Source organism: Schistocerca serialis, chromosome 2 (assembly GCF_023864345.2).
Source record: "Schistocerca serialis cubense isolate TAMUIC-IGC-003099 chromosome 2, iqSchSeri2.2, whole genome shotgun sequence".
Taxonomy (NCBI): Eukaryota; Metazoa; Arthropoda; class Insecta; order Orthoptera; family Acrididae; genus Schistocerca; species Schistocerca serialis.
This window is the reverse complement of record NC_064639.1, coordinates 1,057,883,720-1,058,027,898: the sequence shown is the minus strand read 5'-3', so window position 1 is coordinate 1,058,027,898 and position 144,179 is coordinate 1,057,883,720. Positions and strand designations below refer to the sequence as shown.

At 43.2% G+C, this 144,179-nt stretch overlaps 1 protein-coding gene across 1 annotated transcript; it reads left to right on the top strand.

Moving 5' to 3' along the window:
• The first annotated feature begins 70,492 nt into the window (after nucleotides 1–70,492).
• On the top strand, nucleotides 70,493–133,816 carry LOC126456622 (serine protease 1-like). Its single transcript, XM_050092366.1, has 5 exons — nucleotides 70,493–70,810; nucleotides 95,028–95,257; nucleotides 124,886–125,054; nucleotides 131,646–131,765; nucleotides 133,760–133,816. The coding sequence occupies exons 1-5, from the start codon at nucleotides 70,493–70,495 to the stop codon at nucleotides 133,814–133,816; spliced, it is 894 nt and encodes a 297-aa protein (XP_049948323.1).
• Nucleotides 133,817–144,179: the final 10,363 nt, after the last annotated feature.

Below are 144,179 nucleotides of genomic sequence, written 5' to 3'. Positions count from 1 at the left end.
CGACAACATCGATGTACTGTGGAGACCTCACGCCCCACGTGTTGAGCAATTCGGCGGTACGTCCACCCGGCCTCCCGCATGCCCACTATACGCCCTCGCTCAAAGTCCGTCAACTGCACATACGGTTCACGTCCACGCTGTCGCGGCATGCTACCAGTGTTAAAGACTGCGATGGAGCTCCGTATGCCACGGCAAACTGGCTGACACTGACGGCGGCGGTGCACAAATGCTGCGCAGCTAGCGCCATTCGACGGCCAACACCGCGGTTCCTGGTGTGTCCGCTGTGCCGTGCGTGTGATCATTGCTTGTACAGCCCTCTCGCAGTGTCCGGAGCAAGTATGGTGGGTCTGACACACAGGTGTCAATGTGTTCTTTTTTCCATTTCCAGGAGTGTATATATATATATATATATATATATATATATATATATATATATATATATATTGCCAATATGTATTTATGCATTTATGTTGATGTATGATTGGTTTGTTTTGCAAATATTATTTGTATTTTTACACTGGGACTTGCCTAGGGAAAACTATGCTATCGAACGACCACATCGATAGGTCGTGTGGAAAACCAAAGTGTATAAGATCTTTGGTAATGTTAACTCTGCCGCGTGGAGCGCGGGCAGAGGGGAGTGAGGATGGAGTAGGGCGGTGGAGCAGGTGTGTTGTGTGGCGCTCCGGCGAGTTGCCGCGCTTTCGGTGTTTGGCAGCATGTAACTGCCCTTGACTTGCTATGATACTTTCTGACATGGTGTCGTGGACGGGAAGCATTAGCTGGCGCACATCAAGAGCCCGTTTCGCCTGGTGACCATGTCAAGAAGAAGGCGGACCAACATCCAGCGTCTGCAACAGCGACGGCCGACAACGAGTGACTGTCGCCACCTCGCTGATCGACGACTGCAAATCTTCAATCAACCAACAAGGAAGACTAAAAGCACGTAAAGTTTTAGAACTGTACGGCAGACCTCAGCTTTTCAAACTTTCCAATTTGTCTCACCAAATTACAGCAACATAGCATGAACCTTTGTTGCTCATTCTCCCAATTGCATTACCAAGCAGGGTCCCTTCCTTTTCTGAAATGAATCCGAGTGTCATTGAAATTCAAACGCCAGCGTTAAAGTAATATCATTCTATTTCACTGCTTTAATTTCAAAGTTCAGTTAAGGGACTCATAGCCTGCTACAATATTTAGATGACACAAGCGCAAATTAAGAGTGCGAGTTTTGTTACCATATTTTAGCTTACCTGGACTGCAGCTCAGCTTGGTATGTACTAAATTTTACTATTGTTAATTGCTCAGAATTATTTAATTCCAGTTCAAAGTTAAACCTCTTATTTCTAAATTATGTAGATTCAAGTAGCTTTTGAAATGATTGTTGAGATAGCCCAAGACTAACCTTATTTTACTGAATTTCGTAATGCTTCAGAAACAAAGTTCACTATTAATTTCAGTCACTAAATTAACTTTCAATTTCTCGGTTTTATTAATTCTTCTGCTAAATTAAGTCAGAGTGTAGCGAAATTTATTACTTCTGACAAACATTCAGTTTTCTCACAACACGTGTCAACCTTCAGTTGCCACGCTTTTAGTGCTAATTATATGTGCATTAATCTTTAATTTTCAGTTATTATAGTAGTTGTCCATAGGACTGGCAACTGTAATTTTCCCGAAATCTCAAATATCTAATTAACGCCAATTAATTGTTAATGTAATGACCGCACTTTTACTTTCTTTATAAACTTTACCCTTTTCTCAAAATTAATTTCCACCAATTTCATTTGCAGTTTTCCTTTCATTTAGATGTAACCCTTTCCTCCCTCTTTACCAACAAATTAACTTCAGTGACGATTGCTTTTCCCAAATTTCCATTAGGTGCACGCGGTTTAATTTTTCACTGTCTTTAAGGTCGATAAGTGAGGGGGAGGTTACAAATCCTCCCAAGAAGACTACTACGAGGCGGAAGTGAGGTGGTGGTGGCGTCTAGAAGGCTGTGGATCCACCGCCTGCTGCCGGCATCGCGTGTACTACGCCGGACCACCACCCATGGGGACGGGGCAGCCTCCAGGGACAGGGATAGGACGTTTCCGTTATTAGAGTCTGCTCCGTCGATGTCCTGGCTGCGATACACAACGGCGGTGTGCAGTATTTACTAAATTTATCACAGCTACCGTGATAAATACTTTATCAGCCTATGGAAAAAGTAAACAAGAACACAAAATAAAAAATAATATCAATGCACAAGATGAATATAAAATTAAATAGAAATTGACATTCACTTCATTAGATAACTGTATAAAACTATATAATGTTAAATTTACCCCTGTAATGTGAAGCTTATTAAGGGGGTTAGCACGTCAAATGGGCCGACTTGGAGCAGGAGAGGCACCACAGGACATTTTAATTTCCACTGACTATGATTTTACAAATAAATTCATAAAACTTTGAAAGCATGATCAGGAAGGATTCAGGATTCATACTCATAGTAGTGGAAGCTCAAAAACGAAACAAAATAAATTTTTTTACATGAGAAATTTCATCATTTTTTCACTTACTAGTGGCTGCATTTGTTGCTACAGGTACACTTTTCTTCCTAAGTAAGAGAGATTCTTCGATGAACTTTGCACAGCATACAAACTATAGTTACATGAGTATGAAACTCTAGAGTTTACTTAGTTTGTGAAAAAATGAATAAACTGTTACATTTTAAACTTCTTGTTTAGAAAAAACTCATATTTTATAGTTAATTACCTCAATTTTTACGACAGTTTTTAATAGATTTGGGAAATTCTAGAGTTTCATACACCTGTAAGTACTGCTTGTATGCTGTGCAAAATTCATCGAAGAATCTCTCTTACTTAGAAAGAAAAGTGTACTTACAGAAACAAATGCAGCCTGTAGTAAGTGAAAAAATGATGAAATTTCACATGTAAAAAAAGGCATTTTGCTACGTTTTTGAACTTCAACTGCAATGAGTGTGAGTCCTCAATCCTTTCTGGTCATGCTGACAAAGTTTTATGAATTTATGTGTAAAAGTATAGACAGTTGAAATTAAAATGTGCTGTGGTGCCTCTCCTGCTCCAAGTCGGCCCGTTTGACGTCCTACCCTCCTTAATGTTAGTAACAGTTATTAATTGAAAAATAATTATACTTGACTGTGTAGTAAAAGTAGTATATGCAGCAGCTACAGGAATGTAAATAGAAAATAAATTAAGGTGTACTGAGGTTTAATATTCCACTATAGAAAGAATCATAAGAGAGGGAGAGCGAGAGACCAAACTCGGATTGGCTGAACGGTGGGAAGGAAACTCTACCATTAATTCCTTAGGATATTTCGAAATATTGGACTGAAAACAACTTTAATACTTTTCTGCCAAACACTCAGGGAAAGAATGGCCCCTTTAAAGCTGTACTTGGCCCGACTGTGCGTTTTAATGACTTAAGCGTGTACGTGAGCAAAGACTTATAACCTTTCCGTCGCAGACAAGTGTTTGTTGTCTGGTTGCTGCCTCCTTGGCACCTCAGCGTTACTAATCGTATTAAAAAAATTCTGCCAGCAGCCAGTGCTGAGAAGTACCACACGGAGAAACACCTGAGAGTGATGTGACGGTTACTATGTCACAGAAAAGTCACCACCGAGAAACATTTTCGAAACACCATTTAAAAAATTTTGTCTGCCTGTACGATGGCTGGGAGCGGTGGCTATGCAATGTGGATCATCCATTTGATGAGACTTCAAACTGAGACCACGGAAAACAATATAATGGGAAATTCAGCGTCCTGGGGCAAACAGTAGGGAGAAATGAACAAAACTACTGGGTAGCGGCAGCCACAGCGTTCAGTCAGTAACATAAAGATCGATCATTCAGCGAGAGGAGCTCCCAGAAATGCCAGAGAAGAGGTGATCTGTGTTTTGCTTCGCACAAAGCCTTCTAACATTGTCGTTTGCAGGCCTTTCAGCCAGTTGTTGACTCAGTTTTCAGACATCGAGTAGGACTGCTTCATAGGATGCTGTGCCTAACGTTACTCTGCGCCTCCTCAGTTTCCATTACATATCAGTTTCATATGGTTCTATTCCCTATGCTTTAATACCTAACTGTGCAGCCCTTGACTGATTTCAGATTCCAGCTGCCCCTGTGAGCTAATCACAGCAGACAATTGACACTGATCATATGGAGAGGAAGTCCGCCTCCACACTAGGGACGGCGGTTGTCGCTGAAACTACTTGTCTTCGGTCATACTGGCTCTCCCACACCAGTTTATCCTGACTGTTAAAACGCACAATATAACCGCTATCGGAAATAACCAATTTTCGATTCTTCTCCTATTATGTCCTGTAATAAACGTAGATATCGAAGAAAGTCTGAAAAAGTTTGACTGACTCAGTTTCAAGTTACAATGAATAAAAATATGAAGTTGGCAATAATTCTCTGCTTTTCTCGGTTGACAAACGGTTGAACAATGCAAAAAATCACTAGTACTCTCCTACTGATTCTGATTTTTTGACTCTGCCCAAAAATCAAGTCTTCATCGATGATCATACCACTATTTGGGCATGACGAATAGTCACTAGTAAAGGGTTAAAGCTGAGGTTCCAAGAGCTCTATTTTTCCTGTTAATTTGTCCGATTTCAGGGGCCCCTAGCAGATAAAGGCATATTTTGTAGACGCAGGTAATAGATCAGCTACTTTCTATTTTTATCATACACTATGAATGAATCGTTGTTAAATTTCTGATTTATTACTGTTACCAAATCACCTTCCCCTTTTATTCTTTCACAAAAATGGCAGACATATCCTTAATTTTGTAAACCAAATGAAGTGCTTCGTCACTTAGTAAAAATATTTCCCGACTAGGGTTGGTGTCATTCTGCAATACAGCGGATGTCTGGTGACGATAGCGATAAACTACGATGTAGACCAGGTGGGGGCAAGTCTTTCATACTTCACGTACATGCGTACCTTAAGCCAGGACACCAGGCCACGGGGACATTATCTTCTCAACAATATTATACTAGGTGTTTCTTGCACGTTTTTCTCGGTATTGTTATTAAAATAGCATTGATCACTTTTCCCATTTTCTATAATAACGAAATGTTTCAAACCAATGCGAAGTTTATGAATAAAAATTACTCCTCTGTTTGAAAAAAGGCTTATTTAGAAACGGAAATTTGTTGCACTGCTTCTGTGGCTATTTGTTATTTCAATTTTTTAATCGATTATTAGTAAAAAATAAAAAAATCAACTTACACCCGAGACCAAATAAATACCTAAAAATACCGATTATTCAGAACTAAAATACCGTTATCGGTTTTAACTGATCGGTTTTTCTCATCTCTACTCGACATCTGAGAGGTCAGCACGGACAGCGCAGATGCTTGCCATGCGAGATTCCAGGTTCGGTTCGCGGTATTGCCAATGATTTTTCATTGACAGCAGGACTGGAAGGGGGTGCACTCAGCCCCGTGATGCCAAATGAGAAGCTACTTGACCGAGTGGCGACGGCTCCAGCTCTTGCAGCATTTCACAGGTAGCTGCCACACAACCCAGCTGCTGCAATCAAAGTCTCTCCAAAGGTAAAGGGCATGTGACCAAACAGCCCCCCCCCCCCACACACACACACTCTCAGCACAAGAATCCCTCTGATCTCTGATGACGTTTCTAGAGGAGACCAGCAAAAACCAGCGCAAAGAGATTTGCTACAAGCTAGTCACGGACAGCTCATCTAGATTAAGCCTTTGTATTCCCGTTTTGAATGTTTTAAATCTACCCTACAGGTTCAAATTTCTGACATTCCACACTCCTTCTCTTAGTAGGTCCCCTATTAATGGCTATTCAATCATTCCCTCGTGGTAACTTTCCGCTTAGCCACATCTTCCAGTAGTGGGGCAGAGCCAAAACTAGAAGAGCCTATATTTTTGGCAAATTTGTTGAAGGTGATGGTAGCCTCTCCACCCTCTCACCCCGGGGGTTAGATGTGGCAACATCACATCGTCGACATCGACACCCTACTCCTCCCCCTCTCTCCCTTCCCCCATCTTCCTCTCCCCTTTCCACTTCTCTTCCCCTCTAACATTTCTCCTTTCAATCCCATGGGTGAATTAGTAGGAAAAAGGCTCAGTCTGTGCCGAGCTGCTGGAGAGGAAGGATATAAGGTAGTGCCTTCATTTACTTACCTTATTTATTTTTGGGGGTGTTATCCCGCTGAAGAATTTGCTAAATTATTGCCAAGAAAACCGAACTGACAGTTTTCACTCAACCTTGGTGTTGGGAATTGGCGAGACAATAGAAAAACTCCCACCACTGATGAAAAAAACAGTGGTCTACACATAGAAAAACACTCTGAAAATTGTTCTAAACACGATATCTGAAACAGTCCTATAAACTGGCCTACAAAGCCAAAAACTTTGAAGAAAAACCCTTTGTACTATGTCTGATAATAACGCCCAACAAAACAGCATATCGTGAAAAAAAACATCGATGAAAAAACCTGGAAATTGTTCTAAAATCGGCAACTGAAAGAAAACCATAAACTGGCCTACGCATTGAAGAACTTCGAAGAAAGAAACGCTGGCTAGGAAGATTAACAGATATAAAAGCATTACGAAAAGCTTCGTGAATTACTGCTATTAATGCAGTACACACCAGAAGTTAAAACTGCTATTAATGCGATACACACAACAGCAACGTCACCGACCTGCAATAAATGCGATCACATGTTTAAATAAAAAAAATCACATCCAGAGTCTCATCTTCCAACTGTCCACCCACATTAAGCTGGATTCATGGCTCACTGCTATCTGACGTCCAGTGTGAGGCAGCTGGCGCACGACCTGTGGCAGGATCTCGCAGCCACTACTTCAACTAGGATCCCGTCATTCACGGTGGTCCATAATGTGATACCTGCTCGTGATCCTTGCCTCGCGCTGTCCTTCACTATCTGCTCGCAACCCAGTGGTTAAACTCTTACTGCCCGCTGTCCTCTGCTGCCTGCTCACAGCCTCAATGACGCAGCTTGGAAGTGTGTTGTGAGGCTCTCCATATCTCTCTCCACTGCTGCCACAGGCTACCATTGTTCCTTCCCACGTTTTCCAGATATGTTTCAGCTATACCAAGAGTCTGGGGCCTGTACAGAGTAAAATATTTCACTATAAAGGACTACACTGATCTGCCAGCTCCTTCTAGGAAGGACTATGCCATTGCCCGTTGCCCCATCTGATAGAGCCACAGCCACTCCAGGAAAGTACGGAGCTACTTCCGGTGTGTGTGGGAACTCCTCGTTTTGTCTGAAACATAACAGTTTATCTCGTTAGCGATCTGCCTCAAAGGTTTCTAAAACTCCCAGTAGAAGTCTGCAGCTCTCTGTTTGTCAAAAATGATGGGAACGGCTGTACGTCGGCAGTTACCTTCCTGTAGGGCGAATTCTTACAATGTGTGCGGTCCAGCATTCATCTGCAGATTTGTCCTAACTTGTAGAAAACTATTCATAAAATCCTACTACCTGTTACGGAAATAGTGGGGTGAGCAGAGGTTATATAAACCCTCATCCTGATGCAACCGCATTAATACTGTCTCTGTCTACAGCAGCGCTTTTTTAGAGTTCTCACTGCCAAGATGGAACGCTCATCATCAACATCTTCAATCACCAGCAGTGCCAGCGGCAAATATGTGGTTGTATGTTAAAACTGATTTAGGAACAAGTAGCTCTCGTTAAAAAACAACTACGTTATTTTGCGCCATGCAGCTGTGTGTTTTTGTATTTAGTATCACTGTATTCTCTTTCGAATTTAGTGGCTCTGTGTTCTCCAAGCCTTTTTTTTTTTTCTTTGTTCTTTCCGTTATAGCGTATACCCATGAAGTACAGGAACAGTTAATTCGTCAGCTGGAAGCTGAAAGAGAGGTGGTGGCTACACAGCCTCCAGCCGTGCTTCCAGTGGCACATCTACCGCGTAAATTCATAACATTTTCGTCTTCAACTCTTGTAGTATTTTTACATTAGAAGAAAATCGAGTTTACTTTTCTTTTTTCTCATTACTGTAGACTATCTCGACCAAATAGAAGATATCACAACGAGGAGACTCCCTCATAACCGTCATGTACGTACATAGAAATCGGGTTTCACAGTAGTAGTGCATATTCTGGAAAAGTAAGTTTCAAATTTTTGTTGTTCTTGTTGCAGTGCGCAGAACTGTAGTTGCTGGTAAAAATTAAAGACAATTAACGGAATTCGGATGTTATTTTTATTTATTTATTTATTTTGTAGTCGTCTTAATCAACCCCCCCCCCCCCCTTCTAGTGGTACGCGTTGGAAAATACGTTGGTTTCGCTAGAGTTAATATCAGAAAATAGGACCAAAATTATGGCTTTAAAGGAAAATACGTAGTACGTCCTAAAATAATACTGAATAGAATATCAGTAGGAACACCTATCTCACTTCCAACTATCAGAATGTGATATGATAATGATACCTCTAATTACTTAAAAAAGTTGTAAATGGTATGTGGCACTATACATGGACAATTAGCGAACCAAAGAAGACAGAGACAAAATCCTACAAAATGTCGTTACTTCTGCCCACATATGGAAGTGATACTTCGACCATAACTAATCACAATATCCTTTTAAGTAAATTAGAATATTATGGAGTAACAGGAAATGCTGCAAAATGGTTCAGATCTTATATCTCTGTCAGGAAACAAAAGGTGTTATTAGCAAAGAGATATGTATTAAGCTATGAGGCATCATCCAACTGGGAACTAATTACATGTGGAGTCCCACAAAGTTCCGTTTTACTTACGTTTGCTTGTGTATATCAATGCCCCTTCATCAGTAACATTACCAGATGCCAAGTTCATTTTGTTTGCCGATGATACGAACATTGCAATAAATAGCAAATCAAGTGTAGTCTCAGAAAGATCGGCTCATAAAATATTTGTGGACATTAATCACTGGTTCCTAGCCAATTCTTTGACACTAAACTTTGAAGAAACACACTACACCCAATTCAGAACTTGTAAGGGGTGTCGCACGAGTATATGCCTAACATACTATGACAAGCAGATAGAATAAGTGAACAGTGCTAAATTCTTGGGATTACAGCTTGATAATAAATTCAACTGGGAGGAGCACACCACTGAACTGCTGAAGCGTCTTAACAAATCTCTATTTGCAATGCGAATTGTGTCCGACATAGGGGATATAAAAATGAAAAAGCTGGCATAGTATGCTTACTTTCATTCCATAATGTGATATGGGATTATTTTTTGGGGTAATTCATGAAGCCTAGCTAAAGTTTTGCAGTGCAGTAAGAGTTATATGTGGTGTGAACTCAAGAACATCCTTCAGAAGTCTTTTTAGGGAACTGGGGATGCTAACTACAGCTTCCCAGTATATTTATTCCTTAATGAAATTTGTCATTAAAAATATATCACTTTTTCAAACCAACAGCTCAATTCATGGAATCGATACTAGAAATAAGAATAATCTTCACAAGCATTTAAAGTAACTTACTCTTGTACATTATTCAGGAACACAAACTTTCAATAACTTGCCAGCTCCCATAAAAAGCTTAAAAACCAATGAAATTCAGTTTAAGAGAAGCCTAAAGCATTTATTTGTGGACAACTCCTACTCCATTGATGAATTTCTCAGTAGAACGAACTGATTTGTATATATAACTCCTGCACAATTTCAGTGCAGTAATGTGTTCATTGTAAGTAAGTATGTGTGTGTGTGTGTGTGTGTGTGTGTAAGTACAATCTAACCTCTGCACCATTTCAGTGCAGTAATGTGTTCATTGTATGTAAGTATTGTAGTAGTTCTATTACATGTTTATTACCTTATAAATAAAAAAAGCTTTTTATTTTAAATTCAGTGCATATGATTCTTTCATATAGTGTTCTTTAAAAAAATGACGATCATTCCACTTGGGTCCTATGGAAATGCTACATAAGCTTATTTGTTTCAGTTGTAAATATCTGTCATGTATTATTGTTTTTCTGACATGTTCTACATTCCGGAAGACCTCCTCACTACGGATGAATTGCATGAAAGTAAATCTAATCTAATCTAATCTAAGAAAGGCCAAAGAAGTTTAGTGGAAGTGGTTTGTAGTGCCTGTACAAAAAATTATATAATGCCATTTTTACAAACACCATTTTTATACAGGCACAGTGAACCACATACAACGGTATTTTAGTGTATGCGTCTTACTGCTGACACTAGCAAATAATGCCGTAAATGTAACCTCCTGGACAAGGGCACTAAGCCCGAAACCGATTAAGAGATGAAATTTATTTTGTGCCAATGGTTGCTGACTATTTGGATATAAATGAGAAAAGAAATATTTTTTCTGTTATGTAATTACCAATTAACAATTTTCCTGTACTTGTTCTGTGAAAACCTTGCTTCTTACAAAATTTCAGGAGTCTAGGTAAACAGGATGCGCCCTATAGGTTTTGATGAGTAAATTTTCGGGCATGAAAATATGTCACATAAATGATTTCTTCCGATTACAATGACTTACAAGCTTAAAATTCTTACGCCGTCAAAGGCCTGTGGGCCGTGCGGGATTAGCCGAGCGGTCTAGGGAGCTGTAGTGATGGTCTGTGCGGCTGGTCTCGGCGTAGGTTCGAGTCCTCCCTCGGGCATGGGTGTCTGTGTTTGTCCTTAGGATAATTTAGGTTAAGTAGTGTGTAAGCTTAGGGACTGATGACCATAGCAGTTAAGTCCCATAAGATTTCACACACACACACACACACACACACACACACACACACACAAAGTCCTATGGACTTTAATATAGAGGGTGTTACAAAAAGGTACGGCCAAACTTTCAGGAAACATTCCTCACACACAAATAAAGAAAAGATGTTGTGTGGACATGTGTCCGGAAACGCTTAATTTCCATGTTAGAGCTCATTTTAGTTTCGTCAGTATGTACTGTACTTCCTCGATTCACCGCCACATGTGTGGGCTGACGAGAATCCGCACGCAATTGCGCAATCACGTCATCAACGCAGATTTTCTGTGAACGGTTGGGCAGGCATTGTTGGTGATGTCTTGATTGAGCCCCATGTTCTTCCACCTACGCTCAATGGAGCACGTTATCATGATTTCATACGGGATACTCTACCTGTGCTGCTAGAACATGTGTCTTTATAAGTACGACACATGTGGTTCATGCACGATGGAGCTCCTGCACATTTCAGTCGAAGTGTTCGTACGCTTCTCAACAACAGACTCGGTGACCGATGGATTGATAGAGGTGGACCAATTCCATGGCCTCCACGCTCTCCTGACCTCAACCCTCTTGACTTTCATTTATGGGGGCATTTGAAAGCTCTTGTCTACGCAACCCCGGTACCAAATGCAGAGACTCTTCGTGCTCGTATTGTAGACGGCTGTGATATAATATGCCATTCTCCAGGGCTGCATCAGCGCATCAGGGATTCCATGCGACGGAGGGTGGATGCATGTATCCTCGCACATTTTGAACATTTCCTGTAACAAAGTGTTTGAAGTCACGCTGGTACGTTCTGTTGCTGTGTGTTTCCAGTCCATGATTAATGTGATTTGGAGAGAAGTAATAAAATGAGCTCTAACATGGAAGCGTTTCCGGACACATGTCCACATAACATATTTTCTTTCTTTGTGTGAGAGGAATGTTTCCTGAAAGTGTGGCCGTACCTTTTTGTAACACCCTATATGCCATAAATTTTAACTTGATACGTCGAGTCGTTCTTGAGAAAAATGGTTCTCGAGAATCGGACAGACAGAGGGCGGTCGGACGAAAGAGCGATCTTACGAGGGTTCTTTTTTTACGGATTGAGGCAAGGGACCTTGAAACCGACTTTTCCTTTTTTTTTTTTTTTTAATAGGCTTCGGAGACTCCTTTCTTACCGCCTTCACATTTACGTCAGAGCTGTCGAATTTGTTCGTTATCTTCGGAGAAATAAGACTGCTCGTATGACAGCGCCGAACGCCGCAGAAGGGAAAACGACAGGCGTCTTTATGCGGCAGTTGCGTAGCGGCGTTAAGACGCAACGGGAGCTGAGGGGCTGCAGGTCAGGGCCGCGCGCATCCCGCGGGACGGTCCGCGCCTCCAGGCAGCGGTCGGGCCGCGCTCTGGCGCTCTTGGCCGCGGGACCTTGGCCGTCCCGCTCGCCGCCCTCGTTAGGGCGCCCCAGTTACGTGCGCGCCGCCACCCGACACCGCCCCACGCGAGCGCCAGCGTGGGCTCCGTGGCGCCGCTCGGGTTCCCGACACCTGCTCCGCCCGAGTCTCCACCACTGCACTCTCCACTTCTCTCCCCTCGCTCTCTCGAGACAGCGCCTCTGCAGTCGTCTTCTTGGGGCACTACAGCGATCCGACGCACACCGGAATTGTATTTCAAGTAATGGACGAGGACTCTCGAGACAAGAAATTTCGTGGAGCAGGCAAAAACTGGCACACGTTGCAACGAGGATCAGGGAGTGCGACAACACAGTCACCACACCCAAATACGAGGGCTATCCACAAAGTACATTACGTTTTCGTTTGTGTCCGTTAGGGGTGGGGCTAGCGCGGCCATCTTGGTGTCATGGCATTCCGCCGCTCAGTCGGCATCCTGCCGTGCTAGTGAGAGGTTCGTGCTGTACTCCGTTGAGTTACTGTGACAGTTTGAAATGTCAGCGTTAATTGAAAATGCCGCAAAGTGTGAAGTGCGTTCTGTAATAAGGTTTCTGACTGCAAAAAACTGTACACCGATAGAAATCTATCGGCAGCTTTCTGAAGTGTACGGGGACAACATAATCACTGAAGGTGGCGTGCGTCAATGGGTCATAAAATTTAAAAATGGCCGAACTAACGTTCACGACGAAGAGCGAAGTGGAAGACCCAGCATAGTGACTGCCGAACTTGTCGAAAAAGTCGATGCCGCGGTCTGTGAAAACCGTAATTTCACAATAACGGAACTCTCTATGAGTTTTCCACAAATTTCACGAAGTTTGTTGCACGAAATCATTACCGAAAAGCTTGGTTACCACAAGTTTTGTGCAAGATGGATACCAAAAGTCTTGACAGAGATTCACAAAAATCAGCGAATGGCTGCAGCGTTACCGTTTTTGGACGCTTACGAGAAAGATGGCGACTCATTACTCGATCGCATCGCTACTGGTGACGAAACATGGGTTAAGCATGTGAACTGCGAGACAAAATTTCAGTCAATGCAGTGGGGGCACACAAATTCCCCCCAAAACCCCAAGAAATGCATGCAGACAACGTCGGCAAGGAAGGTGATGGCGACTGTCTTTTGGGACAGAAAAGGTGTGATTTTTGTGGATTTCCTGGAAAGAGGCACTACAATAAACTCTCAAAGGTATTGTCAGACTCTGCACAACCTCAGAAGAGCAATACAAAACAAGCGCAGGGGAAAGTTGGGCTCAAAGATCTTGCTGATTCACGACAACGCCCGTGCCCACACGGCAAATGCCACTCGTGAAGTTCTCGAATCTTTTAAGTGGGATTTGTTTCCTCATCCGCCGTACAGTCCCGACCTGGCACCGAGCGACTTCCACTTATTCCCAGCAATGAAGAAGTGGTTGGCTATGCAGCGTTCTGATGACGACGCACAGCTTCAAGAAGAGGTAACCACGTGGTTGAAGGCGCAGGCGGCAGAATTTGACGACGAAGGAATTTCCAAGCTCGTCCATCGCTACGATAAGTGCCTTAATTTAAATGGTAACTATGTAGAAAAGTAGTATTTAAGTGTGGCTTTCATCTGTATATAATAAAAAAATTCCAATACTTTATTTATTTTTAATTCCAAAACGTAATGTATTTTCTGGATAGCCCTCGCATAAACTTACAGCAAGAGTTTTTATTTTCGGGGAGAGAGGTGGGGAATAACCGACCAGTGTTCTCACTGAGTTCATGCCACTTTCTTCTACTCCCTCTCACTACTTGGTTGAGGCACAGTGGTGGAAATATTTATTACATCACCATCAATTACCTCATCTTTTTGTCTTTTGCAGCAGTTTGCTTCAGGTTATACCAGTCCCATTGTTGCTAAACTATGTTGACGTATTCCTGCCTCAATAATCTGACTTCTTCACGCATGATTTCCAACAATACACAACTGTTTGTTGTTGTCGATTGGTTTTACAACGAAACCAGTGTTTTTAGTGCCATTTTGAGTTGAGACTTTGCAGTGAGAATATAACATCCACGATATATATATATTTTTTCATTACGAGTGGTATATGAACGTGTGGATACTATTCATTCAATTATGTAATTATTTCTTAAAAAGTCGATAATTATGTAAAACAGAGACAATATTTGTCTCACATTCTTTGTTAATCTATGTCATTCTTTTCTTTTCTTTTGTACCCTTTTGTCGTCTTCTTCTGATCTACATCGCAAGACACGAATCGATTTGAGGTCTGTTAAATGAAAAACATTTAATGTCAAATTATTGTACTTTTATGTTCATTTGCTGATAAAAACAAATAGAGCCAAATACGTTAAAACTATTTATGATTAATTATTGAAAATTCACTTCCTGTTTAAATTACAATTTTGTATTAATTGTTTTATCATAGCTGCAAGAAGCGCAGCCATTGTTAGTTACGATTATATAGCAACTTCGTCTGTACTTCTAGTTGAAAATAGCATGGGTTTGTGTTAAACTAATTTGCAAAAAATTTAATATTTTCTTTCATTGGTGGCATCAATTTAAATGATTTATTGGGAAAAGGAAAATCTTAATTAAAAAAGAAATTCTCTATCTTTTGTTGGCTGCCATCTTAAATTTTATCACAGCGGCAAATTTAAATTACTTGAAACTGCAAATTTTCAATATTCCGATGTGTAAGAAATACATGTGCACCGGTGGTACTGAACTCTATTTATAAAATCGAATCAGACTGCATTTTATAAGAACAGTGGTGATGGTATTTGTTGTTGAACAAGATTTCATTGCTGATGTATGTGTCCAAAATTAAACTACGCACGAATCATGGAGAAAATATTTCTGGTAGCATACATCAGTGTTGTGTGCGGATGGTATTCTGCGGTTCCCTTTCATGATCAATTCGCTAAGAATAATTGAATCCATCGAAGAGAAAAATTATAAATGCTCTGATGTACGATATGTAATTTTAGTGATATGAACACAGCTTACAGTCTACATTATTACACTACGTCAAGTGCATGTGCAATTTGAACAAAATAATTATCCGGGAGAAGTTGTAATTTGAATAATGCATTATACATGTGTATAATATTGTCAGTATCATTTACAAAAACAAATCAAGGCAACTGCTAAAAAAATATATTGAATTCAAATCGTAGAATACCATAGAGTATCGTATCATCCATATTCATTGCACTTGTAGAAGTTGATGATACACAAAAACGGCCACAAGAAGATAGGCAAGTCAGTTAAACTAACGCCAGGAAAGAAAGCTGCTATACTTGCTTATTCATCTGTTGGTCTCAGCACCAGAGACATAGCCTCTAAGACAAGATTTAATCAGTCAATGATTTCGAGGTTACTGAAAAAATACAGGGGAAAAAGGAAATGTTGATCATGAGAAAGGAAGAGGTCGGAAAAGGGCGTCTACTGGGAGACTGGGAAGAAATGTGTGACATCTCAGTAACCAGTAGAACTGTAACAAATAGACTACTGGAGGCTGGACTCTCAGCCCGTCGTCCTAGAAGAAGCCTTTACTGACCAAGATAATGCGACAACAGCGACTACAATGGGCAAAGGCACATGCGACATGGACACCAGAGATGTGGAACAAAGTAACCTTTTCAGACGAGTCCAAATTTGATCTGCATGGCTCAGATGGAAAAGTGTTCGTGCGTCGAAGAAAAGGTGAATAATTTTTGCCATCTTGCATAACACATACAGTCAAACACCCACAAGGAAAAATGGTCTGTATGTGTATTTCCAGTCACGGAGTAGGTCGTCTGGACTTCATCAATGGCACTGTCAAGGCAGATGCCTACATAAGCATCCTTGAAAGGAAGCTTATGCCGACCATTAGAGACCACTTTGGAGATGTTTCCAATTGAATTTTTCAGGAGGACTTCACTCCTTACCATAAAGCTTTGAAGGTGAGTCCTATGGCTAATATTGCACCAAGCACGAAGCAAATTACTTTCTTGGCTGATTATCACGGACTTCTAAATCTCAGTTAAAATCTTTCCGTCGACAAAATGGGGCTCGAGTATTAGAGTGGCCTGGAAGCAGCCCTGATCTCCATCCTATCGAAAACTGTTGGAAGGTTATAGGAAATGCTATCACCAAAAAGAAGCGACGGAATAAATGGGAGCTGTTGCAGACCCTTGTGCATGTACGGTTTCATGAAGTGAGTGAGGAGTACATTAAAAAGTTAATTCTTTCAATGCCTTCACGATGCCAAGCGGTGATTAAGGCGCGTGGTGGAGAGACGAAGTATTAAATGCAACAGTGTGTTCATATGCGGCAATTAAACACTAAAATTCATCAGTGTTACGTTAAAACATTAATATGGAGTGTTTCTTTCAACATTAGTATTCGTATTTCAGAATAGCAGACAGAAGAGCTGACATATCCACGTACACTCATTTTTCAAGAAATTGTCAAATTGTAAATAACAAATATTTTTACAAAAACAAAAATTAAGTTTAAAAACAAATTGACAAAAATTATTGTGTATATTCATTTCTCATAGAATCAAGAGAAATCAGGCAAATTTAGCTGAGTTATTCAATGATTGTAACAAAAACTGTTAATTGTGAGAGGTGATGCAATAAATATTTCCACCACTGTATGTCGCAGCTAACTGACAAAAACGTTTTCTGATGGTGTTGGTTTTGAAGTCTGGCAAACCTGCTGCATGAAACATAAGTTTTTACTGCAAATCAAATATGTCTGTCTGTCAGGCTCTGCCATAACTATGAATTGCCAACAAATACTAAATTGTACAGTCATGAAAGAGACAAAAATAAATAGATATTCTAAATCAAGTTACGACAGGCAATATAGCAATTTTCTGTCATTTGTAACAAAAAGAAACGGTAGTAGACTTCTTTGCAGCTAAGAAATTAATATGGACTTCAAATAGTTCAAAAGGCTCTAAGCATCAGCCCCCTACACTACTTAAACCTAACTAACCTCAGGACAACACACTCAAGCATGCCCGAGGCAGGATTCGAATCTGCGACCGTAGCAACCACGTGGTTCCGGACTGAAGCGCCTAGAATCACTCGACCACAGCGCCTGGCTTAATCTGGACTTTGACAAGTCTTTTCTAAACGTATTTGTCTGCAGTGTAGACCTACAAGAAAGCGAAACATGGGTCACGTAAAGTTAAGAGAATAATAGAATAGACATTTTTAAATGTGATGTTTCAGAAGAATGCTGAAGATACATGGCTCAGGAAACTAGTGATGAGGCGCTTAATCGAACTCGATGATAAAACAGACGCATGTCATAACTGGACTAAAACCAGGTGTTAGTTGATACAACACATTCGGAAGCGTCAAGAACTCGTCCATTTGGTAATAGACAATGATGTGTCTGTTTGCGTTTGTGTGTGGTGGGGGAGTGGGCAGGGAGAGATTATAGGGAAACCTTCAATTAACTGAATACAGTAAGCACATTGAAATGAATTTTGATTAAAGTGGTTACGTAGAAATATAGAACCTTGCACATGCCAGAGTAGTGCTGCAACAAACCAGTCTTCGTACAGAACACGGTAACAACAAAAATCCGAGAGAAGTCTTTGGAACTTCCGACGTCCCCTGCAGTTTTTGCCCTCCACAGCACTCCCTAGTGACGTGGAAATTATTCCTAAGACAAAATAAACTACCTGTGCACGAGTATCCGAATACCAACTGCTGCACATTAATATGGGGTGTTTTCACCCTCTGCCTTCGTGATTGCCTTAACTCTGACGGCAACACTTTTACTGGGATGTGTGAATGTCTATGAAGTCACAGCAGCCCATTCCTCTTCAGGAACCGACGTCAGAGGAAATAATGACGCAAGACACTGGGGTCTCTAGCGAAGTGTTCTAACTCATCCGTTTTGTTCAGGTTGGTACTCTGGGCCGGCCAGACCATTTCAGGAACATTATTGTCGACAGACAATTGCCTCTCAGACTCTGCTTTATGACAGGATGCATTGTCAAGCTCATACCACAACAATCGTTCCAAATTGTTCCTTTGCTGTACGCTGCAGACAATGCTGCTGCATGTTTTAATAACCTTCCGCATTTAGCGTTTTGTTAGGCGCTATAAGGGACCACACGCTAACCACGATTCCCTACCCCAAATCGTAACGCCACCTCCTCTTTACTTCAGTGCTAGTACCACACTTAATGGCAGGTGGAGATTTCAATTTACCAGATATAGACTGGGACACTCAGATGTTTAGGACGGGTGGTAGGGACAGAGCATCGAGTGACATTATACTGAGTGCACTATCCGAAAATTACCTCGAGCAATTAAACAGAGAACCAACTCGTGGAGATAACATCTTGGACGTACTGATAACAAACAGACCCGAACTTTTCGACTCTGTATGTACAGAACAGGGAATCAGTGATCATAAGGCCGTTGCAGCATCCCTGAATATGGAAGTTAATAGGAATATAAAAAAAGGGAGGAAGGTTTATCTGTTTAGCAAGAGTAATAGAAGGCAGATTTCAGACTACCTAACAGATCAAAACGAAAATTTCTGTTCCGACACTGACAATGTTGAGTGTTTATGGAAAAAGTTCAAGGCAATCGTAAAATGCGTTTTAGACAGGTACGTGCCGAATAAAACTGTGAGGGACGGGAAAAACCCACCGTGGTACAACAACAAAGTTAGGAAACTACTGCGAAAGCAAAGAGAGCTCCACTCCAAGTTTAAACGCAGCCAAAACCTCTCAGACAAACAGAAGCTAAACGATGTCAAAGTTAGCGTAAGGAGGGCTATGCGTGAAGCGTTCATTGAATTCGAAAGTGAAATTCTATGTACCGACTTGACAGAAAATCCTAGGAAGTTCTGGTCTTACGTTAAATCAGTAAGTGGCTCGAAACAGCATATCCAGACACTACGGGATGATGATGGCATTGAAACAGAGGATGACACGCGTAAAGCTGAAATACTAAACATCTTTTTCCAAAGCTGTTTCACAGAGGAAGACCGCACCGCAGTTCCTCCTCTACATCCTCGCACAAACGAAAAAATGGCTGACATCGAAATAAGTGTCCAAGGAATAGAAAAGCAACTGGAATCACTCAATAGAGGAAAGTCCACTGGACCTGACGGGATACCAATTCGATTCTACACAGAGTACGCGAAAGAACTTGCCCCCCTTCTAACAGCCGTGTACCGCAAGCCTCTAGAGGAACGGAGGGTTCCAAATGATTGGAAAAGAGCACAGATAGTCCCAGTCTTCAAGAAGGGTCGTCGAGCAGATGCGCAAAACTATAGACCTATATCTCTTACGTCGATCTCTTGTAGAATTTTAGAACATGTTTTTTGCTCGCGTATCATGTCATTTCTGGAAACCCAGAATCTACTATGTAGGAATCAACATGGATTCCGGAAACAGCGATCGTGTGAGACCCAACTCGCCTTATTTGTTCATGAGACCCAGAAAATATTAGATACAGGCTCCCAGGTAGATGCTATTTTTCTTGACTTCCGGAAGGCGTTCGATACAGTTCCGCACTGTCGCCTGATAAACAAAGTAAGAGCCTACGGAATATCAGACCAGCTGTGTGGCTGGATTGAAGAGTTTTTAGCAAACAGAACACAGCATGTTGTTATCAATGGAGAGACGTCTACAGACGTTAAAGTAACCTCTGGCGTGCCACAGGGGAGTATAATGGGACCATTGCTTTTCACAATATATATAAATGACTTAGTAGGTAGTGTCGGAAGTTCCATGCGGCTTTTCGCGGATGATGCTGTAGTATACAGAGAAGTTGCAGCATTAGAAAATTGTAGCGAAATGCAGGAAAATCTGCAGCGGATAGGCACTTGGTGCAGGGAGTGGCAACTGACCCTTAACATAGACAAATGTTATGTATTGCGATTACATAGAAAGAAGGATCCTTTATTGTATGATTATATGATAGCGGAACAAACACTGGTAGCAGTTACTTCTGTAAAATATCTGGGAGTATGCGTGCGGAACGATTTGAAGTGGAATGATCATATAAAATTAATTGTTGGTAAGGCGGGTACCAGGTTGAGATTCATTGGGAGATTGCTTAGAAAATGTAGTCAATCAACAAAGGAGGTGGCTCACGAAACACTCGTTCGACCTATACTTGAGTATTGCTCATCAGTGTGGGATCCGTACCAGATCGGTCTGGCGGAGGAGATAGAGAAGATCCAAAGAAGAGCGGCGCGTTTCGTCACAGGGTTATTTGGTAACCGTGATAGCGTTACGGAGATGTTTAATAAACTCAAGTGGCAGACTCTGCAAGAGAGGCGCTCTGCATCGCGGTGTAGCTTGCTCGCCAGTTTTCGAGAGGGTGCGTTTCTGGATGAGGTATCGAATATATTGCTTCCCCCTACTTATACCTCCCGAGGAGATCACGAATGTAAAATTAGAGAGATTAGAGCGCGCACGGAGGCTTTCAGACGGTCGTTCTTCCCGCGAACCATACGCGACTGGAACAGGAAAGGGAGGTAATGACAGTGGCACGTAAAGTGCCCTCCGCCACACACCGTTGGGTGGCTTGCGGAGTATCAATGTAGATGTAGATGTAGTAACGATCTACAGGCATTCACAAAAGTGTATAAGGAGATTCACCAATCCAAATCACCCGTTAATAGTTATCCGACGTGCGGTGGCGTCTCTCTTTTGTCACCGCAGGCGTCAAGCGTCACGTAGCACCGACTAGAGAAGTGTGTGGTTCAGGAGGACACACCCCACCACTGTATCCCATTCTTTTTAGTTACCTACGCACATTCTACATCTACATCTACATTTATACTCCGCAAGCCACCCAACGTTGTGTGGCAGAGTGCACTTTACGTGCCACTGTCATTACCTCCGTTTCCTGTTCCAGTCGCGTATGGTTCGCGGGAAGAACGACTGCCGGAAAGCCTCCGTGCGCGCTCGAATCTCTCTAATTTTAGATTCGGGATCTCCTCGGGAGGTATAAGTAGGGGGAAGTAATATATTCGATACCTCATCCAGAAATGCACCCTCTCGAAACCTGGACAGCAAGCTACACCGCACACACAGCGCCTCTCTTGCAGAGTCTGCCACTTGAGTTTGCTAAACATCTCCGTAACGCTACCACGCTTACCAAATAACCCTGTGACGAAACGCGCCGCTCTTCTTTGGATCTTCTCTATCTCCTCTGTCAACCCGACCGGGTACGGATCCCACACTGGTGAGCAATACTCAAGTATAGGTCGAACGAGTGTTTTGTAAGCCACCTCCTTTGTTGATGGACTACATTTTCTAACGACTCTCCCAATGAATCTCAACATGGCACCCGCCTTAGCAACAATTAATTTTATATGATCATTCGACTTCAAATCGTTCCGTGCGCATACTCCCAGATATTTTACAAAAGTAACTGCTACCAGTGTTTGATCTGATATCATATAATGACATAATAAAGCATCCTTCTTTCTGTGTAATCGCAATACATTACATTTGCCTATGTTAAGGATCAGTTGCCACTACCTGCACCTATCCGCTGCAGATCATCCTGCATTTCGCTGCAATTTTCTAATGTGCAACTTCTCTGTATACTACAGCATCATCAGCGAAAAGCCGCATGGAACTTTCGACACTATCTACTAGGTCATTTATACATATTGCGAAAAGCAATGGTCCCATAACACTCCCCTGCGGCTCGCCACAAATTACTTTAACGTCTTCTTGAAATCTGGAACTACCTGTGCTCTTTTCCAATCATTTGGAACCTTCCATTCCTCTAGAGACTTGCGGTACACGGCTGTTAGAAGGGGGGCAAGTTCTTTCGCGTACTCTGTGTAGAATCGAATTGGTATCCCGTCAGGTCCAGTGGACTTTCCTCTGTTGAGTGATTTCAGTTGCTTTTCTGCTCCTTGGACACTTATTTCGATGTCAGCCATTTTGCAATGTCGGTTCATAGCAAATGGTCAATATGTACATATGTTTAGAATTCTCACCTGTCTCGTCCGTCATTAACATTCATTTTAAAACTTGTGACGATTGATCTCTAGAATGCCTCTTTTTTGTGGGATCAGCAGCTGAACTTGTAACTGCCCTTAAGACCTCAAATAAACAGCGAAGTCTAAACAGCGCTGACACCACGATGTGCTGAACTGAAAGGATTTATTCCGACCGCAATACTAAACGAAACGTCGCGCTTTACCGGTTACTTCCGAGAAGCAGCGAGCTACTAACGTAAGACAGGCCGAGCCACGGCCCACACGCATTCCGCATACAAGGCGCGCGTGTGGTTTCGCACGACATGATATAGAGTTACCATATGGGTTGCAAGCATGTAAAACAATGGCGTCCATGCACGTAAAAATGAAAATCGTTGTGCCATAATGAAGACGACACTATATTTGTATTGCTTTGCTGCCATTTAGTAATAATTAAAAGGAAGGTCAGCGTTGGCCGTAATATTGATGTTTTATTGATAGCAGAATCGATTTTCGATCACATAGTGCTCATCTTCAGTGCTGTACGAATTAAACTCAGACACTGGTATCAAGTTATCAATAACCAAAACTGAGAAGCGATCACAATAACTCTAGTTATCAATAACCAAAACTGAGAAGTTATTGTGATCGCTTCTCAGTTTTGGTTATTGATAACTTGATACCAGTGTCTGAGTTTAATTCGTACAGCACTGAAGATGAACACTATGTGATCGAAAATCGATTCTGCAATCAATAAAACATCAATATTACGGCCAACGCTGACCTTGCTCTTAATTTAACATACATGGTCGTTGTGCACACAGCACTCCATGGAGTGGCCAATCAATTTCGTAACACGTAAATCGACCCATGATTTACCTTATTGTACTTGTACAAGCATTGTCCGGGCTCAGTGCAAGACTTGCCCACTTTTGACGTTTGTTGAGGAATGGCACCTTCTACAGCAGAGGTCGATCACACATATATCTCCCACCAGTGGTGCCATCTATGGGAATTGTTCAAAATGGTTCAAATGGCTCTGATCACTATGGGACTTAACATCTGAGGTCACCAGTGCCCTAGAACTTAGAACTACTGCAACCTAACTAACCTAAGGACATCACACACATCCTTGCCCGAGGCAGGATTCGAGCCTGCGACCGCAGCGGTCGCACGGTTCCAGACTGAAGCGCCTATAACCGCTCGGCAACTGCGGCCGGCTATGGGAATTGTGTTTTAGTACTTGAGTCATTCGTAATCGCCCCTTATAATCTAAACGAAATTCACTACAGTTACACTGCCCCACAAAACACGTGAAGCACACACAACAGCAGGAGAAAAAGAATTGAACCTTTCACAGGTATTTTGGTTACAGAATAATAATTTAATTATGATGTATTGAGTTTAATACCTCAGTTCCCTACGTTTCGGTGAAAATACCTGCCGAACAGTGAAGAAGCCTTCCATATACAGTGGACAAACGGAAAAATTTCAGAGAGATGCAAGAATACAGTGTGTCTCTACATGTTGCTACGACTTTAATGTGTTATGCCGGCCGCAGTGGCCGAGCGGCTCTAGGCGCTTCAGTTTGGAACTGCGCGACCGCTACGCCTCGGGCATGGATGTGTGTGATGTCCTTAGATAAGTTAGGTTTAAGTAGTTCTAAGTTCTAGGGGACTGATGACCTCAGATGTTGAGTCCCAAGCTCCTCAGAGCCATTTGAACCATTTGAATATGTTATAGCATCCAAACTAACTATGATATTCACAATATATTTGGCTTGTGTGACGCGCTATCTCACAAAGTTTTTATGGCATTCAATCAGTTTCAGCATGTGCGCCTTTCGTGGCGCACACAACATGCAGTTGGTATATAAACTCTGTCCAAACTCGACGCAACGTATCCGCTGCAACTGTGGCGATTGCAGCAACTATTCGGTTGTTTACATCATTGATATGGTTGACAGGAGTTTAGTAGACTCTGTCCTTAACGCCCGCATCTCGTGGTCGTGCGGTAGCGTTCTCGCTTCCCACGCCCGGGTTCCCGGGTTCGATTCCCGGCGGGGTCAGGGATTTTCTCTGCCTCGTGATGGCTGGGTGTTGTGTGCTGTCCTTAGGTTAGTTAGGTTTAAGTAGTTCTAAGTTCTAGGGGACTTATGACCACAGCAGTTGAGTCCCATAGTGCTCAGAGCCATTTGAATTTTTGTCCTTAACACAGTGTTTGTGTAGAATGTCTTTGACATTCCGCCATAGAAACAAGTCCATCACTGTAATCTCAGACGACCTAGGAGGCCAGGGAGTTGGGCCACCCCTGCCAATTCAGCTATCTGGAAACACTCGGACTAGAATATCTAGCACAGTATGAGCCCAATACGGCGGTGTAGCGCCTTGTTGGAAAATAACTGTGTCTTGGTAGTCTTCCAGTTGCAGTAACGCAAACAGCTCCAGCAAAACAAGTTAATTGTTGGAATTAGCTGTTTTTCTGGAAAAATGGTCCCAAAATACGATCAACCAATAAAACAACAGCACATATCCCCTTTCGCATTGTCGCGTATCTCTTCAGCCAGATTTATGGTGCCACAGATATGAACATTGCGTTTGTTTACCTTACACACACGTGGAATGTTGCCTCATCAGAAAACGGGAGATTGTTTAGAAAATTTCCATCCTTCCCCGGACGGTGAATAACGTCCATAGCCAATTACATACGTTGTGTCTTGTCATCTGGTTTCAGTGCGAGCAACAGTTGCATTCGGTAGGGGTACATCCGTAAACATTTCCGAAGCACCAACTGCACTGTCACCCGAAGGATTCCCAGTTGTGGCTACGCCCTCCAAACAGGCTTCAGCAGTGAAAGTTGAGGGGCCAACACTATCACTTCTGTATCGGATTCACCTGTTCCAGATCGTCCAATATGATGCTTCACATCAACACTTCCTGTCTGCATAAAATTCCTACATCACGTACCACGCCTCCATTAGTCACAAGCTGATGATGATGATGAAGTCCCATACTCCTTGACAGAGCGTATTGGAACCATGCGGAAGAGCCGCACCGCCGTACTAGGCAAGGTCCTAGTGGAGGTGGTTAGCCATTGCCTGCCTCCGACCGTAATGGGCATGAATGAAGTTATAAGTTACAAATTTGTATATCGAGGATGGAGAGTGCATTACCTTAACCGTGCACTATTAAAATATACGAATTTAGAACAAAATTTGCATGAAGGCTGCTGAGCAACTTCGAGGGTACATACAAGGTGCTCTACATGAACATGTTGATGCCGCAAATACGCCATACTATGCATCAGAAATGGCACAGTTCTGTGATCAAGGAATGGGTCTAATACTAGAAACAAATGCAGGAATTTTATTTCATGCCCGCAAGAAAGTTATAAAAAAGCTCCAATTTACTGCGCAATAACGTTACAATAATTACGCTTTACCAAGAAATGATCATAGCAGTAATACACCAATCCCACAAAGCATGTCAGTTAGCAGCCCACTATCCAACTTGAATTTTCAATACAATAAGATGTGGATGACGAGTCTAGAGCACATACTACACAGAGAAAGCGTCTGATCGAAAGTATCCGGACCCCCATTACCAGATAACAATAGGGGGTGTGTCCATCCTTCACCTATATGACGGCGTTGGAGACAACACGGTGTCGAGTATAGACTCCTGATGAAAGCTAGCCCACGTGTGCTAGTAATAAGGATTCCACAATAAATGCGCCAAGGAAATCAACTACTCTACTGTCACTGATGAAGCCTGAGGATGACGGTAGTGTGTCACCGGAACTAGTCGTGCGATAGAACAAAGACATTCTCAAGGTACAGGTCTGATGGTACTTTTCCTTATAAGGTTCGATTGTCTTGCTCTTATCAACAGGCATCGACTCCGAAATGTTCTACTGTAAAACCGGTTCATATTCTTCCGCATTTGACGTTTTCTTAAGAGCAGTAAGGGCGCCACACCCTAAACACGAAAAAACATCCCCATACCGTAAAACCACACCATCTATACTTCCACATTGTCATTTCACATGATGGCAGGTTAAATTCCCTAGTAATTCACCAAACCGAAACACTAACATCGGACTGCCACAGAGCACAGCGTCATTCATCACTCCGAATCACTCATTTCCAGCCATCCACGGTCCCGCGGCGTAGCTCTTTACATCGCCTCAAGCATCGCTTAGGACTGACAATTGAAATTTGTGGCTCACGAGAAGTTCCTCGATTATTTCACCCCATTCTTTTTAACTCCATACGCACAGCAATTGTGCTAGCTGGACAGCTGGTACCACTTTGGAGCTCTCGAATGACTCTATCCTCTGAATTGATGCGATACACTAGGTCTTTCTGGTCTCGATTTAGATGTAGCTCTTCCTTAGCGTTTCCATTTCACGGTCACCAACAGTCAACTCGAGCAGCACTAGAACGACTGACATATCTCTGATCCATTTGTTCCTCGGGTAACATCCAACGACGAGTTCACATTTGAACTCACTGAACTCCCCTGACCAATAATTCTGCTGTCACTGCCACTCTAATGTCCGGATAGTTTTGAGTGGACGGAAACAACTAGTACACAGTCAAAATTTTAATAATACGTCACAACACGCAGTATTATGCCGAATCATACACAGAATCCAGTTTAGACGCAGATTTAAGAAATTGCATAGCACTACAACAGGGAGAAATTGTGCTTGGTCATTACTGAAGAGCATACAATGCTTATAGCGTAGCTAACCAATGACGACGATAAAGCAATAGTTCACAGAGATCCAGGGTAACAATCAGAGCCGGCCGCTGTGGCCGAGCGGTTCTAGGCGCTTCAGTCCGGAGCCGCGCTGCTGCTACTGTCGCAGGTTCGAATCCTGCCTCTGGCATGGATGTCCCATAGTGCTTAGATCCATTTGAACCATTTTAACCATCAAAATTGGTCGATCTGCTTCTCAATGTTTATTTAGAGCTTGGCACGACTAAACCTTACACATTACTAGTCTGAGTTGTTTCCTAATGATCAAGGAATTAGCGTTTTTATCATGATGAGAAACAATTTCAGCAGCGCATTACTTCTATTACGTTACTTAATACAGATGACAAAGTATTAGAGACGTTAATAAAAAAACGAAAGAGAAACATACTAACCTTATGATAGGAAATTATCATTTCTATATTTCAAGAAGATATATGCCAAAAGCATATCCAATTTAAAGCCTTCAAGCTGGCACGATTTCATGTGCTTAAGGCGTTAACTGATGGGTTAACTAATGATCTATTCATGCTTGATGTATTATTCTGGAACAACGGTTAACTGAAATCTTTTTCTGTCTGCTCTAGTACTGCCTGAATTCATATTGTGCTTTATTGAATTTAAATTAAGACAGAACCATTTTACTGAGGTTATGTTCTATACAATGTCAAAATCTGAAATTCAAAGTAAGATGAATAAAATCTGAAATATTAAATGTTTATTTCCGATTATTCTGTATTGATATAAATAATTGCATTCATTTGAGTCTGACGAATTTTACTTGTTAAAAAAATTACACAAATTGCTGAAAAAATCGATGTATCTTTTATATGTAAAGTGTTACCTTCTTGGAGGCCTGCACCTTACCACTTACAGGTCCTCCCTAACTATCGTTTTCGATGGTAGCGGAGCTTGGTTGTGGTGGTGAGTGAATTGTCATACCAGAAAAGGGCATAAAAAGCTAAATTTATTTTGTGAAGCCTTTGTTTTGCATACGCTTTAGTTGTTTTGTTCCCAGGTGATTCTGTTCTCAGTCATTGTCGTGAGAGATGTTGTTGGTTTCGGCACATGAAGAAAGACCAGTTAGTATATGAACTGCAAATACGGAGCCAGTTTCCTTGACCTGGACCAAATTGTTCGGGATATAGAAGGCAGTAGTTTTGCTAATGAGATAAGGAGTATCGCTGAGCGAAAGAGTAATTTTTCGGGGAACTCTTCCCCTTAATATTGCGATGGTAGTTAACGTGCACTAGATCGTGTAATCTGTTTTAGTTGTAATAGCGTGGGATATTTATCGCATGACTGTATAGTTACACTTGAAAAAGATAACGACAGACGTTGTTTCCCGGAAATGGGACTGAGGAAGGCAAAGAAGTTGGCCTTCCAAGGAGTGCAACCACTTATATGGAATCAATCAGTCCTCCATAGCCTTTACCTGTGCAATCGCTTTCACGCACAAAGAAAAGCAATAAGTACTTTTTACTGTGGTGGATTATTTGACCCGATTTGTGTAGGGGTACGACAACGGGTTTCTCAATTCAAAATCTTGATGAAAAACTTTCTTACTTTTGCTCTCACAAGAGGTGAGTCCTGATAATGCGCCTACCTTCACTTCCAGAAAATTTAAGAAATTCCGTTTTGGTAGCGTCATATCACATATCGCCATTATCTCAGAAAGTGTTGTTCAGAAACTGTAATCAGTGATGGTTACGTATCATACCCAATCTCCGATTAATTGGGATCAGTCCATCAACTGCTTAACTTTGCCTCCAATCCCGCTGCAAATGAGGCGCATGAGACCACCCCCGTCAAATTAATGCTTGAATATCCAACTAACTCACTAGTATCCAACCTTTGGTCTGCATCCACGGGAAGAACGAACCTGGTATCAATTCAAAGAAATTAGGGTAAGGCGGTTAATAAAATTCGTTCAGCAAACAGGCGAGAGACCCGAAGGTGTAACAATTGTACGAGGCCTGTCTCGTTAAGGATTGGGGATCTTGTTATCGTAAAGAACCTCTGGGCTCAGAGAAAGATATCAGACAGAATTCCAGCTAATCCATTGCCACATTTTGTTGGACCACATCATATTCTAAGGATGCCCACCCTGGTAGACTGCTAGTTCGAAATTTGGATAACGGTAAACTCGATAAGGTTCATCATAGCATTTCTTCTAATGACTGCGAGGCCATATGCACTCGGTAAAAGAAAGGGAGGAAGGCGCTCAGGACGATCATTCCTCCCCAGGTTTGACTTTTAGGTGCGGGAGGATAGAACCATAATAGTGCATTGATATGAAATCTAAAGCATGGTATGATATCTTTACCTCTGTAGCTAAGCAACCGCCTCCTTTGCATTCTCCTAGAGGGCGCGCCAGCTCTCCACTGCCCTCGACTTACAGGCGCTGCGCATAAGGCTGCTCGCAGCCTTTACCACCAGTAACTGTAAGATGGCCATTCAAGAACAAGTATTGTCGGTCATGCGGCAAACATATGCTATAAGTGTTGTGACTGACAATTCGCAATTTACCACAAACACAACTTTTATTGATGTTAGTTCACAAAGCTGATGACTGAACAACAAACGAAAGGTAACAATATCGATGCCAGTAAAAGTCTCCTAACTGAGGGAAAAAAAGTTCACTTCTAATTTTCCACAAAAGTTCGTGGTAACACACACATACATACACACACACACACACACACACAGTAGTAACAGCACTATTCAGAGACGAAGACGTAATCTTCAACGGACGCGGTACCCGAGGTCGGCATCCGGCGTGAACTGAACTTCAGGGCTGGTTCTAGGCCCTAAATAGCCGTCTCCAGCCAGTCAGGTTTTGGCATAGTGATACTTACCGCAGGCCGTGGCTCGAGCTCCCCCTGCAGGAAGTAGTGCTCGGAATGTTTGTTTCCATTATCTTGTATGTAAACAGCCGGTGTTTACCATGATGCTTTTGGTATGCCTTGACCATAGACAACGTCGTCCTCTGTAGTACAATATGGGTTGCCGCCCCTCAGGGGCTACCTTATAATACCCCCCCCCCCTTCCCCCTTGGAAAAGCTAGTGCAGCACAGGCAACCGCGGGGGAGAGAGTACCAATATAGCCCGGTGCCATAGGCTGATCTGCTGCTAAGTCCTCCTGAAGTAGGCAGTGGAATCTGGCTGCCAGAGAGTAGGGCGCCGCTTTCTGCGCGAGGCGGCTGGAACGCCACAGTGGTGGCGGTTGTGAGGCGACGTTGGGCTGGGCAAGTGGCGTGGGGACGTCCGCGTCGTCCAACCAAGGCGGCGTCGAAGAGGGGCCAGGAAGTGGGTTCAGGGGAAGGTTCTGGAGCTGTCCCGGGTCCAGATCATGAAGCAGTGTAGGGTTAGCAGCCAGCATCTGCTGGTTATCTGCAGGAAGATCATCCACCAACTGAGGCGAGGGCATCAACATAGGCCCAAGGAAGGGACCGGCGATGGGAGAGAGAGAGGAGCTGGTGTTTGGGGCTGGGGCTGCTCAAGGAAATGAGGACGCAGTTGGTTGTGGTGACGTGAAACCACCCTGTCGTTCAGGCATACGTCGAAAATTTGTCAACCATGGGACTGGAAACGACGCCCGAATGGCAGCTGGGACAGGACCTGAAACCACAAGCCCACACCTTGGAGCTGGGTAAATATTGGGAAGCACCTGGCAGGGTGCGAGGTCCAACCAGTGGCAGGAAAAGATGGAGTAGGGTCTGAGACTGGCTACCATGGAGCAGCTGGACAGGACTCCTGTCACTCACCGGTGTGGCCCTGTAGGTACTGAGAAATAACGTAAGAGCTTCTTCCGGAGAACAGTCCTCCGTGTACTTCTTCATCTGAGTTTTAAAAGTGTGAACAAGGCACTCCGCCTGTCCATTGACTTTGGTATGGAAAGGAGGGGTAAAGATGTGGTGGATACCGTTATCATGACAGAATTTGGTGAACTCTTGACTGCGAAATTACAGGCCTTTGTCTGATACCAAGGTGACGGGAAGGCCTTCACTGGAAAATATTTTTGACAATGCCATGATGGTATTCTCTGTGGTGATAGAGGAGCATTGGATAATGATAGGGAAGTGGGAGTAGGCATTTGTGACGAGTGATCAGTAAGCGCTGAGGAAGGGTCCCGCAAAATCTACATGGATACGTTCCCATGGGAGGGAAGGGGCTGGCCAGGATTGGAAGGATTGGCGAAGTGTGGTAAGGGCCTGGGTACACTGCTGACAACCCCGAACCATGCACTCCACATCTGCTGTCACACCTACCCAGAAGACATGGTGATGTGTGAGAGTTTTCTTCTGCGCAATACCCCAGTGACCTTGATGTAAGACGTGGAGAATCCAGGTCCGCAGGGAGGTTGGTATGATGACTCATAGAGTGGCGTCATTTTCCGGACGGAGGAGTATCCCATTGATGGCCACCAGTTGATGGCGGATGGAGAAGAAGAATCGGAGGTCAGTCTGGGCGCGAGGCGGAGAAAGTGTCGGCCAGCCACGGAGAACATAGCGGCACACCAGGAGGAGGAGCGGATCTGCGGTCGTCACTCAGCAGTGACTGGGAATGCAGCTAATGCATACTGTATGTCGTCATAGACCTGAAAAATTAGGAAGTCTGGGCTAGGGGGGGGGGGGGGGGGAGACGAAGACGAGACAAGGCATCGGCGTTGGCCTGCTGGGAGGTGGGCCGGAAATGAATGATGTACCTAAAACGTGAAAGTAATAGGGCCCATCGCTGCAGGCGGTGGGATGTCTTTCTGGGTAACTGGGCTGATGGGAGAAATAGGGCCATGTGGGGCTTATGGTCAGTGATTAAAGGTACGGTAGGAATTTGGTACAGGCAAACACGATGGCTAGGGCTTCCTTCTCAATTTGAGAATACTTGCATTGGGCCTCTGTAAGGGATTTAGATATGTACGCCACCGGGCGTTCCGATCCATCCGGTAGACGGGGCGACATGACAGCCCCAACACCGTAGTCTGAGGCGTCTGTAGCCAAGAGGAGAGGATGAGATGGGTTATATGGTGTGCGAAATGCCGCAGACTGCAACCTCTGCTTTCAGGTTTGGAAAAACCGATTCAGATGCCGTGGACCAATGAAAAGGCACGTTCTTTCGGCATAGGTGATGGAAGGTTGCCGCAATGTGGGCGGCGGAGGGAATGAACTTTCGATAGTAGGCAATTTTACCCAGGAAAGACCGCAATTGATGGACGTCACATGGACTGGGAAGGGCCGTTATAGCAGCGATGTGGGAGGAGGTAGGCGAAATGCTATCGCAGGAAATGATGTGACCCAGGTAGGAGATAGCAGGTTGAAAAAAGGAGCATTTAGCAAGGTTGCATTTTAGGCCTGCAGTCCGCAGGCGCAGGAACAATTTTCGCAGATGACTGAGAAGTTCATCCGAAGTACGGCTGGTGACGACGATGTCGTCGACGTAGTTCATACAACTGGGCATATTCCACAGGAGCTATTCCAAGTAACGCTGAAAGATGGCCGGTGCACTAGCGATGAGATACATGAGCCGGCCGCGGTGGTCTAGCGGTTCAGGCGCTCAGTCCGGAACTGCGGGACTGCTACGGTCGCAGGTTCGAATCCTGCCTCGGGCATGGATGTGTGTGATGTCCTTAAGTTAGTTAGGTTTAAGTAGTTCTAAGTTCTAGGGGACTGATGACCACAGATGTTAAGTCCCATAGTGCTCAGAGCCATTTGAACCATTTTTTGAGATACATGAGGCGGTTCAACCGGAACAGCCCAAACGGTGTGTTGTCGACGGCCCAGTGGGGTACGCCTCGGTAATATCGATCTTCAAAAAAAGTTGGCCCCCTGCGAACTTGGAGAACAGGTCCTCGGGACGCGGGAGGGGATAGTCTTCTACCTGTAGCTGAGGATTAAGCGTAGTCTTGAAGTCGCCACAAACTCGAAGACGCTCGTCTGGTCTCTTGAGGACGACCAAGGGTGTCGCCCACGAACTGTAACGGACCGGAGTGACTACTCCCTCCATGGTGAGACGGTCCATTTCTTGATGAAGAGGCTGCTGGAGGGCGTGGGGAACATGCCAGGCTCGGAAGTACTTAGGGCGGGCAGACGGTTTCAGCTGGAGCGACGCATGAAAATCTTGAGCACAGCCGACGTCCGGCGAGAAGAGGTCCTGGAATTCCGTGCTCAAGGTATCAGCTGCCGGGAACGGAACCTGGGAAGACACGAGATGAACATTCTCGTCGATGGTGAAGACAAAGGCCCGGAAGGCATCCAACTCAAAGAGATCCGCCCTGGCCGCATTGTTGACCAGAACCGATTTATACATTACGGAAGCCATGAACTGACCCAAGAGGGCGATCTCTTGCTTATTATAAGTAAGGAGGCGCCGAGGTGCGGACGTCAAGGGGGGGCGCCCCAATCTTTGCATAATTTCGTTTGCCAAATGTTAAAAAAATTTAATGAGTGTAACTTATTCTTCAGAAAAAATAAAATTTGTCGTTGTATTATGCTACTTAATTATGTTACCAATAAATGGACGAAAGTTGTACTGTTAAACTGAACTCAGTCACTCGATTCCACTCTTTTATCCAAATGGCCCTACTTGAGAGATTAATGTAGGTAAGAAAAGACGTTGCTGTTTTTTTCAATCACCCAAATTCAATTACTTTTCAAAGTCACGCTAACATTACGCAGACTCATTCCAAGGTATTAACTTACCTAGTAGTCCAAAACGTTTGTTATAGTTTGCTTGTAGTGATAACTACGCTGACCTACACTAGGTGCACACACTAAAGACTACACGACAATTCTTCCAAAACACATCGTCATTTCACAACATTTTTGTAACAAATTGACCCCACATATCGCCATTTTACAGAACAACGCAACAAATTGCCATATACATTGACATATTGCAGCAAAATTTTAGCAAATTGCCCTGTACGTCGACATATCACAGCAAAATTGTAAGAAATTGCCCTATATATCACCCTATTACAGCAAAATTCTGATAAAGCGTACTACACATCACCATGCTATGGGAAAATCCGGTCAAATAGCCTCATACATCAGCAATAGGTACAAGTCATAAGAAATGCCTCAGAAACTAATCAGAAATGCTCTCAGTGCTAGAAACAGACAACAACCGCAACTTATATTAGTAACAATAGCTACTGCCGATGCAGCCGACCAGTTCAACCGTAGCACTAATCGTGACATACAAAATCTAGCCGGTCAACTGTCCCCTGACAACAAACCCTCTCACACAGAGACACACTATCAGGGAATCCATAAGGCACGGGTCGCAGCGCCTCAAGACAACTGAGCTCCACAGGTCTGCAATTACTCAGTGCATACAGTCAGCCACACATCAACAAGTCCGCTCTCAACTTGCGGTCCAGCCGCTAAGCAAGTGGGTCTGTCGTTGTGGTTTCACTGACTGCCCACAGCACACAGTGCACGGCTGGATAAACACCTTGAAACCAGAGAGAAAAGCCACACTCACCAACGACAAATTGCAGGAAGTGATACCAACTTGGAAAGTGTAATGTATTTTCCACTATGTAGCATCACCGTTTAACATTGTCAGCAAGTGATGACTGTTTTTATTGAAAAATGAAGTAAATACCTTAGCACAGTGTCACTGTAGTGTTTGGATGAGTCTGAAATGTAATTGAGAGCATAGAAATCCTCGTATCTTAGCAATATCAAGTATGTTACTACTGTTCAGTACGTCATCTCTTCGAAGCACCTGGATTGCGAGCTGAGAGCGGGCTTGTTGATGTTCAGCTGTCGGCATTGTGGACCTGCAGAGGTGAGCAGTCTTGAGGCCCTGCCACTTGTGGCTCATGCACCTGTTGATTGTGTGTCTATGTTTACGAGTGTTTCTCGGTAGAAGACGTTTGGCCTGCTAGATTTTGTAGCACTACTATGTGTCACCATAATTTATCATTATTAGCGGAAGGTGACAAACATTTTTTACTGAAAGACGATGTTAATAAACCAATATCTAGGTCACTATACGTGCAATGTGTGTCTGACTTTGGTGTCAGTCAAAGCTGAACTAAGAACTGATTTTGACCAATAATGCCCTTAATTTAAACTTGAGAACAACATTGTCTATCTTAGGCAAGATCAAACTGTTCTCTTCGGCAAGTACATTTCAAGCTATAAGTTAGATCAGCCATTTGTGGTTTGTGATGCTTCATAACAAAAAGAAATTTGTGGTGGGAGGGAACAAGCCAGTCAGAAGACTGATAACTGACATAAATTGACAAGTGCGAGCAGGACTCACGCTCTGAGGGTTTCTGCCAACTTAATTATGTATACGGACAGTTCATCTATAGATTCTGAGGAGTGAGTTTGTGAGTAACAAAGTATGACACAAATGTACTTATCTTTTGATTGCATTGACGTAGAAGATCAAATTTTACACCCTACATGGACAAGAGACCTTAGTACAGCGCATAAACTTCAACTTGCTACCCCTACCGGTCCCTATGAAAATGAGATCTTAACAGACGGGCAGACAGACGGAGATCAATGTGATTCTAAGAGGATTCCTCTATTATTGACTGAGGGACGATAACCTAAAGATGAAATTTTCCTCAGCTACATACTGCGCTGATAAGCCCAACTGACTGCGCTGTAGTGCATAAAATAATTATTTAATTAATTACCCTAGCGGCATATAATAGCATTGATAAATTGATTCAAATAGTATACTGATTATAATTTCACTCTGAAAATATCTAGAAGGATTAATTAAAAGTTTTACAAACATATTACAAATTGCTTTAGCAAAGGAGAAGGTACAACAACAAGTGTAGTATATTAATCCGTATAGTTTTTTTTCTTCCAGTATTACTGGCGAAGTCAGTTTTACGGATGGTACACTGTTTTAAAATTATTAAACTGTTTTAAGAATAAAAATTACTCTTCAGAATACCTTCCATTAGGAACATGGGTGGACTCAACGACTATGATATGACTTTCAAATGATAGATCACAGCAATCAGTCGTCCATCTCTTGCAGGTTTTATTTGGCAAACCTAGATTTGATCTAGGGCATAGCCATTATCAATGCACCATTTCATCGTGTCAATGGACGTTCTAGTACGTTAGTCCCCCGTTTTTTGGGTTTCTGTCACAGTTCTTTCCAGACTACTGTTGATACAGTAGTCTTGAAAGAACTGTGACAACTGCTTGAACAAAAGGGGACTGACGAACTAGAACATGCATTGATAGGGTCAAATGGTGCATTGATAATAGCTAGGCACTAGCCCAAATCTAGATTTGCCGAATAGAACTTGCAAGAAAAGGACGAATTATTGCTGTGCCCTATCATTTGAAATAAAAATCAATATTGCATAATGCACTTTAAATACTGAAAAGTAGAATATTACAATAATTATGTGTACCACATGCTGTTACGTTGCTCGTTTGTGTGGTGATGTTGAAATTGTACCGCCAAATTGTTTATCGGAAATTTTTCGTAGCATGGCTGCAGAAATTGTTATAAGTTCTTGGGGGTTGTAAATATAGCATTCTTCGTCCCCAGGTAGCAGCGAAAGTACCAGCGTTACACATGGGGCATTAGTACCATGGGAATCATCACTGAAAGAAATACAGGATGATTTATGTGATTTCTGGGTTCAACGATTCAATCCTGCAAGACGCAAATGTATACCATTTGAACGTTCGCCAGTGGTGCACGCTCAGGCGCAGTTTCCATTACGACCTACTTTGCCGACCGTTGAACGTTGGCATTTCCGTTCCGCATGCCTCCGTCGGCTCACCCACCACTCAGACTTGTCAAACTGCCTGCAGGCCCCAGAGACTGCTTTGACGGAGTGCCACAGCAGCGCGCCCACTCTCCCCAATCGGGCCGCCCTGACGTGTTACGTCACGAGCTTTGAGGCGCCAATGTCTCTCTCGCCCACGCTTTTGTCTGCAAATGTCAGGCCGAAGAGTGGAAGAGGAAGAGTTAGAAACAGCAGCGCCCCGAATACTATCGAATTCATAAGCACGTTACCAGCTTATCGACATTTGTATCCTATGGCAAAGCACGTTTCAGGCAATTCTTTAAACATCTAGTAGTATTAACCACACTTCGTTATCGACAATTCATCTGAGGTTGAGACAGACTTACATATTCACAAGCAGGAATGGTTTCTTTAAGAGGGCACTGCCGATTTCCATCCTCATCTTGAAACAATTTGAACTTGTGCCCCGTCTCTTGACGTCGTTATCAACGGGATTCTAAAACCTAGTCTTCCTTGCTTCTGGTTCCCATTTGAAAAAATCTGCTATCTGTCTGGTCATTTATTTCCCTAGGAAGATTGTAAAAGAGTTTTATTCTTGCATATTTCACCCCTCTCTGTTACATTTTAATGAATCTAACTTTGGCACAGAGAGGGGTGAAATATACAAGTATAAAATTTTTTTCCAGGGAAATAAATGACCGGACAGATTGCAGAATTTTTTTCAGATGTGGATCAGAAAGAAGGAAGGCTAGGTTTTAACATCCCGTGGTTAACGACGTCAAGAGGCGCAACACACTTTCAGATGGTTTCAAAATGAGGACATAAATCGGCCGTATCCTTTTAAAGAAACAATTCCGGCATTTGCCTGGACCGACTTAGAGATATCACAGAAAACCTAAACAAGTGTGGCTGGACGCACATTTGGACCTTCATCGTCCCGAATGCGGATCCCGTGTGCTAACAACTATGCTACCTCGCTTGGTGAAAATACACTGCTAGCCACCGTAAATGCAACACCAAGAAAGACAAGAGGTAGCACAACAAGATTTATTTTGTAGATAACGTGTTGACCGAGTATCAAATGATTACGTTTACAGACGTCTGTGACATGTGGTTCCTGCCAGAATCAGTAGCCAGAGTAGCCGCCATTGTTGGAGATCACCGCTGCCACACGTCTCGGCATTGAGTCAAAGAGACGTTGGATGTGTTCCTGGGGTACAGCAGCCCAAGCAGCTTCCACACGTTGCCAAAGATCATCTGGTGTGGCAGCTGGGGATGTAATCTGGGTCACTCGTTGAGCAACCATGGACCACATGTTTTCTATCGGCGAAAGATCCGGAGAGCGAGCCGGCCAGGGAAGCAGTTCAATCTGGCTATTGACGAAGAACCTTTGGACAATGCGTGCCACGTGTGGTCGCGCATTATCCTGTTGAAATATGGCTGTGGCCGAGCCATGAAGGTAAGGAAGAACAACTGGCTCCAGTACCTCGGATATGTAGCGCCGGCTATTTAAAGTACCGGCAATGCGTACTAGAGGCGTGCGAGAGTAATATCCAATACCGCCCCATACCAAATACCCGGTGCAAGACCAGTGTGGCGGTGCATAATGCAGCTGTCCAGCATCCTCTCTCCACGGTGTCTCCACACTCGAATCCGACCATCGTGGTGCTGCAGACAGAAGCGTGCCTCGTCAGTAAAGACAATGTCATTCCATTCTGCCGCCCACATCCGTCTGTCATCACACCATTGGCGACGGAGACGTCTGTGGTTCTGCGTCAATAGTAGACGAAGCAATGGACGTCTTGCGGACAGACCACTCTGCTGTAAACGGCGTCGAATGGTACGCGCAGACACTGGATGGTGCTTTACAGACGCAATGTGCTGTGCTATGGTTCGGGATGTCACTGAGCGATCCGTCACTGCCATGCGCACAATTAGCCTATCAGCACGTGCAGTGGTGCACCGAGGTGAATGCGATCGACCACGTCGGTCCGTCGTACCCTCCTGCATCCAACGGTCACATATCCGCATTACAGTTGTTTGGTTTCGTCCAACACGACTAGCGATTTCTGTGTATGATAATCCAAAATCTCGGTAATCCACTATCCTTCCTCTGTCGAACTCGGATACTTGATCAACAGATGTTCGCTGTTGTCTATGAGGCATAACTGATCGTCTTGTGAAACAACCACAAGGTAAACACACGTGCCGAACGTACACTCGTCGAAATCGCCAAGCCTCAAATGGCGCTATGAGGTGGCGCCACGGGCGCGCGTGATGTGCGTCTGCGCTGAAATTCTAATCAGTTGCATATCTCATCGCTGCAAACCCATGGTGTAAATTTCACTTGATTCGGATGCTTCCTTCAGGGTGTTGCATTTACGGTGGCCAGCAGTGTAGATCACAGATGTTCCTGCTTAACAATGATGACCATTATACATTAGTACAATGACTGATCGGTTAGCAGTGAACATGTTCTGGAACCTAGTGTCAGAGGCTGACACAATGGGCAGGAATGTACAATCCGTAAAATTAACCAAAGACGACTTTCAACGAAAAGTTACGTTTATTTAAATGGCACACGTACGTTTTTTCTATTGAAATGAAAACTATAGGTACAGTTGAGTGATAAGTCGTAATACTAGCGTCCTAAACAAAATTACTATTAGTTACATATAGCTCACAGACACTTCAAGTTTGTGTATGACACCCAGCACGGAAAACGCACTCACAAGTAACCGGTAACGTCAAGTCCGATGAAACTGCATCACCTCAACAGATGTTCAAATTGCCCACACGTTTGGAGACGGTGAACAAGTGAAGGTTGCACAGACTGTAGTATTTCCACATGTACTGCCGCACACGCAGCGGTAATTCGTTGTTGCATATGCTCTGGTGTGGTTGGAGGGTTGGTGGTAAACACACTCTTTGTCCGGGCCCCTGAGTAAGATATCCAACTATGTCACATCGGAGGACGGGCTGGCTAGCTCACAGGACATCCCCGTCCCATGCACATATTTGGAAAAATTGCATCCACAACTTCCCTGGATACACGTGCATGGTACATAAGGAGACCATCATACTGGAACCACATTGATAGAAGCGTCCGCAATCTCACGTTCTCCCTGAGAAGGCGTAGAGTGTCTTGCAGAAATGATGCATATAGCCGCCCAGTTAATGTTCCCTGATAAAAGTAGAGCTCTGCAATACGGTTACCAATGAGCCACACGAAACACTGGCACACCACTGTCGATGATGTGCAACTGCGGGAAGTCAATGGGGGTTTTGCATGGAAATGGAGTGCATGTTCCGCCGATTCACATGATCATGTTTTGTGAACGAAGCTTTATCCGTAAGCAATGTATCACGTAAGAAGTGAGGATGAGCTTGCAACAGCTGATGAAAAATGACAGAATTAACTGCAGGATTGAAAGTCATTCCCTTAGAGTTCTTTGTGGATTGAGATACGATACGGATGAATCGTATGTCTATGCGAAATTTCAACACACTGCTGCGGCTTATTCCAGAACCGACGTACACTCACCTCCGGATTATGCACCACAGAATCCAGAATAGTGCTTCCGTTGTCATTGTTAGCTGGTGAGTTTTTACGTTGACGCTTTCTGGTGCCCAGCTGCCTGTTTTTCCATGTGACGCGTGCAGTTGTGGAAAATGGTACGATGTGCAGGACGTCGTCGATCTGGGTAGCGTTTAGCGTACACTGCAGCAGCTGTGGTTGCATTTGCCTGACATTCGTCGTAAATTAACATCATATCTAGTTTCTCTTCATTACTGGCGACAGGCATATCGATGAGACGACCGCAAATGTCACAGGGAAAACAGTGTCCGAGACGTACGTGAAATGCGTCACAGTGTATTTACTGTTTGACACAAACAGCAGTACAGGAGGCCCGAGCAGGAGAAACTAGTAGACTTAACTTTCATTTTACTGATGACGTCTTCCATTCGTAAGGTTTGCGACCACCCAGACTTGGCGTGTAGTAAGTCCATGGAAAGTGACAAGATGATTTCTCAGAATTACTACATACAGAGACTTAATAGTGTAGGTAGAACTTGCGCACTGATAGTAGCTTGTTTACAGCAGGCAACCCTTGCCCTGCAAATTGCTTCAAAAACTGTGACGCCGTTGCCATCCCTGAAAATCTAGTATTTCGGAATATAAGAGGTTTAGAGCAGTGTAACCTAGTCTGCCATCACAAGCGGTACCTCTAGTTTTCGTTCCTCAGCCATTTTTTAAACTAACATCGTGTTGAAATTGATGGTTCGTTAACCTTTATGGATTATGCATTCCTGTCTACTGTGTGAGCCCCTGGTATTGGTGCACCCTGTAACGTCTCTTAGCAAAAGACATATTATGTGATAAAGAGAAAACATTGTGTATCATGTTTTGTTATTGTATGGAATTATGTACTTTTTTTATTATTTATTTTAGATAATATGTGTCGGCGAGTACTGAAACCGCCACAGACGATAAATATCAAACAAAGATGAGAATATGCAACTAGTATAAATAATACAGAACGAACATTAATTTCTCTGTCTTCTTCTTGGAGTTACGTGAGTAGGATAGCCTGTGTCGTTGTATTGTATGCTAACGTAGCATTCTTTTGTCGAGACTGAGAGATGTACGCCATTACGTACTCATTTTAAAGGTGTGTAATAATTAACATATTTAAATCTTTTGAATAGAGTTATTTAATGAAACCTTGCATTATTATTTGTAGTAGCTTGCTTGGCATATTATCCCATCCCTTTAAGACATTTTCAGTTATTTAAATATTATCCGTGGTGCAGAGTTGCGCTACGAACGAACGAGCCGCTGCCGCGGCGTATTCAAACTGCATTAAATGAAATCTATCATACCGCAAAGAAGCGGGAAGGTAATAGTGAAATAAAATTATTTCTATCAGCTTCCGGACTTGCAGAGCAGAGCAGCAGATTTTATGATGTGTTTTGCAGGTTGACGCGGGCTGCTGATAATATATTACTAACAGTACAAAAAAGATAATTTACCTTCGTAATATAATAGGAATCTTGCTGTGCTTAGTTCTGGTCTGGCTAACCTTATAGTAAAAAACGTATTTTTCTCCGATAATAGTCTCATGTTCTTGTGCTAGTCGTGGTACTTATTGGTGTTTTACTGATAACAAAAATACACTGCAAAATTTTGTTGTTGAACAATCATTGCGAACTGTAACCTCTGTATTCATAACAAAGTAATTTTCATTAACATTTTCAATAACTATAAAGTAGGGAAGATATGTTGAATTTTATAGTGAGTTACAGTAACGAAAAATGTTCCTTTAATAGAAAGCCAGATACAGAACAATAAGAATACAATATATTCTGTTTTTGTTGAGAATTAATGATTATACAGAACTTCATGGCACAGCATTACTAAAAGGTATTTCGCGGCTCTTTTCGTATATGCGTTGTTACGCAAATAATAATAATAACAATAATAAAACAAAATAAACAGAAAAGAGCTTACGAAGCGAAAACCCCTAGCCAATTTCATTTTTCGTATTTTGTTTCTTCTCGGAAATATATGAAGTGTCAGAGTAAGGTGCGACATCCTGTATATATATTAAAATTTGCGAAAACTTCTGTAAATTTATTTTAAGAGTTAATCCCTATTCAGAGAATATCTAAGAATTACGAAGATATACACACACTTTTGACATGATACTGAATCTATGACGCCAGTATAAGGAAAAAGGACACTAGGAGGAAACGTACTGTCTAAATGATGATTTATCATTAAAATAAATTTCTGAAAAGTCAGAGAAATTAATAAATTACGAAACTCACTAGCGGTAAATAAACGCAAGTTGCCACGATCAAAAGAATGCACAAATAGCGCGCTTTTACATCGAAAGGACAGAAGAGTGATGTTGGTCTGTGTTCGGTTTTCGTTCGACGGAACGCATATGTTTTCTCATAGTGGAGATGGAATAAAAAAGAATACAGTCACTTTGTTTGGACAAAATTTGTTTATATTTCTTCTGAAGCGTGGGATATAGCATCAACTTATTTCAGACTTCTCTCTTCCTCTGATGGAGCACATTTGCAGTTGTATACACTGTGTCACTTAATTTTCGTCTTACTGGATCAACAGTATCACAAAACCCTGCTTTTTAGGAGGCAATCTTTGTCCAAAAGTCTGTCATTTCGCCCTGGCGGTGCTACTTTACAACAGACGCTGCTTTGTAGGAGGCCATCTGTGTCCAACAGTCTGTCATTTAGTTTTGTCGGTGGTACTTTACAACAGCAGGATCGTCCTTATTAGGATTCGTTTCGAACTCCTGCATGCGTTAAAAAGAGAGAACTAACCGAGAGTAGGAAGCTACCACCCCACCACCGTTCTCATACTCCTCATACTCACGGAAGAGCAGCGCAAAAGAAGGAAGCCGGTATGGTAGTGTTGTAAAAGCGGAACTTTGATTTCTAGTGTATGGAACCCTCAACACTAGACTCGTACTCGCTATGTTTGTAACCTCTAGTTCCAGAGCGAGCAGAAGCTCATAGACAAACATCCTCCACATCGCTGTCTAAGAGACCCAGGAAAGTTGCTATATTCAAATTGTGTTCAGATTTCGGTCAAGGCATCACAGACGTCACTGTCCATTCGGTGACGCCTTATTTTGCATGCTACCAACTGTGGCGGCTAGAAAATGTCGGCCTTGACCACTGGTGATAACATCAAGAGCTGTCATTGTACTGCACACTACCTTGCTAGTGCTAATAATACCAGCAGCAGACAGGCTACATGATCTCATGCTGCAACTAGAAATTAGTGGACAAATGGCAGATTTTCCATCTTATACACATGTGGCTGTATCTCAGATTAATTTAGACACATAGTGGCACGTTGGTTCACCACAGTGCACTGTGATCACGTCAATCCTGTTGCAGGTTCAGGTCGTAGTCCGTGCCGAGTACAAAAATGCACTCAGCCACTGGCCTTGTTTGTAGTAATTTCTTGGACGATAACCAACACTTCTGACTTAGAAGATTTTGCACATTTTGGTTTCCAAATTCAATACTAGGTGAAGCTAGTTCCAGCTGAGATTCCATGCAAGGAACTTGATAGGTTACGTGCACAATATAATCAACTGTTTGAATACACATTCGTTTTTGTAACAAGGTTTGAAGCCCATGAGTCTTTAAAGCAACCAACAGTGCTCAAGTCTTTAGAATAAGTCCAGTGCCTCTTACCATGCATGATTACAATAAAGCAGAACAATAAAAAGTATGGGAGTAATATTCCAGTATCAGCTAGCCAGTGGGCAATGCATATGGGTAAACTAAGAAAGTCAAATGAATCACTCACAACACGTGGTGATTTTAAGTATATCATTAACATTCAAGCTAATACAGATCGATATCAATTTCTAGGAAAGTGAATTGTTTGTAAAAATTAGTGGCGGCCGTCTGGTCTCCCACGGGTGAGAGACCAGGAAAAGAGTAGCCCCTTGAGGCTCCCTTCCTGGGAGTATGTGGGTGGAAACCACAGCAGCCCTTGGCTAAGTCTGACGTTACTTCCACTTGTGTCATGTTCCTTCTGTTTTCCTTCTATCGAACCTGCCTGGGACAACACTTGTTTTTTCGACCTCAAAGCTAATAAGTTCGAAGCCTGAGCGTGCCTTTAATTTTCTTTTCTAGGGCCAGAGGCAGCGTTAGGATAGCTTTCGGTACACCAACGAGGCCGGAAGAGGGAAACTGTAGCGTCTGTTCTCCCAGGGAACACATTGTGTGGTTCTGTTTGTAAAAGAATCCAGAGGCATAACTTCCTCTCAGTCAGATCTCCAGGAAGATCAGAGACAGAGATCAAAGACAGAAGCACTGAAGGGGAATGAAGAAAGGAAGAGGAAACGGAAGAGGTAAGGGAAGTTAAGGATTGGAACATGGAATGTGCTCACACTATTGCAGGCTGCCAAACTGGAAATTGCTAAACACGAAATGATGAAGAATAGACTGGACGTACCAGATATGTGTGAAGTGGATGGGAGTGTACGGAAGAACTGGATGGTGGAGAGTACGAATTTTTTTATTCTGGCAGGGAGGTGAGTGGCAGCTATGTTGTGACAATTAGTAAAATAGACGATGGAAAACGTATTGAAAGTGGAGTACACAGACGAAAGACTGATGATGATGAGATAAGAACTTTCAAGAAGGGTGCCTTTTTAATACAAATATACATGCCAAAAAGTTGACACACTGATTAAAAAGTAGAAATATATTATAAAATACTGAAGAAAATATGGATAAAGAAAAAAAGAAACGCCTGCATAATCGTAATGCATGTATGCAGTGGTAGGAGAGGGGAAAGAAGAGGATTCGAAGATATGGACGAGAATTCAAATTAACAATAATTTCTGGAGAGAGAATTCTCTTGTGACTGGGAACACATTGTTTGAACATCAAAGGAGACGAATATATGCAGAGATATCTAGGTTGAATGACTACAGATTGATTACATCATAGCTCAGAATAGTTACAAAATCTGACCAAGGAATGACAGAGCGTAGAGTGGAGCAGACGCAGATTGAGAACAGAACTCGGTAATGGAGGACTTCCAAAGAAGATTGAAAAGAGAGGACGAAAAGTAAGAGAGAAATTTGATTCAGAAACGATAAAGAAAGAAGGTAAGGATGCTGAACTGGAAAACACATTTATGTCAAAACGGGGTAGATGGTCCAATGAAATGGAAGAGAATGAGACAAACTCTTAAGGAATCTGCAGAAGAAGTTGTAGGGAATGCAAATGCAAAAGAATAGGAAAAGAATGGGTACCAAAGACAATGCTGGGTAAGAGAGAAGAGAGAAGGAAATGGACGCCAGTAGGAATCGAGGAAGGGAAAAGAACGTACAGAGAGCTGAACAATGAATTGAGAAGACAGACAGGACAGGCAAGGAATACATGGACGAAAGAAAGAGGTAAAGAAATAGATAGGCTAGAAGAGGAAGCAAAATACGAAATGCATCTTTAAAGGAGAAGAAGACAGGGCTTTAAGAGACATGAAAAATCATAAAGCAAGTGTAAGTGATCCGTTACCAGCAGAGTTGTTTAAGAGCCTTGGGAGTAGCGGAGTGAAAAAGTAAACTCATCTATGTAATAAGATATACCAAAAAGGTGAACGGCTGGGTGGCTTTCTCTCGGCTTTAATGATACCACCAGGGAAGAAAAGCAATGTCAAGAAATGTGAGTATTTTAGACCCATAAATTTGATTTCTCATGCAGCAAAATTTCGGCTAAGGGTGATAAATGGAAGACATCACAGATGGCTGGACAAAAAATATTGTGGAAGAATAAAGAGGTAAAGGTAGAATAGATACAATTGTCCTGGTGAGAATTATATGTGAGAGATACATTGAAACAGGAAGAGAGATTAATAATATTTTCACTGACTTTGAGAACACCTTTAATAGAGTACAGTGGAATAAATTAATGGACATACTAAGGAAGACTGAAGTCGCCTGGAGGGATAGATGCTGATTAAAAATCTAAACTGAAGAGCCAAAGAAACTGGTACACCCGCCAAATATCGTTTAGGGCCCCTGCGAGCAATCAGAAGTGCCACAACACGACGGGGCATGGACTCGACTAATGTCTGAAGCAGTGCTGGAAGGAACTGACACCACAAATAATGCAGCACTGTCCATACATTCGTAAGAGTACGAGGGGTTGGAGATCTCTTCTGAAAAGATATGCTCAATAATGTTCATGTCTGGGAGTTTGGTGGTCGGCGGAACTGTTTAACATCAGAAGAGTGTTCCTGGAGCGACTCTGTAGCAATTCTGGACGTGTGGGGTGTCGCATTATCCTGCTGGAATTTCCTAAGTCCATCGGAATGCACAATGGACGTGAATGGATGCAGGTGATCAGTCAGGATGCTTACGGAAGTGTCACCTGTCAGAGTCGAAACTAGTCGTATCAGGGGTCCCATATCACTGCAACTGTACACACCCCATACTATTACAGCCCCATGCTGACATGCAGTATCCATTGATTCATGAGGTTGCCTCCATACCCTGCATGCAATTTTAAACGAGACTCTGCCTGTTTCATATCTCTGTATTTGAATACACATACCTATACCAGTTTCTTTGGCGCTGCAGTGTATAACTACCACAGAAGGGAAGAGTACAGATTGGGAATCAGATGACAGAGGAAAGCACACTTGGAATGGAAGGAGAGTGAGGAAAGGCAGCTGCTTCTTCCCAATACTGTTTAACATATGTTTGGAGCATATTACACAGAAAGGTTTGAAACGAAAAGACAAGCGCGGATTGACTGTAGAAGGACATAATGTTTCGATTTGTGAATGGTGTGACGTTATTGGAAGAGAGCGAATGAACTGTGACTGGAAGGTTAAAAGGATTAAATAACATCTGTGAGGAATGTGAGAATTATGAAATGACAAAATGAGTGGAGATACGTGCAAGAAAATTAGGAAGAACTATAAAGGTAGGACAAGAAGATATAGAACAGGTTAGTGTCTTCACATATCTGGCAATCATGATTACGAAAGACATGAAATGCAATAAGGAAGCGAAAACACGCGTAGCAATGTCCAAGGAGGCATTCAGTAATAACAGGAGCTTCCTTGTAGGTACATAGACATGAAACTGAGGAAAAAACTGGCGAAGTGCTTTATATAAAGCGTGGTAAACAGACGGAAGAACATCACAACACCTAAAATTAATTAACGTAAAGTAATGAAACTTCCGCAATACGTTTGTGTAGGTAACATATTTAGACGATTAACACAGGTTCTTGAAAGCCCAAGATAAGCCATTGCAAATATGAACTGTCTGTACATTATTAACCGGTGTAACCGCCAGACTAATGAACGCAAGCGTCCATGCATTGTGTTGTACAGGTGCAGGATTTAGTAGGTGTAATAGAGTTCCATGCCTGTTGCACTTGGTCCGACAGTACAGAGGCTGTTAATGCTGTTATTGGATGACGCTGGAGTTGTTGTCCAATGATGTCACATATGTACTCTGTTGGAAACAGATCTGGTGATCGACCAGGCCAAAGCAATATTCCGACACTCTGTAGAGCATGTTGGGTTACAACAGCGGTATGCGGGAGAGCGTTATCCTGTTGGAAACCTCCCCCTGAAATAATGTTTGTAAATGGCAGCACAACAGGTCGAATCTCCAGACTGACGTACAGATTTCCAGTCAGGGTGCGTAGGATAATCACGAGAGTGCTCCTGCTGTCATACGAAATCACACCCCAGACCATAACTTCAAGTGTAGGTAGAGTGTGTCAAGCACGCAAACAACGCTGGTTGCAGCCCCTAAACTTGTCTCCTTTTAACCAAAACACAGACATCACCAGCACCGAGGCAGAACCAGCTTTCATAAAAAATACAACAGGCCTCCGCCCTGTCCTCCAGTAAGTGAAGCAGGAAATGGCAGTGGTTTGGGGCCAATGGAATTAACGCTACAGAGCGTCTGGCTCGGAGCTGTCCTTAAAGCAACTGATATGTAACAGTTCGTTGTGTCACTGTGGCGCCAATTGCTGCTGCCGATGCAGTACGATGTGCCAGAGCCATACGCTGGACGCGATGGTCTTTCCACTCGGTAGTACTACCACGCCGTCCGGAGCACGGCCTTCTTGCGACCGTGCTTTCTCTTGACTACCTCTGCCATCAGCCATGTACAGGAGCTACGTTTCTGTCAAGACTTTCTGCAGTATCACAGAATGAACATCCAGCTTCTCGCAGCCCTGCGGCACGACTTCGTTCAAATTCAGTGAGGTGTTGATAATGGCGTCTGTGTCACCTTAAAGGCATTGTTGACTAACATCAACTCGCTACATCCAGTGTCAATGGTAACTAACCCTCACGACGGTTACAGCGTATATTTAAAGTGAACCTCACCTGCATTCTCGTAGTAGCGCTGCTGTCGCTATGCTTATGCCACTGGGCCGAAATCTGAATAGACATAATCTCTCAAATGCAGAAACACACCTATCAATTTTCGTATCTGTCGCACAACTCCTTATTGCTGTTGGGTTTCTTTTTTTTTTTTTTTTTTTTTTTTTTTTTTTTTTTTTTTTTTGCTTAAATGTATTATACGGAGCTGAGACATCAACACTGAGTAAAATGAAAGAAAGAAGAATAGAAGCATTTTAAATGTGGATTTGGAGGGGGATGAGGGGGATAAAATAGGTATAAGTGAGGAACTAGAGGAGCTGGGAGAAGTGAGAGAGATTTTAAAGGTAATCAGGAAGAGGAAACACGATTGGGTTGGACACTAGATGAGAAGAGACTGTTAACTGATACATGCTATAGAAGAAACGGTGAATGGAGGAAGGAGGTTCAAATGGTTGAAACGGCTCTGAGCACTATGGGATTTAACTGTTGAGGTCATCAGTCGCCTAGAACTTAGAACTACTTAAACCTAACTAACCTAAAGACGTCACACACATCCATGACCGAGGCAGGATTCGAACCTGCGACCGTAGTGGGCGCGCGGTTCCAGACTGTAGCGCCTAGAACCGCTCAACCACCCCGGCCGGCGAAGAAGGAGGAATGGACACAAATGATACCAGATGGTGGATAGTATAACGATAGAAAACAGTTGTCGGAAAACGAAGATGGTAGCAAATGACGGAACTGCATTGGGAGCTAGGGCAGATGATGAAGATTTTACTTTTAGAAAGTATGTAATAACTGATTGTTGAAGTATCGTTATGAGTAACATTCACGTTCGCATTTGCTTCCACAATATGTCCTAGACACCTAAGCAGCTGATCCAAGGTATTCGCAGTTGTGTTAATCAACTAATTACAGTTATTTATAAAGTGCTATTCATATTCTGTAATGACATAAAATACACAATGGACGGAAATTGAATGTTGTGCAATTCTAATTATGGGCAAAACAAACCACCAGACAAAAAAACAAAAAAACTAAGAGAAAACATCGGCTCCCAGTTTCTCTCTTACACATAAATTTACTGAATTTTCTCATTTTGAGAGTACTGAAGGGTGATCTGTTTTAATCGTTAAAAACCATTCAACAACAAATATAGTATAAAGTATTTCCTTATTTAAGGCAGTCGCTTTCAACAGGCTTTGCTGTCATCTTGAGGTCTTAAAGTGTCTTTGTTGTAAAACGTGTTCATTTTACGCTGAACGTCGCGCAAAAGATGTCAAATGAATAAAAATCAGCACATTATAACAGATTTTTTATAGCTAAAATATTTGAAAACATAAAGCACTTTCCGCAAAAGGCCGTGTCCATATGTATATTGCTCACAGATGCTTGTTACATCTTACACAAGCGGTACACTATAGCCCATCTGTTTACATATGCTGGACAAGTCTGTTGAAACCAGTCGTCGTAAAGAAAGAAATATTTTATGGAATCTTGGCTGTTAAATGCTTTTTTAACATTAATTTATATTTCTTTCGCTATCAATGCTACCAGAACTACCGGTAATACTACAAAGCCCCGCGGAAATAGTCGAGCGGTCTGAGGCGCTGCAGTCATGGACTGTGCGGCTGATCCCGGCGGAGGTTCGAGTCCTACCTCGGGCATGGGTGTTTGTGTTTGTCCTTAGGATAATTTAGGTTAAGTAATGTGTAAGCTTACGGACTGATGACCTTAGCAGCTAGGTCCTACAAGATTTCACACGTTTGAATACTACAAAGTACTACGTCATTTATATAGTGTACTAAAACTACCAAACCAATTTCAACGAGTGCGGAGGCGTTTGAACAATAATTCTTCCCAATCTTCCCGCGTGAATGGAACTGGTTCAAATGTCTCTGAGCACTATGGGACTTAACATCTGAGGTCATCAGTCCCCTAGAACTTAGAACTACTTAAACCTAACTAACCTAATGACATCACACACAGCCATGCCCGAGGCAGGATTCGAACCTGCGACTGTAGAGGTCGCGCGGTTCCAGACTGAAGCGCCTAAAACCACTCAGCCACACAGGCCGGCTGAATGGAACTGGAAGAAATACAAGAAGCACAATGGGGAGTACGCTCTGCCACGTATTTCACTGTGGCCAGCAGTCAATGTAAACGTTGCTGGAAGCTCAGTAGTGTGAGGACGCAACCTGATAAAAGACTGGCATACTCAGGGTATACATTCGACAAATAAGACAGAGGAAAAGGGAAACTACGCCACGCGGAAAGCCAAACAGAGCGCTGCCCCTGCCTTGCTCTTTGCAAGTGATTTCATCTTATGCGGTGCCTCAGTGATATCCGCGTTTTTACCACCGACGAGTTCTGTGCGCTGAATGCGTCCTGCGACACTTCGTGCGGTGCCTCAATGGATGGCGGACGCTGGGCAGTGTACAGACAGCAGGTAGTTGATCCCGTGTCTGCCAGAGTAGCGGCATTGCAGGCGCAGCCCGCCCGCGGTGCAAAGAAACGGCGCACCATCAACCACGCGACCCCTAGTCATGAGCGGCGGTGACGGAACCGATCGAGACGCGCCCCACACTCTGCTGGCCGGCTTCTGAAGGCGGCGATGACGTCACGCGCAGGCCGCCTCCTGCCGGGTGCGTCGGTGCGTGGGAGGAGCGGACGGACTAATAAAGGGAAGCCTCAAGACTGGACAGTGACGCTCGAAGATCAGGCCATCGCTGACACCGTTCTGGACGTCCTCTGAGCTACTTTTGGCAACTCCGTTTGTAGCCTGTGATTGTCTGGCTTAATCCAGCGCTTGCGTACCTGAACAGGTTCGCGTAGGATGCTTCTCTCAAATCTGTGACGTATACCTCGTTTTAATCGAACACTTCAGTCAGCCATATGGTGTTTGTTTTCACGCAGGCGCTATTTTGTCGCCTGCATGACTAATTAATGTCTTCTTCGGGGGCAGCTTTGCGGGGAGTAGGCTGATTAGCAACTTTATTTTCTGGACTGGTGGCGTCCACTTTGATGAATAACTCGCCGCAGCTGAAAAAGGCTACTAAGGGCGTCCTGGTACGACGGATGCGTGGGTGCTAGGGCAGTACACACACAATGAAAGTAACACAGATTAGTTAATAGTAAAATATATTACTCAACTTTGGTAACGCTCGGTACAACTCATAACTAGTCCTTGCTCTCCAAGTATCATTATTTCGGTTCCTTCCAAAAAGTTTTCGTGGTATTCTTCGTTAAAATATTATGAGTGGTTGTTCATCATTGGTGTAACGCTAGTTACAGAAGTTGTAGAATGCGGTTCTGTCCTATGTCTACTGCGTTGACTATAGTTCCGTGAACACAAACTAAACAATGTTCCCGGAACTAAAAATCGGAAGAGAACTAATTTTCTGTCTTGATTTACTATTAAAAAACAGTTTTACACGAATAGGACTCAGTTAAATCACTAGGCCTGTCCATACACGATAATTCTACTCACTGTTCTGTTCCTACCAAAGACCAACCTCTGTCTATCTATCGGCCATTGTTTCTGTCTCACTGGACGATTTGCAGACTTGAAAACACGTTTAACGTTCCACAGGAAGGCCCTAGGAAGGCTCAGACTGGTTTACAACTTGCAACAGTCAGCTTCTGCTCATGCACGGTTACTTAATTTGCGTCTCTTCCTGTCGGCGCTGCCTCTCCAAGGAGCGTGATTCTCGCTGCGGACGAACGTCCACAGTACGTCTATTACCAACTGTCGCAATTTCTTCTTGTGGGGTATGCCAGTACACCACACTTTCTAATGCCAGTTTCGATACGGCACAAATAAATAGATCTCGATACGACTCGAGGCAACCATGAATGCTTACGTAAGACATGTGTCTGACAGTCGGTTGTTTAATTACGTCGGTACTTACGATGCTCAGTTAGGATGGATGTGAAGGGATAGACGACTTGATTTTCATACGTTCTGTTAGCTTCATGAGTTTCTTTTGTCACTGGTATCTCATACCGCTTCCCAAATACCTATCATCATACCATAACAGCACTACCAGATCCGATGCATTTTCTTGGCTGTACCTTCGCGTAACAACAAATATTTCTCTAGCTCCACTTCAGTTACACCTTCCTGTGAAAAACGGTCCTTTGACCAGCATCTCTTACTACTCTGCTTTACAGAGAAGATTGAAGCTTAGCGTGTTACCATCGCTGTAGCTTCCCTCTCGCCATATTCCCGATGTTTTCCTTGCATACAACACTGAGTCAGTATCTGTCACAATGTCTATCCAATACATGTTTTTTTCTGTCTGTGTCCTGTTTTTTCCATCTCACCTGCCAGTCTTGATCTGCTGTTTCTCGCTCTTCCTCTGGCCACTCAAATTGTTATCCACATTTAATTCCTTCTACACTGTCTCGATGTAGTTCCGTTAGATGTTATTACTCTTATTCGACCAGAAAGTAATAGGAAAACTTTCTCTTCTTGTGGTCTTACAACCCGGCGTGGGTCTTTGCCTTATTAACACTTTCCTTCCATTCTACCCTCTCGTTTACTTCCCTCCTCCATCCTCTGATTCCTAGGGCTCTGATATTTCTTCCACGTCATCCAGCCATTGCTTATGTGGTCTTCGTTTTAATCTTCTACATCTACATCTACATCTACATGATTACTCTGCAATTCACATTTAAGTGCTTGGCTGAGGGTTCATCGAACCACAATCATACTAACTCCCTACCATTCCACTCCAGAACAGCGCGCGGGAAAAACGAACACCTAAACCTTTCTGTTCGAGCTCTGATTTCTGTTATTTTATTTTGATGATCATTCCTACCTATGTAGGTTGGGCTCATCAAAATATGTTCGCATTCGGAAGAGAAAGTTGGTGACTGAAATTTCGTAAATAGATCTCGCTGCGACGAAAAACGCCTTTGCTTTAATGACTTCCATCCCAACTCGCGTATCATATCTGCCACACTCTCTCCCCTATTACGTGATAATACAAAACGAGCTGCCCTTTTTTGCACCCTTTCGATGTCCTCCGTCAATCCCACCTGGTAAGGATCCCACACCGCGCAGCAATATTCTAACAGAGGACGAACGAGTGTAGTGTAAGCTGTCTCTTTAGTGGACTTGTTGCATCTTCTAAGTGTCCTGCCAATGAAACGCAACCGTTGGCTCGCCTTCCCCACAATATTATCTATGTGGTCTTTCCAACTGAAGTTGTTCGTAATTTTTACACCCAGGTACTTAGTTGAATTGACAGCCTGGAGAATTGTACTATTTATCGAGTAATCGAATTCCAACGGATTTATTTAGGAACTCATGTGGATCGCCTCACACTTTTCGTTATTTAGCGTCAACTGCCACTTGCCACACCATATAGCAATCTTTTCTAAATCGATTTGCAACTGATACTGGTCTTCGGATGACCTTACTAGACTAAATTACAGCTGCGAACAACCTAAGAGAACTGCTCAGATTGTCACCCAGGTCATTTATATTGATTAGGAACAGCAGAGGTCCCAGGACGTTTCCGTGGGGAACACCTGATATCACTTCAGTTTTACTAGATGATTTGCCGTCTATTACTACGAACTGCGACCTTCCTGACAGGAAATCACGAATCCAATCGCACAACTGAGATGATACCCCATAGGCCCGCAGCTTGATTAGAAGTCGCTTGTGAGGTACGGCGTCAAAAGCTTTCCGAAAATCTAGAAATACGGAATCAACTTGAGCTCCCCTGTCGATAGCGGCCATTACTTCGTGCGAATAAAGAGCTAGCTGCGTTGCACAAGAACGATGTTTTCTGAAACCATGCTGATTACGTATCAATAGATCGTTCCCTTCGATGTGATTCATAATGTTTGAATACAATATATGCTCAAAAACCCTAATGCAAACCGACGTCAATGATATAGGTCTGTAGTTCGATGGATTACTCCTACTATCCTTCTTAAACACTGGTGCGACCTGCGCAATTTTCCAATCTGTAGGTACAGATCTATCGGTGAGCGAGCGGTTGCATATGATTGCTAAGTACGGAGCTATTGTATCGGCGTAATCTGAAAGAAACCTAATCGGTATACAATCTGGATCTGAAGACTTGTCCGTATCAAGCGATTTGAGTTGCTTCGCAACCCCTAAGGTATGTACTTCTAAGAAACTCATGCTAGCAGCTGTCCGTGTTTCAAATTCTGGAATATTCCATTCGTCTTCCCTGGTGATGGAGTTTCGGAGAACTGCGTTCAATAACTCCGCTTTAGCGGCACAGTCGTCGGTAACAGTACCATCGGCACTGTGCAGCGAAGGTATTGACTGCGTCTTGCCGCTTGTGTACTTTACATACGACCAGAATTTCTTCGGATTTTCTACCAAATTTCGAGACAATGTTACGTTGTGGAACCTATTAAAGGCATCTCGCATTGAAGTCTGTGCCAAACTTCGCGCGTCTGTAAATTTTAGCCAATCTTCGGGATTTCGCGTTCTTCTGAACTTCGCATGCTTTTTCCTTTGCCTCTGCAACAGTGTTCGGACACGTTTTGTGTACCATGGGGGATCAGTTCCATCTCTTACCAATTTGTGAAGTATGAATCTCTCAATTGCTGTTGCTACTATATCTTTGAATTTGAGCCATATCTCGTCTACATTTGCATAGTCAGTTCAGAAGGTATGGAGATTGTCTCTTAGGAAGGCTTCTAGTTACACTTCATCCGCTTTTTTTACCTGTCTGTTTCCTTTGGAAGACCTTTATTGCAGTCCTTGTGTCCTCCATGCTAAGGACATGCACCAGTCAGGCTGTTCTTTTAATTTTAAGTAGTCTTACAATATCAGCTACTCGGCCCAAATCAAAGCTAGTCCTTGCTCTCCAATATCATCATTTCGGTTCCCTCCAAAACATTTTAGTGGTATTCCTCGTTAAAATATTCTGAGTCGTTGTTCATAATTGGTGTCCATCCTTCACATCCGCACTTAACCACTGGCCTAATCATAACTTCATATACAGTCGTTTTCAGCGGTCTACGTGCATTTATTATCATAGACGTCATTAGTTATTTAAGTGTATAACAACACCTCTTACCACTTAAAATGCAGGCTCTTACTTCAGTGGACGTGGAATTTCCTTTATTAATGTAAGCTCTATTCTGTGCAAGCTTCTTCATCTCCCAGTACCTACTGCAACCTACATCCTTCTAAATCTGTTTAGTGTATTCATCTCCTGGTCTCCCTCTACGATTTTTACCCTCCACGCTGCCCTCCAATACTAAATTGGTGATCCTTTGATGCCTCAGATTATGTCCTACCAACCGATCCCTTCTTCTAGTCAAGTTGTGCCACAAATTTCTCTTCTCTCTAGTTCTATTGAATACCTCCTCATTAGTTATTTGATCTACCCATCTAAGCTTCAGCATTCTTCTGTAGCACCTCATTTCGAAAGCTTCTATTCTCTTCTTGTCTAAACTATTTATCGTCTACGTTTCACTTCCATACATGGCTACTCTCCTTCCAAATACCTTCAGAAACACCTTCCTGACACTTAAATCTATACTCGAAGTTAACAAATCTCTCTTCTTCAGAACTTGAATTTACAATAACAAGAGAAAAGACTCAAGGTCGTAGAGAGAGAGGGGGAGAGGGGATAGGAGATGGACGGAGGAGTGGAAGGAAATACACATAAAAAGGGGAAAGAAGGATACGAACAACGAGAGGGGGAGGAGAAAATGAACAAAAAGAAGTTGAGAGGAGGTGATGGACAGAGAGAAGAAAGGATGGGATGGGCCTAAGAGAGGGCGAGTAGGAGACGGACAGAGACATGGGGAAGAAGGAGATTAGGATGTATATCCGGTTAGCATATACACACATCAAAAAAGTTTGGCATCACCTCGGTTCCTAGAGTTACGGAACCTGTACAGAAAACTGGAATAGAGATTAAGATAAACATAATTTCCACCATTTTTATTGCAAATGAAAACCACACATTGCATGTTGTACCACCATACAGCGAGACCTTCAGAAGTGGTGGTCCAGATTTCTGTACACACCAGTACCAATAGTACCCAGCAGCACAAACCTCTTTCATTGATGCATGCCGGTATTCGTCGTGCCGTACTATCCACAAGATCATCAAGCACTGTTGGTCGAGATTGTCCCACTCCTCAACGGCGATTCGACGTAGATCCCTCAGAGTGGTTGGTGGGTCAACTCCTCCATAAACAGATCTTTTCAATCTATCCCAGGCTTGCTCGATAGCGTTCGTGCCTGGAGAACATGGAGCCACTCTAGTAGAGCGATGTCGTTAAGGAAGTCATTCACAAGATATGCACGATGGGGGCGCGAACTGTCGTCCATGAAGACGAATGCCTCGTCAATATGCTGTCGATATGGTTGCACTAACGGTCGGAGGATGGCATTCACGTATTGTACAGCCGTTACGGTGTCTTCCACGACCACCAGCAGCGTACGTCGGCCCCACATAATGCCACCACAAAAAAGCAGGGAACCTCCATCTTGCTGCACTCGCTGGACAGTATGTCTAAGGCGTTCAGTCTGACCGAGTTTCCTCCAAACACATCTTCGACGATTGTCTGGTTGAAGGCATATGCGACACACAGTGATGGAGAGAACGTGATGCCAATCCTGAGCGGTCCATTCGGCATGTTGTTGGACCAATCTGTACCGCGCTGTGTGGTGTCGTGGCTGCAAAGATGGACCTCACAATGGACATCAGGAGTGAAGTTGCGTATCATGCAGACTATTGCGCACAGTTTTTTGTCCTAACACGACATCCTGTGGCTGCACGAAAAATATTATTCGACATGGTGGCGTTGCTGCCAGGGTTCCTCCGAGCCATAATCCGTAGGTAGCGGTCATCCACTGCAGCAATCGCCCTTGGGCGGCCTGAGCAAGGCATGTCATCGACAATCCCTGTCTCTCTGTATCTCCTCCATGCCCGAGAAACATAGCTTTGGTCCACTCCGAGACGCCTGGACACTTCCCTTGTTGAGAGCCATTCCTAGCAGAGAGTAACAATGCGGACGCGATCGAACCGCGGTATTGAACGTCTAGTCATGGTTGAACTACAGGCAACACGAGCCGTGGACCTCCTACCTAGTGGAACGACTGGAACTGATCGGCTGTCGGACCCCCTCCGTCCAATAGGCTTTGCTCATGCATGATTGTTTACAGCTTTGGCCTGGTTTGGTGACATATCTGAACAGTCAAATAGACTGTGCCTGTGATAAACATCCACAGTCACCGTCTATCTTCAGAAGTTCTAGTAACCGGGGTGATGCAAAACTTTTTTGATGGAACTGGAAACATGTACTCTCTGTTTTCTTTCTTTCCCGTTTGCTTCAACACCTTTCACCTTCATAAAAAATGAAATCCCAAAAGTTGTTTATAAAAATATCGACTAGCATCATAGAAATTAGTAGTGTACAAATTGTGCAGTTGATCGTATACGAAGACACTGCTGACATGCAAGCTACTGCTCAATTGTCAACAAAATCCATATCTTCCGCTATCCGCCGCTCCCGGAATGACCACTACAGTGGAACAATTAATCTGCGCTGTGTGTCAGTATAAAAGGGTCGAAGTCAGACTTATGTTACGCTTTTAATAACTGCATGGTGATACACTGTGACGCGAGGACGTACTGCTGATACATAAGAAAGGCATATGTGAGACATCCTGTATATGCTGACGTATGTTGCAGGCAGTAAATGGTACCCGCTCTTAAAGTGCTCCCAAATACTCAAGGTCTTCTACAGTTTCCAAGAATTCTTCGAAGTCGACCATTTGCTTGTCTCATGTGCTCGATTTGCAGCACTATATCTGGAAATTTAATCGATTTGACTGTATCACTTCTAACACCGTAAGGATGTTTTTATACATGTAATTTCGTTACATGACTTCAGTTATTAACAGCTAACCTAAGTAATTCAGTCTCAGTTCGCCACTGTACGTGGTGTATGTCAGTAGCGTTACGAGCATTAGAATGCGCTATGCAGCTTAAGAGAGGCAACTTGATATGCATAATGTTCTTATTTATGTGTTACCATTATAGTTACCGCTTTCTTTGATACTACTTACATCGCGTATTTATGTGCAACAACGTTGTGTCTGTCAATAAAAAGAGAGAAGGCATTCTGTATTGTGATTCACCTACTCATTGTCTCAGAGGAGCCTGTCAAACAGATTCAGATTACATAAATCATTATCTTTGCTTGTACTTTCAAATTTCGCAATAGGTTACTGATTTTGATGTGATAACGGTTTCATCATCAAATCAAGACGTTAACATACGAAACACCTTTTGTTTGTTATGCCTAAAAGGTTAGATATGTGTCTAAATGTAGTGAACTCGATTGTTGTTGTTGTTGTAGTCTTCAGTCCTGAAACTGGTTTGATGCAGCTCTCCATGCTATTCTATCCTGTGCAAGCTTCTTCATCTCCCAGTACCTACTGCAACCTACATCCTTCTCAATCTGCTTAGTGTATTCATCTCTTGGTCTCCCCCTACGATTTTTACCCTCCACGCTGCCCTCCAATACTAAATTGGTGATCCCTTGATGCCTCAGAACATGTCCTACCAACCGATCCCATCTTCTGGTCAAGTTGTGCCACAAACTCCTCTTCTCCCCAATCCTATTCAGTACCGCCTCATTAGTTATGTTATCTACCCATCTAATCTTCAGCATTCTTCTGTAGCACCACATTTCGATAGCTTCTGTTCTCTTCTTGTCCAAACTATTTACCGTCCATGTTTCACTTCCATACATGGCTACACTCCATACAAATACTTTCAGAAATGACTTCCTCACACTTAAATCTATACTCGATGTTAACAAATTTCTCTTCTTCAGAAACGCTTTCCTTGCCATTGCCAGTCTACATTTTATATCCTCTCTACTTCGACCATCATCAGTTATTTTGCTCCCCAAATAGCAAAACTCCTTTACTACTTTAAGTGTCCTATTTCCTAATCTAATACCCTCAACATCACCCGACTTAATTCGACTACATTCCATTATCCTCGTTTTGCCTTTGTTGATGTTCATGTTATATCCTCCCTTCAAGACACAATCCATTCCGTTCAACTGCTCTTCCAAGTCCTTTGCTGTCTCTGACAGAATTACAATGTCATCGGCGAACCTCAAAGTTTTTATTTCTTCTCCATGGATTTTAATACCTACTCCGAATTTTTCTTTTGTTTCCTTTACTGCTTGCTCAATATACAGATTGAACTCGATATTAAGTATGTAATCATTTTTCAGAGTTTAAATCTGGCACGTATTCGTTTTGAACTTTTAGTTTCATTACATAAATTCTGATAGAATACGAGGAGCGTTTATTAGTTTGCAGAGATTATCAGGGTGGTTTTAGAAAAGGACGTTCTTGTGCTGAACAGATCATTAATTTGAAGTCAGTATTAAGTCAAATTAAAGTAGCGAATAAACAGTGCATAGCTACTTTCGTTAACTTCAAGAAAGCACACGATTCAATCGACAGACATACTCATATGAGAATTTTTCAGGAAATCGGCCTGGACCAGAAAACCCACAGCCTTATCCAATACACGCTGAGTGACACTAGGATACGAGTAAAGTTCAGTGGAACACTTTCAGAAAGCTTTGAGATAAAAACAGGAGTTAGACAGGGAGATGGACTTCCACCTCTTCTCTTCAACTGTGCACTGGACAAGGTGATCAGACAGTGTTGAAAATAAATGGAATTACAAAATATACCGTGCGGTACTTACCTGGGACACAAACGGAAGGGACTAGTAATAGACTGTTTAGCTTTCGCAGATTATCTGGCACTTAGGGCCTATAGCAAGCTCAGTGTAAGTAGCAGTAAAGCAGCTCAATATGCTCAAACTCGAGGCTGCCAAGGTAGGACTTCAATTGTCACTGGAGAAGATAAAATACCTCACCAACATCAGTGATAATCCCAGTGAACTACAGCTGGAACAAGGTTAAATTGAGAAAATTCACAGATTCAAGTATCTAGGAGAATGGTTGGAACCTAATCTATCTGAAGGAACAGCACTAACAACTCGGATTAATACGTTACAATTAGCATATCGATTAACCAAGAATATCTATAATAAGAAATGCCTATCTCGTAATTCAAAACTAAAACACTACCAAACAGTTATCCGCCGTAAAGTCCTATATGCCTCAGAATGCTTGAATCTGAACAGGAAAAGCCTGACAGATAAACTACAGATTCAGGAGAGGACGATTCTGAGAAAAATTCTGGAACCGATCAAAACAGATGGTGAGTACAGAAGACAATCAAACCAGGAGCTATACAATCATACAGAGAAAATCACAGATGTAGACTGGAAGAGACGTCTCGCTTTCTACGGACATATCACAAAGATGGACCAAACAAGAGTGACCAACTAAATTCTCAGCTACTGGAAGAGCAGGAAGACGGTGACACCATGGCTGTTAGAAGTCAAGAAAGACATCCAGGAACTGAACGGAACTGACAGTGACATTAGTAACCGAGCACTTCTCAGAAGGATACTAAAAGAAAAGAGGTTTCAGGACAGATCGCCCCGTAAAAAGATTGGCACCCTTTGGACAAAGGAGAGAAAGAAGAAACATATCCAGAGAATGCGCGATTACTGGGCAAACATCAAGTCCCTCTCCAGGCTGAAAAGTTGAACATCGTGGTCCTTAGCTGAGCCATTAGAAAGAAGAAGAAGAAGAAATCGAGCAATTTGTTTGACGGTTATCTCTAACATGACGATATATATATGGCAAATCGCTACAGTTTCTTCGCAGATGGCGATTTATGAGGTGCAGTTGGTCACAGTTTCGTTACGGTTACATTTTACAAATAATTCAGAATTTTTTTTCTTTCAGCCAGTTTATGGTATATATAATGTCAGCTTCTGGTATGCATAACAGTTTTAACATAAAGTCGCGGACACTCACTGTCAATTAATGGCCATATATCCCGCCAGCTTCTAGTATCTGAATATGATTAGAGTTCTGACTGCCTATTTCTTTGAGACAACTATCGCTATTTTGCCTTCTGAGCATATTGTTTTGATTTAGTTTTCCTAATGAAATCTGACATAGGGGATAGAAAAGAGCTTGTAAATAAATGTGTTGTAATGAAATTCCCTGTTCTTATAGTAATGTCTTAGCTTATTTCGTCAAGGATCCGTCATTAGTGCATTGTTTAAGCATCCAACAGCAGCGCTGGATTAGCCGAGCGGTCTCAGGCGCTGCAGTATGGACAGTGCGGCTGGTCCCGGCGGAGGTTCGAGTCCTCTCTCGGGCATGGGTGTGTGTGTTTGTCCTTAGGATAATTTAGGTTAAGTAGTGTGTAAGCTTAGGGACTGATGACCTTAGCAGTTCAGTCCCATAAGATCTCACATACATTTGAACAACATTTTTGAAACATCCAACAACAACGATTGTAACTTTCCGAAATGCCATACGTGTTTAATAGCACAGAATGCATACGAAAAAGTTCAGAGGAAAATTATTTAAAATGTCGACTCGAAGTAATTCCAAGTGAAAATTTATTAGCATAGACAGTCAAAAACTACAGATCATGACAAAAACCAATGAATATAATTTATAGTTAAACCCTTGATTTTCGTATCTTCAATCGTCTCAATTTCCATTAAAAAGCTTATATGATCTAAGCTAATGCTCTCAATGGGGTAAAACTTCAGTTCTAGGCTTCTTTGTACATCCAGAACACAAAATTGTAATCGAGATGATAAATCACCCTACAACACAATTTCAAGATACAAAATAAACAAGACTGTCGTTTTAGCTTTATTGTTGAATAAGATTACTTCAAAAACTACACAATATGACACTATATACTTGAGTATAATATATAATTAAACCCTCATACCTTATTTGATGTTTGTAGCTTTAATCGTATATCGGATCTCAGTTTCAATTAAATACCAATAAAATGTTAATAAGTCCTGGACTATTGCTCACAACTCTACAAAACTTCAGCTCATAGAGTATATGTACATCCCAAACACAAATCCATAGTCACAATTATAGGTCATCATAGTAGACAATTTGAACAGTAGGCTGCTGGCTGTTCTACAGGCAGTTGACTGTAGTTAGCAGTTTCCTCCATGCATTATCTTGTCCAGCTCGTCATCTCACTGCAGTTGCTGCTGAGTTACAGTGATGTTCATAGAAACAGTGAGATAGCAGGGCCTTCAAAGATTCTCTTTGATCGAGTTGATTCATTCAGTCACTTCCTGCACTGAAGTATAGGAGATATTGTGTGAAAAATATGGGTTTCAGATGTGTGTGTGTATTAGGTGCTTCCACATTTTTGGTAAATAATACAAAGATAGAAATATGTGTGTTACAAACTTTACACGTGTAATAGATACATTTTAAGTTGGCCAACATGGCGGATACTTACTGATTCGCATGTTTCGTTTCACTGCATGGTAAAATACCGGGCTCTAATTGCCCATGTCAGTTCAATGGATGTTAAAATACTGGGACATCATTGGAGAATAGGATAAAGGAGATGATTATTGTAAATGAAGTAAAACATCCACACAAAAAATATTTATTTAACAAAAGCCTTACTAAAATGGGATCTATGGTGGACAAAGCGATCTGCTGGGGATCGGCACATGACACTAACCAGAACACTACTCGCTCTATCTCACTTCATACACGTGAATCCAGGTTATGGCATCAAACTGCGCCACCACCAAGCATCTATATTCTACCATACAAAAAAAAAGGAAAATATGGTTCGAAAGAACAGGGTGCTGAGAAGTATATATTACGGACCTACGTTGTAGCAGCGAATACTTTACCATCCTGCTGATCAAGGCGTCACACCACGATGCGTTCGGCGACTGAAGTCATGGACGACAACAATCTGTTGTTAAATGCGCGTTCCCAAAAAATGCAAGTACTCGGTCTCACGTTTGGTTAATTCAGAACGCAGGTACTTCCCTACGAGCCTCTGAAACCCCGATGGATTCTAGTGTGCAAATGGACCCATTTGCTGGTCTGCCAAACCAATTTGACTCCATGCCACAACTGTGAATGTCGGAATACGTCAAATGTTTCAGACGGCCGACTCAAGACAAATAAGTACACGCACGCATCATTTGTTGTGACCATGATGACATAAGCAGTACCTCTGACAGTTCACAAGGTGACTGACACAGGCTCTAAGTCACACACTAGGAAAGGACACAAGTCTCACCATTTAGGGAGAGCCCTGCAGTTCTTTACTAGCGAAGCGCTAGTACAAGAGACTTGTACCAGAGTGATCTTTCTTCCTTTCTCCCCATTTCCTCCTCAGCTCGGTTCCAAAAGCACATTTCTCTTTTTGCTTTCCCCACTTTCACACAAGCCAATCACGAATTGGAACGCGGTATTCTAAGCTCGGAGAATGGTCTTTGCACTGAAAACCGATTTGACCAATCAGAGACTTTAAAGTTAATTGTCAGAAAATTGAAAATAATTCAGCTTCACGGCCTCTTTCCCATATGTTTGCCATGTCTTTTGCTAAGACAATACAGGGTGAAAGCACAGCCCTCCATACACAGTTTGTTATCTCCCCTGTTGCGTCCATTTCAAAGTTTGCAAATAACGGCCATAAGCTCGTAAAAGCTTCATGCTCTCACAAACATCTTTTTCAAACAGAATCTGGATGTCTAGACGCCAGATTCTCTGTCCCACGTACATTTGCAGAACGTTTACATTTCCTTTGCCGGCTTGCTCGCTAACAAGGGCCCATCCTCTGATTTATTCTCGGCCTTCAATGCACTGTCGGCGACTTTTCGGCGCTAGGCCATATACCTGGACGTCTGCCCCCAGTCCAGCACCAAGCTGTTTTTTGCACAAAGTGACCGCTGCACGCTGCCGTTTGGAAATGTCTCCTCATCGTTCCCCAGAAAAAACGCGCTTTGTCGGCCCACCAACGCCGTGATTTTACCACAGTCTTTTAAGTCGGCACCCTGTTCCTTTGAACTCAGGTAAAGCTTACCGTATTTCCTCCCCTAGAGCATGCAAACAAGACCATAAACTACTGCCCACCATTTCATCATAATGTATGAAGTCAAATCGTAGTAGATCGTATTCCCTACACGAAATCAGAAGTGAGTGCCCTGCCATCTCTCACAGGTTTGGGTACAGGAGAAGGGAGGGAAGGGAGGAAGGCTTGATGATGTCATGCATTCAAGGTCAATGACCGCCGAAAGGCAGACTTCGTCCGCAAAATTGACATTGAATACCTAAAAAATTCTTATGAAATATCGCCTCAGATGTGTGGCTGGGTTGATGATTTCATGTCGTGCAGTTCACAGTTAGCAGCCACTAATGGAATGTCATTGGTGAACAGAAATATAATAATGTGTTGTCCAAGGAAGGGGTGTTCTTAATCTATATAAACAGATTAGGGTACAATATGAACAGGCACCTTGCACTGTTCGCATATGAAGCTCTTTTTATTGTCTAGTAAAGACAAAATGATTCAGGTAAGATATCGGCATAGTTAGAAAGGTGCCATTCGATCCTGAACGACGTGGATTCCTCAAAATGGGTACTAAAAACATCCCCTAAATTTCATTTATACGATAAGTTACACTAAGCTCAAAGTTGTCAATGAAACTAAATATCTAGGGATTACAATTATGAAGAAATTAAAATGGAACCTTCACACACAATATGTTGTAGGAAAAGCGAACCAAAAATTGCGCTTTATTGCCAGAATACTTACAAGAGGCTACAATCTATTAAGGCATTTCTCGAGTACCTAAAAACATTGGACTCAGTTCAACATATATACATATTATGGAAAGCAGGATCATAAGAGATATTAAGCGTAGTTTTTGACTGGAGTGATGATTTTTTGGTGGGGAGGATGCAGCATGTTGCCTTGGATAGAGAGTCATCGACAGATGTGGAAGTAACTTAAAGTGTGTCACAGGAAAGCGTTCTGGGAACTTTGCAGCTCATATTGTATTTTGTAGAAACATTAACTGTAACATCATCTGCAGAAAGTATTGTATTATGTAGACAATGATAATAGTGACATCAAGATTTTATTGCGTAGTGAAGTTATCTATAATGATGTAGTGTCTGAGGTTCCACGTTCAGGGCGTCATCGGCTGATCAAGCACGACCGATCACCGTGTCATCAACTGCCGATCGCGTAATTGGATGCAGCATGGAGGGCACGTGGCCAACACACCACTTTCATGGTCAAAATGGTTCAAATGGCCCTGAGCACTATGGGACTCAACATCTGAGGTCATCAGTCCCCTAGAACGTAGAAATACTTAAAGCTAACTAACGTAGGGACATCACACACATCCATGCCCAAGGCAGGATACGAACCTGAGACCGTAGCTGTCGCGCGGTTCCAGACTGAAGCGCCTAGAACATCGCGACAACAGCGGTCGGGGTCGTTACAGGGTTTCTTGACACTGTAAACGCTACCGATCGGTCGAGTAGTTCCGCAGTTGCGATCACGTGGCTCTTCTCCTACCAGCAAAAATTCCCTGGTAGTACCGGGAAACGAACCCAAGACCCAGCCTGGCAATCTGCCGCCCTGACTAGCCCCCTTCTTGCAGTGGTGTACCGTAGGTCTCTAGAAGAGCGTAGCGTTCCAAAGGATTGGAAAAGGGCACAGGTCATCCCCGTTTTCAAGAAGGGACGTCGAAGAGAAGTGCAGAACTATAGACCCATATCTCTAACGCCGATCAGTTGTAGAATTTGGGAACACGTATTATGTTCGAATATACTGACTTTTATGGAGGCTAGAAATCTACTCTGTAGGAATCAGCATTGGTTTCGAAAAAGACGGTCGTGTGAAACCCACCTCACGCTATTCGTCCACGAGACTCAGACAGCCATAGACACGGGTTTCCAGGTAGATGCCGTGTTTATTGACTTCCGCAAGGCGTTCGATACAGCTCCCCACAGTCGTTTAATGAACAGTGTAAGAGCATATGGACTACCAAACCAATTGTGTGATAGGATTTAGGAGTTCCTAGATAACAGAACGCAGCATGTCATTCTCAATGGAGAGATGTCTTCCGAAGTAAGAGTGATTTCAGGTGTGCCGCAGGGGAGTGTCATAGGACCGTTGCTATTCACAATATACATAAATGACCTGGTGGATGACATCGGAAGTTCACTGAGGCTTTTTGCAGATGATGCTGTGGTGTATCGAGAGGTTGTAGCAATGGAAAATTGTACTGAAATGCAGGTGGATCTGCAGCGAATTGACACATGGTGCAGGGAATGGCAACTGAATCTCAATGTAGACAAGTGTAATGTGCTGCGAATACATAGAAAGAAAGATCCCTTATCATTTAGCTTCAAAATAGCAGGCCAGCAACTGGAAGCATTTAATTCCATTAATTATCTGGGAGTACGCATTCTGAGTGATTTAAAATGGAATGATCATATAAAGTTGATCGTCGGTAAAGCAGATGCCAGACTGAGATTCATTGGAAGAATCCTAAGGAAATGCAATCTGAAAACAAACGAAGTAGGTTACAGTACGCTTGTTCGCCCACTGCTTGAATACTGCTCAGCAGTGTGGGATCCGTACCAGATAGGGTTGATAGAAGAGATAGAAAAGATCCAACGGAGAGCAGCGCGCTTCGTTACAGGATCATTTAGTAATCGCGAAAGCGTTACGCAGATGATAGATAAACTCCAGTGGAAGACTCTGCAGGAGAGACCCTCAGTAGCTCGGTACGGGCTTTTGTTGAAGTTTCGAGAACGTACCTTCACCGAAGAGTCAAGCAGTATATTGCTCCCTCCTACGTATATCTCGCGAAGAGACCATGAGGATAAGATCAGAGAGATTAGAGCCCACACAGAAGCATACCAACAATCCTTCTTTCCGTGAACAATACGAGACTGGAATAGAAGGGAGAACCTATAGAGGTACTCAGGGTACCCTCCGCCACACACTGTCAGGTGGCTTGCGGAGTATGGATGTAGATGTAGATGTAGATAGATGTAGTTATGGAGGTGGACATTGTTTGAAGAACGTTGCACAGACGTTCAGTTGGAACTTGATAAGATTTGAAATCGATCCAAAGACTGGCAACTTGCTTTAAGTGTTCAGAATTGTAAAATTGTGCACTTCTGTAAATGATGAAACATAGCGTCCTATGACTATTGTATCGGTGAGTCACATTTGGAGTCGGTCAACTCATACAAAAACCTGTGTGTACCAGTTGGTAGGTATATGAAACTGGACGAGCTTATAGGCTCGGCCGTAGATTACACAAATGGTAGATTTCGATTCATTTTAAGAATGCTAAAGGAAAGCAATCTGTCTACAAAGACAAAGACGACTGCTCAAGAAACAGTCTCTGCGACAGTAGGAAAATATACACTGAGGGGCAAAAGTTATGAGAAACCTCCTAACATCGTGTCGGACCTCCGCATGGACTCAACAAGTCGTTGGAAGTCCCTTGTAGAAATATCGAGCCATGCTGCGTCTACAGCCACCCATAACCGCCCAAGTGTTAGCAGCGCAGCATATTGGGCATAGCTGACATCTCGACTATTCCCCATAAATGTTCGATGGGATTGATGTTGGGCGATTTGGGTGGTCAAATCATTCGCTCGAATTATTCAGAATCCTGTTCAAACCAATCACGAACTATTGTGGCCAGGTGACAGGGCGCACTGTCATCCATAAAAGTTCCGTCATTGTTTGGGAACACGGGGTCCATGAATGACTGAAAATGGTCTCTATGTAGCCGAACATAGCCATTTTCAGCCAATGCTCTGTTCGTTTGGATAAGATGACTCAGTTCATACCATACAAACACAGCTCACATCATTATGAAGCAACCACAGGCTTGTACAGCTGTCGACAATTTGGGTCCATGACATCGCAAGGCATGCGCGACACTCGAACCATGCCATCAGCTCTTATCAAAGGAAATCGTGACTCATCTGACCAGGCCACGGTTTTCTAGTTGTCGAGGGTTCAACCGATATCGTCACGAGTCCAGGAGAGGCGATGTCGAGCTGTTAGGAAAGGCACTAGCGTCTCTCGTCTGCTGCCATAGCCCATTAACGCCAAATTTCACTGCACAGTCTGAAGGGATACTTTCCTCGAACGTCCCACATTGATTTCTGCTTGTCTGTTAGCACTGACAATTCTACGTAAACGCCGCTCCTCTCGGCAGTTAAGTGAAGGCCGTCGGCCATTTTGCTGTCTGTGGTGAGAGGTTATGCCTGAAATGTGGAATTTTCGGCATATTCTTGACACTGTGGATCTCGGAATATTGAATTCTCTAACGATTTCCGAAATGGCATGTCTCATTTGCCTAGCTCACCCGCGTTCAAAGCCTGCTTATTCCCGTCGTACGTCCGCATTTACGTCGGCAACCTTTTGACTGGAATACTCTGTTTCAAATTCTGAAGGTGGCAGGGGTAAAATACAGGGAGCGAAGGGCTATTTCCGATTTGTACAGAAACCAGATGGCAGTTATAAGAGTCAAGGGACATGAAAGGGAAGCAGTGGTTGGCAAGGGAAGGAGGCAAGGTTGTAGCCTCTCCCCGATGTTATTCAATCTGTATATTGAGCAAGCAGTAAAAGAAATAAAAGAAAAGTTCGGAGTAGGTATTAAAATCCATGAAAAATCAATAAATACTTTGAGGTTCGCCGATGACATTGTAATTCTGTCAGAGACAGCAAAGGAATTGGAAGAGCAGTTGAATGGAATAGAAAGTGTCTTGAAACGAGGATATAAGATGAACATCAACAAAAGCAAAACGAGGATCATGGGATGTAATCGAATTAAGTCGGGTGATGCTGAGGGAATTAGATTAGCAAATGAGACAGTTAAAGTAGTATAGGAGTTTTGCTATTTGGGGAGAAAAATAAGTCATGATGGTCGAAGTAGAGAGGATGTAAAATGTAGACTGGAAATGGCAAGGAAAGCGTTTCTGAAGAAGAGAAATTTGTTTATGTGTCAGGAAGTCGTTTTGTGAAAGTATTTGTATGGAGTGTAGCCACGGATGGAAGTGAAACATGGACGATAAATAGTTTGGACAAGAAGAGAATAGAAGCTTTCGAAATGTGGTGCTACAGAAAAATGCTGAAGATTAGATGGGTAGATCACATAACTAATGAGGAGATATTGAATAGAATTGGGGAGAAGAGAAATTTGTGGCACAACTTGACTAGAAGAAGGGGTCGGTTGGTGGGACATGTTCTGAGGCATCAAGGGATCACCAATTTAGTATTGGAGGGCAGCGTGGAGTGTAAAAATCGTAGAGGGAGACCAAGAGATGAATACACTAAGCAGATTCAGAAGGATGTAGGTTGAATTAGGTACTGGGAAATGAAGAAGCTAGGACAGGATAGAGTAGCACGGAGAGCTGCATCAAACCAGTCTCAGGACTGAAGACCACAACAACAACATGAATCACGTGAGTACAATTAACAGCTCCGCCAATGCAATGCCCTTTCATACATGATATGCCTGATTGCATCGCCATCTGTATATGTGCATGTTGCTATTTCCGTGACATTTTTTTGCCTTAGCGTATTAAAAGAAAGGCAGCACGAATAATATCTGGTTTGTTGGACTCATGAGAGGGCGTATAACGGGTATAGAAAGAACTGAACTGGTAAAGGCTTCAAAATCATACTTAATAAGCTTCAAGAACCAACTCTAAGTGAAGAAACTAGGAATGTAATACAACGCCATGCATATCATTGCCTTTGGGATCGTGTAGATATTTGAACAACCCTTCTTCCCATACTCTACACGTTAACGGAACGGGACAAAGCCCTAAGAAATGGTGCATTGGAAAGTACGGTCTGCCATGCATTTCACTGTGGTGTACAGCAACCCGTGCATTTTGGAGAGGGAACCTCGGTCTCCGTTACCGTGGAAACGACAACCGCAACCGCGCAGGCGACCAGCGATGTGGCTGCGAAGGCTGGCGGCGGCGATCTCGCTGGCGCTGGTGCTGCGTGTGGCTGCGGACGGCGAAGATGAGCGGCACGCGAACGCGCACCTGGAGATCTCCATCGAGGACCGGCCGTACATGGTGTCCCTGCACAAGAAGCTGCGGGGACACGTGTGCGCCGCATCGCTCGTCTCCACCACGTGGCTGCTGACCGCGGCGAACTGCCTGCACGACGGCTACAGAGTGTCCGGGCCCGCCGGGTACATCGTGGTCGCCGGAATCACCGACCTCACGGCCTGCTACAACAACCTCGAGGAATGCGTGAAGACCGAGGTACCTCTCTCACTTTCTGTTCGTACATTTAACGAAATCACCCGATCAAGGTAACCGGTAATACTGGCGGCAATTGGGTAATTTCCACGAAGTGTTGCCTGTCGAACACGAGGGCTCCGAACGGTATAAGCTGAAGGAAAAAAACCGCAGCACCAGTAAAGAGTTGTGCGACATAAGCGAAAGTTAGTAGGTGTCTTTCTACATCTGAAGGATTACGCCTGTTCAAAATTCGCGCCAGTCGCATACGAGTGCTATGAGGATGCAAGGTAATTTCCAAGAATGATTGCCTGTCGAAGTCGCTGGGTCCAAACGACACATATCGAATATGCGATTGCAAACCGATCATGCGACTCTCGTCGCGGGCGTTTTAAGTATGTTTACGGTGGTCACTACAGCAACGACAAAAGAAGAGCGTTAAAAAAAGACTTTTAGTTACAAAGGAGACGACTTACCTTACTCGTCATCGTTGTTCTCGTCATGTGAAAGTCCATGTTATGTGTACGCTACAGGGACAATTTCCTTTTTGCCATAGCCAGAGTAAACTCAGCCAGTATCACGCCAGAATATCGGCTGAGTGTCACATGCGTTAACTTTTCCCTGATAACGCAAGCTGTGGAAATAGAGATACTGGAACAATTAGAGATCGTCTCTTTGTCCTGGACGCACTTCTCTTCACAAATTTCCATAGCCGCTCGATATTCTGCGTGTGCACACTAGCATCATCCAGAGACACGAACTCTACAGAATGGTTGACAAACACGTGGTCGAATCCATGAGCTTTCAGAGTCTTGTAGGACTGAAACCCGACTGTATTGACTTTGTACCAGGCAGCATGAAGTGCTTTCCATAGCCGCTCGATATTCTGCGTGTGCACACTAGCATCATCCAAAGACACGAACTCTACAGAATGGTTCCTAAACTCGTGGTCGAATCCATCAGCTTTCAGAGTCTTGTAGGACTGAAACCCGTCTGTATTGACTTTTGTACCAGGCAGCAAGAAGTGCTCTCCATAGCCGCTCGATATTCTGCGTGTGCACACTAGCATCATCCAAAGACACGAACTCTACAGAATGGTTCACAAACTCGTGGTCGAATCCATCAGCTTTCAGAGTCTTGTAGGACTGAAACCCGTCTGTAGTGACTTTTGTACCAGGCAGCATGAAGTGCTTTCCATAGCCGCTCAATATTCTGCATGTGCACACTAGCATCATCCAAAGACACAAACTCTACAGAATGGTTCACAAACTCGTGGTCGAATCCATCAGCTTTCAGAGTCTTGTAGGACTGAAACCCGTCTGTAATGACTTTTGTACCAGGCAGCATGAAGTGCTTTCCATAGCCGCTCGATATTCTGCATGTGCACACTAGCATCATCCAAAGACACGAACTCTACAGAATGGTTCACAAACTCGTGGTCGAATCCATCAGCTTTCAGAGTCTTGTAGGACTGAAACCCGTCTGTAGTGACTTTTGTACCAGGCAGCATGAAGTGCTTTCCACAGCCGCTCGATATTCTGCGTGTGCACACTAGCATCATCCAAAGACACGAACTCTACAGAATGGTTCACAAACTCGTGGTCGAATCCATCAGCTTTCAGAGTCTTGTAGGACTGAAACCCGTCTGTAGTGACTTTTGTACCAGGCAGCATGAAGTGCTTTATCATTCTAAGTGACCTTGTCTCAGGACAATACTCTGACAACGATACACTTCCCGGACACTCTTTCTATTGTACCGAATACCCAAATATGATCGATTTCACTCATTGAAGATTGTCCTCTCTGGTTCTTCCCTCTAGCTTTATGAGATTCGCCCACTTCCACAACTTTACTCGCTCCACCAATTGCTACACTGTCGTTTGTCACTACCACGTAGCAGACTTCTCTGCAAAACCCGAAATAATCACATTCGGTATTAGCAGACAACTCAGTTTCCGATGCTGTTGTTTGGAAGCTGTAGTCTCGAATCCAGCAAGATGGAAGAATTGCGCTTGTCTGGATGGATGATTTGGAAGAGTCAAACCATGTACTCTTCTACATCTACATCTACATCTACATCAATACTCCGCAAGCCACCTGGCAGTGTGTGGCGGAGGACACTTTGCGTGTCACGGTCATTACCTCCCTTTTCTGTTCCAGTCGCGTATGGTTCGCGGGAAGAACGACTGTCTGAAAGCCCCGTACGCGCTCGAATCTCTCTAATTTTACATTCGTGATCTCCTCGGGAGGTATAAGTAGGGGGAAGCAATATATTCGATACATCATCCAGCAACGCACCCTCTCGAAACCTGGAGAGCAAGCTACACCACGATGCAGAGCGTCTCTCTTGCAGAGTCTGCCACTTGAGTTTGCTAAACATCTCCGTAACGCTATCACGGTTACCAAATAACCCTGTGACGAAACGCGCCGCTCTTCTTTGGATCTTTTCTATCTCCTCTGTCAACCCGATCTGGTACGGATCCCACACTGATGAGCAATACTCAAGCATAGGTCGAACGAGTGTTTTGTAAGCCACCTCCTTTGTTGATGGACTACATTTTCTAAGGACTCTCCCAATGAATCTCAACCTGGCACCCGCCTTACCAACAATTAATTTTATATGATCATTCCGCTTCAAATCGTTCTGCATGCATACTCCCAGATATTTTACAGAAGTACCTGCTACCAGTGTTTGTTCCGCTATCATGTAATCATAGAATAAAGGATCCTTCTTTCTATGTACTCGCAATACATTACGTTTGTCTATGTTAAGGGTTAGTTGCCACTCCCTGCACCAAGTACCTATCCGCTGCAGATCTTCCTGCATTTCGCTACAATTTTCTAACGCTGCAACTTCTCTGTATACTACAGCATCATCCACGAAAAGCCGCATCGAACTTCCGACACTATCTACTAGGTCATTTATATATATTGTGAACAGCAATGGTCCCATAACACTCCCCTGTGGCACGCCAGAGGTTACTTTAACGTCTGTAGACGTCTCCCCATTGATAACAACATGCTGTGTTCTGTTTGCTAAAAACTTTTCAATCCAGGCACACAGCTGGTCTGATTTTCCGTAGGCTCTCGCTTTGTTTATCAGGTGACAGTGCGGAACTGTATCGAACGCCTTCCGGAAGTGAAGGAAAATAGCATCTACCTGGAAGCCTGTATTTAGTATTTTCTGGGTGTCATGAACAAATAACGTGAGTTGGGTCTCACACGATCGCTGTTTCCTGAATTCATGTTGATTCCTACAGAGTAGATTCTGGGTTTCCAAAAACGACATGACACGAGAGCAGAAAACATGTTCTAAAATTCTACAACAGATCGACGTCAGAGATATAGGTCTATAGTTTTGCGCATCTACTCGACGACCCTTCTTGAAGACTGGGACTACCTGTGCTCTTTTCCAATCATTTGAAACCTTCCGTTCCTCTAGAGACTTGCGGCTCACGGCTGTTAGAAGGGGGGCAAGTTCTTTCGCGTTCTCTGTGTAGAATCGAATTGGTATCCCGTCAGGTCCAGTGGACTTTCCTCTGTTGAGTGATTCCAGTCGCTTTTCTATTCCTTGGACACTTATTTCGATGTCAGCCATTTTTTCGTTTGTGCGAGGATTTAGATAAGGAACTGCACTGCAGTCTTCCTCTGTGAAACAGCTTTGGAAAAAGGTGTTTAGTATTTCAGCTTTATGCGTGTCATCCTCTGTTTCAATGCCATCATCATCCCGGAGTGTCTGGATACGCTGATTCGAGCCACTTACTGATTTAACGTAAGACCAGAACTTCCTAGGATTTTCTGTCAAGTCGGCACAAAGAATTTTACAAACTCGTTCATTTTCCGCACTGTCATCAATGCAACTGAAACGGTATTTCAGCATCGAAACTCCTCTTACGAAGTTTTTCACACATCGCACTACCACAGTCCGTACAGTCCCTCCTTTTGTCGTCCGGTAGTACTCCATATCTGCGACAAAAAATTCGAACAATTTTCTACGCTATATAAACATGGAAATAGATTGATCCCTGGGAAAAAATCCATAAGAACAGCGGACATCCCACTCACTAACGACATAAATTGTCTGGGATTCCCTAGCAACTTACAAATAATTCGCGGAGGTATATAATTTAGAGCAAGTAAGGGAACGACGGAAAACAGACAAAAATGACAATCACAAATAATTGATCACAACGCCCACCACCAGAGTCGCATGATCGATTTATGATCGCACGTGCGATATGTATCGTTTGGACACCGCAATTTCGATAGGCAATCATTCTTGGAAATTACCAATTCTAGTGTCCGATACCCCCCATCGGCTTTCACGAATTACGTCATACGTAAAGCAAAGATGCTGCAATGGACAATCTATGAATGGAACGGATCATACTCGTAAACGAACGAATGTAGCATGCCACAAAGTAATACATTTAACGCGACTATTGTTTACTCGCGAATTTCGTTTAAACGAGTTGAAGATGACTGAAATAAATAAGAACACGAGAGCAATTACGACTGCATATATTATATAGTTGGAATCGGTAACTGGAAGCAACCTTTGTAGGAGGTCATATCTCATTTCTAGTTACCGATTCCAATATTACTGTTTGTTGCGCAAAAATCTTATAACACATCGGAAACGACTAGACTTTCAAAAAATGAAAATCTTTACACGCTTTCCTGCACACGCAAAGAAATAAAACGCAAAATTGACCAAACCTTTCAACCGATAACTATACTGCACGAAAGTCACACCAGCTACAGTAGCTCCAAATAACACTCAGTAAAATCGATACACCAGGAGTGACAGTAAAAATAAGAGAAGTGTAGCAGAAACATCGAAAGGGGAAACATAAAAGTGGCTACATAAAAAGAAACTTACCGCGTATGAACTTCCAAAGGAGTCAAACATCGAGGCAGACAAGAGAGAAATAAGGACATAACAAGAAATAAGAACGTTTGAAGCTCAAACTGTATCGAAAGACGCAAAATTCAGAATAACTAATGGAAAAAAATAATAAGAAACACAAACTACCAGGTACGAATCAGGTACCACCCAAATCAGTTCTTCCCTACCACCCGCCCTCAATCAGACGCAAAATTTTAAAATAGTAAAAAAAAAATGAAACCACGAGCCCTCCAGCAAAGGCACAGAAATACCCCTCGGCCCACCATTGTAACCAGAAAGTATTAAAGCGACAGAAAAACCTCCCTCCATAGAAACCAAAAAAGTAGCACTCGCACAAAACAGCAAAGAAAAAACACAACGTAAAACAAGATAAATGTAGCAGACCCACCAACATCTAACAAAACGAAGCCTGTACTTTTGCTGACTACTTTCATAAATGCAAGAAGTAAACAATCCTTCTCATTCCCCGACCGACAACAGATTTTACAGCCTCCCAATACCCCTCGATAGTATTAGTACATGCCTTCGTCTTATAATCTTTAAACTGGGTACTGTGATTCAGGACAAAATCATGATAACCCCTTTCACCCAACCCCTTGTACGAAGCAAACCCATCCGACATGACTCACAGAACCTTCTTCCACATATTCTTCAATTAAAGATGTCAAGACTTCCTTTGTCCGATTTGGTACAACCCTAAATACAACATCAGCACAATCTCCTCCAGAAACTACTACTCCAAAAAACCAAAGCCCAACAACTTCGTGCCCCCTTTCGTACTTTAAGAATATTCATAACAAAAATAGTAGATTAGCATGACAATTACTTCTAAATTCAGCCTCGATCTTTCGAACCACGTCCCCCTGCGTATGGATCTCCATATGTTATTTTTTCTGCACCTCCATCCATGTATTCGTCGGAAGTTCATGATAACGCAAACTTAGTCAAAACCATGTAATTTCCACAGACACTGCACTTGCAAAATTCAGCAATGACGCCCAATGATTGCAAAAATTTTATAATTGATTTACTGTCACTCATTTTCTGAAGCAGAATTGTCGCAGTAAAAACAACTGACTCATCCAAAAAGGACAGTGTGAGAAATCAGGACCTCATAAATCGCGACTACTTATAAATCACGAATATGTTCATTAACAAAAGATGCCGGAAACAAATTACGAGATGAAAACAAAACAATCTACATCGAATTTTTAATATACGCGCGTAACGAGGAAATCCAAAGGAATCATTTAACTTTTATCGACAGCAATCTGAGGCATAAAAAAAATAACATCACACATTGCGCCATTGGTCATTGGTTATCGGACACTAGAATTGACCCAAAATCGCAGCACCAGTAAAGAGTTGTGCGACATAAACGAAAGTTAGTAGGTTTCTTTGTACATTTCAAGGATTATGCCTGTTCAAATTTCGCGCGAGTGGCGGTAGTAGCACTGCTGTGAGAATGCAAGCCACATTTGGGTTAAATACACACTGTAACGGGCGTAAGCGTCAGTTGCCTGTGAGACTGGACGTGATGTTAGCCAAGTATGCCTCCAAGGCGACAAGAACGCCATTATCAACAGCACAGTGAGTTTGAACGAGGTCGTGTAATTCTACTACGAGAAGCGGAATGCTCCTCCTGCTATACTGCAAAAAGACTGTGCTGGAATGCAGCCGCCGTACATGGTTGCTGGCAGAGGGGTTCACGGGAACGTACGGTCGCAAGAAGACCGGGCACGGGACAGCCACATGGCATTTCCGAAAGGGAAGAGCATCGTGATCAGCGTATGGCTTTCGCGCCTCGTACTTCATTTGCAGTAGCAATCTGAGCTGCAGTTGGAACCAGAGTTACACAGCGAACTTTTACAAAACGGCTACATCAAGAACAGTACCGACCCAGACGCTGTGTAGTGTGCACTCCAAAAAAATGGTTCAAATGGGTCTGAGCGCTATGGGACTTAACATCTGAGGTCATCAGTCCCCTAGAACTTAGAACTACTTAAACCTAACTAACCTAAGGACAGCACACACATCTATGCCCGAGGCAGGATTCGAACGTGCGACCATAGTAGTCGCGAGGTTCCAGACTGAAGCGCCTAGAACCGCTCGGCCACCCCGTCCGGCGATATGCTGCCATTCATGAAAAGCATTGCAGGAGGTGTTTTACAACAGTATAACGCTCGTTACGTACCGCTGATGTAACCCAAGATGCTCTACAGAATGTCGACATGTTGCTTTGGCCTGTTCGTTCACCAGATCTGCCTCCAATCGAACACATATAGGACATCAACGGACGAAAACTCCCGCGTCATCTTCAATCAGCAATAAACTTCCCTGCTCCTTGGAGCAAACAGTATTAACCGTCCCTGTATGGTACGACCTTCTGATAACAAACAGACTCGAACTACTTTAAAAAGTTAGCGCAGAACAGGGAATCAGCGATCTTAAAGTCGTTACAGCATCAATGATTTCAGCCGTAAATAGAAATATTAAAAAAGGTTTAGCAAAAGTGACATAAAGCAGATTTCAGAGTACTTGAGGGCTCAAAACAAAAGCTTTATCTCAAGTACAGGAACAGTGGACAAAGTTCAAAACCATCGTACAATATGCATTACATGAGTATGTGGTAAGCAAGATAGTAAAAGATGGAAAAGAGCCACCGTGGTACAACAACCGAGTTAGAAAACTGCTACGTAAGCAAATGGAACTTCACAGCAAACATAAACATACCCAAAGCCTTGCACACAAACAAAAATTACACAAAGCAAAATGTAGTGTGAGGAGGGCTATGCCAGAAGCGTTCAGTGAATTCGAAAGTAAAGTTCTATGTACTGACTTGGTAGAAAATCGTAAGAAATTTTGGTCTTATGTCAAAGCGGTCGGTGGATCAAAACAAAATGTCCGAACACTCTGTGACCAAAATGGTACTGAACCAGAGGATTACAGACTAAAGGCCGAAATACTAAATGTCTTTTTCCAAAGCTGTTTCACAGAGGAAGACTGCACTGTAGTTCCTTCTCTAGATTGTCGCACAGATGACAAAATGGTAGATATCCAAATAGATGACAGAGGGATATTAAAACAATTAAAATCGCTGAAAAGAGGAAAGGCCGCTGGACCTGATGGGATACCAGTTCCATTTTACACAGAGTACGCGAAGGAACTTGCCCCCCTTCTTTCAGCTGTGTACCGTAGGTCTCTAGAAGAGCGTAGCGTTCCAAAGGATTGGGAAAGGGCACAGGTCATCCCCGTTTTCAAAACGGGGCGTCGAACAGATGTGCAGAACTATAGACTTATATCTCTCACGTCGATCAGTTGTAGAATTTTGGAACACGTATTATGATCGAGTATGATGACTTATCTGGAGACTAGAAATCTCCTCTGTAGGAATCAGCATTGGTTTCGAAAAAGACGGTCTTGTGAAACCCAGCTCGCGGTATTCGTCCACGAGACTCAGAGGGCCATAGACACGGGTTCCCAGGTAGATGCCGTGTTTCTTGACTTCCGCAAGGCGTTTGATACAGTTTACCACAGTCCTTTAATGAACAAAGTAAGAGCATGTGGACTATCAGACCAATTGTGTGATTGGATTGAAGAGTTCCTAGATAACAGAACGCAGCACGTCATTCTCAATGGAGAGAAGTCTTCCGAAGTAAGAGTGATTTCAGGTGTGCCGCAGGGGAGTGTCGTAGGTCCGTTGCTATTCACAATATACATAAATGACCTGGTGGATGACATCGGAAGTTCACTGAGGCTTTTTGCAGATGATGCTGTGGTATATCGAGAGGTTGTAACAATGAAAAATTGTACTGAAATGCAGGAGGATCTGCAGCGAATTGACGCGTGTTGCGGGGAATGGCAATTGAATCTCAATGTAGACAAGTGTAATGTGCTGCGAATACATAGAAAGAAAGATCCTTTATCATTTAGCTACAAAATAGCAGGTCAGCAACTGGAAGCAGTTAATTCCATAAATTATCTGGGAGTACGCATTAGGAGTGATTTAAAATGGAATGATCATATAAAGTTGATCGTTGGTAAAGCAGATGACAGACCGAGACAGTGGAAGAATCCTAAGGAAATGTAATCCGAAAACAAAGGAAGTAGGTTACAGTACGCTTGTTCGCCCACTGCTTGAATACTGCTCAGCAGTGTGGGATCCGTACCAGATAGGTTTGATAGAAGAGACAGAAAAGATACAACGGAGAGCAGCGCGCTTCGTTACAGGATCATTTGGTAATCGAGAAAGCGTTACGGAGATGATAGATAAACTCCAGTGGAAGACTCTGCTGGAGTGACGCTCAGTAGCTCGGTACGGGCTTTTGTTGAAGTTTTGAGAACATACCTTCACCGAAGAGTCAAGCAGTAAATTGCTCCTTCCTACGTATATCTCGCGAAGAGACCATGACGATAAGATGAGAGAGATTAGAGCCCACACAGAAGCATACCGACAATCCTTCTTTCCACGAACAATACGAGACTGGAATAGAAGGGAGAACGGATTGAGGTACTCGAGGTACCCTCCACCACACATCGTCAGGTGGCTTGCGGAGTATGGATGTGGATGTAGATGTAGATGAGGGCTTGCAACCAACCTTCCTGCGTGCTAGGCACGCTATACCTTCATCTGGAGTTATTTTTTGGGGTACGATTTCGTATGACAGCAGGAGTACTCTGGTGGTTATCCCCCTCACCCTGAATACAAATTTGAACGTCAGTCTGATTATTTTCCCTTTCGTCCTGCCATTTATGAAGAGCATTCAAGGGGGTGTTTTACAACAGGATAACGCTCGTTACGTACCGCTGTTGTAACCCAAGATGCTCTATAGAACGTCGACGTGTTGCTCTGGCCTGTTCTTTCACCAGATCTGTCTCCAATCGAACACATACAGGACATCATCGGACGACAACTACAGCGTCATCTTCTACCAGCAGCATACTTCTCTGTTCGTTGCAACAAAGAACATTAACCTTCCTGGGCTTGCTTGCGGTCAACATTCTGACAGCTACACCGGTTATTAATATACCAGTACTTCACTTTTCAGTGCCTTATCTCGATCTCATATTACTCTGTGACCATGCAATACTACACTCCTGGAAATGGAAAAAAGAACACATTGACACCGGTGTGTCAGACCCACCATACTTGCTCCGGACACTGCGAGAGGGCTGTACAAGCAATGATCACACGCACGGCACAGCGGACGCACCAGGAACCGCGGTGTTGGCCGTCGAATGGCGCTAGCTGCGCAGCATTTGTGCACCGCCGCCGTCAGTGTCAGCCAGTTTGCCGTGGCATACGGAGCTCCATCGCAGTCTTTAACACTGGTAGCATGCCGCGACAGCGTGGACGTGAATCGTATGTGCAGTTGACGGACTTTGAGCGAGGGCGTATAGTGGGCATGCGGGAGGCCGGGTGGACGTACCGCCGAATTGCTCAACACGTGGGGCGTGAGGTCTCCACAGTACATCGATGTTGTCGCCAGTGGTCGGCGGAAGGTGCACGTGCCCGTCGACCTGGGACCGGACCGCAGCGACGCACGGATGCACGCCAAGACCGTAGGATCCTACGTAGTGCCGTAGGGGACCGCACCGCCACTTCCCAGCAAATTAGGGACACTGTTGCTCCTGGGGTATCGGCGAGGACCATTCGCAACCGTCTCCATGAAGCTGGGCTACGGTCCCGGACACCGTTAGGCCGTCTTCCGCTCACGCCCCAACATCGTGCAGCCCGCCTCCAGTGGTGTCGCGACAGGCGTGAATGGAGGGACGAATGGAGACGTGTCGTCTTCAGCGATGAGAGTCGCTTCTGCCTTGGTGCCAATGATGGTCGTATGCGTGTTTGGCGCCGTGCAGGTGAGCGCCACAATCAGGACTGCATACGACCGAGGCACACAGGGCCAACACCCGGCATCATGGTGTGGGGAGCTACCTCCTACACTGGCCGTACACCACTGGTGATCGTCGAGGGGACACTGAATAGTGCACGGTACATCCAAACCGTCATCGAACCCATCGTTCTACCATTCCTAGACCGGCAAGGGAACTTGCTGTTCCAACAGGACAATGCACGTCCGCATGTATCCCGTGCCACCCAACGTGCTCTAGAAGGTGTAAGTCAACTACCCTGGCCAGCAAGATCTCCGGATCTGTCCCCCATTGAGCATGTTTGGGACTGGATGAAGCGTCGTCTCACGCGGTCTGCACGTCCAGCACGAACGCTGGTCCAACTGAGGCGCCAGGTGGAAATGGCATGGCAAGCCGTTCCACAGGACTACATCCAGCATCTCTACGATCGTCTCCATGGGAGAATAGCAGCCTGCATTGCTGCGAAAGGTGGATATACACTGTACTAGTGCCGACATTGTGCATGCTCTGTTGCCTGTGTCTATGTGGCTGTGGTTCTGTCAGTGTGATCATGTGATGTATCTGACCCCAGGAATGTGTCGATAAAGTTTCCCCTTCCTGGGACAATGAATTCACGGTGTTCTTATTTCAATTTCCAGGAGTGTAATTTCACCTTCATCGACATCCTCTTCCATTTCCATAATATTTTACTCAAGTACATCACTCTTGTACAGGCACCCTATATACTCCTTCCACCTTTCTGCTTTCCCTTCTCTGCTTAGAACTGGGTTTGCATCTGAGATCTTGATATTCCTATAAGTGGTTCTCTTTTCTCCAAAAGTCTCTTTAATTTTCCTGTAGGCAGCATCTATCTTACCCCCAGTGAGATATGCCTCTACATCCTTCTTCAGTGTGTATCGAACGACGAAATACATCGAACATACAGCTGTCGAGAAGGAAGATATGGAAAGTGTTAACTGCGTTGCCAAGGCAACAGCATGTAACGCTTAGCGTTGTGAGTAGGAATGAGTGAAGGTGTTATAGTCTCGTTGTAATGTCTTACCGGCCGAAACGTAATTCCTCGATTGTGTAGTGTGCAATCTTGTTTGTGTTTCTGTTGGGAATATAGATTTCTGCCAAATGAAGGACATAGCTGAGTGAAATTTCGTAAGGAAGGCGCCATTGTTGATTTCTCATTTGAATTGTATTGCGCGCAGCATCAGAAACCGTCATCGATATGGAAAAACACATGGTTCGACAATTTGTAAGACGGCCATCAAAAGGAGCATTATTTTTGTCTCGAGTTGCGCAAGACACTGTACCCTACAAGCGGCTGCTTCCAGAACTGAGTTATCGACAAACACCGTTTGTGACCACTACTGGTTCTGTTGAGAAGTATGCTACGTGATATTCACGAATGAAAGTGTTCCTATCTGTGGACAAAACAAGATAGTTGAAATAAACCAATCAATTGAAAGGGAACCCCCAAAGGCCGGCCGGAGTGGCCGAACGGTTCTAGGCGCTACCGCCTGGAACCGCGAGACCGCTACGTCGCAGGTTCGAATCCTGCCTCGGGCATGCATGTGTGTGATGTCCTTAGGTTAGTTAGGTTTAATTAGTTCTAAGTTCTAGGGGACTGATGACCTCAGAAGTTAAGTCCCATAGTGCTCAGAGCCATATGAATCCATTTTTGAACCCCCAAAGTACTTCATAGTTCGTATATACTCGAGTGCCAAGAAATTTTTGCGACTATTAGAAAGCTCTTGATATTGACAGGGTCCATAGTTATAACTTGAAGCTTTAAATCCTAGAACACCTTAAAAAAAGAAGGATTCAAACCCGAATATGTAAATCATTCTGTGGAATTTGTCTCTTCCGACGACCCAAATGTCTCAAAACAGGAATCTACAGAGCTGTGAACATTTGTGAAATCGTCGATCAAAAGACAGGGCCGACCTGGAGACAGGGACGAACTCTACGCATTCCCGTACTGCTACGTCCACACCATGCGGTGATAATTCAACCTCCTGAGGCCCTACCAGTATTCCTGAGAGGCATATCTAGAGTTTATCTGGGCTACAAGAAACAGGGGTTGCTTCCGGTGGCGCATACAACCTGCCGGAGAGCCCACGAAGAAGGCGCGGCGGACGAGTAAAGTGACTGAAATTACTAGTTCCATTTGTAATTAATCATAACTAGCAAACATTTGTCTTTTGCCTCGGATTTAGTCGCCACAACAAACAGTATCATATTTGTTGCCACGAGAGTATCGCGGTCGGTGTACAGTGATGGGAAAAGAAATCCCGGCACGAAGAAGGAGTTGTGCGACATAAACAAAGTTTAGTACGAGTATTTCTGCATATGAAATATGATGTCTGTTCAGATTTCGCGCCAGTCGCCTACAAGTGGCGCCAGTAGCATCAGTAACGGTCTTGAAATTTAATTTCCATTGAGATTGTGTAACGCCAGAAATGCATATCCCCGTATTGCTATCTATTGTACTATAAATCTTTTTCCTTATTTTGTTACCTGAAGATATGACATTTCTGTGTCTTTGTATATTGTAGTTGTTTTACTATTTGTATATATTTATGCATTTATGTCGATTTATAATTGGTTTGTTCCGTGAATATTATTTGTATTTTTACGCTGGGTCTGGCCTAGGGAAACTATGCTATCGAACGAATACATCGGTAGGTCGTGCGGAGAACCAAAGTGTTTAGGATCTTTGGTAGTGTTAACTCGGTTGCGTGGAGCGCGGGCAGAGCAGAGAGAGTGTGGCTGGGGTGGTGCAGTGGAGCAGGTGTGTTGTGTGAAGCTCCCGCGAGTTGCCTCGCTTTCGGGGTTGGGCAGCATGTAATTGCGCTCGACTTGCTATGATAGTTTCTGACACGGTGTCGCGGACGGGAAGCATTAGCTGGCGCACATCAAGAGCCCGTTTCGCCTGGTGACCGTGTCGAGAAGAAGGCGTGCCAACATTCAGCTTCTGCAACAGCGACGGCCGACAATGAGTGACTGTCGCCACCCCCTCGATCGACGGCTTCAAACCTTCAATCAACCAACAAGGAAGACTGAAAGCACGTAAAGTTTTAGAACTGTATGGCAGACCTCAGCTCTTCAGACTGTTCCATTTTCGTAACTATAATTACAGCAACTTAGCATGAACATTTGTTGCTCATTGTCCCAATTGCATTACCAAGCAGGGTCCCTTCCTTTTCCGGAATGAACTCGAGTGTCGTTGAAATTCAAACGCCAGCATTAAAGTAATATCATTAGATTTCACTGCTTTAATTTCAAAGTTCAGTTAAGGTATTCATAGCTGGCTACAATATTTAGATTACACAAGCACAAATTAAGAGTGCGAGTTTTTGTTTGCATATTTTAGCTTACCTGTGACTCCAGCTCAGCTAGGTACGTACTAAATTTTACTATTGTTAATTGTTCAGAATCATTTAATTCAAGTTCAAAGTTAAATCTCTTGTTTCTAAATTGCGTAGATTCAAGTAGCTTTTGAAATGATTGTTGAGGTAGTCCAAGACTAACCGTATTTTACTGAATTTGGATGTGCTTCAGAAAGAAAGCTCACTATTAACTTCAGTCACTAAATTAACTTTCGATTTTCCGGTTTTATTAATTCTTTTGCTAAATTAAGTCAGAGTGTAGCTAAATTTATTACTTCTGACAAACTTTCAGTTTTCACACGACACGTGTCAACCTTCAGTTGCCACGCTTCTAGTGCTAATTATATGTGTAATAACCTTTCTTTTTCAGTTGCTATAGTAATTGTCCTTAGGACTGGCGACCGTAATTTCCCCCAAATCTCAAATAATTAATTACCGCTAGTTAATTGTTAACGTAACGGCCGCACATTTACTTCCTTTATTAACTTTAACCCTTTTAAAAATTAATTTCCACCGGTTTCATTTGCATTTTTCCTTTCATTTAGATGTAACCCTTTCCTCCCTCTTTACCGACAAATTAACTTCGGTGACGGTTGCTTTTCCCAAATTTCCATTAGGTACACGCGGTTTTATTTTTCACTGTCATTAAGGTCGATAAGTGAGGGGGAGTTACACACTGGACGTAGCGAGTTGCATGAGTTGCTTTGGTCAATAATACCTGTAACACCACAAAGACGCCATTAGGTTACCCTCCATTCAGAGGCTGGTGCACGCAGCGACTGTTATTGACTGCTGGCCGGAGTGGCCGTGCGGTTCTAGGCGCTACAGTCTGGAACCGAGCGACCGCTACGGCCGCAGGTTCGAATCCTGCCTCGGGCATGGATGTGTGTGATGTCATTAGGTTAGTTAGGTTTAATTAGTTCTAAGTTCCAGGTGACTGATGACCTTAGAAGTTAAGTCGCATAGTGCTCAGAGCCATTTGAACCAATTTGTTATTGACTTGTAAATAATATATTTCAGTTGTCAGTCATCCTTTTGAAATTTTATTGGCAGATCTAGATTTCAGCTAGAAACTAGCCATTCTCAATGCACTGTCGTTTTTGATCAATGCATGCCATGACTCATTCAACGAACTGTGGATGAAGCCCGACCAACAGGCATTACATGCATTGATCAAAAATGATAGTGCGTTGAGAATGGCTAGTTTCTAGCTGAAATCTAGATCTGCCAATAAAATTTCAGAAGGACGACTGATAGCTGAAATCTATTATTTACAAAAGACGCCATTATCAACACCTCATTGCGTTTGAACAAGGTCTCGTAGCTGGGCCACGAGAAGGAGAAAGACTTATCAGGAATGTAGCCACTCACATGACTGCCCGCAGCGGTGGCCACGAGAACGTCGGTCTCAAGAAGACCGGACACCGGATGGCCACTACAGATAAGGATGACCTTCGTTTTCGACTATGGCTCTGGCGCATCATACTGCACCTGCAACAGTAATTTGAGCACCTGTCGGCACCACTGTGACACAAAGCACTGTCACAAATCGGTTACCTCAAAGATACCTCCGTGGCAGACACCCTGTCTGTCCACTAACCCCAAACCAACACCATTGGCGATTTCAGTGATGGTCAAGCGAAAGCGCATTGGAGGCCAGGGTGGAGGTCTGTTGTGTTTTCTGATGAAAGCTGGTTCTGCCTCGGTGCCAGTGATGGCCGTGTGTTGTTTCGTAAAAACCCAGTTTAGGGCCAACAAACTTATTGTCTGCCTGTTAGACACAATACACCTACACCTTGAGTTATTTTTGGGGTGCGATTTCGTATGACAGCGGGAGCACTCTCGTGGTTATTCCACGCACCCTGACTGCGATATGCACATATGCAGATGGCGGTAATACCGCGAACAGAAGGTACATCAGGGCAATGCACTGGCGCAGCTTTCAGTTGTACTCAGGTCGTGTGAAACCAACGTGCTTATGGTCACATGACAGAAATTGACAGAATTTTAAACGAAAATTGTAGTTGTAGCTAGACGCATGGGACTTGCCATTTTTGAAGTCGGTAGGGAATTCCACATTCCGAGATCCACAGTGTCAAGAGTGTACTGAGAATGAGAAATTTCAGGCATTACCTCTCACTACAGACAACGCAGTAACCGACAATCTTCACTTAACGACTGACAGTAGCGAAGTTTGTGTAGAGTTGTCAGTGCTAACAGACAAGCAACACCACATGAAGTAACCGCAAAAATCTATTTGAGACGTATGATGAACATATGCGTTGCGCAGTACGACGAAATTTGGCGTCAGTGGGCTATGGCAGCAGACGACCGACGCGAGAGCCTTTACTAATAGCATGACATCACCTGCAGCGCCTCTCACGAGCTCGTGACCATGTTGGTTGGACTCTAGACTACTAGAAAACCGTGGCCTGGTCAGATGAGTCCCGATATCAGTTGCTGGGAGCCAAGGCTCTTTGCAAGCGGGTGATGGCTCTAAATTGGTGTGGTGTGATGTGAACCGATTCATCATCATCATCATCATCAGCCAATTCAATCATTAGATGATGTGGCCTCTTCGAGTCGTGGATTCAGGTAGGCTTTCAGAAGTCTTATCCAAGTGGGACGGTCTTGGGCAGTTCTCTGCCAGGTATTACCAGCGATCTTCTTGATGTCTTTGTCCCATCTGTCTGGTGGTCTTCCTCTAGGCCTCCGGTGCTCTCTCGGACTCCACTCCAGTACTAGCTTCGTCCATCTGTTGTCTTTTCTTCTTGCGACGTGGCCAGCCCACTGCCATTTCAAGGAACCTACTCTCTCTAAGATGTCACTGACCTTCGTCACTGACCGGATGTCATCTGCCCTTTTCCTGTCCTTTCTTGTATAGCACAGCATTGATCTCTCCATGGCTCTCTGTGCTGTCCTAAGTTTCCCTTTTGTGAATGAGTTCAGTGTCCATGTCTCGCAGCCATACGTCATCACAGGAAGAATGCATTGATCAAATATTGCTTTCTTCAGATTTACTGGCATTTTTGATCTGAATACTTTTGAATTCTTCCCAAATGCTTGCCAGCCAAGCTTGATGCGTCGATAGATTTCTGGCCTTATGTCTCCCTTCTTATTTATAATCTGGCCAAGGTAGACATATTCACTGACCTCTTCTAGTAGACTGTCGTTGACTTTCACATCTCCAGCTGAGACCCATTTGTTGGATATTACTTTCGTTTTGGAAAGGTTCATGTTCAAGCCAACCAGCTGACATTCCGATGCAAGATCTGTAACTAAGTTTTAGAGCTCTGCTAAGTCTTTGGCCAGTAAGGTGAACCGATTATTGATTGGAAATGGTTATCGGCTACTTGAAGACCATTTGCCGTCATTCATGGACTTCACGTTCCCAAACAGTGATGGAACTTTTATGGATGACAATGCGCTATGCTACCGGGCAACAGGTGTTCGCGACTGGTTCGAAGAAAATTCTGGGCAGTTGGAGCCATGGATTTAGCCACCCAGGTGGCCCGAAATGAGTGCCATCAAAAATTCGTGGGCAAAATCGAGAAGTCAGATGTTGTTAGTGATAGCAAAGGCCTACTGTTGCGTTCTTCTGAAAGGCCAGATTCAACAATTAACTCATTACCATCAGGTCTATCTGATATGTACGATGGGTGAAAGTCACTGTGAGTGATAATTGTCCCTGTTTAAGAAGGAGATGCCTGTCACTTTGAACAATATATCTGTGGGCGAAATTGCCTTTTTAGTGCAGTATTTACAATACTAGGAGGTTGTATATCGTCACTGGTGGGTTGACTGTCCTCAACCATGCACCACTCGCCAAGTTTATAACCTTCTGAAATAGCACAGTCAACGGAGACCAAAAAAGATCAATTAGAGGATAAATGCTGTAGTCGCCAATTTTTGCACAGTGCTAGGTGTTTGAATTCCGACAACGTAATACAATTGCTGATCAGTGTGATGTGAACGTTGGGATGGCAGACGTTTACAGGTCACTTCTTTATGTTTTTCCCCAAAACCGCACCATTCTATCGCAAATTTTTCGCGGTACAAAGTTAAACTAGAAGAAAAGGTCTTGTTAATTTTTTCTGTGAGACTAACAGTTCCCGCGTTGCAAGGAATAAAATAATCGCATATTTCTTAAAAATATTCATTTAATCGTAGGAAATTAATGTTTAACTTCAAATGAATTGGATTATATACAAATATTAAACGTGTGTACCACGTCTAAGTGCAGTCGAGCCGTATCAAGGGACAAATTGTTTTTCGGATGGTTTAAGAAGATGAAGGGGGGATGCGTAGGGAAGAAGCGCGAAGTAAGATAAGACGCCGGACTGTGTTCATGAAATTCCATACTTCATAGGTCTGCAAATCAAAGATCGAACAGGTACTTCACTACGTTGCAAGAAGCAACTAGAGATTGTGTCAAAAAGTAATACCAACCCTTCACGGTGCAGCTTGCGAATCACGGGCGACACACTATGAGGACATGCCCGAGGGACGTTAGTTTTCCACAAAATGAGTTAACACTACGTGGAATACAAATATGAGTTAGCAATGAGACTTACACAAGAAATGCGCGTGGTTATTATCTACAAAAATCCCTGCACACGTTTCTGTGCTGCTAGAGGAGGCGCTGATTCCTAGTCATCCTGTGCGGTAACTGCAGCGTTCGTTCTAGAAAGGCTATTGCATCCCACCACGAGCGCTGCTCTGTCCAGTGACACTATCCCCATACAGGCCCTAACGCTCGGGGAAATCTCCGCTGCTTTCACTGTTCTACTAAACTGAAACTGAAGAATATATCGGAACTGTTCCGATATCTCCACTTAGCACTCCATTTCTAGCGCCCACAACTCCACTCACTATCTGGCTCTGAGCACTATGGGACTTAACATCTATGGTCATCAGTCCCCTAGAACTTAGAACTACTTAAACCTAACTAACCTAAGGACATCACACAACACCCAGTCATCACGAGGCAGAGAAAATCCCTGACCCCGCCAGGAATCGAACCCGGTAACCCGAGCGCGGGAAGCGAGAACGCTACCGCACGACCACGAGCTGCGGGCACACTCACTATCTCCAAATGAGCAAATGACAATATGCAAACTGAAATCCACAGCTCCACTCACTATTTCCAAATGAGAAAATGACAGTATACAAACTGAAATCAACAGCTCCACTCGCTATCTCCAAATGAGAAAATGACAGTATCCAAACTGAAATCAACAGCTTCACTCACTATCTCCAAATGAGAAAATAACAGTATGCAAACTGAAATCCACAGCTTCACTCACTATCTCCAAATGAGAAAATGACAGTATGCAAACTGAAATCCACAGCTCCACTCACTATCTCCAAATGAAAAAATGACAATATGCAAACTGAAATCCACAGCTCCACTCACTATTTCCAAATGAGAAAATGACAGTATGCAAACTGAAATCCACAGCCCCACTCACTATCTCCAAATGAAAAAATGACAATATGTAAACTGAAATCCACAGCTCCACCCACTATTTCCAAATGAGAAAATGACAGTATACAAACTGAAATCAACAGCTCCACTCACTATCTCCAAATGAGAAAATGACAGCATGCAAACTGAAATCAACAGCTTCACTCACTATCTCCAAATGAGAAAATGACAGCATGCAAACTGAAATCAACAGCTTCACTCACTATCTCCAAATGAGAAAACGACAGTATGCAAACTGAAATCAACAGCTTCACTCACTATCTCCAAATGAGAAAATGACAGTATGCAAACTGAAATCCACAGCTCCACTCACTATCTCCAAATGAGCAAATGACGGTATGCAAACTGAAATCCACAGCTCCACTCACTCTCTCCAAATGTGTAACTGACAGTATGTAAACTGAAATACCAACGGTGAGCTATAAGTAGAAAATGACAATCGACTAACAAACCCATATCAACTGGAATACCAACATTCATAGGTTAGAGAATTCCCTCCCTAGGCCAGACAAGACGCCTCCTGAGACACTTCAAGGTAATAGTAAGCAAAACGCAACAGGGAATAACAATATTAATGTGGTAATAGTAAACTGCTGGAGCGTCTATAGAAAGGTCCCAGAACTGCTCTTATTAATAAACGGTCACAACGCCCACATAATACTAGGGACGGAAAGTTGACTGAAACCAGATGTAAACAATAATGAAATTCTAAACTCAGGTAGGAATGTATACCGCAGAGACAGGCTGGACAGTAAAGGGGGAAGCGTTTTTGTAGAGATAAAAAGTGCAATAGTATCGAACGAAATTGACGGAGATCCGAAATGTGAAATAATTTGGGTGAAGGTCACGGTTAAAGCAGGCTCAAACATGGTAAATGGATGTCTCTATAGGCCTCCTGGCTCAGCAACTGTTGTGGCAGAACACCTGAGGGAAAATTTGGAAAATATTTCGAGTAGATTTCCCGATCATGTTATAGTTCTGGGTGGAGATTTTAATTTGCCAGATATAGACTGGGAGACTCAAACGTTTAAGACCGTTGGCAGGGACAAAGAATCCAGTGAAATTTCTTTAAGTGCATTATCTGAAAACTACCTTGAGCAGTTAAACAGAGAACCGACTCAAGGCGATAACATATTAGTTAGACCTTCTAGTGACAAACAGACCAGAACTATTTGAAACAAAAAAGGTAGGAAGATTTTTCTGTTTAGCAAAAGTGACAGAAAGCAGATTTCAGAGTACTTGACGGCTCAACACAAAATTTTTATCTCAAGCAGAGTTAGTGCTGGGGATCAGTGGACAAAGTTCAAAACCATCGTACAATATGCATTAGATGAGTATGTGCCAAGCAAGATCGTAAGAGATGGAAAAGATCCACCGTGGTACAACAACAAAGTTAGAAAACTGCTACGTAAGCAAAGGGAAATTCACAGTAAACATAAACATAGCCAAAGCCTTGCAGACAAACAAAAATTACACGAAGCGAAATGTAGTGTGAGGAGGGCTATGCGAGGGTCGTTCAGTGAATTCGAAACTAAAGTTCAATGTACTGACTTGGTAGAAAATCGTAAGACATTTTGGTCTTATGTCAGAGCGGTAGGTGGATTAAAATAAAATGTCAAGACACTCCGTGACCAAAATGGTTCTGAAACAGAGAATGACATACTAAAGGCCGAAATAGTAAATGTCTTTTTCCAAAGCTGTTTCATAGTGGAAGACTGTACTGTAGTTGCTTCTCTAGATTGTCGCAAGATGACAAAATGGTAGTTACCGAAACAGATGACAGAGGGATAGAAGAACAACCAAAATCGCTCAGAAGAGGAAAGGCCGCTGGACCTGACGGCATACCAGTTCGACTTACAGAGAGTACGCGGAGGAACTTGCCCCTCTTCTTGCAGCGGTGTAACGAAGGTCTCTAGAAGAGCGTAGCGTTGCAAAGGATTGGAAAAGGGCACAGCTCATCCCCGTTTTCAAGAAGGGACGTCGAACAGATGTGCAGAACTATAGACCTATATGTCAAACGTCGATCAGTTGTAGAATTTTGGAACACGTATTATGTTCGAGTACAATGACTTTTATGGAGACTAGAAATCTACACTGTAGGAATCTGTATGGGTTTCGCCAAAGACGATCGTGTGAAACCCAGCTCGCGCTATTCGTCCACGAGACTCAGAGGGCCATACACACGGGTTCCCAGGTAGGTTCCGTGTTTCTTGACCTCCGCAAGGCATTTGATGCAGTTCCCCACAGTCGTTTAATGAACAATGTAAGAGCATAAGGACTATCAGACCAATTGTGTGATTGGATTGAAGAGTACCTAGATAACAGAATACAGCATGCCATTCTCAATGGAGAGAAGTCTCTCCAAAGTAAGAGTGATTTCAGGTGTGCCCCAGGGGAGTGTTGTAGGACCGTTACTATTCGACCTTGTGGATGACATCAGAAGTTCACTGAGGCTTTTTAGGGATGATGTTGTAGTATATCGATAGGTTGTAACAATGGAAAATTGTACCGAAATGCAGGAGAATCTGCAAACGAATTGAAGTATGGAGCATGGAATGGCAATTGAATCTCAATGTAGACAAGTGTAATGTGCTGCGAATACATAGAAAGAAAGATCCTTTATCATTTAGCTACAATATAGCAGGTCAGAAACTGTAAGCAGTTAATTCCATAAATTATCTGGCAGTAGGCATTAGGAGTGATTTAAAATGGAATGACCATATAAAATTAATCGTCGATAAAGCAGATGCAAGACTGAGATTCACTGAAAGAATCCTAATGAAATGCAATCCGAAAAACAAGGGAAGTAGGTTACAGTACACTTGTTAGCCCACTGCTTGAATACTGCTCACCGGTGTGGGATCCGTACCAGATAGGATTTACACAAGAGAGAGAGAAGATCGAACGGAGAGCAGCGCGCTTCGTTACAGGATCATTTAGTAATCGCGAAAGCGTTACGGAGATGATAGATAAACTCCAGTGAAGACTCTGCAGGAGAGACGCTCAGTAGCTCGGTACGGGCTTTTGTTGAAGTTTCGAGAACATACCTTCACCGAAGAGTCAAGCAGTATATTGCTCCCTCCTACGTATTACTCGCGAGGAAGCCATGAGGATAAAATCAGATAGAAGGGAGAACCGATAGAGGTACTCAAGGTGCCCTCCGCCACACACCGTCAGGTGGCTTGCGGAGTGTAGATGTAGATGTAGATGCTGTCCCCGTCTCTATACGTGCTTATTGCTATTGCTATTTTATCACCTCAGTGTATATGCAGGACGGGGATCAGTGTGGCATTCGTGTCTTTCCAACGTTCGTGCATTAACGGGGAAACGTGTTATCACTAAATGTGTCCAAATAGGACCAACGTGCTGTTACTCTTTTCTTGGCTGTCGAAGGCAAACACAAGTAGATAACCATCGTGTGATGAAGAATGTGTATGGGGCAGCATGGCTATCGATATCTACCATTGCGAATAGTGTCTTATAATGGGTGCTGCTGCTTCACGATAACTTACGTCCCCATATCGGAATGTCATGTCTTCAGTCATTTAAAAAAATGTCTTCGGAAGGTTGACTCTTCCTGTCGGACTTGGATGTGCAGCGGGTAGTTACGGACTTCATGCAGCAGGACACAGAGTTTCACCAAACAAAGTGCAACGGTGGCATGGCTGCGTCAGCGCTCACAGAGATTTTGTTTGTTTGGCAGACTGATTGTGTACTGTATTGTCTTCGAACAGATACTTTTTTAATCGTTCCTTGTAATATATCGACTTTTTATTTTGGAAATGGCGCAAGTCCATTCTTTCAAAGAAACGGTAGATCACATAAAATAATTTTACAGTATAATCACACAATGTAGGCTTTCACGGCCGGTGTTGTCTTCAGTTGAAACTTCCGGGCTGAGAGGCCGTGGTCGATGTATAAAATTTCCACCTAACGTTTCGTCTCCGTCTGCGGAAGACATCTTCTGAGGTCGTCCAGCTACTGCCACTGAGGCTCCAGGTACTCTCGCATTTATAGAGCGCATTTAGGGCACCACCATTCGTCACGTTGATGCCGACGGTATGTTTATCTTTGGAAGACGTCATCATTCTCGATTAAAAGTAATCGATTGTCATTCCGCTGGCGCAACGTCGACATTCATGTTTTGTCCAACTTTAAAACTTCCTTTTTTGTATTAAAATTATTATGGCATTCGTGAATCTCTATTGCTTGTCTATACATGCGCGCATGATAACGGGATCTTCGTCCTAGAACGCTTGTCTCATTAAATTTAATTTCGTGGTTACCATCTCGAAAAACATCCTCAGCTACGGCCGAATTTTCGATGTGTCCGAAGCGACAGTTTCTTTTATGTTCGGCTAAGCGGGTGTTTACACTTCTTTTCATTGTTCCAATATACACTTGTAGTGTAGACTCATGGTGAAGAAGAGCTGGATGTCTTCTTGGCAGAGTCGAACGAGAGCTACCGTTGCTACATCTTAATTAGTCACTTTTTTCCTGCGTTTCGCTATTACGCACATGGTACATACATATACTTCGTCCAGAAATGAGTGAGGAGCACTCTTACTGCCCACATGCCTTTACTGGATGCAGGGTGCGCAAGTTGGTCAACCGAGTCGCTTCGTGGTGCATCCCAACTACGACGGCAACAGGACGCTCAACGATTTGGCACTGGTTCGACTGCGGAGAAGACTGAACTTGGGCGTTCGGGTCAACGAAGTCGACCTGCCCACGAACGTGCTGGAGGCCGAAGAAGAGCTGCGCAATGGAACTCTCTGCACCATTGTTGGGTGGAGCAGAACCCTGACAACGAGAGGAGACCGGTGAGTACTAGAGTGCCGAAGCACTCCTAGGTCATATTATCGACGTACCGTGATTGCTACGTGTAATTGTACAATGTCGTGTTGGATCTCCCGTTGAAACAAAACACACCGAGGAGCCGACGCGTTATGAGCACTGCCTACCACAATACTGAATGACGCCTGGTGACGTTGCACACACGTGACTCGTCAGGGAAAGATAATAAGCAGAGTAGAGAGGAATGGGAAATCATTTCATCGATGGTAAGGACTGCCACTGGCGTAACCGACACTGATAAAGGGCATATTATTGACGGTGTCTGTGAACGGGCATTTCGGAAATGGCGAAGCTGGTTGGTTATTTGTTTGCTACTGAATTAAACATCTACAGATAGTGTTTGGAGGATGTATTTAAATTGCGAGCAGACAACGAGGTGTTGGACGTCCACGCTACCTTGTAAAACATGGAGGTCGGACGTTTGCCCTCCACATATAGCCGGCCGGTGTGGCCGTGCGGTTCTAGGCGCTTCAGTCTGGAACCGCGCGACCGCTACGGTCATGGATGTGTGTGATGTCCTTAAGTTAGTTAGGTTTAAGTAGTTCTAAGTTATAGGTGACTGATGACCTCCGATGATAAGTCCCATAGTGCTCTGAACCATTTGAACCCTCCACATATAGCAGAATAGGTGGCTATCAATGGGAAACATGACAGCAGAATGCGATATTGGTACAGTCACAAGAGTTTCAGACCACACCGCTCAGCACACATTATTGAATAAGGGTCTCCTCTTAAGACAGCTCCAAAGTGTTTCCAAATTGACCCAACAACATCTTAAACTACAATTACAGTGGGCATGAGATTGTTGAGGCTCGGTCCTGGATCAATGAAATTAGTTAGCCTGGTCGGTTAAATCACTTTGCTTGTTACAACGTGTCGATGGTCGTGTCGTGATATGCTGACAAGCAGGCTAACAGCTGCTGTAAACTTTCACAGCGCCGCGAATGCAGAACGATAAAAGCATTATCATACTTTACAAGATATCGACTTGGGCTTCCATCAGAACTGTACTAGTAATTGATGGCACCATGACAGCTCTGAGCTACGTGAACATTTTTCCAGGCCGTTCATGCTTAATGACTTCCTCATTGTGATGGCATCTGCCGGCCAGATAATTGTTCATGTCACAAGAACAGAATCGTACTTCAGTGGCTTGATCAGCTTGACGTCAAACTCACATTGATGCCTTGGGTGCCAAATTTTCCTAATCTGAACGCAATGGGTCACAGCTGGGGCGCTTCGGGCTGCGCAACCGCAAATCGCCGGTCCATAATTTACTAAAACTGAGCGGCCTGTAGTAGACATCTAGTGCCACATATGTAAGGGAACCTACCAATATAGTGCATTCTGGGTATCACGGCAAAGACTCTAGTATACTCCTTATTATCAATGTTGAGGTCTGGGGTCAAAGTACTGAGACAGTTATTCTCCTTCAAGACCGCTGGTCACTGTCCTCCTTGAGAAATGTTCTGAAACAGAATGAGATTTTCACTCTGCAGCGGAGTGTGCGCTGATATGAAACTTCCTGGCAGATTAAAACTGTGTGCCCGACCGAGACTCGAACGCGGGACCTTTGCCTTTCGCGAGGAGACGGATACTGGCAGAAGTAAAGCTGTGAGTGCCGGGCGTGAGTCGTGCTACGGTAGCTCAGATGGTAGAGCACTTGCCCGCGAAAGGCAAAGGTCCCGAGTTCGAGTCTCGGTCGGGCACACAGTTTTAATCTGCCAGGAAGTTTCATGTTCTGAAACAGTTGTTTCAGTGTTACAGGTCTAAGTCCTCCTTCGTCAAAGTCCTTCTCACTCCCCTCTCTTCTAACTTCCCTCACTCTGTAGGCCGATTGTGCGTCACCTGTGTTTTGTAGGCCATAGTGAGAGCATCTCTCATGTGCCTCGACCTTTTATGCATTTTGTTTCAGCTGGGCATAGCGCCCAGTGACATTTCTGCAAAATGCGACTGCATTCGTACACTGATGTTCACAGTTTTCTTACAGTTTTACTCATTATCCCGAAGACCTACACTTTAAATTTAAAAAAATATTTAACAAGGAACACAGTACATTATTTACACAATTCACACGTGTAAACAGTTACAGCTTAACATGATCTTGTAAATTAGTACTTAACATCGATTAGATGTGTACTAACTTGGTGCTTAGGTGACATAAAAACAGTGGCACCATACAGGTGAGAAACAGGGGCTGCTATACCTCAACAGTGCCGCAGTCACCGATGCACGGCGTGTTGGAGAGGGGACTAAAGTAACGCCAGCTGCAGCAGCCTCCTGTGGTCCCCGTCAAACTACAAGCAGCCTCACATCGGTATCACGAGGGGTCACGGCTTCCTTCCATAGCGAGGGAGCGGTACAAACAACTCCCCTATTATTGCTGGCCAGAAAGCTTATCGTCTAAGGGAATTCACCAGGCTCTCAAGCGACCAAAAGTATCCGAACACCTGGTAGAAATGCTGTCACTATAGTGGTCACTGGAAGTACAATATTCTCGGAATAATTGTGAGGTGCATTTCATCAGGCGTTTCGGCGCATACGTGCAATGTATAGCTGCAGTCACCATAGAGAGATGAGGCAAATCACGTCTTTAATGTGACTGGAAGTGACGGTTTGTTTCGTGCAACGACTAACTGATTCTGCCTGGTTATTCCATATTCGCTTAGTTTGGATGTATTAACTGGCGTCTGCTTACGTCTATACTACTCCAAAATCCGATTTTAGGTCAGAGCCCCTAGCATGCAGCCAAGCTTTGATAAAACTATCATTGAGTATGCATAACACAGATTTCATACCACTCCATTCTAAATAAAGCTACTCCTACAAAGTGCCATTGTTTATATCGAAAATGAGATACGTAATACCTACAAATTATTTTATGATGTGTGGTGTAATAATATATATATATATATATATTGCCAGCAATGTATGCCTTAAGATTTTTTAAACAGTGGGACCTCTCCGTGATGCATAATGTCTCCCTTACAGCTCATATCACAGAAGTCTCACAGACTAAACGAGTGCGTTTTTGTCACCCTTCGTCGAATCTTCTGTTAATTTGACCTCTAGGCGAAGTGTTCTGATGGCTCTTCGGAAGCACACCTCTGCCTAATCCGTGTTTGCACTCTGTATACTGCGGATGACATTGTACACACATCTCAAAAAGCTCTACCTTTCTAGAAGATGCTGATGTGGATTGTACCTTAAAGTCGTCCCATAACTCTTATTTAACTGTTGTTATAAAAAAAAATCCACGAAGACTGTAGTTTTAATGGAGCTTATGTCAATGGCGAGAATATAAGGGAAGATGGATTATTAGCGCCTTGGAGCAATGATCAAAATAGGCGTTGCCGCTACATCTCCAATTGCACACCGATTAGTCCAGCTGATATTCAATTTTCCGGTAGCATTTTGTATTCGTCTGTTTTGGTATTTGTTTTCGCCGTATGTTTCTGTTTTCATTCGTTCCACCATTCCCACATTTCTTTAGCATATGCATAACACATTAACTGCACTTAAAACAAACAATTTATTCAATAGGGAACGGGTTAGGTCCATCAGATACACTGGTTCTTTATTAGGACCTGTGAAATGGCTTTGTTTGTGGTAACCAATCACAATTCCATAATATCTTTATTTAATGGTGTTGTGAAGAATAATGTCCAAAAGCGACGTATTGCAAATTACCAACCTGTCTATGACGTTACCTGATAACTGTGATTCACAATTAGAGATCTTCCATCACGTATGTACATTATGACAATCAACTTGCGTCTGTTTTGTGAGCGCGCTACTCTTCCACACTTCCAAAGCACCTACTTTGGAATGACATATAGGAGCGTGTATTTATTAAAGTATCAGCCTCGGCGTCTTTTTAATTTGAGTAGTCATTTCCCCCGAATAAGTGTTTCATAAACACACTCTTCTATAGATGATATTCCCATCGGCATTGCACCTGCTCTTTCTATTTTGTGTGATACACATCACTGCACTATAGGTCGATCACCATGCCATCCCCTAGGTATTCTCCTGCCGCTAGTGAGTTATCACCAAAAATGTAAGAGAACAGAGGAGGGTCACTTTGCATATTTATGTGTAGTAGTTACATCGATTAGCGTCGAGGTGCATTTATGAAACAGTATCCGAGGCTCTGTATACGTGCTATGCTTTTCTGGGTGCATTGCGGAACATGGCACAAAATACTTCTTGTTAGTACGAAAAAGGTCATTAGAGCTATAAATGAAGAGAGAGACTGTAGTATATCTTCCTGATACAACCCTCGTAGCCAAAACCGAGCACATAACGCGATTTTATCACGAACAGTCTTGGGAAACCACATCTTTCGTGGTTGAGTTACATTTCTCCCAGGCAAGGATATACCTCCTTTCAGCTTCAGGCGCATTATTTCTAAGTATTTTACGGTAACTACTGCTCCTGGCAAAAATGAAGTAGAACATTAATGGGTTTACTTCCTGTATCCAGTGTCAACTACATGTTCTGTGCACTGTTCGCCACAACTGCAACTGACCTTCGTTTGTATTACGAAAAAATATAAAAAAAAGAAAAAAAAATGTTCTCTTCTAGCAAGAACCGAAGTAACAAAAATTCAATTTCACTTATTGTTTGCCGGCCGCGGTGGTCTAGTGGTTCTAGGCGCGCAGTCCGGAACCGCGGGACTGCTACGGTCGCAGGTTCGAATCCTGCCTCGGGCATGGATGTGTGTGATCTCCTTAGGTTAGTTAGGTTTAAGTAGTTCTAAGTTCTAGGGGACTGATGACCACAGAAGTTAAGTCCCACAGTGCTCAGAGCCATTTGAACCATTTTTGAACTTATTGTTTACATTACATTGCCACCATCGCCCTTCCTCCCTTGTTTATAAAAGCAGTTCACATGTTTTTCCTCCTGGAATAGAATCTACGCCAACAAAATTCAAAAATATTAGTTTGTGCGTCAGTTTGTAGTGTTTTCGTCTTGGTTGTTGGTTACTTATCGATTGTCATTTTTCATTTGTAGTTCGCTGTTGTTATTTGAATTTACATGTTGTAGTTTTTTCATTTGGAGGTAGTGAGTGAAGCTATGGAAGCTAGAAAAGTGCCAAGTGTAGAAACCGGAACAGTTCCGACATATTCTTCTGTTTGGGTTCAGTAGAGCGATGACAACAGCGGAGAAAGCCAGAGGCGTTTTCGCCTATGTGAGGGTAGTGTCGCTGGACAGAGCACGGCAAGAAAATGGGTTTTATCGTTTTGAGGAGGATCGTTTTGACATTAGAGAATTTCCACGTTAAGGAAGACCTTCGGGGTTTGATGAAGGTCAATCAAACGCATTAATTTACAGTGATCAACGGCAGTATACTTGAAAATTGCCAAATGTTACGAATTGTAATCATTCCACCATCGTGCGACATTTGTATGCAACGGAGAAGGTTAAAAAGTCTGTATCACATCCTCTAAGCCAAAATCACAAAAATCAGCGGATTGCCATATGTGCATCTGTGCTTGCTGGTCAGTAGATTTCTCGTGAACAACACCGACCATTTCTATGCTGTATCATTACTGACGACAAGCAATGGAGTCTTTATGCTAACATACGGAACAGGTCGGAATAGTTCAGCCCAAACAAGACAGTAGCTCTTCGTACAAAGACCAGCGTGCATTCACGAAAGATAATGTTACGCATCGGTGGAACAGCGACACCGTAGTGTACTACGAATTATTTTCCCGAGGTCTAACAATCACCTGTGACATTTATTGTCAACAGCTGAGACGTCTTGCAGACGCAATCCGAGAACGACGACCAGAAGAGTGCGTGAAATGATGCTCCTCCACGATAACTCCCGCCTGCATTCTGTTAGACGGACTGAAGACGCTGCACTACACTTATTCACCTGATCCTATGTCCTCAGATTTCCACCTTTTCTGCTCTCTATTGAACAGACATCAAGGAACTTTCTTTCCGGGATGAAAATGTGCTTCGAACGTATCTCGACGAGTTTCTCTCCTCAGAACCACCGAAGAGTCTGTTATGTGTATCTTTCGTGTTTATTAAACTTATGGAATAACGCTAAGAACTTACGCACCCGCGAATTAGTACGACTCCACGTTAACTTGCCCGCACCCGCCTGAGAGGTTTCAGCTTGCCCACCACTCAAGGCAAATGTTACACCCTTAATGTTTCACCAAGAACACTCTGTGAGGGATAAAGTGACATCATTTTAATCCTGTCGAAGTCTTTCCACATTGATAAACAATGGTATTGTCTGTTTATTCCATTTTTTCACTAAAATATTGATTCCTTAATGGTGACTAGCTTTATTGAAGAAGTATTAAGATCACGATGTAATCATATTAAAAACTGACCTATCTGTATCTATACAGAATGTAAATATTTGGTGCCTCACTTTAACAAAAACAACTGACACTTCCTTCAGGTGTGTATGTAATTGTGCAGCATTTTTTGCTAACTACACGACAGGACCTCTAACACAGCGTAAACTACACAGAATATCTAAAACACATACTTACCTTAAACACCTGAAGTATCGTGTTAAGAAATATGCGTGTAGTAAACACCTCTGTAACTATCTTTTTCCCTGAAAGAACAACAACATATGACAACTCTCCTATAGACACAGACATCTTCTACTCCCATTTGGTATCCAGATTTCTACGTATTTTACATATGTTTCCACATTTCCATAATTTTTTTCATTTTGCACATTTGCCATTTTTGCAGGATTCAAAGATGGCTGAAAACTACTAATTACGAAACTTTACAGCTAAGTGATTGGTGTTGATATGGAACGGAAAAGAAGGACTGTGTTTAAAAAGCTGTAATAAACATGATCGATGTTGTCATTATGTCGGAGGTTGTGTGATTGTACAGGGTGAATAACTTAAAACTTGCGCAGCAAGTATTGCGGAAATGGTAAGTGCTATTCTTGTGCGGTTTTCACAAAATGGATTGGTTACCTGTGGTAACACACGATAAAGAACAACACAACTGCATATATTAGTTATGTGGATTCTGATCAGTAACGAAACAACTGACCATTACACATTGTGAAATGACAATTTAATCGACACCCTAGCTGCAAACAGCCGTTGATATACATCATTGGGGACATGTTGAAAATGTGTGCCCCAAACAGATACTACCTTCACATATAGTTAAAATATATGGCTACCAGGCGTTTGACCTTCTTGTGCGATCACACACTCTATGCCCCAACACGTACGGGACTTGGTAGATTAATCTGCGAGGAGTAATGAGTGTGATGTGCAATCACACATTGTATTCAACATGACCACCAGCAGGGGCAGTACACACGTCCAGTCGGATACGAAACGACTGCTGCAACCGTGCTAGCATTCCGAAGTAGATGTCCGAGCACGATGCAGTAATACGTCGTTGTACATCTTTCAGCTTTCCTCACAGAAAAACATGTGGACGAGCTGGCCAAGGTACAAGTCCACTGCGGCCAGTCCAATGATTTGGAAACAATTTTTGAAGACATGCCGTAGTACTTTGTGCACTATGTGCTGGGCAGCCATCATGTTGGTACCATTGGTTCCTCCCAGTCAGCAGGGGAACATCCTCTAGCATCCATGGAAGGTTGTCTGCGTGTCTACGATACTTGTGCACGTTCCCTCTATAAAAAACATGCCTATGAGCCAATGGTTCACTATCCCACATAACACTTTTACACTCCATGGACGCTGACGTTCCACCTGATGAAGCCAACAGGGATTGTTAACAGGCCAATAGTGCATGTTTCGGTGGTTTACCTGGCCAAGATTGGTAAATGTGGCTTCATCACTAAACAAACTACATGACACATCTGGAGTATCCTGCCCATGTACACAAGTTAACACGATTCTCCTATGCATTTCCGTGCAGCTCTTGATGCAGAGAGATGTGACAGGAAGGGGACTTACATCGATGGGGAAAGAGCAGGGCGACTGCCTGACTCATGCACTTCCTCGTGCGGTTGCGCGAGTCTTACGTGCGGATCAATTGAAACAGCAGCAATAGCATTAATTTCCGCCTCATCTGTCGTCACTTGCTTCCTTCTGTTGTGTTTTCTATGTATGACACTGCCACTTTCAAGTAATTGGTTGAAGGTGTTGATAAATAACTGCCAAGATGATTGATGTATATTGGGAAATCTTGCCGCATACGTCTACAAGAACGAGCTGCATTCTGCCAACATCGTTCATATACCATGAGCCTGTCGGCTTTTTCTGCACTGGTAAATCCTATCGTCCGCTCGCGACCTACTGCTTGCACTGCCACGCACCAGGTGTCTAGCAACTCACAGTGCACTCAAGGAACACACAAGCACACTGTAAGCAAACATAAAAAAATCTTTCCTAGCAACTACGCAGGCTGAATGGCACAAACAAGTGTCGGTGTGCGATCTTTTACTTGCAAACGACTCGCACTAGAAACCTCAAACAAACACCACTGACATTCTAATTTGCCCTACTTTCTGGTTTTTAATTTTAGTAGGTATTCTTCATACACAATTACAAAAATGGTTCAAATGGCTCTGAGCGCTATGGGACTTAACACCTGAGTCATTAGTCCCCTAGAACTTAGAACTACTTGAACCTAACTAGCCTAAGGACATCACACACATCCATGCCCGAGGCAGGATTCGAACCTGCCACCGTAGCGATGGTGCGGTTCCAGTCTGAAGCGAGCTAGAGCCGCTCGGCCACTCCGGCCTGCTGTGTGCGTTTACACAAAAATACACAAAGTATGACTACAATCCGTTTATTGGCTAACAATACAAGCGCCTGACTACCAATCCATTCTGTGAAATTACACACAAAAAGCACTGTGCAAGTTGCAGGTGAGTATATATATATATATATATATATATATATATATATATATATATATATATATATATATATATATATACACTCCTGGAAATTGAAATAAGAACACCGTGAATGCATTGTCCCAGGAAGGGGAAACTTTATTGACACATTCCTGGGGTCAGATACATCACATGATCACACTGACAGAACCACAGGCACATAGACACAGGCAACAGAGCATGCACAATGTCGGCACTAGTACAGTGTATATCCACCTTTCACAGCAATGCAGGCTGCTATTCTCCCATGGAGACGATCGTAGAGATGCTGGATGTAGTCCTGTGGAACGACTTGCCATGCCATTTCCACCTGGCGCCTCAGTTGGACCAGCGTTCGTGCTGGACGTGCAGACCGCGTGAGACGACGCTTCATCCAGTCCCAAACATGCTCAATGGGGGACAGATCCGGAGATCTTGCTGGCCAGGGTAGTTGACTTACACCTTCTAGAGCACGTTGGGTGGCACGGGATACATGCGGACGTGCATTGTCCTGTTGGAACAGCAAGTTCCCTTGCCGGTCTAGGAATGGTAGAACGATGGGTTCGATGACGGTTTGGATGTACCGTGCACTATTCAGTGTCCCCTCGACGATCACCAGTGGTGTACGGCCAGTGTAGGAGATCGCTCCCCACACCATGATGCCGGGTGTTGGCGCTGTGTGCCTTGGTCGTATGCAGTCCTGATTGTGGCGCTCACCTGCACGGCGCCAAACACGCATACGACCATCATTGGCACCAAGGCAGAAGCGACTCTCATCGCTGAAGACGACACGTCTCCATTCGTCCCTCCATTCACGCCTGTCGCGACACCACTGGAGGCTGGCTGCACGATGTTGGGGCGTGAGCGGAAGACGGCCTAACGGTGTGCGGGACCGTAGCCCAGCTTCATGGAGACGGTTGCGAATGGTCCTCGCCGATACCCCAGGAGCAACAGTGTCCCTAATTTGCTGGGAAGTGGCGGTGCGGTCCCCTACGGCACTGCGTAGGATCCTACGGTCTTGGCGTGCATCCGTGCGTCGCTGCGGTCCGGTCCCAGGTCGACGGGCACGTGCACCTTCCGCTGACCACTGGCGACAACATCGATGTACTGTGGAGACCTCACGCCCCACGTGTTGAGCAATTCGGCGGTACGTCCACCCGGCCTCCCGCATGCCCACTATACGCCCTCGCTCAAAGTCCGTCAACTGCACATACGGTTCACGTCCACGCTGTCGCGGCATGCTACCAGTGTTAAAGACTGCGATGGAGCTCCGTATGCCACGGCAAACTGGCTGACACTGACGGCGGCGGTGCACAAATGCTGCGCAGCTAGCGCCATTCGACGGCCAACACCGCGGTTCCTGGTGTGTCCGCTGTGCCGTGCGTGTGATCATTGCTTGTACAGCCCTCTCGCAGTGTCCGGAGCAAGTATGGTGGGTCTGACACACCGGTGTCAATGTGTTCTTTTTTCCATTTCCAGGAGTGTATATATATATATATATATATATATATATATATATATATATAAGGCGTTCTAGCCGCCTCTGCCGACGTCGTTTCTTGCTACTGGCAATGTTATATCTGGCCTTCAAAAACCATGTGCGAGATTTTCATATTCTCGCGGTCACTGTCGCAGACTGTTAGTCCTATAGGAAAAAATGAACATGGCGCTTATGCAGAAAATTTAATATAGCTACATTTTGTACTGGGATACGTTTTCGCTGGAGACCGTAGTTGTGATATTTAAGAAAAATATACAAAAGTGATCTTAAAATGCACCCCACCCCCAACGCTCAACTCCAACCGGTTTGGATTTCTAGTGCAAAAGTTTTCGACTGTACGAAATATTTCCCACATTTGAACTTCTTTGGTCCTCATTGACTGGGCCTTGTTACACCACCTGTCTAGTCGAGCACTTACAGATTCTAAAATTGACTTTTGTGTAAGTCTTGCATATTAATTTTAAGAATGTTAATAACATAAAGTAAACATTAACATCGTTGTACTCATCAGGACTTTGACAACGACACTACTGTGCATGTAACTGTTAAGTTTGGATAGAATTGTAAAAGAAGTTATTTTTAGTGAACGTTTACAAAAGTCTTTTTTTCTTTGCTTACCTTCTGGGCAGCTTCAAGTAAATAACGTTAACGAAGTAGTCGATTATGCTGTTGGCTCAATAGTCGAATCAGTAGATACCAAAGGAGGTCGAATATCAGGAACAGTGCACGTACTCGGAAATTTTTGTATAGTTGTAGGAGAGAGTGACGCCAACTACCTGCTAGAAATCCTGACTGATGAGGGATGCGTGTGTGACTGGAGGTGCGTTCGAAGGTCACTTTTGTACGTTTTCCTTGAATAACTCGGAATTTCTCACAAAAAATCCCATGTTCATTTTTTCCTGTAGAACTAATAGTTTGCTTTTAGAGAGCGAGAGAAAATCCTGCTCGTGGTGTACGAAGGTCAGGTGTAACATTGCAGGCTGCATAAAAAGACAGCGGTAGGGACCTCTGAACCACCCTGTGTGTGTGTATAGACACCGATTCCTTGGGGAAAGAAAGTAACATTTGTATGCAACACGTTTGTCTTAGCGTGATAGATGGCACTGCAATCGACAAAAAAACTGATTGAATTCTAAAGACAGTATTATCTTGAGAGAAATGCATTGGATAGAAAATAAAAAAGGACCAGTCGTGTTTAATAAAAGGGAAAAAAGCTTGTTTGAAGTTTGTATTGTGACCTCTCACCAATGGGGTGTTCGTGTGAGGTGAGTCCTCTCACCTATCGTCAAGGGGGTGCTTGTTCATAACAATTATTTTACAAAAAAGTCCTTAAAAAATCCGCACTTATTTACTCGCAAGTTGAATCATTCGACTCAGCTGAGAAGTGTTTCTAATGTAATCTTTTTACGTGCTTTACTGATAGGATGAAACATGTTATTGCAAAATGTGGTCACATAATAAACTGTCTTAAACTAAATCCACAAACAAAAGTCAGGTGGAGTAAGATCTAGCGATCTTGCAGCCCATAACACTGGACTGCCTGTATCCATCCACCGACGGTTGTACACCCAATCTAGTGCTTCTGTACTGCGACGGGATATGGAGCTGGACAACCATCACACTGAAACCACGTTATGAGTCGCAAGTATAATGGAAGTTCTCCAAACGATACTGGAAGCTCGTTTCCAAGTGTATTTGATACTGATCTCCGTCTATGGGTACCAACGACTGAGAATGGACTAACGAGATTGCCACCAATTATTCCACACTAGATATTCACATTCTACAGACACTAATGTTCAATTTGGAGTAACCAGTGTTGGTTTTCCACATTTCAATTATGCATGTTATGTCGATTAATTGAACCCAGGTTCGTGAAGGCCACCTATTGTAGTAGTCATGTGATCGTATATCGGGGGTGTACTGCAGGGGAAAACATTTGATTCTGTTACCACACAAAGCATCTGTAACATAACTATAATTCTCTGCTTACATTGAGCAGCATTAAAAATTGAGAGTTTCTTGACACAATGGTAGAGTTGGTAGATAGTACATCTAATTGTTCATGAAGGCAGTCTTCCATAGGGTTAAAAATAGAATTTTTATTGTTTCCTGGAGAATATTGTTGAGATTAGCTGCAATATCTATTAATAGGTGCTTTGTGATGTGGCAATAGCATCCCACTCCGGTAGGTTTTATAAACGTGCATTAGATTCAAGAAAAAAACATACACATATACATCTCCACACATACCAACAATAATCGGCCACCTACACTGATCAATGGATAGACTTAGAAAAATGCGTTAAACAGTGGACGTAAACAGAATTTTTAAAGATCATAATGTTATTACAAGATGAGTATGTAATTGGTATAGGTTCATCTAATTTCTTCTCCTTTTGTGTAGACAATGATTCCAATATTTTAATAAGATTATTATTGTACAAATTTTCTGTAAGTAAACATAAGACAAATATTTCGTTTGGTGATTTTGTTTTATTCCCAATAAGTTCAGATATAAATTATTTTTTTATTTGTAGGATACATTTTGTTTATATCACATTTCATTTTCACCTTCTATTAATACAGAAAACTTATAACATTAGTATAACAGCAGCTAGAATTAGAGGGGCAAAATACTTGCACTATTAAAAGACATAAATCAATCATAAAATTTAATTATTTTCAAAAAAGCTAATAGTGGGTAGCTGATAGCCCAGCTCTGTGATTTTTGCATGTATCTGAAGATTGATGAAAATGAATGACAGTTGTTTCCCTTACGAATAAAATGTGTAGAAGAAAGAACAAATGAATGCAATAACAATGATGAAGAAAGAGGTTTTGTTGGAATTTGGAAACTGATGAACTAAATAAAGCTAAGTAAAAACATGTCAGATATCTATGAAGTGTGGAATTTTAGAAATAACGCACGCTGAATTGCAGACCCTTATCACTAACATTAATTCGTAGTAGTGTTTTCGAAAATATACTGTATTTGAACATTGTGAAGTACCTCGAAGAAAACGATTTATGGACACATAGTCAGCACGGATGCAGAAGATATCGTTCTTGCAAAACACAACTAGCTCTTTATACTTATGAAATAATGAGTGCTATCGATAAGGGGTGTCAGATTGATTCCATATTTTTAGATATCCAGAAGGCTTTCGACACCATTCGTCACAAGCGCCTTCTAATCAAACTGTTTGCCTATGAAATATCGCATCAGTTGTGCGATTTGATTCGTGATTTCCTGTCATAAAGCTCACAGTTCATAGTAATAGTTGGAAAGTCATCGGGTAAAACAGAAGTATTATCCGGCGTTCTTCAAGGAAGTGTTATAGGCCCTCTATTGTACGTGATCTATATTAACGACATAGGAGACAATCTGAGTAGCCGCCTTAGATTGTTTGCAGATGATGCTGTCAATTGTCTTGTAAAGTCATCAGATGACCAAAACGAACTGCAAAATGATTTACATAAGATATCTGTAAGGCGCAAAACAATTAATCCGCTATATTTCGATTATGTGATAAGTCACACATCTGAAGGCTGAAAATTCAAATAAATGCTTAGGGATTACAATTACAAATAACCTAAACTGGAACGATCACATTGATAATGTTGTGGTAGAGCAAACCAAATACTGTGATTCATTCGCAGAACACGTAGAAGGTGCAGCAGGTCTACTGAAAAGACTGTTTACACCATGATTGTCCGCCCTATTCTGGAGTATTGCTGAGGAGTGTGGGATGACATTGGTACAATCTTTGCTTCATGTGCAACAAATAATTGAAAGTGTTTGTAGACTTTATGTACAGACTGTATTTGGAACTGAGTAATTAATTTAAGATTATTTTGCTTGACATATTTTTAAAATTAATTAATTGTTGGATTTTTCAATTTTTTGAAGGACTGAATATTGAACTGATATATAACAGAATGAAGAAACTTAAAAACGATGATAATGAATTTCATGATCTACAATTTTTGATTTTCCAGATTTTTATCTATACAATTTTTTCTTCAGTTTGTGGGAGCTTGAGAAGAATTTTAGCGACTCTGATCTTAGCAGGCAGAATTAGAGATGATAAATTTAATTGTTTTCAAAGAGTAAAGTGCTTTTTTCCTTGGGTTTCATTTTATTTCGAAAAATTAATTCTAGTATGTTTAAAATCAATGTGGGATTTTGATATGTGAGTAGTAAGTGGATACATTGAGTACAATTGGCATGTTTTCATTGAATACTCTTTTTTGATGAATTAATTAAATTAATTTTGTTTTAATGTTGATTAATTAAACTATTTTTATAATATTTTTAGTTAATTTTGTTTATGAAAATATTCACATGGAAAGTCAATTAAAGATTAAATTAAATTAATTTATTTAATTCATATTAAAATTAAGTTATTTGTCAAAAAAGTGTGAGCAATAAAAATTTGCAAGTTGTGCTCAGTGTAAACATTTACTGTTGAGGAGTTATATAAAGTATTAGAAACATACTTTTCCTCAATCCAGAACATTGTTCGCTAAGATATAGACAAAAATAAATATACCAGATAAGGACTGGTGCCAATAAGCAATGTTATTCCACTCGACTTAAGAAATAGAGCCTATCTGTCAAGCCAATTTAAATCAGTTCTTACTATGATTTTCAAGAACAAAGTAACTCACATATAGGTGTAACACTTCTAGAGTAGTGGTTGTCAGTAGCCATACAATTTAAACGTAATGCATGCCGTCTGTTTAGCAGATTTCTGACATCTTATTCTAAGCGTTCTGGAAACAAAGCACATTACTACTACTGTAGCACAGGAGCACACACTATTTTACACGTTACCTAGGACATAAGAGATTTGAACAGAGATTTGGTACTAGGTAGGCATGTCATAGAAAATACCCTGGAACATGTTTTCCTGATTAAAGAGCATGACAAAAAGCTCTGCTTTCCTGATTAAAGAGCATGACGAAAAGCTCTGCGAAGTTCTCTATTTCTGTTTGTATTCCCTTGGAAACGTAACGTTCAAACTAATAAGGAATTGAATTCATACTGCAACTTGTACAAGTATCAGTTTTTGCAGGGTTTTTTTAAATTTAGTTTCATCTCTCTCACATAGGCATACACACACACACACACACACACACACACACACACACACACACACATGTGTCTGTGTTTTCTCAGCTTCGCCACAGATGGCGCTGTAACTGGAGGAATAGAATCGGTACACAATCGTAATTTACGACATGTTACTTAATGGCTTTTGAAAATCCAATGACACGTAGAGCCACACCCGAGTGCTGCGAGGGTAGGACAGGCCAGTATTTCATAAGTTCTAATTGGAAGCCCTAACCGCAACGTTGTTGTCCTTCGACGTATTGAACAGTGAACAACTCGACGCCCCTACTATGGCCGTGACTCGAGGCGAACGCTGCACTACTTTTCCAGTTAGAATAAGTGTTCAAGCGAAGTATTGCCAACTTCAGTACACTTAGTGGTCGGCTTTTCAAATGACCGTACACAGGAAAGAAGCATATCAGCGGGAATGTCAGCAAAGGCGTTTCAGGTGCGGTGGACCACGTCTTCACTGCCTGTTGGCACTTGGTGGTACGCTTTACCTATTAAATACCCCCACAGAAAGAAATCCGGTGACGTTAAATCTGGCGACCTAGCGGACCAGTTAATAGGGCCACCTCTGCCGATCCACCGACTAGTGTAATTATGGTGTAATACCTCCCGTGCTTCAGTTGCGTAATGCGCTGGGTAACCGTCATGTTGAAACCACAACATCGTCGAACGTCCAGGGAAACATCCTGTAATAGTACCGGTAATTCCTGTTTAAAAAACGTTCGATATTTGCGTCCATTCAACGTGCTGTCGATAAAATATGAAACCTTGAGTTTTTCCCCATGATGCCACATCATACATTAGCCGACCAATGACATTGATGGTCAACTTGCCAAAATCTGCAGAGATTGTCTACACTCCAGTAATGCGTATTAGTCCCGTTAACGCTACCACGGTTTGTGAATGTAGACTCATTCGAAAATAATACTTGTACCTCGACAAAGAACGTGGGGGTTCGTTTGCATTTGTTGAAATGGCCTTTCACAAAACACTAGCCCGTTATGGAAATCGGTGCCATGAAGTTATTGATGCAGTGACACGTGCTATAGACGATACCTCTGACGATGCAGTATAGTTACCATACCACCTACGGACATACCGCAATTACGGTGTAACGGTCTGGCACTTATCCGTCAATTGTGGTGCACTGCTGTTAGTACAGCTATTTCATTAGCTTCTTGCTTCGTTTCCTTTTGCCGGACAGAATGCTGTAAACAGACATAAAGCCGTTCAAAACCTTATAAAAGAACGAACGAGCGCTAGCTTTCTCTGGAAAAACATCGGCATTCAAGGAAACATTTCTTTTGCATTCCCCGTAAATCAGGATCATTTAAATTTTTCTTCAGGAGGTGCAACATTCATCGTCCACGTCTGTTCTCCAAATGATAGGTAGGTATGCAGGTAATAAACACTGCGCAAGTATTGTAACGTTTAGAGCCATTATCTGTTTTACGTCTGCACCAGACGTGAACTCCGATCGCAGTGTACTGCCTCTAACGATACGTCGTAGTTTGTTACGTGGCTACTGGGGCGCGTCGAGTAATCCCCTGCTCGATATGTCGGAGGAATACAACCATGCGGATGGGGTTTTCAATTAGAAATTACGGATTACTGACTTGTCCTACCCTTGCAGCATGGAGGTGGGGTTCCACATGCTATTGTATATTCAGGAGCCGTTAAGTAACATGTACATTATGATTGTGTACTCATTTCTGTTCCTCCGATTACAGTTTCATCCCGGGCAAAACGAAGAAAATGTTTCAGACAAAGCGTATGCAGAGTTTGACATAGAATCTTAATCTTCCAATTAAAAATTGATGTTCTCATTGAAGATTTCAAAGTTTCCCCCCCCCCCCCCCCCCCTCCCTTGACCCGCACGGGGTCGAATGTTCATTTTTGATCCAACTGTTTACAGAAGATGCTTAGAAGATAAGTGTGTCTTTTGGATGCTCGGTATAGTTTACTCTGCGTTAGAGATCCTATACTACAGCTACCAAAAAATGTGTATGCTTCTATATACACCCCATGAATGTGCCAGGTTTTTTTTTTTTTTTTTTGTTATATTGAGATACCACTTACTGACATTCTGTACTGAGCCAGATAAGTCAAGCTAGGTCAGTTCTTAATATGAGTACATCATGATCTTGACATTTTCTTCGGTAACTCTGGTCACAATTAAGGAATTATAATCTTACTGCAAAAACATAAAACGAGTGTCAAATACCACCGTTCGTCAAAGGGAATGGCTTCCCACAGGGTTAAAAAGAGAGCGTTTTGTCCCTCACAGACTGCTATTGGTGAAACATTCGTGTTTGTATCATTTGTCTTGAGTGGTGAGGGGAGAGCTATCAAGTTGAAATCTGTCATTCCAGGGTGCGCAAGTTAGGATGGATTGGTACTACTTATTTATTTTTTACTTATAGAACTTATCACAGGAGAATAAAGAACTGAACTGCTTGCATAAACAGGAGAGGGAATTGAACGGAGGAAATGCTATATACTTAGATCATAATGTGGGTGTGGACTTCTTTTACTTCATTTTTGTGAGGAAAGGACATAATGGTTTTATTGTAATACAAATGTCGGTTACAGCTGTCTATAAGAAGAACAGCAGTACTGTTAGGCTTCAGTGAACTTCAGAGAGACTTGGAGTTGACACTGGATGTGCCATTCGTAGGGGAGAAAATCTAGTACTGTTCTACTACGCAGATGTTAGAAACTGTAATTACCGTAAAATATCTCGAAATAACGTACCTAATGCAGAATGGGCACATGCCTGGCAGACAGACTAAATGTATGGTTCTCAAACACTGCTACTGACAAAACGCGTTACTTTATCGATTATGACCACTAGAGTTGTATAAAGCGGATATACTACAGTTTCTCTCTCGATTTACAAATCTGTGTTGGTGGTTCTATGCGGTTTTCGTACTAACAATTATGCTATGTTATGTCATTAGTCCATAATCACACAGTATGCAACTAGATCAGTTTCATAAATGGAGCTGAAGGCAGGTAAATATACCTACTACATAGAAATACTTGAAGAGACCATCCATAGGTCTATTACCTTGTTGGTGACAAATCAGTTGCGAGGGTAAAATGCCTAGGGATAGGTGTCTGGAGCGACCTAGAGGATAATGAGTGAGTAAGAAATAACTAGGAAATGCAGATGCCAGGCTAAGGGGAATCTTATAAACGGAGTAACTTGTTGACGAAACACATCATCCCCGTTAGAGAGTGATATATCACTTTAAAAAAGACGCCGAAGCTGATTTTTAATAAATGTGCATTGCGAAATGCCATCACTATGTACATTTATTTTGGAGGTGTAAAGTAGTAGTGTGCATACAAAACAGATGCAAACTGACTGTTGTAATATACCAATATGATTACAAATGTCTAATCACGGATCACATTCATCAGGAAAGGTCGGTAAAAAATCAGTGTTTTGCAATATGTATCGCTTCAGGATTCTTCAAAATATCATTAAAGACAGATATTTTCGAATTACGATTGGTTCCACAAACCATGTTGCCGGGCGAGGTGGCGTAGTGTTTAGCAACACTGTACTTGCATTCGGAAGGACGACGGTTGAAACCTGCGTCCGACTCTTTTGATTTTGGTTTTCCGTGGTTTTCCTAAATCGCTTCAGGCAAATGCCGGGATGTTTCCATTGAAAGAGTACGACCGATTTTCTTCGCCGTCCTTCCCTAACCCAATGGGACCCAATGAACTCGCTGTTTGGTCCGCGTAGCAATACCAACGCTCGTGTAGTCGGACATCGCACCGGTATTCTACACACTACTGTCTGGCGAACATTAAAGTGTATCTTCCAATGCTATCCGCACAAAATCCAGCGTCGTCATGAACTACTAGCCACCGATTTTGTGACATAGCGAGCATTTGCGGTGTGGGTAGAACAAAAGATAGGGGAAGATGATCGTTGGTTCCACAACGTGTTCTGGACCGACGAAGCCCATTTCACACTCTGAAGGCAACACACAAAGCTGCAGAATTCTGGTTACCGGAAATCAAAGAAGTGTCGTGAAAACTCCACTGCATGATGAGAAAGTCATGGTTCGGTTCGAATGTCACACATTAACTGTGACTGGACCTTTTTTCTTCGAGGAAATGCGGAGTGCTGCTTTTCAAACTGTCAGCGTGATGAGTGTGAGGCCAGCCTCAGTAGCCGAGCAGTTCTAGGCGCTTCAGTCCGGAACCGCGCGACTGCTACGGTCGCAGGTTCGAATCCTGCGGCGGGCATGGATGTGTGTGATGTCCTTAGGTTGGTTAAGTTTAAGTAGTTGTAAGTCTAGGGGACTGATGACCTCAGGTGTTGAGTCCCATAGTGCTTAGAGCCATTTGAACCATTTTTGATGAGTGTGAGGAACGCCGATATGTTGCACAATAGTATCGTCCCCAGCCTAGCTGATGGACACCTGCTGCAAAGTACGACGTTTACGTAGGATGGCGCTCCACCCCGTATTGCCACGATCTCTTGCGAACATCGTTCGATGAGAATCGCGTGCAGAGCCGCCACTTCTGTCATGTGTGCTCTTCCAGGTCCCCAGACCTCAATCCGAATGACTACTGGTTCTGGGGCTACCAGAGGTACGCCGGATGTTACAATCGCGTCATATCTAGCCGGGCTGATAAACATCTGCAACAAGGTACGACTTTTATGGAGGAAGGCGTCCCACTCCATATTGTTATGGTATTTGTGCACATCGCTCATGAGGATCACCTTCTGAGCAGCCACTGCCATCACGGTTGGCCTCCCAGGTAGCAAGATCTCAAGCCGTCTGACTACTGATTGACAGGTTATTGGAAGTCGCTTCAGATCAGTGAATCCAAAAGACTTTGTCCGACTGTCACCGGAATTTCTAAGGCGTTACCATCGTGCATCAGTTATCTACTGCACTGCTCAAGTTAATTTTCGAATTAGTCATTTACTAAAATATGACCGGAACCTTACGCTTCGTGACTTTTCTAAGCACGTGAATCTCCCGGTCTGAGATGCTGCAGTGAAATTTTCCTCAGTCATGGTGCCAGGAAATTTATGTGCCCAGCTTTCAGCAAATCCTACTCTCATTTTCCACAAAGTATTCTCATACTACTGTCTGTATGTGAACAATGACGTTACTTTCTGATTTTTCTACGGCGTCTCTCCTTGTTGCAATTTAAATGTCTTCCATCCAACACCATTACGTGCATCTTCTCGATGGTCCCATGAGTTTTGCAGCTCTGAGACTTCATCTACATCTACATTCATCTACATTTACACTGCGCAAGCCACCCAACGGAGTGTGGCGGAGTGCACTTTACGTGCCACTGTCATTACCTCCCTTTCCTGTTCCAGTCGCGTATGGTTCGCGGGAAGAACGACTGCCGGAAAGCCTCCGTGCGCGCTCGAATCTCTCTAATTTTACATTTGTGATTTCCTCGGGAGGTATAAGTAGGAGGAAGCAATTTATTCGATACCTCATCCAGAAACGCACCCTTTCGAAACCTGGCGAGCAAGCTACACCGCGATGCAAAGCGCCTCTCTTGCAGGGTCCGCCAATCGAGTCTGCTAAACATCTCCGCAACGCTATCACGACTACCAAACAACCCCGTGACGAAACGCGCCGCTCTTGATTGGATCTTCTCTATCTCTTCTGTCAACCCGACCTGGTACGGATTCCACACTGATGAGCAACACTCAAGTATAGGTTTAACAACTGCTTTTTTAAGCCACTTCATTTGTTGATGGACTACATTTTCTAAGGACTCTCCCAATGAATCTCAACCTGGCTCCCGCCTTATATGATTATTCCACTTCAAGTCGTTCCGTCCGCATACTCCCAGATATTTTACAGAAGTAACCGCTACCAGTGTTTGTTCTGCTATTATAGTCATACAATAAAGGATCCTTCTTTCTATGTATTCGCAATACATTACATTTGTCTATGTTAAGAGTTAGTTGCCACTCCCTGCACCAAGTGCCTATCCGCTGTAGATCTTCCTGCATTTCGCTGCAATTTGTAATGCTACAACTTCTCTTTACACTAAAGCATCATCCGCGAAAAGCCGCTTGGAACTTCCGACACTGTCTACTAGGTCAGTTATATATACTGTGAAAAGCAATGGTCCCATAACACTACCCTGTGGCACGCCAGAGGTTACTTTAACGTCTGTAGACGTCTCTCCATTGAGAACAACATGCTGTGTTCTGTTTGCTAAAATCTCTTCAATCCAGCCACACAGCTGGTCTGATATTCCGTAGCCTGTTACTTTGTTTATCAGGCGACAGTGCGGAACTGTATCGAACGCCTTCCGGAAGTCAAAGAAAATGGCATCTACCTGGGAGCCTGTATCTAATATTTTCTGGGTCTCATGAACAAATAAAGCGAGTTGGGTCTCACACGATCGCTGTTTCCGGAATCCTTCAAGGGGAACATCTGTAAGACACTTACAACCAAGTTTGGCTCAAAAACTTCACCAAATGTGGATTTTTAAAACATTTTTCTCGCTTACACAACATTAAATGAGAAATTCAGTAGCAGCTCTGAATGGGTGCACACAAACACATACAGTTCGAATCCTAAATTAGCAGCCCCGTCACAGCTGCAATAGAGTCGGATATGAGAACATTCCAAGAATGCTTTGTCCTGTTCAACAAAATCATATATAACGGTGACCGTTGAAGTGGAAACTCCAGGTCGGACAGTAAACAAGAAAATTTTACTTACGGTGCGAAAACAGCATATGTTTAGGGTGAAACCTTCATTAAATAAGAACATGATTTTTGTGTGTACAACATGCGAAATTTGTACTCGGATCTGGCATCTCTGACGGCAATACTGGTTATAAAACAGCTGGGAACCGTATCGAACTTAGCTTGTGTTGTGGTGACAGGTACATCGGTCCACGCTGCATCAGCAAAATTGCTGAGTTCATCAATCGTAGTGGCATGCGTATGAGGACGCGTCAGTTTCTCAGCAACCCCAGATTTAGAAATTTTAAATGCTGCGAGTTTTGAAGAACATTCGGCTGCTTTGAGCTGTCTTGTTAAAAGACGTCACGGAGGCCTCGAAGAAGGGGTACAGCTATTGGCCCTAAACCGCCAAAGATATAATGACAACTGTGCGGCTTACCTTCGCTGCCAACCACAGGTTGTCGTATTGTGCACCGAAAGGCACTCCACTCAGTAATGCGAGGTGCTGCACCAACATGGCCATGACAGATTCTATCTGACAGCGCTTGTTCCCCTCGGAGCCTTCATACAAGAGTACACCCATCATGACTTTGTATGCAGAATTGGAATTTGTCTGTAAAAGCCGGTCGGAGTGGCCGTGCGGTTCTAGGCGCTTCAGACTGGAACCGCGCTACCGCTACGGTGGCACGTTCGAATCCCGCCTCGGGCATGGATGTGTGTGATGTCCTTAGGTTAGTTAGGTTTAAGTAGTTGTACGTTCTGGGGGACTGATGACCTCCAATGTTAAGTCCCATAGTACTCAGAGCCATTTGAACCATTTTTTTGTCTGGAAAATGATTTCTTTGTGCGGTGGTCCCTAAGGTCACAACACTGTTGGTGCCCTTCTCACTGCTGCCGCCTGAACGGAAGCAACAACGATGTTGACCACTCTCAAAGCCGGTGTTCCTCCAGAAGTCTTCGTGCTGTCTGTGCAGGAACTTGTCTTACACCAACCAGGCAGTTGGTCCGTGTGGAACATTCTCCATGACAATTATTACTACCCTCATCACTTAGAGCCTGTGCAGCGCTTACTAGCGACAGACTTTCCATATCAGGGAGCACTTTTGTCACTGCTTCCTTCATCAGGCAGCCACGATTCCGGGATTTGTATCACCCATCCTATTCACAGATGAGGCCACCTTTACGCGGAATGATATCTTCAACTTTCATAACATTCATATGTGGGGTAGTACGCAGAACCCCTACCATATGGTGACACCGAGTCACCAGCATCGGTGCTGCCGCAATGTCTGGCCCGGGATAATTGGCGACCGTATTTTGGGACGAATCTTCCTTCTACGTCGCCTAAAAGGCCGGAACTATCGGTGTTTCTTGCAGATGACTTTGCCTTCCTTGCTGGAAGAGGTGCCATTGATGATTCGAAGGGTTATGTGGCTGCTCCATGATGCTGCTCCAGCCCACTCCGCCACTAACGTCAGTGGAGCGGACGAGAGGATCCAGTTGCACGGCCTGCTCATTTACGGGATCTCGACCCGTACGAATCCTGGTTATGGGACCATCTCTAAACTGTCGTGTATGAAGAGCCCATTCCAGGTGCGGAGACACTGTAGCAGCGTATTCATGCTTCCTTTGACACGGATCGGATGATGCCTGGCCTACGTGAACGTGTAAGACGGTTCAGATGGTTCAAATGGCTCTAAGCACTATGGGAATTAACATCTGAGGTCATCAGTGCCCTAGACTCAGAACTACTTAAACCTAACCAACCTAAGGATATCACACACACGCATGCCCGAAAAAGGATTCGAACCTGCGACCGTAGCAGCAGCGTGGTTCCGGACTGAAGTGCCTAGAACCGCTCGGCCACAGCGGCAGGAGTGTAAGACGGAACATTCTACAGCGCCTACACGTATCCGTTGAGGCACATGGAATCAATTTTCTGCCCATTCTTTATCTGTGGCTGCATGGCGCAACACCTATTAGGGTGCAGTCTCTGTAACAATATATGACTGAATCTAGCACGGAAACCATGCATTTCCGGCCATAAGTTCATTAAACCTTTTTTGTTCCGAAACCTCTCTTCGATCGATCCCTAGAGTTTGTAGACGGTGGAATTTCCCCCCCCCCCCTCCCCCCTCCCCCTTCCCCCCCCCCTTTCCCTCCTATTTTTCAATAGTAGAAAACGAGCTGTCCTTCATGGAGTTTTTTAGACAACTCCATCAATGCTGTCTGAAAAGGATCCCTTAACATAGAGGAAAACTCGTATAGAAAACTGACAAACGCAGTGCAGGCAGTCTTTTCAGTGGATTTGTTGCGTCTTCGACCGTGCGGAACAGCGGCGGAATCAGTGACCCCTGGGTGTGTGCCTCTCTAGTTAAAGGAATGCTTCCACTCCTCGACGCCATGTTTGCCCCCCCCCCCCCCCACCCCCCTCCCCTTTGAACACCATAGCCGTAAAGCTCTACTGATTTATTTTGCCTTTTTGTTTTATTTAACATTCTGTAGTTAAACTGTTGTAAATATTATTTGACTGTATCGATACCATAAGAGTGTTTACTATTTTCTTTGTAAAAAGTTTTATGTCCTGGTAAAAACATATGCAATGTATTGTCTTTATTAGCTAAACACTTTGCCTCACTTTGACGGATACAAAACTTATATATAACTGGAATTTGGGTGAATACTATTTTGTAGAAATGTCAAAATGTGCAAATGTTCCGTTTTATTTAATATGTTTGGTTGCTGTTATGTAATTGCTGATCCTCACTTAGGGTTGTTAGTTCTTTATATGTATAAAAGGTGTTGTGGTTCCCCTCGGGAACGGAATCGTGTGCCGGCCGCGGTGGTCTCGCGGTTCTAGGTGCTCAGTCCGGAGCCGCGCAACTGCTACGGTCGCAGGTTCGAATCCTGCCTCGGGCATGGATGAGTGTGATGTCCTTAGGTTAGTTAGGTTTAAGTAGTTCTACGTTCTAGGGGACTGATGACCACAGAAGTTAAGTCCCATAGCGCTCAGACCCATTTGAACCATTTTGAACGGAATCGTGCAGCGCGCGCAAAATGAGGTTGGCATGAATAGAAAGGTGGAACCAAGAGTTAGTCGGGGACGAGCTACCAAACTGTCAACAGCTTATGTAAAAGTCGTGTATTGTGCTGGCGCCGAGAGTGGCTTTTTGTGCCGTTTTCCAATGTGCCCAGGCCTCGGATGGACGTATAAATAGCTGGCTCTGTTCCGGAAATGATACTTATTAATCTGTGGATCGTCGCTACCAAGAAATGACAAGAGTCCAGCTTTTCTACCTGCAAATCCACCTACCAAAATGCACTCGCCACCACACTGCGCAATGACTGTAACGCAATAGAGGAATTACAGATATGTAAAGTGAAGGATCAGCACATTGGATGTTTTAGTGTGCTAAAATATAAGGTAACTTATAACTTAATTTGTGTACTTACCATGATTTTTTCCTTATCACAACACCTTTCAGGTTCCTCTCCGCTTGAACTATAACTTCCGAATGTCACAATTTTGAAAAATGATATTCAAAGGGAAACACTATTACCTAATTAAATTTGTTCAAAATTGAGTGAAATAACTTGTCTAAAATTACTGTGGATTTTGGTGAAGTCGAGGGAGGAAGTAAGTGTAGCTTTTGTGAGAGCCTCCCGGTATCTGAACTTCTTAATAATTTTCGTTTTGTGATCTTTCAAAATTTCTCACTTCTGGTTCAAAAAGGTAAAGAACTATGAAACAGTTTTCTTAACTTGGCATTCTTTAAATTGTTTATGAAAGTGTATTTAGTTTGCTTTACTACAGTGGGCAAGATTAATGGCCCTCCCCATTGAAAGATTCCGAAATGCAGAAAGTTACTTTATTATAAAAAGTTCTAACTACACTTGATATTTATGTTGAGTTGTGTGCTCATTGTGTTTTAATAAGTGTAATATCAGTTTATGTGTACCCACTCACCGTTTTATACTCACTGAAGGTAAAGTGGCTAGGAATTTCATTATCCATTAGAACAGTTACCTCTTTTCTTTAAAGAATAGTGAGAATATGCTTGCAAGTGAACTATATTTAAATTCATGCTATGTAGAAAGGTTTTTGTCAATTTGAAGCAATTCATACCCAATTCCTAATTCAGTATCGACTTGCAGTAATAGTGTTAATGAAGTTACTCAGTTTGACAAAGTATTAATACAGAAAAGTGCATCAGTGTTTGTTGTGTTGGTGAGAATAGGTTTGTTATTTACTAAGACTGTTGGTACTCACTTTACCACTATAACGTTTGTTGGTGCTTGTATCTGCGTTCATTGCATTTTCGTAACAGAAAAGTATAGGCTGAGTCTTTCCATTAAAGTTGCGTATATCTTAATCTTTGAAAAGAGATGTTAATCATTCTCATGTCTAATTAGGCTGGCGAGCGTTTTTCTTCATTCTTTGAACAGTATGGACAGGTAAAATATTGTTTGTTACTGTTTAAATATTTACGTAATTCTGACTTTCACTCCGATAAACCACCTACGTTAGGTAAATCGCAGTCAACCCAACAAAATTCCTTTCAGAGGATAACACTGCACTGTTGCTATACACCATAACTGGTCACCAATATAGTTTCAGAACGTAAATAAAGAGCAGTGGTAGTGTTATGCCCTGCACAGACATTCAGGTGATCCTGCCTGTCACGTTACAGCCTACTACAAGCAAACTCCTTGTAGTTATACACTGACACGAAAGGGATCACAACACCAAGAAGAAGTTTTGTGAATATAAACTAAATTTGGTAGGCGCGTTTCTACCCCCGAAAGATGCTTGATTCAAATTTCGCACCAGTCACAAAAGAGTAGCGGTAGTAGCGAGACTATGTGGATGCAAATCAGGTTTGCTTTAAATACACGCTGTAACGGTCGTGAGTGTTAGTTACGCTTTGGATTGCACGTGTTGAGTTGATTTAGTCAAAAATGCCTTTAAGGCGATAAAGATGCCATTATCAACAATTCTCTGAGCTTGAACGAGGTCACGTAATTGTGTACGAGAAACTGACCTCTCCTTCTGCGATACTGCAAAAACACTAGGCAGGAATCTAGCCACTGTACATGATTTCTGGCAGTGGTGGTCATGGGAATCTACTATCACAAGAAGACCGGACTCTGAACAGCCACTTGGTGTTACAGAGAGCGAAGAGCACTGTGGTCAGCGTATGGCTGTGGAACATCGCACTTCATCTGCAGTGGCTATCTGAGCAGCAGTGGCACCATAGTGAGACGACGAACTGTTACAAATCGGTTAGTTCACGGACACCTCCAAACCAGACGCTGTGTAGTTTACATTGCACTGTTCCCAAACCACCGCCATATGAGACTTCAGTGATGTGAAGCAAGAGCTCATTGGAAGGCAAAGCGGAAATCTATTGCGTTTTCTGACGAAAGGTATGGCCGTATGGTGGGTACAAGGGAGCCCGTTGAGGGCCTGCAACCAACCTACCTGCATGCTAGACACACTAGATCTACACATGGAGCTATGGTCTGGGGTGTGATTTCGTATGACAGATGGAGTACTCTCGTGGTTATTCAGCGCTACACAACTGCAAATTCATACGTCAGTCTGGTGATTCGATATCCTATGCTGCCACTCGTGAACAGCATTCCAGGAGGAGTTTTCCAACTGGATAATTGTCGCCCACATACCGCTGTTGTGGCTAGATAAAGGAAACAAAAGAAAAATTCGGAGTAGGTAAGAAGTAAAAACTCTGAGGTTCGCCGATGACATTGTAATTCTGTCAGAGACAGCAAAGGACTTGGAAGAGCAGTTGAACGGAATGGACAGTGTCTTGAAAGGAGGATATAAGATGAACATCAACAAAAGCAAAACGAGGATAATGGAATGTAGTCAAATTAAATCGGGTGATGCTGAGGGAATTAGATTAGGAAATGAGACACTTGAAGTAGTAAAGGAGTTTTGCTATTTAGGGAGTAAAATAACTGATGATGATCGAAGTGGAGAGGATATAAAATGTAGACTGGCAATGGCAAGGAAATCGTTTCTGAAGAAGAGAAATTTGTTAACATCGAGTATAGATTTAAGTGTCAGGAAGTCGTTTCTGAATGTATTTGTATGGAGTGTAGCCATGTATGGAAGTGAAACATGGACGATAACTAGTTTGGACGAGAAGAGAATAGAAGCTTTCGAAATGTGGTGCTACAGAAGAATGCTGAAGATAAGGTGGGTAGATCACGTAACTAATGAGGAGGTATTGAATAGGATTGGGTAGAAGAGAAGTTTGTGGCACAACTTGACTAGAAGAAGGGATCGGTTGGTAGGGCATGTTATGAGGCATCAAGGGATCACAAATTTAGCATTGGAGGGCAGCATGGAGGGTAAAAATCGTAGAGGGAAACCAAGAGATGAATACACTAAGCAGATTCAGAAGGATGTAGGTTGCAGTAGGTACTGGGAGATGAAGAAGCTTGCACAGGATAGAGTAGCATGGAGAGCTGCATCAAACCAGTCTCAGGACTGAAGACCACAACAACAACAACAACAACCGCTGTTGTAACCCAACATGCTGTATACAGTGTCGACATGTTGCCTTGGCCTGCTCGATCACCAGATCTGTCTCCAGTCGAGCACATATCGGACATCATCGGACGACAACTAAAGTGTCGTTAGCAAACAGTATTAACCGTCCCTATATTGACCGACCAAGTGCCACAGGTATGTAACTCCATCCCACGAACTCGGATCCGACTCGTCCACAACACAGTGCATACACGTTCGCATGCTTGCATTCAACGTTCTGTCTGTTACACGGGTTATTAATGTACCTGCATATCACTTTTGCAAGGTCTTATCTCCAACTCCTTGCCCCAATGATAACACCGGTTCCCGTCAGATCACCGAAGTTAGGCACTGTCGGGCTGGGCTAGCACTTGGATGGGTGACCATCCGGTCTGCCGAGCGCTGTTGGCAAGCGCTTGTGAGGCAAACTGAGGACCTTCTTGATTGAGAAGTAGCGGCTCCGGTCTTGTAAACTGATATACTGCCAGAAGAGCTGTTTGCTGATCACATGCTCCTCCATATCCGCATCCAGTGATGCTGTGGGCTGAAGATGACAGGGCGACCGGTCGGTACCGTTGAGCCTGGCCTGTTCGGACGGAGTTTAGTTTTAAGAGCTTATCTGGGGCTTACGTTACCTTGTGATCTTGCAATGTTCATCACTTAAATGTGTTACCTAGACAAATGTATTCCAGAAGTTTCATTAGTTCACTTCTTTTTTAAAATTTTGATTTTACAACTTTTTTCCGACACTGTACGTTGCAACACGACGTAAATGTGGATTGGAAGTAGATTCTTAACACTTTGGCCAGCGGACGACTGGACTAGGCTTGCGAATGTTCACAGGGGGCCGAAGCTGCTGTTTGAGATGAAAGTGTCTCTGTTGGACATCGAAGATTGCTCTGATAAGACGGAGAGAGATCTGGACGCTACTGCGAATCTCTGCACGTACGCGGAGAATGTGGTCGGCTGCATGGGCGACTCTGGTTCGCCTCTCATGTGCCGCGGCTTTCAGGTGAGCCATTAGTGAATCACTGTAACGCACGTTCGAGATCGGGAAGCTGTTACGGAAATCTAATGGTTTCGCTCGCTAGTGGGTGTGCATATACACTGCCCGGCTAAAGAAAGTGAAGCACCTAGAAGACATTGCGGCGGCGCGGATCTTTCCGTCCCTTTACGACGGACCTGCACCTACCTGTGAACATTGTCTCAGCAGATCATCAGTAGGGAAGCCGAGTGAAACCTACTGTACTTCGACGTGAACCAGGCTTCAATTAAAGTCACTAATCTACGTTTCGGGAGAAAGTTTTCATATGAAATGGAAGGTTGGAAATTTTGTCCTCAATTAATATATTCTGAAGCTTACATTAACAAGTATCACTGCCAAGCCCGTGCTAGTCTTAACACAGTCACTGACAGTCCCTTTCACTCACGTTAGCAGTTTTATGGTGTTTCATTTCCCGAAAACGTAATAGCTACAAAAATACTGATGGTTTTTGATTGATAATGGTCGCCAAATGCAGTCACAGTTTTTAGCCACCGACCTGCTCAATACGCCACGCGGAATATATGTCTCGTCACAAAATTCAGTTAAAAATTCCGAAATTTCTACACCCACATCGGCATAATTATGCCGTCACTTTCCAACACTTTTGATGTATGAAACACTGCTAGATCCGGCAACTTATTATTTCCATCGAAACTACTACTGCACACGTCCGATCTCTTTCATGGCTAGGCTTCGACTCCTCTCTAGAATACTCTGAGTCTTCTCTACCAGCAGAGAAAAGGGCGCGAAGAATATTGCTTTACCATTGGTCAGTTTACTCAACAGCCAATAGCTGAACAACATTCTCCCGCATCAGTCCGCGCTTTTCATCAATAACCAATGGCAAAATAGTAAATCTAATGCCTGCACTTTTTACCGACGTAATTATCTAATATGCTGGAGTTTTGCTGATGCATAAAATTATTTACTATTGCTATTTATACCTGAATTTACTTTCCCTTTAGCATAAACTTACTTTACAAAACTATTCTACAAAGATCCCCTTTGTCCATATTCATACTTCTTCGAAATGTTCCCACACTACATCGTACTATATAAATCGTTAAACAATTATCTTCATATTAACCTTAAACCACACTCACGCATCATTCATACTGCTAAAACACATTTATAACATTCTACATACAAAAAAACATAGTAACACTTTATGAAAATACTAGAACAGTTTATGAAAAACATTCTATTACTTTAGTGCACTGTAGTGGGCACAATCGAAACTAAAATCACAGTCCCCCTATCCAATATTGTCCTCTATCGACTGATACATAAACTACGTGCGCGTCCAGTCTCGCCTCACCACCTGTCACTATCCAGCTCTGAGACACATCTCCCACTTAACCGCCTCCAAGGCAGGTTCGTTATACGGCGCTACGCCTCAACATGGCCGTATGTCGGCGTATCTCCGTAGACGTACTCATCAGCGGCGGGCGCACAAATTCTTGTACGTGAAAATGCCTAAGACGAGGTAAGACGTGCATCTGAGTGCATCACTGTTCGTGTTCAGCCTTATTACCACGCCTGGTGGGGTATACAAGGTATTCGGAAATTCCAATTACAAATTTCTGTAATTTGTAGAGGGGAGTGAGTAGATAATATTTTGAATAGGAACCCATGTTCCGTTCTACGACGGTTTCATTTCAGATGCTTAAGTCATCCACTTCTCCCTGATGAATTGAATTAGGCGTGACACAGTGCAGTTACTAGGGAACAATTCGAAAAGAAACATAGCGAAACATCCATTTAACATTGAAGCTCACCTTTTTGTATTAACACTTAAACATTACGTGTTTACATTTTTCCAAGACAAAGGAAAAACCAGCGTACTCTATGTAGAAAAGAGTACTGATGCACTGCGTCTGCAGCTCGATGTGGTGACCATGAACGTTGTTACGGACATTGTACTTACGACGCAATCTCTCAGTTCCATCTGTTGACTCTTCAGTTTCTAGTACAGCGGCCAGAAATCGTGGCACCAGATCTTCCTTCTGCCTCTACAGGAGTCTCGTAAATTATCTGCATACGGTCCCACAACAAGTAGACCATAGGAGTTAAATCCAGAGATCTTGGCGGTCACGCAGTTGGACCGCTTCGACCTGTCAGTCTTTCCCCATAGCGTCCGTTGCGATGTTTCCCAACCGCACGTGAAAAGTAAGGTGATACACTATCATGGAAACCACATTTTCTGACTGACATTCAGTGGCACAGCTTCCAAGAACGAGTCCACGACATTTTGTAGGAAGCTCAAGCACGCAGGACCAGTTAGCTTGAGGGGAAGAAGGTATGGCCGCTTCACGTGGCCGTAAAGAATACCTGCCCACACATCAATACCAAACTGGTGCTGAAATCTTTGAACATGCACGACACGAAGGTTTTTGTCTGCCCAGACATGGCTCTTCCATCAATTCAGAACACAGTCCCTAGTGAACTTGCATTCATCTGTACACAGAACTCCACGCAGCTTGAAGGAACCAAGTGCAGTAGGTAAAGCGTTTGTATAGAGGTGCGTTTACAGATAACGTTTTACGTTTTTCTTGAATAACTCGAAATCTGTGGCCTCCAGCTAAAACGTATCCCAGCAAATATTTAACCACATTAAATTTCCTACAAAAAGTTCCCGTTCACTTTTTCTGTGGAGCTAGAGCTCTGCACATAGTGAGTGAAAGAATGAGAAAATCTCTTGTATGACTTTTGAAGATAGTCTGGACATTGAGGGTTGCATAAAACTACATCGGTAGGGGCAGGTGACTCACCCTGTACATATAGGGGTAATGCAGCTTGGACGGGCCACACAAAATGTATCCAGAACGACGAAATAATCCTGGTGCGGCTATTGCTGGGTTACTACTGTTGGATGCGGCACATTTTCTCACATATCGAGGTCCTCATAGTTTTTAACGTTTATAGGTACAGAATTTTGGTTATGTTTTCGTTTAAACTGAACGTTATAATTTGTACCGTGGCACAGGGAAGAAACTTCAAATCGGACTTCAGTAACATAACTTGTGTTGAACTTGATCATATACACTGTCTTATCAGAAGTATCCAGAGAACTGTTAGTTGACATTAATATGGGGTGTGTCCACTCTCAGCCTACATGAGAATTTGAATACTGATGGGAACACTCCACGTGGCACGACGAGGCAGGTTGAATGTGGAGTGGAATGAACCAAACGACTGTTCTGCAAATATGCTGCATTCCAGCAAAGGCAATAATTTCTACATCTCGGCCACTGCTTCATGATAAAGACTTTTTAATTCGGTTATAGTTCACAGAACGGTGTTTATGAAAATTGGAAAGTTCTGCTGTTCTTATACGCAAGAGTTTGTTAACGGGTGAAGCATCGATTGTAGAACATTCGTTGTATGCAGTATGGGACACTTGAAAACCCACGCTAAGCGACAGAACTGGGTAAACGCACTTCATCTGTCAACATATGGTGCGGGCTTTTCAAGAATTGTACCACTGGTTCCACTTCTATTGACGGGATCCTAAGTAGCCATAACATTCAGATGTCCATTTTCTACCGAAAATATGAAGAGGCCAAAATTTTGTCGAAGACATTTTTGTGTTGCTAGTAGCCAAGTTTGAATAGGTGATTTTTTTGTTTTATCAGACACACACACACACCGTCGAAGTTAGATGACGGACATCAGACCTAAAATCTCCCAATGAACCTAACAGTATTCAGGACATCAGATAAAGACTGAAAAGTCTGATACCCTCTACAATCCCTCACAGTTTGTCGGGCTACTTACCTGTTTTCAATCTCTATGGAGATGTATAATCTCCAAGTGAAACTACACTTGCGACAGTCACGTCTTTTATGTATATCTCGAGTAAGTCGTGGATGGACATTAGTAGCAAAAATTGTCTATAGAAGAATGGAATGATTGATAGAAGCTGGACTGATGGAAGATAACATTGGCTTCTGGAAAAATTTGTGGCAATACAGACTCTATGACTTATCTTAAAAGATATTTTGAAGAAAGGCAAATCTACATTGTGACATTTCTGCATCTGTACCCTGTATGATCCACTTAAGTATTACTGCATAAAGTTTGTTGTAGTAGGTTAGGTACCGCCCGATGTACGATGCTTCACTTTAATTATGGGACTGTTGTTTATATTACTGGAATATTATTGCACGATAAGTATGATTTATGTATTTGTGATGTTGTGTGGACTTCTCTTTTATTTTGTGCACTGTAACTTTCACTATCCCTATTTTGCACGTCTTCCGTCTGTCAAGGATGTTTGGTAAACATATTCTGTCCTTTGCTTTGTTAATGATATAAGTTTGCTTGTTATGTTGGCTATGTCTTACAAATGCACTATCATTGATGTTACCCTGAAAATGTGGAACTTTCCCACTTTTACGTTCATTTCTTTCTCCTGTGGTAAACTGTATATTTCACTTCAAGCATTGTGAGATACCTTCGTTAGTATTTCAAGAACGGATTACGATCGTTGACTGGATGCTTTCATCTTGACAAACTTGATGCTGTATCAACTTAAAGGAAAATGAGATTTGATCTTAACTGAACTGTTTTACCTTGTAAGTATACATATATGATTTTGCACCCAAGTTTTTGTTGAGTTATATCATTTTCGAGCACAATGTATTTTCTCAAATGATTCCAGTTTCGATGTTGATAGACACCCAGTGATAGTGGTCTATGACCGAAACCGGTAGTTGATATATAGGCCTGATCGTTAAAAGGCATTTTATAAATTACTTTATGATTTTTGGTTCTCATCTGATAACAACTGTAGGAATGGATTGGTTTTGAAAATATGTTGTAAGATGGCTATCAACAAAAGTAAAGCAAGGGCAAGGTAATGCTGAGAGAAATATATTAGGCAATGGGTCACTAAAAGTAGTAGACTGGATTGTTCATATGTCAAACAGAAAACAGACGATGGATGGCATAAATAGGATATAAGAAGGAGTCTAAAATGGTAAGAGAAATTCTATAAAAGAAACTGGTTCGGTATCATCACATAAAAATTCAAGAATTTGGAAGAAAAGAGTAGCAGCGAGAGGCCTAATATTGATAACAGGATACAGGCTCGCATGAAAGGACGTTGCATTAATTATGCAGTTATGTAGTGGGGTTTCCGTGCAAACGTACGAGGCACTAGTCTTCAGACTAAGAAAAATGGCAACATCGGCAAAAACTACAAGAAGTTATAATGGAAGAAACACACATCTCTGAAACTCTTCTTTAGGGGTAAACTGCTATTTTTGACTTGGAGACAATGGAGTTTCCTCCAAATGTCCTGTACCTACTTTTCATATTTCGGAATATCTCATGGTTATTGCCACTCTAGTTTGCAATAGCTGATGGAGGCTCAAATTTTCTTCTGGTTTTCTAGCGCTGTTGCGAACGTGACCTTTCCCTTTCCCAGCAACTTATTGAACACTGTTTTCGTCTACGAGATGTTTACGTTATGGATAGTTTCATCACATTACCGTTTTTATGTGATATGGAGCTACAGAATCGATAGGGCACACAGAGCCCTCCCGCCTGCTACTGGCGTGCAGTTTACGCTTGAAAATAGTCAGAAGGCGATGCACGGGAAGTCACAAGAACCCGGAATTTACACCAAAAGTGTTATTGTACGCATCTGTCACTGTTTAAATATAGGTCTTAGATATTTTAAATTAGCTGTATATTCATATAACTGTATTTCATATAGCTAATTAAAATTATAATTAATGTATTGACGTTGTTACTAGTTATAGGAAAATAATATGAAACCATATAAAAATTCCTGGTAGATTCAGACTCTGTGTTGGGCCGGGACTCGAAACCAAAACCTTACCTTTCGTCGCAGGTGCTATACCAATTTAGCTCTCCAGCACAACTCACGCCTGGTCATGTGAGCATTAATTTGCCATTACCTCCCTCCTACTTTTCACAGTTTTCCCGCATACCTTGTTTGACTGGTACGCATGGAAGAGACGATATTGAGGAGAAATGGCTTAGCCACGACGTAAGGCACGTTTGGAGGATGAACATTCACCCTGAAACGGAGAGTGTGCTGACTTTAAAATCCTTGGCAAATTAAAACTTCCTGTTGGAACGGGACTGTTACCTGGAACCTTTGCCTGTCGTGGGCAGGTGCTCTAAAGCTGGAAAATAGGGAGAGAGGTACGAGCGGAATTACGACTTTCAGCGACAATCGTGTGTCATGCATGGCGAAGCCAGTTGGATGAACGTTTGCCCTGAAAGGTAGATTCCGAGTTCGATTCCACGTCCGGCACACAGTTTTTATTTGCCAAGAAATTTCAGATGAGCACACAGTCTGCTCGTAGTGAATCTTCATCTTGCAATGGAGTGATATCATCCGCCGAACCTAGTTTTCTGACTTAGTAATCGTGAGTTGGTGCTGACCCGATATACAAGCCTTACAAGTGATTGTTAATTTTGTCTTGGACGTTACATGTGCAAGTCTGTCAACGACACGCTGCGGTGACGAGGGCAGGTGGCTGGTACCAGCCAGCTCTGACTGTGGCCTCTTTCCCCTGACAGGTGGGCGTGGTCTCATCGTGCCTGAACTGCACGACATTGAAGCCGTGCATCTACTCGCGCATCGACACGCATCTGCCTTGGTTGAAGCATGTGATGGCCTCGGCGGAGCCGCCACCGAAAGTGTGTTACTCCTGTAGTCTCTGCCTTCTTTACGCAATAAATCGTATGTTTCTATAACAACCTACCGCTTCTGCTTCTAATGATTTATGTTCCCCTGAGAAATATATATTTTCAAATCGAAGGTCACACATTTGCAGACAGAATCCCCGCAACACCATTTTTTATGTTGATGGCTCAACATAAAAGTTTTGTCTCAAATACAGATAGTGTTGAGGATCAGTGGACAAAGTTCAAAACCATCGTACGATATGCGTTAGATGAGTATGTGCCCAGCAAGATAGTAAGATATGGAAAAGAGCCACCGTGGTACAACAACCGAGTTAGAAAACTGCTGCGGAAGCAAAGGGAAATTCACAGCAAACATAAACATAGCCATAGCCTTGCAAACAAACAAAAATTACGCGAAGCGCAATGTAGTGTTAGGAGGGCTACGCGAGAGGCGTTCAATGAATTCGAATGTAAAGTTCTATGTACTGACTTGGCAGAAAATCGTAAGAAATTTTGGTCTTATGTCAAAGCGGTAGGTGGATCAAAACAAAATGTCCAGACACTGTGAGACCAAAATGGTACTGTAACAGAGGACGACAGACTAAAGGCCGAAATACTAAACTCTTTTTCCAAAGCTGTTTCACAGAGGAAGGCTGCACTGTAGTTCCTTCTCTAGATTGTCGCACAGATGACAAAATGGTAGAGATCAAAATAGATGACAGAGGGTTAGAGAAACAATTAAAATCGCTCAAAAGAGGAACGGCCGCTGGACCTGATGGGATACCAGTTCGATTTTACACAGAGGAACTTGCCCCCCTTCTTGGAGCGGTGTACCGTGGGTCTCTAGAAGAGCGTGGCGTTCCAAAGGATTGGGAAAGGGCATAGGTCATCCCCGCTTTCAAGAAGGGACGTCGTACAGATGTGCAGAACTTTAGACCTATATCTCTAACGTCGATCAGTTGTAGAATTTTGGAACACGTATGTTCGAGTATAATGACTTTTCTGGAGACTAGAAATCTACTCTGTAGGAATCAGCATGGGTTTCGTAAAAGACGATCGTGTGAAACCCAGCTCGCGCTATTAGTCCACGAGACTCAGAAGGCCATAGACACGGGTTCCAAGGTAGATGCCGTGGGTCTTGACTTCTGCAAGGTGTTCGATACAGTTACCCACAGTCGTTTAATGAACAAAGTAAGACCATATGGACTATCAGACCAGTTGTGTGATTGGATTGAAGAGTTCCTAGATAACAGAACGCAGTATGTCATTCTCAATGGAGAGAAGTCTTCCGAAGTAAGAGTCATTTCAGGTGTGCCGCAGGGAAGTGTCGTAGGACCGTTGCTATTCACAATATACATAAATGACCTTGTGGATGACATCGGAAGTTCACTGATCCTTTTTGCGGACGATGCTGTGTAATATCGAGAGGTTGTAACAATGTAAAATTGTACTGAAATGCAGGAGGATCTGCAGCGAATTGACGCATGGTGCAGGGAATGGCAATTGAATCTCAATGTAGACAAGTGTAATGTGCTGTGACTACACAGAAAGAAAGATCCCTTATCATTTAGCTATAATATAGCGGGTCAGAAACTGGAAGCAGTTAATTCCATAAATTATCTGGGAGTACGCATTAGGAGTGATTTAAATGGTACGGGCTTTTGTTGAAGTTTCGAGAACATACCTTCACCGAGGAGTCAAGCAGTATATTGCTCCCTCCTACGTATAACTCGCGAAGAGTCCATGAGGATAAAATCAGAGAGATTAGAGCCCACACAGAGGCATACCGACAATCCATCTTTCCACGAACAATACGAGACTGAAATAGAAGGGAGAACTGATAGGGGTACTCAAGGTACCCTCCGCCACACACCGTCAGGTGCCTTGCGGAGTGTGGATGTAGATGTAGATGTAGAAGAGAACCTTTTGTAATCATTGCACGTAATTTTTCGAGTAGCTATCTTACTCAAACTATTCACAGTACTTTTGTAATTGGCGCTTTACAGATAACCAACAAATATGGATGTAATGTTAATGGAAAAAATACGAAGGGTGATCTGTAGCTATGGCAACACACTTTTTCCTCAACCAGTTCCGGTTGAAAAAGAAAATGCGGAATTTGTTGTGGGAAATCGTGGAATATTCCTGCTTCTGACCCTATAGTTCCATTACATTACGGTAGGTGGCGGTGCTATACGTAACCACCAAAATGGCGTCTGTAACAGAGGTGCCTTCCAAGCAGAGGGCTGTCACTGATTTTCTTTTTGCCGAAAACCAGAGCATCGCTGATGTTCACATCGTTTGCGGAGTGTCTACAGATAGCTAGAGGAAAATAAAAGCATGGTGACTCGTTGCCCTATGCGTCTGTTATCACCGCAACAAAGTCGCACAAGCCTGTCCTACGTGCCAGCCGGCTGACAAGGCAGTGTTTCCTGCAATGTTGTAACGTGCGGACATTCTCATTCGAGGTGATCGACGGATCACAACCAAACACCTACTTGCACAGCTGGACCCCTCTGTTTATAGTGCTGACTCACTCTCCACCAGTTGGGGTACTCAAAGCAGTGTGCCCACTGGGTTGCTCACAGCCCAGCAGAAGACCATAAAGAGCAATGAAGGACCATCTGTGCGGAATTTTTTGCGCGTTCCGAGGCTGATGGTAACAATTTTTTTGTGGAACATCAGTAGACGCAATGAAACATCAGTTCATCCCTTAGAACCTAAAACAACAGCAAGCCATGGAATGGGGCCAAACTACCTCTCTTCCCAAGAAAAAGTTCAAAGCCGCACCCTCAGACAGTGAAGTCATGGCGACTGTCTTCTGTGGCTCTGAATGGGCTACTCTGTTTGACGTCCTCCTCCACGATGCAATGATCATCTCTGCAGTGTACTGTGCCACCTCCAGGAAAGTGAAGAAACGTCTTTAGTGTGGTCACAAAAATGCAAACGAACTTACTCTTCTCCTTGACAACGCAAGGCCTAGCACAAGTCTGCGTACTCGCGAGGAGCTCACAAAATTTCATGGAACTGTTCTTCCTCATCCACCGTACAGCCCGGATCTTGCACCTTCTACCTTCCATCTGTGTGACACAAGGAATAATGCTTTCGGCGGGAAGCAGACGTGTATGATGGGGATGTGTTGATGCAGCAACTTGTTGACGCCGACGTCAACCAGTAGAGTGGTACCACGCGGGCATACTGGCCCTGCCAGTAACATTGTGTAAGGCCAAAGCATTGAGCGGAGGTTATGCTGAAAAACAAGATATTGTAGCCAGAAGAGTGAGGAATAATACGGCGTATTTGAATCTTGAATAAAAGCAACCTGCTTTTAGAAAAATTATGTGTGGCCTTACTTACCCATCGCCCTTCGTCTCTGGTTGCGTTGCTAGAATGTATGCTCATGAAATTTTAATAACAAACCACACTGTGACTGAGAAGACCTTTAAACTTGAATGCGCATCTACACCGTGCGATCAAAAGTATTCGCACACCTGGCTGAAAATGACTTACAAGTTTGGCCGTGCGGTTAAAGGCGCTGCAGTCTGGAACCGCAAGACCGTTACGGTCGCAGGTTCGAATCCTGCCTTGGGCATGGATGTTTGTGATGTCCTTAGGTTAGTTAGGTTTAACTACTTCTAAGTTCTAGGGGACTAATGACCTCAGCAGTTGAGTCCCATAGTGCTCAGAGCCATTTGAACCATTTTTGACTTACAAGTTTATAGCAATCTCCATCGGTAATGCTCGAATTCAGTATGGTGTTGGCCCACGCTTAGCCTTGCTAGCAGCATCCACTCTCGCAGGCATACGTTCAATCAGGTGCTGGAACGTTTCTTGGGGAATGGCAGACCATTCTTCACGGAGTGCTGCACTAGGAGAGGTATCGATGTCAGTCGGTGAGGTCTGACACGAAGTCGGCGTTCCAGAATATCCCAAGGGTGTTCTCTAGGATTCAGGTCAGGACTCTGTGCAGGCCAGTCCATTATAGAGATGTTACTGTCGTGTAACCACTCCGCCACGGGCCGTGCATTATGAACAAGTTCTCGATTGTGTCGAAAGATACAATCGCCATCCACCAACTCCTTTTCAACAGTGGGAAGCAAAAAATGTGCTTATAACATCAATGTATGCCTGTGCTGTGATAGTGGCACGCAAAACATCAAGGGTGCAAGCCCCCTCCATGAAAAACACGACCACACCATAACACCACCGCCTCCGAATTTTGCTGTTAGCACTACACACGCTGGCAGCTGACGCTCACCGGGCATTCGCCATACCCACACCCTGCCATCGGATCGCTATATTTTGTACTGTGATTCGTCACTCTTCACAAAGTTTCTCCACTGTTCATACTCCTTACACCAAGCGAGGCGTCGTTTGGCATTTACTGGCGTGATTTGTGGCTTGTGAGCAGCCGCTCGACCATGAAATCCAAGTTTTCTTACCTCCTGCTGAACTGTAATAGGACTTGCAGTGGATCCTGATGCAGTTTGGAATTCCTGTGTGATGTTCTGGATAGATGTCTGCCTATTACACATTACGACCTTCTTCAGCTCTCGGCGGTCTCTGTCAGTCGTGGTCGGCCTGTCAGACGAGATCAGCCTGTACGCTTTTGTGCTGTACGTGTCCCGACACGTTTCCACTTCACTGTCACATCGTAAACAGTGGACACAGGGATTTTTAGGAGTGTGGAAATCTCGCGTACGGACGTATGACAGAAGTGACACCCAATCACCCGACCACTTTCGAAGTCCGTGAGTTCCGCGGAGCGCCCCATTCTGCTCTCTCACGATGTCTAATGACTACTCAGGTTGCTGATATGGAGTACCTGGCAGTAGGTGGCACTACAATGCACCTAACATTAAAAACGTTTGTTTTTAGGGGTGTCCGGATACTTTTGATCACACAGTGTACGTTATGCTTTCACTCGGTGAGCCTGTGACGCAAACCGCAGCTCTACTTTCCAACTTCTCCAGTTCTTCTATCAATCCTGTCTGACATGAATCCCACGCTGATGGACAATATTTAATATTGGTCAAATGAAGATTTTGTTAGGTACCTCCTTCGTGGTTGGACTTCACTTCCTGAGGAATCGCCCAATAATCACAATCTGGCAACTGCCTTACCTGCGATTAGTTTTACATCATGTTCACATTAATATGCACATTACCCATACTCGTGGGTACTGTAGATGTTAATGTCTCCAACGACGGTTGTAAAATCGTGTAATCATAAAAGGGGCGTTCAATGTGTAGTGGAACACTATTTTTAAATTAACACACCGCCTTTTGGCTGTGTAGTTGTTTAATTAATTACGATCCAGATTTCGGCCTTTCGTGCCATATTGCAGTGATTGAATTTATGTCATTAAAATATACTGCAGGACATCAAGACCAAAATTGGCCATAAATTAAGAAAAATATTCGCAATACTGACCTTACGACTTATCCTAGAAGAAAGATTAAGGAAAGGCAAACCTACGTTTCTAGCATTTGTAGACTTAGAGAAAGCTTTTGACAATGTTGATTGGAATACTCTCTTTCAAATTCTAAAGGTGGCAGGGGTAAAATAACGGGAGCGAAAGGCTATTTACAATTTGTACAGAAACCAGATGGCAGTTATAAGACTCGAGGGGCATTAAAGGGAAGCAGTGGTTGGGAAGGGAGTGAGACAGGGTTGTAGCCTCTCCCAGATGTTATTCAATCTGTATATTGAGCAAGCAGTAAAGGAAACAAAAGAAAAATTCGGATTAGGTACTAAAATCCATGGAGAAGAAATAAAAACTTTGAGGTTCGCCGATGACATCGTAATTCTATCAGAGACAGCAATGGACTTGGAACAGCAGTTGAACGGAATGGACAGTGTCTTGAAAGGAGGATATAAGATGAACATCAACAAAAGCTAAACGAGGATAATGGAATGTGGTCGAATTAAGTCGGGTGATGCTGAGGGAATTAGATTAGGAAATGAGACACTTAAAGTAGTAAAGGAGTTTTGCTATTTGGGGAGCAAAATAAGTCATGCTGGTCGAAGTAGAGAGGATATAAAATGTACACTGGCAATGGCAAGGAAAGCGTTTCTGAAGAAGAGAAATATGTTAACATCTAGTATAGATTTAAGTGTCAGAAAGTTGTTTCTGAAAGTATTTGAATGGAGTGTAGCCATGTATGGAAGTGAAACATGGACGATAAATAGTTTGGAGAAGAAGGGAATAGAAGCTTTCGAAATGTGGTGCTACAGAAGAATGCTGAAGATTAGATGGGTAGATCGCATAACTAATGATGAAGTATTGAATGAATTGGGGAGAAGAGGAGTTTATGGCACAACTTGACAAGAAGAAGGGACCGGTTGGTAGGACATGCTCTGAGGCATCAAGGGATCACAAATTTAGCATTGGAGGGCAGCGTGGAGGGTAAAAATCGTAGAGGGAGACCAGGAGATGAATACACTAAGCAGATTCAGAAGGATGTGGGTGGCAGTAAGTACCGGGAGATGAAGAAGCTTGCACAGGATAGGGTAGCATTGAGAGCTGCATCAAACCACTCTCAGCACTGAAGACCACAACAACAACATTCGCTCTCCACGAAACGCTAGATGTAAAATCATCAACTTGTTGGTTGGTTGGTTGTTTGGGGAAAGAGACCAGACAGCGTGGTCATCGGTCTCATCGAATTAGGGAAGGATGGGGAAGGAAGTCGGCCATGCCGTTTCAGAGGAACCATCCCGGCATTTGCCTGGAGTGATTTAGGGAAATCACGGAAAACCTAAATCAGGATGGCCGGACGCGGGATTGAACCGTCGTCCTCCTGAATGCGAGTCCAGTGTCTAACCACTGCGCCACCTCGCTCGGTCATCATCTTGTAATAAGATCATTACATAATAGTGGGAGCACGTCATATTTAATAAAAGCAGGTTTACTTTGGTATGTAAAAGATGAACACATGTCCTTGAGTCGTAATGGATTTCCCTATCATTATGACTCAAGGGCATGTGTTCATACTTTATATGCGAAGGTAAACGTCATTTTATTAGATATGACGTTCTCCTTCTATTATTTATTCATCTTTTATCTTTCGTGGGGAGTGAATGTTTTTCTTAATTTGTTGTCAATTTTGAGCTTGATGTCCTGCAATATACGAGTATGTTAATGACATAAATGCCATTAGTTGAAAATGGCACAAAAGCCCAAGCAACAATAAAATCAAATGGCGGTGTGTTCATTGAAAAATTATTCTATGACTGTTGCTCATCAACATCAAAAACTGTTTACTGTTTTTTGAACGCAGGTATGTTTTATTCAGGCTACCAGATACCATATTATTCCCCAGTCAGTTGGCTACAAAACCCTGTTTTTCAACATAATCTCCGTCCTTTTCGACGCCCTTACGCCACATTAGTAGGAGGGCTTGTATGCCCACATGTTACCACTCTACTGGTCATGTTAGAGTCAACGTCTTGCTTCATCAATAACCACCACATCGTCCATGTACTGCTTCCCATTGCAAGCATCCATCATTGGACCTTACAGATGGAAGATCTTTATGGTCTTCAGTTCGGCGGCAAGAAACCCAGTAGACACAGATCTTTGATTGCCCCAACTGGTGGACAAGTGTATCAGCACTACCAAGTTAGTTAGTTACTTGGTTGCGTGTTCCACTGATCAATCGCACGGTACTGTAGCCGTTATGATGTGGAACATGTCAAGTACACAAAAATGCATATATGAAACTAGATTTTTAATATATATATATATATATATATATATATATATATATATATATATATATTACAATACAGAGTTAAAGATTAATATTTCTATTATTTACCCCATTCTCTTAAATGACACAAAATGCTTATAATATATTTATAGATTTATTTATTCCTGTTCAAGAATTCATCTATGGTATAGAAGGAGTTGTCAAGGAGATATGATTTCAGTTTATTTTTGAAGTTATTACTGCTGTCTGTCAGACATTTTATTTCATCTGGTAATTTGTCGAAAATTTTTATAGCAGCATATTTTACCCCTGTGCCAAAGATAGGTTGAGTAAAAGATAGTGTAAGTCTTTCTTTTTTCTGGTATTATAATCATGAATGTCACTGTTGTTTTTAAACTGGTCCATGTTGTTGAGAACAAATTTCATTAGTGAGTAAATGTACTGTGAGCCTTTTGTAAGAATCCCCAATCTTTTAAAAAGATGCCTATAAGATGTGCGACTATGAACCCCAGACATTATTCTAACCAATTTCTTTTGAGCGGTGAATACTTTCTGTCTACATGCTGAGTTACCCGAAAATATAATTCCGTATGACATCAGAGAGTGAAAGCATGCAAAGTATGTTAGCTTACTAATTTCAATATCGTCAAAATTGGCAATTATTCTGATTGCAAAAGTTGCTAAACCTAGTCGCTTTAGAAGATCGAAAATATGACTTTTCCAATTAAGATTCTCATCTATGTGTACACCCAAAAACTTAGTATGCTCTACCCTGTCTACTGACTTCTGTTGATGTGTTGTATTTATTGAAGGAACTGTACTTTTTGCAGCAGAAAATTGGATGTATTGTGTTTTTTCAAAGTTTAGAGCAAGCCCATTTGCAGATAACCAATTAATGACTTTTCTAAAGACCTTATTTGTATCATTTGCAGTTGGAGTTTCTTTTACTGGATTAATAATGATGCTTGTATCATCAGCAAACAGTGTCAGTTCAGCTTCCTGTTTCAGATAGGAAGGGAGGTCGTTCACATATATCAAGGACAGAAGGGGACACATGATTGAACCCTGTGGAACACCTAATGTAATTTCACCCCAGTTAGATGAAGTTGCAAACTTATTTAAATCACTTGACCCATATAAGGAAACCTTTTTGCTTCCTGTTCTGTAGATACAACTTAAACCAATCATATGCTATTCCATTTATACCATGGTACTGTAAGAGTCAAGCAGTATATTGCTCCCTCCTACGTATATCTCGCGAAGAGACCATGAGGATAAAATCAGAGAGATTAGAGCCCACACAGAAGCATACCGACAATCCTTCTTTCCACGAACAATACGAGACTGAAATAGAAGGGAGAACTGATAGGGGTACTCAAGGTACCCTCCGCCACACACCGTCAGGTGCCTTGCGGAGTATGGATGTAGATGTAGATGTAATTTCTGTAACATAATGTCATGGTTCACACAATGAAATGCTTCGGACAAGTTACAGAAAATTCCAGTTGGTGACATTTTACTATTTAAAGACTCTGTTATGTGGACAGTGAAATTGTATATTGCTGTCTCGGTGGAACAGTATTTTTGAAATCCGAACTGTGATTTACTAAGTTTCCCATTACTGTTGAGATGGCTAACCACTCTTCAGAAGATTACTTTCTCGAAGATTTTTGAAAGTGCTGTAAGCAAGGATACTGGCCGATAATTGACATCTGTGGTGTCCCCCTTTTTGTAGAGCTGCCTGACAATGGCATATTTTAACCCGTCTGGGAAAACACCTTGAGATCCACTTGCACAACGAGGTGTTTGATGGTTGTTCCGCCGAACTCCTCGAATGAGAGTGTACATATATTCCAACACTGCAGCAGTCACGTCTGTATGTGGCTGGCCGGCATGTGGGAGATTGGACAGATTTGTGCGACCTTATTGCAATGATGGCATATGTTATGTACTACTTTGTATGCAACAGTGAGGAGAGGTGGGCCACAAAGTGGTGCAGTGGCTGTCATCTTAGGGACGCTGGACAGGAGCAGAAATGATTAGTGAACACATAAATACAGTAAGCGGAAGTTTTACTTAATTTATAGCTTTCTCCGAGCATTGCGAAGAAACTTTACATACCAACAAGCATCAATAAAGTCCAGCTATTACAAGAAGCAAACTAAAGAGTGTCATGCAGGGTGAGGCTCCCAGTACTAATTCTCAAGCGAACTGTCGAGGTCTGACTAAGACTGAATAGTGTCGAACACTGCGAATGGGAGCGAACCATGTAGCTGCCGCTAACCATCCTATTTCGCAAAGGCAGGATGCGCTCATAGTCGGAGCTGCTGAAGGTATGGTTCAGGGGGCTCGCATTATTGGATTCCTCGCGTGACCGCTATCGGTGTCTGTCGAAAAAAACGTACTTTTCTGTTGCAAAATGTGAGACGCCAGTGAAGGTGGTGTTGCGGCCACATGTAGTAAGCGTTGCTTCACGCAGTGGAGAGTGGCAAAACAGAGGCACGCCGTCGACCGAGGCGTTGCGAAGTAGGCAGGCACAGATAGCCTTGCTGACAGCAGCAGTCTGCCAACAGGCTGACGCAAGGACGCAAACAGACCGAGCGCCGAGCGAAGCCTGGAGAGTGCTGAGTAAGGGAAGTGAGGCCAGCACGCTAAGTTACGCTGCAATATACTACAGGAGTAATAACAAAACGCTACGACTGAGAGTAAAAAACTTCCTCCTGCCGGATACAAATAGTGGAGTGCAGGCAGCAACAGACAGAAGCCATTACGAAGCAGTTCGGATTTGAGGATGGACGTGGTCCGTGTCCGAATGTTCAGTCTTCGTAAGTGACGATTCCAGAAGTCGGTTCCAGCTCGCACGAGTCATCTGTTCACCGACAGATGTCAACTTCAGCTCTGGAGGTCGGCCCGAGTTCGGTCGGCACCATGGCTGACTAGCTACAACGAGAACTTCCAGCAGGACCGGCCGCAGTGTGGTCTTGGTCACAGGCACCGCCGGGGACTGAAGCCCAGACTTCAAGGTAACCCGGCCCCACGGCGCATGGTCCGCCCATGACGGGCCTCACGGACATCGCGACTGACGGCTTCCCAGCCGCCGGTGCAGCAGGCGTCGGCAGCTGACCTCACAGCGACGAGGCTCCGTGGGCGTACTGGGGGCGCCAAGCGGCGACGAGTTCGTCTAAACCACAGGGCATCCTGGCTTCAGCGGAGCACTGGTGGCCTGAGGCTCACGATTGCGATCAGCGGCGCGTGTTGCTCGCATTGTCGGAGAATCTATACAGCAGCAGCCAGGCGGAGGGATCCGCAGGGTTGGGCAGCGACGACAAGGGAGAAATTGTAAAGAAAGTTCAATAAATAATTGTAAAACTCCACGCCATCTCGGACTTTGGCGCAGCCACTGTGTCTGCTGCTAACAAGTGGTGCAGAAGCTGTAACAAGTGGTGTCAGGCGCACCCTCGCAACTACTTTGACTAGCACCATGCGGAGCAACCGAGAAACACCAAATAGGGTGAGTCCAGCAACTCCCTTCTCTCTGTTCTCTGTGTAGCTACACATGTCGAGGATAACGTTAAGGGATGTGAGAGTGCCATTTGAAAGGCCTAGCAGCCCTGTAGACTTACCGCAGTTTTTTGGGAATGATAGTCATGTTAACTTTGTACAATCTAAATGTGTAGTGTATGGATTAACAGGCCACATCGTTCCTTGCGATAAATTTGTACCAAGCACTTGTGATGTGTGTGGCTTCCATGGTCATGTAGCGGGGCAATGTGGTAAGTCTAGATGGCTTGCCATTAGACGTTCTAAGAATTAACTTGCTTCTGGGTAATACAATTTTATTTTTGTGAGGTGAGGTATACCACACGGAAAATGTCGTTCACATATATCAAGGACAGAAGGGGACACATGATTGAACCCTGTGGAACACCTAATGTAATTTCACCCCAGTTAGATGAAGTGGCAAGTGACGCCGTAGTCACATTGACACAGCAAGTTAAGAAACTGATTGAGGAAAATAAGTTGCAAAAGCAGCACATGCAGAGGATGGAGCAACAATTGTTGCAAAATATTCAATCAGGCTCGGGGAGCGATAGCGTAGAATGCAAGGGTACTATCTTTTCCGGTGCAGCAGATTGTTCAGCGGCTGATTTGATACTTCCCTTCTCAGGTAAAACATCAGAGGATGTGCATGTTTCCATTGGTGACGTACGTAGTACGGCTAGACTGCGTGGCTCATCAAATGAAATGTGTCTGCAGATAGCGAGGTTACGGTTAGTAGGTGACACAAAGACTTATGTGGCATACCACAAAGGGTTAAAGGATGCTACTACGTTCACAGAGATGGCTGAGGGATTGTTGCAAAAGTTCAGGAAACAAAACAGCGGCAGATTTCTTAGAGAAAAATTGAGGAGGATGATACAAAAACGCCGGCCGGTGTGGCTGTGCAGTTCTAGGCGCTTCAGCCTGGAACCGCGTGACCGCTGCGGTCGTAGGTTCGAATCCTGCCTCGGGCATGGATGTGTGTGATGTCCTTAGGTTAGTTAGGTTTAAGTAGCTCTAAGTTCTAGGGGACTGATGACCACAGATGTTAGGTCCCATAGTGCTCAGAGCCATTTGAACCATTTTGATGCAAAAAAAACAGGTGAAATGGTAGAAGAATTTTCAGACATAATTAGGAGAACGAATGCACACACGTATGAGTTAATGCAAG

What these genes read in the sequence shown, in the direction of transcription:
- LOC126456622 (XM_050092366.1), top strand. Translation starts at nt 70,493, where the DNA reads ATGTGGCTGCGAAGGCTGGCGGCGGCGATCTCGCTGGCGCTGGTGCTG. An exon ending in AGGAATGCGTGAAGACCGAG is followed by an intron (nt 70,811 to 95,027) that starts GTACCTCTCTCA and finishes TACTGGATGCAG; the next exon opens with GGTGCGCAAGTTGGTCAACC. An exon ending in TCATGTGCCGCGGCTTTCAG is followed by an intron (nt 125,055 to 131,645) that starts GTGAGCCATTAG and finishes TTCCCCTGACAG; the next exon opens with GTGGGCGTGGTCTCATCGTG.